The 144,179-nt window shown below is 40.6% G+C and overlaps 2 pseudogenes; both read left to right on the top strand.

Moving 5' to 3' along the window:
* The first annotated feature begins 27,169 nt into the window (after positions 1-27,169).
* Positions 27,170-136,515, top strand: LOC149153981 (putative flavin-containing monooxygenase 1; annotated as a pseudogene).
* Positions 136,516-136,587: 72 nt separating this feature from the next.
* On the top strand, positions 136,588-138,006 carry LOC149153980 (putative flavin-containing monooxygenase 1; annotated as a pseudogene).
* Positions 138,007-144,179: the final 6,173 nt, after the last annotated feature.

The raw sequence follows: 144,179 nt of genomic DNA, 5'->3' as shown, positions 1-144,179 counted from the left end.
AACAATATTACCCCATCGAGAGCTATGAAGATAAATACATAAAGTGGACCACGCTACTAGAGGGAAGGGACAAAGATGTGTCAGAGTTCACAAAATTTTTCCATACCCTTCTCATGAAGCTGGGTATCAACGATTCTGAGCGAAATTTGGTACTCAAGTATCATTCTTGTCTACACAAGTACATCCAGGATCATATGGAGTTCCAATACATCTCCTCACTTAGAGTCACTTATCGATGCATTGTCAAGATTGAGCAGAATTTTAAATAAAAGAAGTGAGACTTTGGATCTGTGAAACCAAAACAAGGGAAAGGCACCCCCAAACAGTAGAACAAAGGACAAAGCAACCCAGGATAACCCACCAAAGCCATAATCAAAGAAGGACATAGGGAAATGGTGTGATTTCAATAGGAGCCCCACACCCAACACAAGTGAGTGTCAATACATGCAGTCACTAGTGGTCGAGCTAAAGGCTTCTGAATCAGATGCATGTTCCGACTCTGAGTCAGAAACCGATAAGGGGAATGACAAAGGGAATCATATTATTGATGCAGAGACTAGTGCCACTATTTTCACCATGGATATCTAGAATGATGAGCCCGAAGATCCAGAGGAGGTGTAGTGGCCCTTCCGCTCACAAATGTGGGTGAAGCGTTCTCCACTGTTATTCATTATCAACAGAGGTGGCCAAAAGAAGTCATGAAGTGATTGGGCCTACCAACCACATGACACCTGCAACTGTACAACATTGGGTGGCTTCACCAATGGTGAGATCTTCATGTCAGCCAACAGTTATGCCTTCACTATAGCATCAAGCCCTTCACAAATGAGGTATTATGTGATGTTGCTCATCTTAAAGTTTATGATGTTTTATTACGCAAACCAGACTTGTGGAAGTGGCATGTTGTGTATGATTCTAGCTCTTGCACACTTATTATTACTTTGGGCAATAATTTGTACAGGATACCAAAGGGAGCACTGCATACCATTGTTTCTTTGATCACTGTGAAGAAATGCACTAAGATCATTTCCCAGACTGGGAATTTTGTTTTCCTTGTGATTCACCCTCAGGGAAAGAACAATATTGGCGCCACAGCCTCCAGACAAGGTTCCTCTACACAGCAATAGCATATGGACAAGGTTGTAGAGGAGTATAGGGACATATTCACCTCACCCATAGGGGTACCTCTACACTGTGAGCTCAAGCACTCTATTGATATAACCCTAGGCATGCCGCTACCTAATGGACCGATTACTCGATGCTCTATTCTAGAGAACAATGAAATCAAGACGAAAATTCATGAGTTGTTGCAGAAAGGGCACATGAGGTCAAGCTCATCACCCAATGGGAGCCTGATCATGTTAGTACTGAAGAAGGATGGGACTTGGAGACTCTGTGTGAACTATGGGGCATTGAACAAGATCATTATCCGGAATAGGTATCCAATCCCACAGATTGATGACCTTCTGGAACAACTAAAGGGTGCCAAACATTTCAACAAGATTGATTTGAATTCTGATTATCTCCAAGTACCTATCAAACCCTCTAATGTGTGGAAGAGTGCCTTCAAATCGAAGAAGGGTTTTTTGAATGCATGGTCATGCCTTTCAGGTTGACGAATGCCCCCCAACCTTCACGAGGCTAATGGATAACATCTTGCGATCCTTCACCAACTCATTCGTCGTGGTGTATTTGGATGCAATTTTTATCTTTAGCCAAAGTTGGGAATAACACCTCCACCAGATTTGACAGGTCCTCCAAACCCTTTGGCAACACAAGTTGTGTGCCAATTTGGAGAAATGCACTTTTTTTATGACCTAGGTTAAATATATGGGGTACATAAATCATGAGAGGGGTGTGCATGTGGACCCAGCCAACATACAAGTCATTCGGGATTGGCCATCCCCAACCACTCTAATAGAGCGTCGCAGTTTTTTCAGTCTTTCCAACTTTTACTACATGATCATGTTGGGGTTCTCTCATATAACGTGGCCTTTGAGTCAATTCAACAAGGGAGGAGAAAAAGCGAAGTTCTTTTGGTATGAATCCCAATAGAAGGCATTTTCTGAGTTGAAGCATCGCCTATGCTTTGCACCAGTGCACACATTACCATATTTGATGTAAGCATTTTAGATCGAGACAAATGCCTCTGATTATGCTATTGGTGCAGTTCTTACTCTGTACGGGAATCCAGTGGCATATTAAAGTGAGACACTTTCAGACACAGTCCAAAAGTATCCTCCTATGAAAAAGAGATGTATTCCATTGTGTAGGTTTGCTAACAATGGAAGCATTACATTATGGGAAAGGAAACAATCATCCACACAGACCACCAACCCCTGCAATTCATATAGATACAAGGGAAGTTGTAGAACGATTGCCATCAGAAATGGTCTACATAATTGCAATATTTCTATTTCAACATTAAGTACAAGAAGGGAAGCACCAACAATGTTGCAAACTACCTTAGTTGACCACCAATCATGGCGCTGACCATTGTGGTTGACTCTTATGGGCATGAAATTGTGGGGTGGCCGCACCTTTATAAGAGCAATCCAGAATTCGACAACACATACCAGATGCTCCTAGAAGGCAAGAGGTTTCCAAATTGTCACCCCGAGGATGCATTGTTATTCCACCTAGGACATTTATGTGTTCCTTCAAGTGAGTATTCCAAGATGATTTGGGAGGAGCATTATAGTTGGGTTGTTGGATCACGGTAGAGAAAACAGTGGCAGTGCTACAACATATTTTTATTGGGTAGACCTTTGACATGATGTTGGGAAGTACATTAGATCCTCAGCTACCTATGCCATTGCCAAAATGACCATCAAGAAACAAAGCCTATATACTCCTATGCCTACTCCTAGTTGACCTTGGAAATCCATCTCCATGGATTACATGTCCAGCATTCCTTCTACTAAGCATGGCAACGACTTCATTTTCATGGTCATCGACAGATTATCTAAGATGGCCATTATGGTAGCCTACAAGAAGAGCATCACATCAGAATCCATGACTAAGCTCTTATTTAAATGAGTGTGGATACATTTTGGGATCTCATAGTCCATTATCTCAGATCAAGACAACATGTTCCTAAGTACATTTTGATCAACTCTTTGGTTGATGTTGGATATCAAGCTCATTAAGTCCATGACTTTTGACACCAAAACTAGTGGCCAAATAGAGGTCGTCAATAAGATGACCATGCACATTCTATGTATGTACAACTCGAAGCATGCACACACATGGGATGAAATCCTCCCCTATGTCCATCACAGCTACAATAAAGCTATCCATAGCTCAACTAGAAACAACCTCTTTCAAGTTGGTTTATAATTCAAACCACTATATCCCATTCATATGGCCATACCATTTGCAGCTACTCAGGTAGATTCGACTCATGTCCAGTCCGAAGCTGATAGGGCTAACAAATTCATTGTGCATTGAACACATCTTCTAGCAGGTCCATGACATATTGGACAGAGCCAATGCTAAGTATAGGCAACATCATGATCAGAATAAGGTGTTTTTACCACTCCGTAATTTGCCAAGGTTATCAAGAGAAACCCAGAGGTAACCACAAAACCACTTTCAAAGCTGGGATCTAGCCCTTCCAGCTTTAGAGAGGGATCTCTCTTTTTATTTTAGATCTACTTTTTTAAGATATTAGCCTAGTTATTGAGTTCTCAGTTTGGTTTTTTCAAATATTTGGTTGAAAACTATAGGGAAAATCCATTGGGCATAGAGTCATGAGTCTTGGGATGATCAAATAAAAAAATGACAAAACAGATGTAATAGGGCAAGGTAGGAAAGCTTTTGGATCTTTAGAGAATTTGTGGATTGAATGGGATGAAAATATTTAGATTCAATTAAATATAGAGCATGCTAGGATGAATTCTATACTTAATATCATAGTGAAAACATACATATTGTTTATAAGCTAGAGCAGAGTGTATTTAAACAAATTCAGACCTTAATATTTTTTAAACAATAGAGATAGAAAAACATATGGAAAACTAGGAAAATAAAAACTTCACGAGAGGAGACATCACCAATTCCCTGACACACGAATCCTAGAAGGATTTTTCTGTACTGGTGAAATTGATCACTTCAGTACATGCACAACTTACATCAAAAGGCTTTCTTTCTTCATCCAAGTTCCAACCTTTTCTAAGTCTTATTTTTGAATATTTATTGAAAAGTATTACATCTTCAATTGGGTTTTAAAATATTTTATATTTACAAAATAATATCTATTAAAGACACAGATATTTTAGATATAGAAGAAGACAAATAGGAAAAATATGCTGAAAATTTTCTGCGTTGTTGAGGTTATGTAGGAATTTGGTGATGACTGTAGTTATTTCTCTACAAATGTTGTTCCTCTAATGCTAAAACATTTGTGCTTCAATTACACTTCACTTGATCAACTCTAGCAATTAGTCCCACCTTCTTCACTTGGGATAGAAAAGTTAACCATATTTCTGAACCTTTCATCCACCTCAGTGTAAGTGTCAAATGTTGGATTATTGACAAAAAGGTGGTAGATTTCATGTTGAATATTCAAATCAAATTGTATTCCTTGTATGAATGCTTCTCCACTAATAACTCATTTTGCCTTTACAAATTTGGAAGCATCAACACCTATGCTACACAATTGTTCTTGGTAGTTTTCTAATGGGATAAATTTTCCATTAGAATTCCTGAGAGTAGGTAAACCTATTTCTTGCAGCAATGTGAATTTTATATTGAACCTCTTGATCTACAACTCAACATATTTACATTTGTTCTCTAGTTGTATCATTTTTTTTTTTTGTGTTAAGACCCTCTTAACCTCCATGATTGTTGTTGTCCTATTTGGAATGTTCATGTATTCTAGTTCCTCCTTGGTCTTGGAATTCAACAACTTGATAATATTTTGTGCCTCTTCTAGTCTATGCTACAAATCTACCTTTGTGTTATGTATTGTTGTTTTGACTCTTTTCACATGTTTTTCCTGCTCAAAAGTAATCTGAATTAAAGGCCACATATCTGTTATGTGGGCATTTATATTCTACCAAATATTGTTCTTAGCCTCTGCTAACATCTGAATGACAAAGAGCTTGTCTTCATATTTATGTATTTTCTAGATGAGCTTGTAATTTTTCTACATTTTTGACAAATATGCATTTTCAGTTTTAATCTTATTCTCCTCCATCCTAGTCAATGTTGCTGACAATTTTTTTTTCTCAGCCAGAACCACTAATAATTCATCCAGAGCTCTAGTAAGCTCTTCTCTAGACTCTGAAGCTCTAGTCTTTTTTGAATTTTCTATTACTGTACCTGTGCTTGATGTAGATTTTCTTATTGCTTCTCACTATTCTTTTTCTTTCAACAATGCTTCCATGCCATGTTCCACATTTTGTATCTATGCATTCTACTTATACACTATAGTAAATAATTTTTCTTGAGGATGTTCTGTAGAGGGTAGCTTCAATTTCTTTCTCAATTCTTGAATGTCTACCTCCTTGCTCTTTATGAGCTCTTCTGCTGCTTTGATATCCTTATGGTCATGTATTAGCTTTATGATCAAATATTATAGAGATGTGATCTTGTTGTCCTTATCAAATGATGAAAACTTCTTAATCTTTAATTGAGAATTCATGTTATTCAAAAATGACTATAATTTGGAAGCAGTCATGGCTGAACTAGTAAGTGTTGAGAAAACCAACTCCCCTGTTTTCTTGTGATCGATTTGATCGATTTCATGTATTTTCTTGTTATCAATTGAGAAAATGGAGGCTTTGTAGTCTTTATCACTCTTTGGATTTGGTACTAAAGGTTCTATGAAAGCCATTTGGAATTGTCCTTTCTCTGAATCGAATGAAAAGAATAATCTGTGCTTGGTTTTAGTTGTCTACTTCCATAATTCATAGTAGATGGAAGCCTTCAAAGCTTCATTCTTCAACTTTATCTCCCTGTATCTTGAAAATATACTCTCCTAAGTTGAAATTTGGGAACTGGATGATACTGGAGATTGGACGGTTGTTTCTGCAGTAGGTGACTGTATTGTTTCTTCTATTTGAGTAGGAGTGATAGGAGTTCCTAACAAAATCACCGTGGTTGTTTGTTGAGTGTCCCTTTCCTCTGGAGTTTCATCTTGGATAGAATTATATGAGGCTTAAATTGAGGATTTACCTGAGGATATGTTTTTGAGTAGTGTTTAGGTCTTTCTTCTTCCTTTTAAAAACAATAAAATCCACCTCTTGATTGTTAGAATCAGTAAGGACATGGCTTCCCTTTCCCTTTTTCCCTCCTTTTCCTTGGGAAGAGGTGTTTGCATGGATGACTGACTAATTAGTTGTTCTTTAGCTTCCTGTAGAGTACCCTTTGTCCATTCCTCATGCTTAGCATATTGTTCAATTTTAGGCCTTGGCATATGTGCATAATAGGTACTCTTTTGTTCCAATCTAAGCTTAGAAATGATGGCTAGGGGATCATAGGACCAAGAGAAACTAAGCTTGAATTTATTCTGACCCAAAATAGCATCCACTTATTTTGTTGTAGATCTATTTTTGATAATATAGGGACCTATATGAGCATTCAGTTTGAATTGTTCTTTCTTCTTGTAGGAGACAAAATGCAGTTCATCCATGTTTAGAATTTTCCTAATGTATTCTAATGCAAATATCCTAACTGGTACAAACACTAGCAACATTTAAGGAGGAAATTATGATCCATAAACACTAAGAGTATAAATACTAGTTTCCGTCTTTGGATTTCTATGACAAGTGTAAAAATTTCTTTATTTATGGTGAAATCCTTGGGATTAGATCACTGCTAAGCAAACATAGTGAAGTATGTAAACAAATTTCAAAATAATCAATATAAGAATACTCCTCTGAGTTATTTCTAACCAGAGAAGTCCAATGACTCATTGACCAATGGTTTACTTTGTTATCTATCTTCTATAAAGGTAACTTGAACATGTCTAATTGATAAAATAGCATGAATTACACTAGTATTGACTGATACTTAAAGACACCTTCAACTTTGAATTACACTGGCACTAACGAATGTTAGCCTCCCTAGGTTTTTATAATAGTCTAAATTGTTATGTAACGGGAACATTAATGTCTGCGGAGTGGAGAGATTAATTTGTAAAATGGATAGATGGGAGGATTTAATGACATAACATTCATTTATATTTCATGGCCAAGATTTGAACATTAAACAGATAATTATGTGGAGGTGAGTGACGTGGTAGGATAGATGGCAAAAGCGGAGTGGTGGGGGTAATGGTTATGTGGTAGGATATGAGTGGTGAAGGCGAATACACATGACGGAATAGAATTGGCGAAGGGATGATCCATTAGCGGGTGATGGAGGTAGTAATTTTTTTTTTTTTTTTTTGGGGGGGGGGTGGGGGGGGGGGGGGTTGTAGGAAGTAAGTGATATCGAGAGGGGACCGTATGAAATGCCCCAGGCATTGGCACGTTAGCCTAGGGAGTTTTGGTGGAAACAACTCCCCCCCCCTTTGTGTTAACTGTCAAGAGTGCGGGGGGTGCTGAGAACACTCCTCCACTATAAATCTGGGTGGGATTAATCATGACCTTTCTTTCCAATGCACGATTTATTTGCAAAATGACAAACAACTTTGTTGTATTATGTTATACCAAATAGATAAAAATTCATAACAACTAAGGTGTAAAGCCTTATAAAAATGAAATTTTTGGAATATAAAGCAGCATTTTACCTAGCTCATTGTAGGGGCCCACTTTTTATTTATTTTTATAATTTTTATTCATTTCTTTTTTTTTTGTATCCCCCATTTTATTTTTTCTTCTCTTTTCTTTCTCTCTTTCTTTTTCTTTTATTTTTCTTCTTTCTTCTACCATATATTTTTTTATTTTTCTTCTTTTCCTTTTGAACTCTTGAAAATAATTTGGAGAGTGAAACAATTATTTACCACATCTCATAGGAGAAAATCAACAGATAATCATCAATTGATCCTATAAATTATAGGACTATAATAGGTGCCACACAAGTTCCAGGTGGGCAACAAAGTTTTGTTAAATTTATAGAAGGAGAGCCTTGTTGGGCCCCACTGCAAGATTTTCCCACTTTGATATGGTCCTTACACCATCAATAAGTTTGTATGGGACAATTATTTCAGCTCAACATTCCACCATTCCTTGGTCTGCAACCAATGTTCAATGTGGACTGCCTTCAACCATACTTTCCACCATTACTGGACACATCATACATTGCAGAACATCTCACACAAACATATTTAAATCCAGACTACATGAAACATGTTGAAACTGATCTAATCATGGAGACACAGATCAAGAACATTTTGAAGTAGAATATCCAACTATATTGGTTTGTCAAAGTTGGCCAACTCCTGCACCAAGGCAAGTGGCTCACCAGGGACCAAGTTCAGCAGAAGATTCCCCGTCTCATGAAGGCACTCAACGCAATGGGGACCATTGCTTCCCAAGGGGGGAGGATTGATCCAAGTGGATATTGGTAGCCACTCGCCTATTCCACTTGGACCCCACTGTTGTTTCTTTTCAGTTTCCTTAATTGTAGCACAACTTACTATTATTTGTAGTTTTTCGGGTCCTAAACTTCCAGAGGCATTTTGAGGGACTAATAAATGCTTTTAAGGAAAGCAGAGAAACCAAAAAAATAACAAATTTCTTTTCCTATTTCTTTTTAGTGTCCTCTTCGAGATCTTCAAAATGAGGTATTATGATAGCAAATTGAAGATCGTATACCAAATTTACGACCACAAGAATTTGATGTACCAATTTACCCAAATGAGGACCACAATTTTGGCGGTTCATATCCTAGGGTTAGGTTTTTGGATGTTTAGGGTTTTCCATTATTTCTTAATAATAAATAGGCCTTTGAGCCTCATTGTAACACAGTTCAGAGGCATGTAAACATCAAATATCTTCTTAGAGATAAGCTACCATAACCCGAGCTAGTTTATTTCAATTTCTGTATCTAAGCATATTTTATTTCTTTGATATTAATGAATTGAAGTTTTATTTCTAGTGCATCTCTATGTTTATATGTATATCTATACTTTGTTGAGTTCCTGCCTAAGTTTGGATCAGTGGTATCAGAGTGGCCTTCTCTTTCTCTTTTTTTTTTTGCATGTCCCCAACAAGGTCAAGTTATAAGGAATTAGGGATTGAATTAGTTGAACCTTTGTAAGACGAGCCTCACAAACCCCGACAACTTTCCATGGCGGAAGAAAATAAAGACAAGGGGGCAGAATATCCTTTCAAAATATTGCTCGAGGAATCCCTTGAGCAACAAAGGAACACGATGATGAATAAATTTGCCCAAATCCTTTGGCGACTACACACAGGTGACACATCTTCATCTACTCTGGAGGCACCACTCCTTTTCAGGTACAAGTTAACTTTGACATTCCCATATTTGAAGGACAGATAGATGTAAATGCCATATATAACTGGTTAAATCTATTGAAAGCATATTTTTCAGTTCATGACTTTTCCAACCAAGAACAGATTACTTTTGCACTCCTCAAAGTCACCCCACATGTCAAGGAATGGTGGGAAACCTACTATGAACAAAAGGACAAGAGGGAATCCTCACTGTTTTCAGTCACACCCACTCAGAATTCTTTCCAAGACACCATCAAGGAACAATATTACCATGTCGGGAGATATGAAGATAAATACATAAGGTGGAACAAACTGCAAGAGGGAAGGGACCAAGATGTGCCCGAGTTCACAAATGTTTTCCATACCCTTGACACGAAGTTGGGTATCAATGATTCTGAGTGGAATTTGGTACTAAAATACCGCGGCTATCTACACAAGTACATCTAGGATGAGATAGAGTTCCTAGACATCTCCTCGCTTGGCATAGCCTATCAATACGCTATCAAGAGATGGCAAAAATTTAAAAACAAGAAGTGAGACTTTGGATCTATGAATTTGAAGCAAGGGAAAGGCACTCCCAAACCGAAGAACAAAGGATAAATCCAAGTTGGGGAATCTTAGGAAAACCCACCAAAACCATAAGAAAAGAACAACAACATGAAGACAAAGAAGGGCACATGGAAATGGTGGGAGTTCTATAAGAGCCCGAATCTCAACACAAGTGAGTGCCGAGCCAATCAGTCACTGGTGTCCGAGATGAAGGCTCCCAAATCAGATGCATGTTCATACTTTGAGTCAGAAACCAGCAAGGGGAATGATAAAGGAAAGTAGAGTATCGATGCAAAGCATAGTGCCACTTCTCCCACCACCAAGATCCATAAGGATGAGCCTGAAGATCAAGAGGAGGGGTAGCGGCTCTTCCACTCACGGATGTGTGTGAAGGGTACTCGGCTACAGTTCATTATCAGCAACGGGAGCCAAAAGAACCTCATTACAGTAGAGGTCATGAATCTATTGGGCCTATCAACCATGCCACACCTATAGTTGTACACCATTGGGTGGCTTCACCAAGGGCAAGATCTCTACGTCATCCAAAAATGTCACCTTCCCTATAGCATCAAGCCCTTCACAAGTGAGGTATTGTGTGATGTTGCTCCTCTTGAAGTTTAGGATGTTTTATTAGGAAAATCATACTTGTGGAAGTGGCATGCTGGGTATGATACTAGACCTTGCACTATTATTATTACTTTGGGGAATAAGTTGTATAGGATACCGTAGGTAGTACCGCCTACCACAGTTTCTTTCATCACTGCAAAGAAATGCAATAAGATAATTTCCCAAAAATGGAAATTTGTTTTCCTTATGATTCCCCCTCACAGAAAGAAGAAGATTGTGGCCATGACCTCCATAAAGGGCTCCTTTGTCAGATAGTAGGAGATAAACAAGGTTGTAGAGGAGTGAAAGGACATCTTCACCTCACCCATAGGGGTACCTCTACACTGTCATGTCAAGCACTCCATCAATCTAACCATGGGTGCACTGGTACCTAATGGACTGACCTATTGATGTTTTATTATGGATAACGATGAAATCAAGAGGAAGATTCATGAGTTATTGCGGAAAGGGAACATCAGGCCAAGTTCATCACCCTATGGGAGCCTCATCATGTTGTTACAGAAGAAGGATGTGATCTGGAGACTTTGTATTAACTATCAAGAACTAAACAATGTCACTATCCCAAATAAGTATCCAATCCCACAGATTGATGACCTTCTGGAGCAGCTCAAGGGGGCCAAATATTTGAGGAAGATTGACTTGAAGTCTGGTTATCACCAGGTAACGATTGAACCCTTAGATGTGAGGAGTATTGCCTTCAAATCCAAGGAGGGCCTTTTCGAATCTTTGGCCATGCCTTTCGGGTTGACAAATACCTCTACAAGCTTCATGAGGCTGATGGACGACATCTTGCGACCCTTCACTAACTCATTCATGGTGGTGTATTTGGATGACATTATGATATTCATTCAGAGTTGGGAAGAACACCTCTACCTCTTTGACAGGTCCTCCAAACCCTCGACAACACAAGTTGTGTGCTGATTTGGAGAAATGTACTTTTGTTATGACCCAGGTTCAATATTTGGGGTACATCATTGATTAGCAGGGTGTACATGTGGACCCATCCAAGATATAAGTAATTCAGGAATGACCAACCCCAACCACTCTAACATAGCTTCAGAGCCTTCTGGGTCCTACCAACTTCTACCGCAAGTTCATGTTTGGGTTCTCTTGTTCACTTATGGGGCCTGACCCAGGTTTGAAGTTATTTAGCCAAATAGATCCCTACACTACTAGCCCTTTTGGCATCAGCCTATGGAGCACAGACTGAAGTCCCACCTGAAGCAGTATGGGGGGATGCTGGAACCAAGTTTTTGCACCCTTGAGATGTCTGTGATGTCGATTTAGTCCAACTAGACCTGCCTTTGCACAGGTCTCTTCGTGCACTATTCCAACCTTTAGTACCCTCATGAAGTGGCACAATCGTCTTTCGCGCAACCCTAACCAGGGGTTGAAATGCTTTTGTGCTGCTATGGCAACGATCTACACTATTTCCTAACCTAGACTAAATATATTACTTATCTTCTTTAACTGATCTTAGTTAACTTCACGTAAATAGATATTCTATATTGTATTCACTTAATCAACACCATTATACATAGTAGTGCATCATATAAGTATTAGAAGTGAATTTCAAACCCAATATAACATATGCATAAAACAGGAAATAAATACGCAGAATTGATAGGAAACTTCTCTTTATTAATACTTCTAACTGTTACAGACTCAACTTGCCCTGTGCACTCAGCGATAGACTACTAGGCCTCTGTGCACTCAGCTGCAGAGCCTTCTCCTACTCTACAACCCACAACTAGACTTTTCCCCACAAATATGACTCAATCCTTCATCATTGCTTCTTCTTCTTAGATTCTCCCCTTTTACTACTTAGAGCCTCGCTCTATTTATATAATCCCATGGTCCGCAGAACATGGGTAGATCTCTACAACTGAGATTACAATAACAAAATTAAGGGCATACAACCCTATGACTCTTTAACAAACTACGCGCTCTGCACCCACGAAATTCAGAGTCTTTACATCGGAATTACAAAATTGACCAAAATCTAGGCTCTAAGCCGCAAAACTTCCCTTAGGGGATCCCGCGCCCAATAGGCCCCCAACACAAACATCGTGAATCACCCTCGAGTCACTCTATCTGTGCAGAGATCTTTATGTGAAGGCCTCCCAAATCTGATTAGATCGCTGCAAGTTTGGCAACGCACTGAGTAGCTACCTATTGTACTTCCTCTACATGTTGTTTAGTGACCGTTGTGGCTGAACTGCTGCCCTGAATGCAGCTGCGTCAGCTTTGCTTCAATGGAGGTTGTAATGGTATATGCCTCATCAATTCATGGCTGTAGGCACACCTTCAAAACTTCTTCCTTATGCTGAGCAACAGCACCTGCTCCTTGAGCACCTTTGCCTGTTGCATCCTTGCGAGCCTCTGTGTAAGGGAAACCATCTACGCAGTCCCTTTTACTTCATCGTATCTTTGCTACAGCTCGCACGCCTCTGTCTCCAGGTGCTCTATGTTCAGGTCCTCCTGCAGGGTAGTGAGGACCTTGAATGACTGCTCGAACAGCTTAGTACAGTCTATCACTGCATTATTAACCACCGTTATTGTTGTTGTGATCATGGTGGTGCGTTGTTCCTTAACCTCTGGAGGAGTTGAAGGTTGCACCTTCAATTGCAGTTCTACTATCTGAAGGTTTAGCTCTAGCTGAACCCTAGCCATTTCAGCTCTGGCGTCATGCACCCCTACTGCTAAGTTTCGAACATGCGCCTCCACCGGTTCCTCTACTTGGATGGCCAACTCCAAGACCATCTGGCAGGTTTCCTCCACCACCTGCACTATCTGTCTATTCTAAGCCACTGCCTCATTGCACTGCAAGCTCAACTACTCAATTTTGATGCGCTGCTCACTCATTACTTTTATTACACGGCTCTCCCTGACCCAAAGCTCTGCAGTGACTCCATCTTGCAAAATATAGAGCGTCTCCCAAGGGAGCGCAACCATTTTTAACCCAATCCCTTTCAACCCGCTTACCATAAGCCTTTCGGCCTCTTTTTCTGTAACGAGTGCTCCATCTAGCAGCACTATTGTGATCGTCATCCGGGCACACAACATTTCCTCTGCCACCGATGTGCCAACTGCAAGGCTAGTTGACATTATGCCAGCCTGTGGAGTGCACACTTGCAACCCTTGTATTTACATCCGGAGAGCCCCCAATACCATCTGGTGTTGCTCCTCAAACTACTGGAGGGCCTCCATGGTGACATCCCTCATCGTCTCGCCAATGTCATGTAGATCCCCTTTAGTAAGGGTGATAGGGTCGAACGAAGTCTTTGAGGCCTTCATCTTCTTTCGCAGCCCTACCTGCTCTCTTGGGCACAGACGTTTCAGCTGGGTGGACGCTGTCTGTAGTTCCATGCCACCTTGTTCTGTGTCTGTCTCTGGCTTGGGCCAAGGCAACTTTTGTCCTTCGCGCTCTTCTTCTGCTATCTTTTGTTGCTCCTTTCTCAACTTCATAGCGTCGTGTGCCACCTGGGCATTAGCTGCCTCTTCTTCCTTCCTGTGCTTTTCCGCCAGCTACGCCATCCACAGTTTCACCTCTTCCTTATTCCGCTACGCGGCAGACTTCTCTACTTCCATTGCAAAGCTAGCTAGGGTGTGCCACTCCGGTGGCCAAGACTCGAGGACCACAAAGAAGACATCATCGGTCTCCAAATAGGGTAACTCATGCCATGTCTTCATGGGGTCCTTCCACAGCCTGATGAAGACATGGTGGAATTATGCTTTGAACTCCACGAAGCTCTGTAGACTGTTGTAGCTTGTGGGCGATAATTGTAGCTTGTGATTAATCCCCATTTTGATATTCATCTCCATGAGCACCCCAAATATTTTTCTTTCCCTTATCCTTTGTGCATCCCTGGTTTCCCACAGCGAAGCGTACTTCGCTACCTCTGGAAGGTCCTGCGTGATTGTTGAGAACTCCCATGCCACCAGTACTATCAACGACGAGAGCCATGCATAATGGAATGCTTTACCCTACTCTTGTGTCTTGTGACAATTCTTAAGGAACTCTCCGCATAGATAGTTTGCCTAGTTGAACTGGACCCTTTCTATACATTGCGCTGCTAATGCAACCACCAGTGCAGGCACCTCATCCATGTGGCACTTCTGCATCACCTTCCCTGCCAATATCTGTGTCACGACCTTGACATCAGGGTTGTTGATGTTGGAAATGGCGTACCCTTGCTTCTTCTTCTCTAGTTTAAATTTCTTTTTCATGGCCTTTGCGATGGCCAAATCGTCACTCTTTCCTTTTAAAATGTTCATTGGGTCCTCCCCTACACAAGGGAGTTGGGTAATCTTGTGAATCAAATGGTCTATGATGGGGATGGGCTCCTCCATACACAAGCAACCATCATGCACCAAGCAGAATAGTTGCCTAATGAAAAAAATGGTCACTAGGGCGCGATGGTAATGTGGCACCCAGAGCAAGTTTAGCAACCTTGCTTTCTCAACTCCTCTCAGCCATTTGTGCAGCTCCAACTCTATCATTCCAGCCAACGTGTCTATCTTCTAGTACATTAGCTGCGCATTCACTAAATGTGGGCACCCAATCTTCAAATTTTAGTACAGGAACCCAATCTTCAAATTTTAGTACAGGAACCCATCCCATGTGCGATCCTTCAAAAATAATGTCATCAGGGAGCATCAGAGTTTGTAAAGAGCTCTTGCTCTCATCCTTGGGCACCTTCGCTTTACCCTTCCATGGAGGAACATACACAGGTACCCTGGTGGGAGGGTTCGCACCCTGGGTTTCGACCTCCATCTCTACATCCTCCTCCTCAACCATGATTTCTTCGAACTCTTCTTCCTCAGTGGCCTCCAAATAGATAGCCTTCCCCTTTTCTTCCATGGTGAGCTTAGTCCTCAGTGGATTTCTAGGTGATACGCGCACTGATACCATGGCCTTCTTGTCTTTCTTGGGTCTCGACGTGCGCAGTTATTTAGGGATTTCAGCGACTATCCTGGCGCTCTCTGGGACTTCCACTTTCATAATCGTCTGCATGGCTTCCTCAGCGATCATCTCTCTGGTATCCTTAGATTCCTTGGTGCTGCCATAGTGCGATTCCACAATTCTCTCAGTGTCTCTAGCAATTTCTCAAGCAACGAATTTGCTTTCAGAAGATCGAACAAGTCTCGATTCATGAATATCTGAGCACGCAACAACTCAGTTCTCAAATTGCCAAGTGTTGTTTGCTAGACAACCCTTTGTAATTTACAGCGCCTTTTGAATTTTAATTCGACTGTTCCCCCCACATTCGGTCCATTAATGCTAGATTGGCAGTAGATTTTCAAGAATCTAACCCATAAATTTCTCCTTAAATGCCTACCGCCCACTCCATTTGGTCTCAAACCAAGCATCACATCGTGAATAGTGACTCTAACGGTCACTTTCGAGCAGACCCACGCAGCAGCGTAGCTACCATTGCATTGTCACAGACCCTGTGAGATTTCGCTACTGCGTGCAGTCCTGACATCGCGCAGCTCTCAAGTAGAGTAGTTTATAGTCCCGCACCACCTTTTAGCTACCTGGAGCACTAAGACTATGCTTCCGTTAGCTAGTTAGGTGGTCAGGCCTCCTATGTATGGCTTCAAATGACTGCCATTCACTTTTCCTGGGAAGGGCTCTCCATTTAACTTGACCAACTATACCGTACCTCCATCTGTAATCTCCTTAATAATATACGGCCCTAACCAATGCATTCTAAATTTCCTTAGAAATTTATCAAAATTACTATCATACAACAACACCAAATCGTTTACCTTGAATGTGTGCAACTTAATATGTTGATCGTGCCAAGCCTTTTCACGCTGCTTTTGGACTTGCTGGTGGAATCTAGCCAAAAATCGTTCTTCTTTGATCTCTTCCAGCTGCGCGAGCCTCTCCTGCAAAGCTCCACGGTCCATCATACCTATGAGCGCTGCTATGCGCAGACTAGGCATGATGTATTCGATAGGCATTATAGCTTCCACTCCATAGACAAGCTTAAAATGTGCTTGTCCCATTAGTTTTTTACATGTTGTCCGCTAAGCCCATAATACTACAGGTATATGTAGGTCCCAATCACTTCGCTGCGTGTTGCATACCTTGTTCAACGCATTTCATACCATGTTGAACTCTTTTGCGTGATTATTCTTCCTGCATAATGTCTTCCCAACATTAAGAGCCATCTTTTAGCTTGCCCCCCAACACATGCTTATTGATCAGGTCTTTTAGCACAGAGTACATGTGCATTTGCGCAGGTTTGTGCTCTTTTCCATAGGCCTACGTCCACTTGGCTAGATGCATGCGCAGATCATCCTACCCATTTTATTTGTCTGTCAATCGCACCTTAGGCTTCCCAAATCATGTGTGCATCATTCTTCTACAATCGCACCAATCATCAAAGCTTCCCTTGTGCATACCCAACCATCTCACGAGTGTAGCGCACAGTACCCAGTCTAAGGCCTCGAAGCGTTGCTCTTTTGGCACCTCCCTTTCAAATGCATCCAAGAAGGTATCTACCTCATTTAGACCATCATAAATAGGCAGATCTCTTACTTCTGTTGACATGCAGCGCAACGACCTTGTCATCATATTTTAGTTCAGCGTATTTACTTCGTGTAACCAATTCTGCCATTATTTTACTTCTTCATCGGAATCTGAAGTGCAGGAGCTCTCGCACTCCCATGTAATCTGCCCATCTGCGGTGGGATTCACCCAGTCTTGGTCTCACATAGTTATCTTGTAGATGCAGTCCAGATCATCATCACTTTCATAGTCATGAACTGGCTCTGTATAGAGCGATCCTTCAGCAGGGTCTAGGGGTATAATTACGTGTAGTGACTTCTTTTCAAAGAACATTTTTCACTTCTTCAGATTAATTACCCCATTCATGTCAGTGGCCTAGTCAATTCCGAGGAGTGCAGGCTAGGGATTGTTGTCATCAACAGTCTCTATCACTTCAAAATTAGCTAGCGCACTCGCTCCCTCAATATCCATAGTTATTCCCTGCAATCGCCCCATGGGTATTATTTTCATCTGGTTCACCATTCTTAGCTGAATTGGAGACCATTGCAGCACAGGTCTTCTCATTCGCTCCCATGTCTATTTCAGCAAAACATTCGCATCAAATCCCAAATCCAAAATGACTTGATCCATCTCATATTCTCCAATCTACACGGTTAGTCTCATTTCTCGTCTCGTCCTTGTCTTATGCTTTCCAATCTTTCGGACTATGCACAGTTCTCCTGGTGCTATCCCAACACATATATTAATGAGTTCCTGTAACCATTTCACAACCTTACTGTCATGCAGTAACTTCATATAGGTTTCCAGGAATGTTGTGAGCATAGATGGGTCCATTTCTGACTCTGATTTATCTTTGCTTCCTGAAGTGGAGGCATCAGTGAAGTTCTTCTTAGCTTCCATGAAGGTTTCCCGAGTGTGCTCCAAATCAAACTTCGCTTCTTTCGCCAAAGCTTTGTGAACCCAAGTACTATCTTCTGTTTGTTTGCCTTTGTCATCTCCCATCGTAATTCCACTTCGGAGAACAATGTTCACATTCAGATCTTCCTCGCATGGATCAGACCTCATCATCTGTAGGTTCTGAGTTGGGGGAGGCGGTAGCGCTCCTTTGTCGCGTATCCTAGCTATCAGCGTAGGAAAATCTTCTGTCTCATGATCAAATAGTGTGCAATACAAACATGACGGGTGTGTTGGATTCGTGCAATCATGGGCATAATGTCATGGCCCTCCGCAATTGTAGAAAATCAATTGTCTGCGACCTCTTCCAGGTCATCCTCTGCCTCAGCCTTGTCCATGCCCTTGAAATCCTGTTCGTGCCATTCCTACATTCTGGTCAAGGGGCTACATCTTGACCTGAACTATGTAGGTGTAATTTCTATCGATCATCAACTCATAGCTTCCGCAAGTGTGCTCGTCATGTCCCACAGACCTAAAAAAGTTGCAGAACAACTGTTGCGAATTTTGTGTATACTTCTGTAATAAGTGACAATTGTCTGTGGCATGTTTTCAAATTATTTGACAAATCGTGCACCACAAAGCAGGTGCCACACTAGGTCATGCTTGAGATTTTGGCCTTAAAGGCATTGGTCCTCCTCCTGCAAGATAGTTTGTAAAAACTGGGTAGTGGTCTTTGTCATGACCCTGACCCTTGAATTTCACACACCACACTTCTTCGCACACTTCTGATTGAACCGTCTTATCCTGTTTCAGACTCTGCATCTCAAGGCATAGATTCTTCAGCTGCGTGTGGATCTGCTAAACTCCTAGGTTAGGATCCTACATCGGGGTCTCATGTAGCCTCATAGCAATCTCTATGGCCTCTACCTAAGTTGTTATCTTCTGCTATGATAATGTAGTCCTTAAATGTGGTAATAACGGAGCTACAAACCACTCGCGATGTTGTCCATCCATCAAATTCATATTGGCTTCGTGAATCATACATTTCATCCTCTGATCCATCTCCCAAGGAGTCTCGCTTGGTAGCATTGTAATCTCTTTAAATCCAATGATCGACTGTGCTTCAGATTTAGGCATGCTAATTTCTCTATTTAGCGTTGCTTGGATATCTACGACTCTCGCATTTGGGTTTTCGTTGGAGTACTTAATATACCAAGTTAGCACGCGATCCTGCAAGGTGCTAACCAGCATCGCCTTCTTTATATGGTCATCCATAACACCTTGCACTTCCCATACAGCCCTTACAATGAACCAAAATTGGTTTCGATCTTCATTTCCCAAACCTTTGAACATAGGCAACTTCACTGTGCTTGCCATATTGAATCGCGGTGGTGGTGGAGTCGGTATGGGTGATGATGGAGGTGATGGCGGTGAAGCTAGTAGTGGTGTGGGTGGAGGTGGTATTCACGGAATTATTTGCCTTATTAGATGAATGGCACTTCGTGGAGAGACCTTCGCAAGCTCTTCCTCATCTCCTCGTGGAGGTGAAATCAAGGGGCTATTTTTTGGACCCTTATTTCCTTTGTTCCTGTAAACCTTTCCACTTTGCATAGCCCCAAACATCAAGATAAGTACATAAACCTCTTTTCACACAATAGCATTTTAATCCAAGTATTCAAAGACTTTACGTACTTACCTCGCGGTACTTTGAGAAAGTGTCACTCTGCCTCGCTGTAGATGACTGAGGTATCAATCACGAACTTAGTAACAAATCCTCCTATAATACAATCGAGCCAATGATCAACAACACATGCGATCTTATCCTCCGATGCTTCCAACCTTCACACTAACTCTGGGGGCCACAAAATAGCACCGTCAAGTTTCCACCTTCCTTGGCTATCTGCTAGCTTCGCAATCCACTCGTATAACTCAGTAGGGAAGGATGAGAAGAATATTTCATGGACCTTCATATACAGGTAGCTATTTAACCACTCTTCTTTTGATAGTCGTGGGTTCATGTTCTCCTGTGCTGCGAACTCATCAATTCTTTTGTCCAAACAACCTTCAATTTCTTTCTTAGTTGGATTCCAATGATACGACATCAGACATCTCTATGCAGATTTCGGTCTCATCAATGGAACCATTTGTTGGCTTATGAGGACCTAACCCAGGTTCAGATTTATTTAGCCAAACAAATCCCTACACTACTGGCCCTTTCGGCATCAACCCGTGAAGCGTGGACTGAAGTCTCACCCAAAGCAGTATGGGGGAATGCTGGAACCAAGTTTCCACACCCTTGAGATGTCTGTGATGTCAATTTAGTCCAACTAGACCTACCTTCACACAGGTTGCTTCACGCACTGTTCCAACCTTCAGTACCCTCGCAAAGTGGCACAATCATCTTTCACATTGCTATGGTAGCGATCTATGCTATTTCATAACCTAGACTGAATATCTTACTTATCTTCTTTAACTGATCTTACCTAACTTCACGTAAATAGATATTCTATCTTGTATTCACTTAATCAACACAATTATACATAGTCACGCATCATATAAGTATTAGAAGTGAATTTCAAAACCAATATAACAGATGCATAAAACAGGAAATAAATACGCAGAATTGATAGGAAACTTCTCTTTATTATTACTTCCAACTATTACAGACTCGACTTGCGTTGCACAGTCAGCTGCAGGGGTCCACGCACTCAGCTGTGGACTACTAGGCCTCTGCACACTTAGCTACAGAGCCTTCTCCTACTCTATGACCCAAAACTAGACTTTTCCCCACATATATGACTCAATCCTTCGTCATTGCTTCTGCTTCTTAGATTCTCCCCTTTTACTACTTAGAGCCTCGCTCTATTTATACAATCCCATGGTCCGCGGACCATACGTAGATCTCTACAACTGACATTACAATAACAAAATTAAGGGCTTACAACCCTATGACTCTTTAACAAACTACGCTCTCTGCACCCACGAAAAGTTGAGTCTTTACATCGGAATTACAAAATTTTCCAAAATCTTGGCTCTAAGCCCCAAAAATTCCCTTGGGGAACCTCGCGCTGAACAATATCACTGTCCTGAATAAGTATCCAATCCCATGGATTGATGACCTTCTGGACCAGCTCAAGGGGGCCAAATATTTGAGCAACACTAACTTGAAGTCTGGTTATCACCAGGTAATGATTGAACCCTTTGATGTGAGGAGTATTGCCTTCAAATCCATGGAGGGCCTTTTCAAATCTTTGGCCATGCCTTTTGGGTTGACAAATTCCTCTACAAGCTTCATGAGGCTGATGGGCAACATCTTGTGACCCTTCACTAACTCATTTGTGGTGGTGTATTTGGATGACCTTATGATCTTCATCCAGAGTTTGGAAGAACACCTCTACCTCTTTGACAGGTCCTCCAAACCTTGCGTCAACACAAGTTGTGTGCCGATTTGTAGAAATTCACATTTGGTATGACCCAGGTTCAATATTTGGGGTAAATAATTGATTAGAAGAGTGTGCATGTGGACACATCCAAGATACAAGTAATTCGGGAATGGCCAACTCCAACCATTCTAACAGAGCTTCACAGCCTTTTGGGTCCTACCAACTTCTACCACAAGTTCATGTTTTGGTTCTCTGATATAACTTGGCCTTTGAGTCAAGTTGCCAAGGGAGGAGTGAAAGCAAAGCTCTTTTGGTCTAAATACCAACAGAAGGTGTTTGTTGAGTTGATGCATTGCCTCTTCTTTGCAATAGTGCTCACATTACTAGACCTGCAACAACCATTTGAGATTGAGACAAATGCCTCTAACTATGCTATTGGTGTAGTTCTTACTCAGCAGGGGCATCTAGTGGCATATCACAGTGACAAACTTTCAGACACAGTCTGAAAGTATCCCACTTTTGAAAAAGAGATGTATTCCATTGTACAGTCCTTCCAACAATGGAAGAATTACATTCTGGGGAAGGAAACAATCATCCACATAGACCACTGACCCCTGTAGTTCATACAGACACAAGGGAAGTTGCAAAAAGATCACCATTAGAAATTCTCCACGTAATTGCAATAGCTCCATTTGAACATTAGATACAAGAAGGGAAACACCAATAATGTTTCCGACTGGCTTAGTCAATAATCGGTCATGGCACTGACCAATGTGCTCGACTCTTGTGGGCACGAGACTGTAAGGTGGCCGCATCTTTTCAAGAGCGATCCAGAATTTAGTAATACATACCAGATGCTCCTGGAAGGAGAGAAAGTTACAAATTTTCAGCTACAAGATGCACCATTATACCACCTGGAAAATATTTTTGTTCCTTTAAGCGAGTGTGCTAAGATGATTTGGGAGGTGCACTACAGTCGGGTCGCTAGATATTTCGGGGTAGAGAAAATAGTGGCAGTGTTGCAAAAGTATTTTTATTGGTCAAACCTTTGACATAATGTTGGGAATTACATCAGATCTTGCACTTCCTGTGCCATTGCCAAACCGACCATCAAGAAGCAAGGCCTATATACTCCTTTTCCTACTCCTAGTCAGCCTTTGGAATCCATCTCCATGGATTACATGTCAAGCCTTCCTTCTACTAAGCATGGAAACAATTGTGTTTTCATGGTTTTCGACATATTCTCTAAGATGGTCATTCTGGAGGCCTGTGAGAAGAGTATCACATTAGAAGACACTACTAAGCTCTTCTTTGTGTGGGTACATTTTGGGATCCCATAGTCCATTATCTCATATTAGGATAGGAGGTTCCTAAGTACATTTTGGTCAAGTCTATGGTTGATGTTAGATACCAAGCTCACTAAGCCCATGACTTTCCACCCCCAAACTGATTTCCAAACAAAGGTTGTCAACAGGATGATAATACACATTCTATGTATGTACTACTCGAAACATTCATGCACATGGGATGAAAGCCTCCCCTATGTCTAGCACAACCACAATAGATCTCTCCATAGCTCAACTAGACACAACCCCTCTCCGCTGGGGTTGGGATTCCAGCCACTATGTCCCATTAATGTGGTTATACCATTTGCAGCTACTCAGGCAGATTCAGCTCATGTCGAGTTTGAATATGACATTGCTAATAGCTTCATTGAGCACATTCAACACATCTTCCATTAGGTCCATGACATATTGGACAGAGCCAATGCTAAGCACAAGCAGTGTCATGATCAACATCAAGTGCCACACAAGTTCCAGGCGGGAGACAAAGTTTGGTTACATTTGTAGAAGTAGCGCCTTGCTACGCCCCACTGCAATATTTCCTTGCTCAAATATAGTCCTTACACCATCATTAAGGTTGTATGAGATAATTATTTCGACCTCAACATTTCACCATTCCTTGGGCTGCACCTAGTGTTCAGTGTGAACGGCCTTCAACCGTACTTTCCACCATTACTCGACACATCAGACATTGTAAAATAGCTCATACCAACAAATTTAAACCCAGACTGCATGGAATAGGCCACAATGGATCGAATCATAGACACAAATATCAAGAACACTTGCAAGTAGAAGATCCAACAGTATCGGGTTGTTAAATCTGGCCAACTCCTGCACTAAAGCAAGTGGCTCACCAGGGACCAAGTTCAACAAAAGTTTCCCCATCTCATGGGGGCTCTCAATGCAATGGAGACCATTGCTTCCTAAATTGGGAGGATTGATCCAGGTGGATATTGGTGGCCACCATCCTATTCCACTTGCACCCCCACTGTTGTTTCTTTTCAATTTCCTTAATTTTAGCACAACTTACTATTTTTGGCAGTTTTTCGATTCCTAAACTTCTGGAGCCATTTTGAGAGACTAAAATATGCCTTTAGGGAAAACAGAGAGACTATAAAAGCCCCATTCTACATTCTTCATTTTTTTTTCAGCGTCCTCTTTGAAATATTTGAAACGAGGTATTATGATAGCCAAACGGAGATCGTATGCCAAAGTTATGACCTCGATAAGTTGATATACCAATTTACCCAAACGGAGCCCACAGTTTTGGTGCTTCATCTCCGTGGTTTAGGTTTTTGGATTTTTAGGGTTTTCCATTGTTTCTTAATAATAATTAGGCCTTTGAGCCTCATTTTAACACATTTTAGAGGCATGTATTCGCCAAATCTCTTCTCAAAGATAAGATACCATCGCCCGAGCTAGCTTATTTCCGTTTATGTATCTAAGCATATTTCAGTTCTTTGATATTAATGAAATGAAGTTTTATTTCTGTTTCATCTCTGTATTTATGTGTATATCTGGATTATTTTGCGTTCCTACATAATTTTGGATCAATGGTATCAGAGAAATAAGATCATTCTCTTTTTTTCTTTGCATGTCCCCAACAAGGTCAGGGTATAAGAAGTTAGGGTTCGAATTGGTTGAACCTTTGCAAGATTAGCCTCACAAACCATGACGTCCTCCCAGGGCAGAAGAAAATAAATATGAGCGGGCAGGAGATCCTTTTAAAATATTTCTTAAGGAAGCCCTCGAGTGACAAAGGAAGGCGATGATGGATGACGTTTATCAGTTCCTTCTGTGGCTACCCACAGGTGACACATCTTCATCCAACAGCCACTCTGGAGGCACCACCCATTTTAAGGTACAAGTTAACTTTGACAGTCCCATATTTGGAGGAGAGATAGATGCAGATGCTATAGATAGATGGTTAAATCTATTGGAAGGATATTTTTCAGTTAATCACTTTTCCAATTGGGAAAATATTACTTTTTCACTCCTCAAAGCTGCCCCACATGTCAAGGACTGGTGGGAAACCTACTGTGAGAAAAAGGATGAGAGGGAATCCTAACTATTTTTAGCTGCACCCACTTGGAATTATTTCTGAGATGCTATTAAGGAACAATATTACCCTGTATGGAGCTATGAAGATAAATACATAAAGTGGACCACGCTGCGGAAGGGAATGGATAAAGATGTGTTGGGGTTCACAAATATTTTCCATACCCTTCGCACCAAATTGGGTATCAAGGATTATGAGCATCATTTTGGAACTCAGGTACCATGGTAGTCTTCACAAGTACATCTAGGATGACATGATTTCTTGGAAATCTCCTCACTTAGCGCCACTTATCAATACATTGTCAAGATCGAGCAGAAATTTAAATAAAAGAAGCGAGACTTTAGATCTACAAATATGAAGCATGGGAAAGGCGCCTCCAAACCGCAAAACAAAGGACAAATCCAAGGAAGGGCAAATGGGGACAACCTGCCAAAGCCACAAGAAAATAACAAGACCACAAACACAAAGAAGGACACAAGGAAATGATGTGAGATCCATAAGAGCCCTACTCATAACACAAGTGTCAAGCCAATCAGTCACAAAGGCTGAGATGAAGGCTTCAAAATCAGATGCATGTTTCGACTCTGAGTCATAAACAAAAAAGGGGAATAAAAAAGAGAAGCTCATTATCGATGCGGAGCTTAGTGCCACTATTGCTACCACCAAGATCCAAAAGGATGAGCCCGAAGATCTAGAGTAGAGGTAGCATCTCCTCCACTCATAGATGTGGGTGAAGGGTTCTTTGCTATAGTTCATTACCGAGAGCGGGAGCCAAAAGAACCTCATTTTAGTAGATTTCATGAAGTTGTTGGCCTACCGACCACACCACACCTACAGTCATACACCATTGGGTGATTTCACCAACGACGAGTTCTTTGTGTCAGCCAATGGTGTCATCTTCCCTACAATAGCAAGCCCTTCACAAATGAGGTATTGTGTGATGTTTCTCCTCTTAAAGGTTCTGATGTTTGATTATGCCAACCATACTTGTGGAAGCAACATGTTGTGTATAAGTCTAGGCCTCGCACTATCATTATTACTTTGGGCAATAAGTTGTACAAGATATTGGAGGTAGCACTACCTACCGTCGTTTCTTTGATCACTACGAAGCAATGGAGTAAGATCATTTCCTAGACCAGGATATTTTTCTTCCTTATGATTCGCCCGTATGGAAAGAAGAATATTGTGGCCACAGCCTCCATACATGGCTCCTTCACTCGGTAGAACCAGGTGGACAAGGTTGTAGAGGAGTGCATGGACATCTTCACCTCACCCACAGGGGTACCTCTACACTCTCAGGTCAAGCAATCCACTGATAGGATCCCAGGAGTTCCGCTACACAATGGACCAATATATCAATTCTCTGTTATGGAGAACAATGAAATCAAGATGCAGATTTAGGAGCTATTGGAGAAAGGGAACATTAGGTCAATTTCATCACCCTATGGGAGCCCGATCGTGTTGGTAGAGAAGAAGTATAGGACCTAGAGATTTTGTATTGACTATAGGATGCTGAACAAGATCATTGTCTGGAATAGGTATCTTATCCCACAGATTGAGGACCTTCTGGATCAGCTCAAGGGGTCCAAATATTTTAGCAATATTGACTTGAATTCTAGCTATCACCAAGTACCAATCAAACATTCTTATGTGTGGAAGACTACCTTCAAATCCAAGGAGGGCCCTTTCGAATGGTTGGTCATGCCTTTCATGTTGATGAATGCCCTTGCAACCTTCATGAGGCTGACGGAAGACATATTGTGAACCATCACCATCTCATTCGTAGTGGTGTATTTGGATGACATTATGATCTTCATCCAGAGTTGGAAGAACAACTCCCCCATATTCGATAAGTCCTCCAAAACCTCTGGTAACACAAGTTGTGTGCCCATTTGGAAAAATGTTATTTTGGTATGACCCCGGTTCAGTATTTGTTGTACATAATTGATGGCCAGGGTGTGCATGTGGACCTATCCAAGATACTAGTCATTCAGGATTGGTCAGCCCCAACTACTCTAACAGAGCTTCACAACTTTCTAGGTCTTTCCAACCTCTACCGCAGGTTCATGTTGGGGTTATCATATAACTTGGCCTTTGAGTCAAGTCACAAAGGTAGGAGTTAAAGAAAACTTATTTTAGTTTGAATCGCAATAGTAGGAATTTTCCGAGTTGAAGCATCAACTCTGCTCTCAACTAGTGCTCACATTACCAGACATGTGGCAACCATTTGAGATCGAGACAGATGCCTTTGACTATGCTATTGGTGAAGTTCTTACTCAGTAGAGGAATCTAATGGCATATCACTATGAGAAACGTTCAAACACAGTTTGAAAGTATTCCACCTATGAAAAAGAGATGTATTCAATTATGAAGGCCTACCGACAATGGAAGCATTACATTATGGGAAAGGAAACAGTAATTCACACAGACCACTGACCCATGTAGTTCATACAAATGCAAGGTAAGTTGTAGAATGATCACCATCGGGAATGGTCCACATACCTACAAGAGTTCCATTTGAAATTTAAGTATAAGAATGGTAGCACCAACAATGTCGTAGACTTCCTTAGTCGACCACCAGTCATGGCGCTAATGACTGTGCTTGACTCTTATGGGAACGAGACTGTGAGGTGGCCACATCTTTACAAGAGTTATCTAGAATTTGGAAACACATGCCAGACGCTCCAGGAAGGCAAGAAATTTTTAAATTTTCACCTCAAGGATGCATTGTTGTGCCACCTGGGACTTCTCTATGTTCCCTAAGAAAGCGTGCCAAGATGATTTGGGAGGCTCACTACAGTCGGATCACTGGACATTTTGGGGTAGAGAAAATAGTGGTAGTGTTGCGGAAGTATTTTTATTAGCTGAACCTTTGATAGAATGTTGGGAAGTACATCAGATCCTATACTTCCAGCGTCATTGTCAAACCGACCATCAATAAGCAAGGCATATATACTCCTCTTCCTACTCCTAGTTGACCTTGGGAATCCATTTCCATGGATTAAATGTTGGGCCTTCCTTCTACTAAGCATGTAAATGATTGTGCTTTCATGGTTGTCGACAGATTCTCTAAGATGGCCATTCTGGCAGCTTTCACGAAGAGTATCATAGCAGAAATGACTGCTAAGCTCTTCCTTGAACGAGTGTGGGTACATTTTGGGATCCCACGGTCCATTATTTTAGATCAGGACATGAGGTTCCTAACTAAATTTTGGTCAATTCTCTAGTTGATTTTGGATACCAAGCTCACTAAGTCCACGACTTTCCTCCCCCAAACTGATGGTCAAATAGAGGTCGTCAACAGGATGATCATATACATTTTTATTATGTAAAACTTGAAACATCTCCCTTATGTCAAGCACAACTACAATAGAGCTCTCCATAGCGATGAGCACCAGTATTGCAACAAGAATGCTGCAACTCGTGGGGCTACCAACTTTACTTTATCAACCTGGGGTTCATACAAACTTGGAGGTGACAGTGTTGTATGCACAAGAAGATGTGACGGGTCTACTCTTTATCACTGCTAAGCTGGTGATAGACCACCATGGTTTCCCAAACCAGTCTTTTATTGATTCAGAAGAAGCTTGATTATCAATGAGGAAAAGGGAAATTTACACTAATTGAAATCTTGTCTATTGTAGTAAGGAAAACTAAGATCAAATGCTTAAAAACACCATTCATATAACTAATTCTATGAGGCTTTGCTTCAAAATAATGCTAAGTTAAAATTTTTGTAATCCTATTGTCCTAGGCATGCAATCTGAAATAACCAAACATTCCATTGTTGTGCATGTAAATGAACAAAATAACTCCTTTTTTTTGTGAAAATGTGAATGCTAAATCCTCTTGGTGATGTGGCAAGTGGATTAGGGATGATGGTGAATGGTCAGATGGCTTAGGAGGCAATTAAGGGTCTTCTCCTATCTTCCTAGGTGCATTTTCCACAATTCAGCCACAAAACAGGCCACTACAATTCGTCCTATAGGATGTCCTATTTCCTCCTACAGGATGTCCTAATGCTCCTACAAGATCCAACAGAGAGAAATAGGAGTGATTTGGAAGGTGGTATAAGGCTTAGGGAAGGTGAATGGTGGGAGAAATAAAGCAAGGGAGTCACTAGGACTCCTTCATAACTCAAAACAGATTTTGTGAGATGGTTGGATTTGCTCAACAAACTGGGAGAAGTGTTCTCATGGAATGATGAATTTAGTGAGGGACTTAGTGGAAAAAGGGATAATCATGGATGGATGAGGTTAGGATGGGGTTGTTGGTCATGATATCTCTTTGCACTACTGAAGATCCTGCACTGCATCAATCATTGGAATTTATCCATAAATCATGTCAAGCATGAAAGATTTTCAATCAACTACAGAAAAAAACTATCATTGGAATTACCTAGTTTCCTAGTTCATGCATGGAGACACTTGTAGAATAATTTGAAAAACTATGAGATATAATACAAGGCTGATGATATTAGAAATTAAAATTAAATCCTATTCTTAAAAACTGATAAAATGCTGGCCTAAGTAGCAGAAAACCTAAATTCCATGAGAAATCAGAATTCTGTCTTTTTGGGGCTGCATAGGAGTTCTTTCCTCAAACCATGGTCCCTGAAGGGAGGAGTGAGGCCAAAGCTACCTACTATCAGCTTTTTTATATTCCTTTATCTTCGTAAGCTACTGCTAAAGAAATGCACAAATGGGAGAAAACTAATCAAATCCACTACTTGCAATGAAGTAATGCTAAAAAGAATTCAACCATTAATCTACGAAATTAACTAAGCATACAAATACAAGAAGAGGAGACTTTGCTGCTAGGGTGGGGCCCTAACCAGAGAGCTTCAGCCCTCTGAGTAAACTCAGTGATGGATAAAGGAAATGCCCATTCTCATTATCATATTAGAAAATTAGATAACAATGTCTTCCACCAATCTTGAACTCGAAAATGCCTAGTGCTCTTACATAAAAAATCTGAATCCTAATGAGGCTTTAGGCCTCTTTATTTATAAAACTGAAGTCTCCATTGAAGTCCTTAAATCTAGGGAGGCTCAACTCCCAAAGTCAAGATGAACTACCTCTTTAACTTTCATTGGCTCGACTTCCTTTTGATTTTCATGACTCAACTACTTGTAACTCCGAGTTAGTGTGATTTGATGGAGGAATATTCGAATGAGTGAGGATTAAATGAGGAGGATCTATCTACTAAAATCTCTCCTCCTTGTCTCATTCGAGTTTCTGCCCTTAATTAACCAAAGTTGCCATGCTTTTCTCTCAAAAACCTGCAATCAATGCACATTAGTCCACTAGACATAACATCTCACTTTTACTCATCTCATTAAGAAAAATTTAATCAAAATATGTAAGGAATTATGAGAATAGTTTATTCAAATAATCTTGGAGGTGTATCATGGTCCTTAAAGTTACCCAATGATGAGGCTCATCATCACCACCCTACTAAAAGTGTTTCTCATCCTCTGAGCAACTCAATATATATGCATGTCCTTCATTGCTCTAGTGGCTTCCCGGACATCCCATGCTTCTGTTGTAGTTTCCTCTTCCTGTGAATAGAATCCTACCTTCCTCTCTATTTCTTCCCACTACTTTCTTTCTTCTTATTCCTTCCTTCCTTCCTTCCAACATTCCTAAGAGTAGTGGTGGACTGAGTCTCAGGCCAATCCAATTGACTTTGAGTCTTTGTAGAGCTTTCATGTACATGGGTGTTCTGTTTAGTGCCTCTCTCATTCTCTCAGGAGAATGGTACTCTCTGATTTTCAGGCTGTAGGGCAAAGTGTTCCGTCTCATTTGGAAATCTTACATGCTGTCATCCCCTAACAACATGAACATGTCTTCAAAGTGTGTGCATGCTTGATCTTGGGCAGAAAGGTACCTAAGTGCAAGATTAGGGTCATTTGCAATCAGTTTGTGGGTGTTGATGACAACCATTGTAATTGATTGCTCATCTCTTATCATGAGGGGTTTTGTCTCTTCTCTTGCCATTACTTTCTTCATCTCTATAGCTCTTGCCTCCTCATGATTCATTCATGATGCCAAATCCATCAATTGCACGTCCCCTACTTTTGACTTTGGGTCCCACACATTCATATATGTCAAGGCCAAGTTGTGCAGGTAAAACTCAGACATTTTAGCTCTATCATCCAAGGTGCTTTTATCACAAAGATCAATGAATTGTCTATAGTCCTAGAAGGGCATAGTGACTCTTTGTGCTAAAGTCTTAATTTGGAACTGTAACCATTGTTCCTTAAGATACAATGCCTAAGACTTTGCTGGCATCCTACACTGGATTTCCTCTAAGGATAAACTGGCCATAGCTGCCAATTGACTTTCTCTCTCTTGTAACTTTCCCCTTAGCCATGCATTCTTTTCTTCCAACTGAGCTTTCATCATCACCTCTCTATCCCTTATGTTGCTCAGTTCTTTGCCCATATCCTACACTTTCTCCTTCATGTGGCCTACATCCTTCACTCCTTTAGATTTGTAAATTTGCATCCACCTATGTGTTCTTGCCCTTTCCTTTTCAAGATCAAAGAATAAGGGGATGGAAAATATTTGTGGAATTGCACTATCCCCTTCAATGAACCTATAGTAAGATTCAAGGTTGGGTTGAGAACTAGGTTCCTTCAGTTCTGGATCTTCCTTCTTTGTTTCTTGTTGAGTGATACCTTCCTGATCCATTTGCTGAGTTTCCTGTAGGATGGCCTATGCTTCCTGTAGCTCCTTTTTTGTCTCCTATAGGAGACATTTTCCCCTTGATGAGGCAGACCTTGTGACAGGCCTCCTAACATAAGTGATGGGAGATTTGGGATAGGCTTGTCCTGATGGTCCTTCTCCCTATTTTTTCTAAAGGGAAGCTACCTTCTCTTGCTAATTTGGTGAGTCTTCAATGACAATAGGAATTTTGGCGGGTGTTTGAGGTCTTCCTTACCTAATTCTTGTGATTTTTCTTGTCCTAAAGTACAATGGGGTTTGTCTCTGCCTCTTCCCTTTTTTCTTGATAGGTGTACTTAGGGAAGTGAGAGCAGTTTATGCCTCTTTCTCAATGGGTTCTGGAGATACTCTTGGTGATTCTTACCCTTCTTTGCCTTGAACTGTAGACCTCTATTCTTTCTTGCCTTTTGTTTCCTCTTTTCCATTCTCCTTCTCATTTTTGTCTTTCTCTTCCTCTTCTTCCTCCAGTTTCTCACTCTGTTCATCAGTTTCCTCTTTTGCATCTTCTTCTGTCTCTTCTTCACTTTATTCCTCCTATTCTTCCCCTTCTTCCCCCTTTGTTTCCTCTTCATCCCTCTCACTAGCAGTGGGGCTTTTGTCATATTCAAGAGCTTTTATTTCTCCCTCTTCCTGCATGTCTCTGAAATTTTTCCATGTAATAGGTAATCTTAGGTGTTGGAGGGCATCTTCAAGGATAAGTTTGATTAACCCATGATGGGCTAGCTATTGATGTTTCCCTTCCTGCACTTTGATGCTCATATATATCACTGATTGAAGGAGAAAGTAGGGTATGCTTAGTCTTTTTTGAGGAGGTGTGTCTGCTCCAAATCTCAACTCTTGGAGAAGCCTGAAATGGTATCCATATACCACACTGTATCTCCCTTTATATGATATATATTTGATGAGGCGGTAGCTAATTCCATTCCAAGGGTATGGAATTCTTTCTCTTCTGACCCCATTTTTGTCTTCCATTGCCTCTTCTCCTTCCAAAAAGAATTTCTTCTTTGCAAGTTGGCTATTACCCTTATCTTCCTTTCTCCAAGGAAACCCTAAAGGAAGTGTGGTGATTCTACCTATGAATTTAGGGGTGATTTTTACTGAGAGGTTGATGTTAGCCTAAGCTACAAACACCATAATGATGCAGCTTAAGCTACATATACCCATAGTATACAAACTAAAATTGCTTGTCACACCATGTGTGTCCCAGGAATTCCAAAGATTCCATACTTAGTAAAACCTTCAATTAATCAAGGTTAATCTTAATTAAACTTTATGCCGAAATACAACATCTGGTGAAAACCCACTTTATCAAAGTATAACTCTTTAAGCGAAAATATATTCAATTCTCTCTTAACCCTTATAACTCAACCTTTCGGTTAATTTTACTACCCACGCATGTCAACCATACCATGGTCTTCAGACTTTGGTTAAAACCCAAATTTAACACATAAAACATTAATTCCTCCTATTTCTATTATAATTTTCATATAATATAAATAACTCATAAAACACACTAAAACCTTTACCTTTCTGCCTTTCCTTGAATCTTTGCACATATATCCATGCTCTCTTTAGCGTGTTTATTCCCTGTCGTCGATCTCATTCCCTGATCCAATGGTTATCACATCACCCAATCATCAACTAACCCAGACGATCTCTATCATTGATCTATTCCACCCGATCCAACGGCTGTCGCATCACCCGATCGCCAACAAGCTTAGTTGATCTTCACCGTTGATCAATCTCACTTGATCCAATAGTTATCACACAATCTCGCGTGGAATTAAGCACGTCCGATATTAGAATGAAGGCACGCAAGAAAAGTGGTTTTCGCTCTCCACCTTGAGCTACGTGTCGGCCTGTAAGCTTAATCGTGTGAATTTTAGAAAGACCGCTTACCACTTTTTGAGTGCGTGAGAAAATGCTTATCCTTTGCGAGACCACTTCATCCTTTTCTAGCACGTGGGTTTAATCTTCGTCGTTCATATTTTTAACTTTATTTCATGCGACTTAATCTTAGTCATCTATTGTGCACAACCTCATCTTTTGATATGATTGATCCAATGGTCCCTATGCACTGCTACATTCTTCTATTTCCTCCTGTGTAATCGCCTATTCGGCCTTCTAGTTGTATTTTTTCTCACCTCATGATATTCATTTGTTCTAATCTCAATCTCCTCTCATGCCTTTATGTTTCCTTCACCTTCATTATAACATTAAAGGCTTCCTCCAATACTGTCTGTGCACAACCACGTAACACATTTCTTTGTTACTCCTTCTCTGGTTTTGCACATCTACAACCTAAGTTATGCAGAATTTCTCTAGTCACACACACAGTCTAAACTCAATTACATAGTACACGTCATACAAACTCAGAATTGAGTTATCTATATTAATAAAAAAAAATTTACATAGGAATTTATTCCTCGGCCTGATATTCTATATCAGTGGCCTTTCTTGCCTCTTCCCGTAGGCTTATAGTCAAACCTATCTAATCTCACTCTAGCTAACTGATTGACTATCTACCTATCTATGCCTTTTAGGCTTACATTTATACAAAAGGTTCTGTTTAACCAATTTTGGTTTAGATCCTTAATCAGCTGAACTAAATCTTGAATATCCTCTAAGTCCACTTTTAACTCTAGTAATCCCTAAGAATCCTCTCCAGTTCCACGAATCATGACACCACTTTCTAGTCTAGGACTTATAATTGATTTCCAACTCTCTCGTCATCACTCATCATCACTTATGTTCTCCTACATTTGAAAGCATTTACAAATATCCTCACAATTCTAATTAATTCCTATTCTAATCACTCAAAACATTAATAATTACATACATAGGAATCCAACTTCCTTGAAAACACAAGACCACCTATGTTAACTAGAATGTAATGAAATTGCTGAGCTATATGCTCTTGCATCAAACTCCCAAGGTTAAAATAATCATGATCTCCTGATCATGTGATTTTGACCTTTGTCTTCCTTGATCCCATACTTTGTTCTACAATTTGTCTTTGGTTTGTTGATCTTGGTTGTTTCTATTCTCCAAATTTCCACACCTTATGTTGCTTTGCTCCACTAGCTATGCTTTCACAGTCTGTTGTTGTCTTTCTCTTTTGTTGCTCCTTGGCCTTCTTACTATTGTTTTCTTCTAAGGCACCTTCATCATCAATCTTACTATTATTTCAATCTCTATGTCCAGTTTATCTTTTGACTAATAATTACTTTGCTAGTTGTTGTTGTACTTTGTCCCTTCATCTTCAAACTGTTGTTCACTGTCTTCTCTTTGAAGTTGTTGGATCCTTACTGCCGCCCTTTCATCCTTACCCTCTTGTTGTTGTCCAAACAACCTCTATTCAATATTTATAAATTTACTTTCAAAAAGTAAATTGCCCTCCAATTTCCTTTGTACTTGATTCCTATCAAATATATTACTATGTTGTTCATCAATTCCAACATATTTTCCTTCCTTTTCTTTCTTTACTTGGCTGCTCATATGTGCCAAATTTTCTCCAGCATCTGCAACAAAACCTGCACTCACAAAATAATTATTAAAATGAAAAACATAAGGCCTCAGTGCCTCTTCTTCTTTTGGCAACATTTCAGTATGCTTCTTTGATTTTTCCTCCTCTATCAACACATCAATATGTTGATTCAACCTCTCTAAAGAATCCTCCAAAGGACTCTTCAAATTGTCAGCAAGTCTCTCTTCCACACCATCTACTTCAATGATGTCTTTCTACTCTTTTCCACTGTAATAAACTTCTTCCTCTAAAATTACACTGTCATACTTTGAGTTTTCCAGAAAATACTCCAGTAATTCAAGTTCTCTGTGACACTTCATAAGTATTTCATCATCACTTATAATTCATACATTTGTACACAAATTATCAATTTCAAAATTACAAGGTTCAACAGTCTCAACTGTTGCTTCACATATCCGCTCTTCAAACTGATTCTCATCTCCTTCTTTCACAAGAAATTGTTCCTGGATTGTAACGGCTTCAATTATCAATGTATTAGTAAATTCTTTCTGCTACAATAATTCACTACTTTTCTCATTCAAGAGACATTCTCCATCATTCTTTACTTCAGAGTATTCATCTTCCGAAAGATACTCTTCCATACTTTTGACAGCTTCAAAAGACTGCTCATCCTCTGCAAAACCTTCCTTTGTTAGTGACCAATCATCAGATGTCCTTTCTCCCTTTGCTAAATCTTTAGCATAGACTTCTTCTTTCTTAACATCTTTCAGTAGATGTCCTTCTTCTTCAATACATTATGCCTTGCTGTCCCTTTGTAACTCTTCTTCTAGAGCTATCCTTGTCCCATCATCTGCATTAATATTCTCTTGCATTTGTTCTTCATCAATAACATTGATCAAATTCATTAGATTACCTCTCTAAGACAATATTCCTTCATTCTTCATTAGAATAAGAACTCGATCTTCCATCTCTATGACATCTTTAAATGACTGTCTTCTCTCATTGTGTAACTCATCCATAGACTCTTTCTCCAATTGAGTTGCAAAATCAACTTCATGGAATGAAAAACAATAATCCCAACTTCCTTCAGGTTCAAAAAAGACTCCTTGATCATAACAATGTTCATTAGCTATCTCTATAGAAACAAATTCCTTATTTAGTACCATACCTGCATTCACAGACAAACTATCTGTTTTAAAAACATAAGACCTTGTGGTCTCACTTTATGCTTCAATCATCATATCTCCTTGTTGTTCTGAATACTTCATATGATTCATAAGATCTTCCACAGATCTCCAGTCTTCATATTTACCCACAATTTAACCCTGTTCTGCTACACAAATGTAAACTTCCATTTCCAACTTAGCTTCTCTAAGTTCTTCCACCATCCACGTCACTTGCCTCTATTGTAGCCTTCTCTGTAACTCAGACCACTTCACTGCCTTTTTCCTCAAGACCCAACCTTGTCTTTGGTTTTCTTCTAGTATCATCTTTAATACACTGAGTTGTTCTTTTAACTCTGCAATCTCCTTGTCACAGTCCTCTTGACTCATTCTCTTGCCATTTTCCTTGGCATCCTCCTTATTCACTTTTCTTCTACTATGGTCTTCCTCAAAACCTCTGTTACCTCTGTTATGACTATCAATAGTCATCTTCTTCTCCATCTTCATGAGTTCCTCATTCACTTACTATGAGATGCATTAAAGCCTATGCAACAGCAAGTCCTCACTGCTGCCACTTACCTCACCAAGCTTTCCTCTGTACTTGGTCCTTTGGCAAGCACTTGGTTCTCTATTCTCTCAAACCTCTTTGAGCACTTCTCTCTGCTCCTTCTAGGATTCAACTCATCTGCACCTTTTAAGAACACAACTGTCCTCTTATATTTCCATCACAAATGAAATACTAGATTTTGACGACCTCTTCTTTTACTCAGAAATTATTACCAGCTTTCTTCATCCCTTACCAATTCTACCCACATCCTCTATGGAATTTCCTTTATGATCTTCCTATGAGCTGCAACAAAACCTCTACAGTAACAAGTCTCCTTCCTACAAATGCCTCACTAAGCTTCTCTCCTCTAAGCTCAGTGTTTTGGCATCTCTCTGGTTCTTTCCTTTGGAACCAATTGAGCACTCCTTGCTCTAGGTTGTTGAAATCTTCTCACCTTCAAGACCTCTGCATGATCTGGTTCTACCATTCATCTGCACTTTGAATGGATTGTTCTTTGTTTCCTTTGCATCTGCAAATTCTGCTACACTTTATCTCTGCGTGCCTACTGTTTGTCAGATTTGAAATCTAATCTCCTCTTGCCTGCATACATACCTTCAAAACATAATTCTACTCTATGTTTTCTTCAAAGAATTCTTACACACAGAATTTCCTTGTTTTGCTCTGATACCAAACACCATAATGGTGCAGCTTAAGCCGCATATACCCACAGTATGCAAATTAAAATTGCATGTCACACCTTGTGTGTCCCAAGAATTCTAAAGATTCCATACTTAGTAAAACCTTCAATTAATCAAGGTTAAGGCTCCTTAATTAAACTTTATGCGGAAATACAACATCTGATGAAAACCCACTTTATCAAAGTCTAAGTCTTTAAGTGGAAATATATTTGGTTCTCTCTTAACCCTTATAACTCAACCTTTCAGTTAATTTTATTACCTGCGCATGTCAACCATACCATGGTCTTCAGACTTTGGTTAAAACCCAAATTTAACCCATAAAACATTAATTCCACCTATTTCTATTATAATTCTCGTATAATAGAAATAACTCATAAAACACACTTAAACCTTTACCTTTCCGCCTTTCTTCGAATCTTTGCACATATATTGATGCTCTCTTTAGCGCGTTTAATCCCTACCGTCAATCTCATTCCCTAATCCAATGGTTATCATGTCACCTGCTCATCAATTAACCTGAAGGCTCTCTATCATTGATCTATTCCACCCAATCCAATGGTTGTCGCGCCACCCGATCGCCAACAATCTTGGCTGATCTTCATCGTTGATCAATCCCACTTGATCCAACAGTTATTGCACAATATTGTGCAAAATTAATCATGTCCGATATTAGAATGAAGGCACGTGAGAAAAGTGGTGTCCTCTCTCCACCATGAGCTACATGTTGGCCTATAATCTTAATCGCATGAATTTTAGAAAGACTGCTTACCACCTTTTGAGCGCGCGAGAAACTGCTTATGCTTTGTGAGACCGCTTCATCCTTTTCTAGAACATGTGTTTAATCTCCGTTGTTCATCTTTTTAACTTTATTTCATGCGACTTAATCTTATTCGTCTATCGCACAAAGCCTCGTCTGTTGATCTGATTGATCCAACGGTCCTTGTGCACTTCTACGTTCTTCTATTTCCTCCTATGTAATCACCTATTCGACCTTCTGTCTATGTATTTGTTCTCACCTCATGATCTTCACTTGTTCTAATATTGATCTCCTCTCGTGCCTTTATGTTTCCTTCACTGTCATTATAACATTTAAGGCTTCCTCCAATACTGTCTTTGTGCAACCATGTAACGCATTTCTCTATTACTCCTTCTCTGATTCTACACACGTGCAACCTAAGCTACGCAAAATTTCTCTAGTCACACACACAGTGTAATCTGAATTACACAGTACACATCATACAAAATCAGAATCGACTTATATGTATTAATAAACAAACATTTACACAAGAATTTCTTCCTCGGCCTGATCTTCTATATCAATGGCCTTTCTTGCCTCTGCCCGTAGGCTTATAGTCAAACCTATCTAATCTTACTCTAACTAACTGACTGAATCTCTACCTATCTATGCATTTTAGGTTTACATTTATACAAAAGGTTTTGTTTAACCAATTCTAGTTCAGATCCTTAATCTGCTGAACTAAATCCTGAATATCCTCTAAGTCCACTTTTAACTCTAGTAATCCCTAAGCATCCTCTCTAGTTCCACGAATCATGACACCACTTCGTAGTCTAAGACTTATAATTGATTTCCATGTCTCTCATCATCACTCATCATCACCCATGTTCTCCTACATTCAAGAGAATTTACAAATATCCTCACAATTCTAATTAATTCCTATTCTAGTCACTCAAAACATTAATATTTACATACATAGGAATCCAACTTCCTTGAAAACACAAGACCCCCTAAGTTAACTAGAATGTGATGAAACTTCTAAGTTGTATGCTCCTGCATCAAAGGCCTTTCACCACAGTGGTGGCATGGGTCCTAGTTATTGGTATGGGTGAGAGAGAAAAGTCTCTGGCCACCTCATCATCGTATCCCCTCATTTTTTCAAAGAAACCCATCTGATTGTGCCTTTTGGAGATTTCTACTAGAAGAGGGTGTTGATGAATTCTCACTGTGTTTGTGGGTTCCCTATTGTTAAATCCCCCTGTCATATTTCCCCTGATAATTTTGGAGGCTTGTATAGGTATAATTCCAAATTCTAATGGGTGAGAGATTCTAAATGACAATTATGTATATAATTCCCCTAGACTGCAATTTTCTTAACCAAATGGATTTTTTTCTATATTTTTTTTAACTTGGGAAATGTGGGAAGGTATAGCTCCTACCTCCTGGTTACTGCATGGTGAAGCCAACCTTCAATATTTTCTCTCTAAATTACCATTTATAATCCTTTAGATGACTGCTCTGTATCCTTTAGGTTCTCCTGTAGGATCCTGTAGGCTTTCCTATAGGATCCTGTAGGTGTTCCTACACTGAAAACTGCTCACTGTCTTTCATGTAGACACTGCTTCAAGAGCCAAGAGAAACCTTGCTTTGATGGATCCTCGAGATTGCGAATGCCTCCTTTGCATGGGAATCAATGTTTTATTTCCTCATATGGGTGATTGTGTGGGATGGTATGCTGGCTACCAAAGTTCGAGGACCCACTTTGGACCTTTGGTCCCACTACCACTTCATCATTCCTCCTTACCTCGTAATCATCTCCCACTTTGGTCATCCGTAACTTAAAAATTTTTGTCCCTATCTCCCTTTTCTTTCGATTTGACTGTTGCAACATGTGTAGTGATCTAACTATATTCTCCTCGTCGACTGGCCGAAGGTGGCCAAGTTAACTCGTCACATTTTCTTATAAAACCAACTCTTACACAATCCTACATTTTTTATCATATTATGCTAACGAGAGAGCTTAAGCGAGATGACATACCTGTGGGTAAGATGCCTTAATGATGTTGCTTGATGGAGAATGATGTCCTATTGTGTATTTGTTGCATATGTTTGTTTGCTTGCTTGTTTGTTTGTTTGTTTTTCTTTTGGCCTCCTTTGATGCTTGTTTCCTTCGATGTGTAGGTGCTGGAGGGTGATGATGATGATCCTATTGCTATTGCTAAGCTCTAGAGGAGCTTTCTTGACAATAGGATGTCTATGCTAAAGATGACTAAAACTTGTCAAATTTTGTTTCGTGGGATAGGCTGCTACAGGATTTCCTACAAGAAACCTACAGGATGTCTTGTAGCTACCTCTCCCCTAAACTTTTATTATTTTCTTCACTTTTGGAGCATGAGGATTGTTTTCATGGGTAGAGAAGGGGTCTAGTTATTGGTAGGTGAGAGGTATAGCCTTCATGTATTGTCCCCTTGTCCTTTGTTCTCACCTTCTTCTATTTGTTTTTTTTTAATTGTATTCTTTTTGGAATTGACTTATTGGATGAATGCAGGGGTAATCATGGTGGTGAGAGGCATGGTGAAGTAACCATTTTATTTTTGACATAGGATGGTCATGCCCTTGCTCTAGGATCACTTTCCTTGGGATTCAAAAGCCACTATAGTTCCTACAAGATCATCCTGTAGGTTTTCAAGGAATCCTGTAGGTTTACAGGGAATCCTGTAGAAAACACAGAGCTTGTGTAAACTGAGCTAGATGATTTCATAAATGGAGGGACTAATGGGATTATGAAGAATATGGGATGGAGGAATGAAAACATGAATTATATAGGTCCTTCTGATCCTCTTTTATTGCTCTGATCCTCCTCCTACTGACCTGAAAACAACATTTTCAAAGATTTTCTTTTCTTTCTTTATCTATATATATATATATATATATATATATATATATATATATATATATATATATATATATATATATATATATATATAGATATAGATATAGATATATATATAGATATATATTAAAAAAATTTGTTTGCATCCAAGAGGTTTTCATCCTAGCTTCTTGCTCTGGGTGCCTCAAAAGAGGTTTTCACCAAGAGATATTTTTATTTTTTCCTTTTCTCTTTTTATTATTTTGACACCATTGGGCCGCCTCAAGAGGTTTTCAACCCAACAGTGGGACTCAGGTGACTCATGAAGGTTTTCACCTGAGTCTATTTATTTTTTCTCTTTTTTCTTGTTTTTTTCTCTTTTTAGGGACTTGATGGGGTAGAAGTTGAGACTTTCTCCACCACCATCAATGTCTTGTTGATTCCATTGATGAACTCTTGCTTTGACAAGGGCTTCTTGTAGACCTTCAATCTATGCCCATTGACAAGTAAAGGAATGGCCTTTGCATCAATGATTCTTACCTATACTAAACCATTATCATGACATTTTTCTATGACATAAGGCCCTAACAATCTAGTCCTTAACCTACCTTTAAAATCCTTGTATCTGGAATCATACAATAGATCCCAATCACCTTCTTGAAACTGTTTGTCCTTTATGTTCTTGTCATGCCAGATCTTCCTTTGAACTTGAGTCACCTTTTTGTGCAGGAGGGCCTACATTTTAAACTCATCTAACACATTCAGCTTGAGAAATCTCTCTTGTTTCATCCTAGTGAGACCTAGATCTAGTTGTGCTACCATTCTTAAGGTGTTGTATTCAAATTCAATGGACAGCAAGGCCTTCTTCCCATAGACCAACTCATAAGGAGTGAATCCAGTGGTGTTCTTCCAGGTGGTATTGTAGGCCCAAGTGGCCTCAACTAATCTGTCTTCCTAGTCCTTTCTGCTGCTACTAATAACTTTGGTCAGAATTCCCTCCAGTGCTCTGTTGTTCACCTCCACTTGCCCATTAGCTTGTGGGTGGTAAGGAGTGTATGTTCTATGCTTAATATTGTGCTGACTTAACACATTTTCAATCATGTGAGATGTAAACTGGATGCCTTGATCAGTGACCAGTTCTCTAGGGTACCCAGACTTATAAAATACATTTTCCATTAAGAACTCAGCCACTTTCTCCTCTGTTGCTGCTTTGATGGCCTTGGCTCAAGCCCACTTTGTTAAATAGTCAGTGCACACAATGATGTACTGCTTTTTCCTGGATGGAGGATCAATGGGTCTAATGAAATCCATGCCCCACTTCTCAAATGGCTTAAAGGTCACTTAAGGTTGTAGAGGCATTTCATCCCTTGGGGTAGGTTTTCCCATCCTTTGGCACCGATCACACTGACTAGTATACCTCCTCATGTCCTGGTGAAGAGTGGGCCAATAATAACTAGCTTTATAGCACCTTGAATGTTGTCCTCTTGGCTGCAAAATGACCTCCACGAGGCCCATCATGAAAGGTAAAAAGGATGTCAAAGAATTCCTCCTCCCTGACACATCTTCTCAGAATTTGATCAAGGCCTAGTTTGAAGAGGTTTCCCCCAATCCAAGTGAATGGAGTGCTCTTCCTCACAATCTTTCTTTTCTCTTTGGAGGACAAGTTCGGTGGAAACTCTGCAGACACCAAGTAATTTGCTATGTCAACAAACCATGGAGAGAGAACTGAAATGGCGAATAAGTGTTCATCCCACAACTAGTCATCAACCATTCCTTCCTCCCCTATAGGCAAATCCGGGATAAAAAAAATCTGCAACAATGTTCTCCTTGCTAGGCTTATCAATAATAGTTAGATCAAACTATTGTAATAAAAGTAACCATCCAATAATCTGGGCATTCACATCAGGTTTATTCATCAATTTTTTAATTGCAGCATGGTCAGTATGTATAAATGTTTGGTAACCTATAATGTAATGCCTAAATTTGTTCAATGAATGCACAATATCTGGGAGCTCCTTCTTAGTCACTGTATAGTTCAGTTCAACCTTTGACAGATTCTTACTGATGAAGTAAATGGCATAAGGTAACTTGTCATCCATCTGGCCTAGAGCTTATCCTATGGCTTTGTGAGAGGCATCAGCATGTATACGGAAAGGAAGGGCCCAATTTCAGCCTTGGAGAATAGGTGCAGTGATCAACTTGTCCTTTAGGGTGTCCAAGGCTTCTTGACATCTTTTTGACCATAAAAATTCAGATTCTTTGGCCAATAACCCAAATAAAGGAGAAGCTAACTTGCTGAAATCTTTGATAAATCTCCTATAGTATCCAATTAAACCTATAAAACTTATAACATCCCTCTTTTTTTGCGAAGGTGGGACTCTTTGAATGATGGCTATCTTATTTGGGTCCACCTACGGTCCTTTCTAGGATATTGAATGACCTAGAATAGTCCCTACAGTCATTAAGAACTCACATTTTTTGGGACTAGGGTACATGTTCATTTCAATGCATTTGTACAACACCTTACCCAAGTTGGACATAGCCTCTAGGAAATCACACCCATAAGGTGTAAAATCATCCATATAAATTTCTACTGCGTCATGGACTAGCTCAGTAAAAATACTCAGGACTACTCTCTGGAAAGTGGCATGGGCATTGCATCGGCTGAAAGGAAGGACCCTATAAGAGAAAGTACCCCAAGGATAGGTGAAGGTGGTTTTATCATGTTCTTCTAGGCTAATCTAGAATTGATTGTACCTGTTGAACCCATCTAGGAAAGAGAAGAACATTTTCCATGCCAGGCCATCTAGCACTTGGTCAATGAAAGGTAGAGGGAAATGGTCTTTCTTTGTTGCTTTTGTTGGCTTGTAGGGGCCTAACCCAGGTTTAGAGGTGATTTAGACAAAAAAATCCCGGTACTACTGGCCCTTTCAGAAACACTCTGTAGAGCGCAGACTGAGGTCTCACCCGAAGTAGTATGGGAGGGTGCTAGAACTAGGTTTCCGCACCCTAGAGATGTTTGATGATTTTCGGTGGTCTGCGGTTTGACCTTGCGCGCACGTCACTACGCGCACCTATCAGTACCTCGCAGCATGTGATGCTGCCTTCATGTAGCCCTACACGGGGCTCAATCCACGTTATTACCCAATTCCTTGCTATTAACCCAATATTAGTTGATCACTTAGCTTATATGTATGTGTTTAGTTATACTTAACAGTGTTCATCATTCATACGAGTGCACATGATAAATAAAATAGTACAATTGCAAAAGATATCAACCATATAATAACTCAAAATAGATACACAAGATTTGGAATCAAACTTCTCTTTATTATCTCTTTCCTTGGTTACAGACCCAACTCTACCTTGCACACTCAGTTGCAGGGGTCTGTGCACTCAGTTGCGGACTCTACTAGACCTCTGCGTACTCAGTTGCAAAGCCTCTTCCTACTACTACGACCTAAGATACTACACTCTTTCTCTATGCTCGCTATCTTCTTGATGCCATCCGTTTGTAAACTTTCTTCATTCTGACTTTACAACTTAGAGCCTCACTCTATTTATACAATCCCATGGTCTACGGACCATGGGTAGGCCGACACTACATTCAAAACTTAGGGCGGACAACCTTATGACTCTAACATACAATTTTTTCTCCACGCCTGCAATTCGCGGAGTCTTTACAATAATATTACTCAAAAATTGGGCTTTGAGCCCTAAAACATGTTGTGGGGGATTCCATGCCCAACGGGCCCCCAACACAAACATCATGACTTGCCCTCGAGTCACTCTATCGATGCGGCGATCTTGGTGCAGAGTTCCTCTAACTGTTCCCGTATGGAACTGATGTCTGTCGTGCACTTTTATGCTTGATGTACCTACTACATTCGTTCCTCCATGTCTAAATTGTGTCCTTACATCTGTACTGGCATCTGTTACATATGTTTATTGTCCCACGCCCTTGTTTGGCTCCTCGGGTCATGAAGATTGTGCTTCAGCCAGTTAGTCAGGTAGCCGGCCCACTCATGTAGGGCTTCAAGTGGCTGCCATTTACTTTGCCTAGGAAGGTTTCTCCATTTAGTTTGACTAGCTGGACTGCACCACCATCTGTGACCTCCTTAACCATGTATGGTCCCAACCAATGCATTCTAAATTTTCCTGGAAATTTTTCAAACTTACTGTCATATAGCAGCACTAAGTCGTTTAGCTTGAAGGTGCGCAACTTGATTTGGCAGTCATTCCAGGCTTTTTCACGTTTGTTTTGTACCTGCTGATGAAACCCTGCCAAAAACCGTTCTTCCTTGAGTTCTTCTAATTGGGCTAGCCTGTCTTCCAAAGCTTCATAGTCTGTCATGCCTGTAAGCGCTGCTATTTGTAGACTAGGTATAATATATTCCATCGGCATGACAACTTCCATGCCATAATCTAACCAGAAAGGTGTCTGTCCCATCAGTTTCTTGCACGTTGTTCTGTAAGCCCATAGCACGGCAGGTATGCACAAGTCCCAATCCTTTCGTTGTGCATTGCATACTTTGGTCAGCACAGTGTCCAGTATTTTTTTGAATGCTTCTACTGTCCCATTAGCTTGGGGATGGTACAGTGTACTTTTCTGATGATACACCTGGAACTCTTCTATGAGCATGCTGATGGTTTCATGCAGGAAATGTGTTCTACAATCGCTCATTAAGATTTTCGGACAACCAAATTGGGTCAACACGTTTTCGAAAAAAAACTTTGCAGTCATGGTGGCTGTGCAGTCTTTTACTAGCTGCGCTTCCACCCATCGTGTTAGGTTCTCTATTGCAGTGATGATGTAGTGTGCATGGGTATTTTCCTGAGGTTTGATCGGTCCCACAAAGCCTATTGCCCATTTCTCGAATCACTCTAGTGTCATTTGTGGATGTAACAGCATCTCGTCCCTCCGCGATGGTTTTCTCATCCTTTGACATATATCGTAGGCCTTAAAGTGCACTTTTAAATCCTGATGTAGGGTTGGCCACCACAACCCTGCGAGAAGAATCTTCTGTGTGGTCGCATGCCCAGTGTAGTGTCCTCCTACAGTGCCCCCATGTGCTTCTATGAGGATCTAGCTTTGTTCGAATTCAGGTACGTATCTTCGCAATATCTCATCATTGCCCATTTTGTATAGGTGCCCCACGATGACAAAAAAATATGCCGTGTATACCACCAATTCCTTCTTCTATTGGATGGAATATTCCTTCAGCACCATCCCTGTCATCAGAAAATGGATCATATCTCCGAAGTGTTCATCCGCGATGCGCACTGCAGAGAGTTGTGCATCAGGTAGTCCCTCCTCCAAATTAGTGGGTTCCTCGCCCGTCTCAATTCATGATAAGTGATCTGGTCCTGCGTTCAGGCATCCCGACTTGACTATGACCTCAAAATCATATTCTTGGAAAAGTAAGAGCCATCTGCATATGCACCCCTGTTGTGGGGGAAAGTATCCAACTCGGAATGACCCTAACCCACTCTAAGGGTGACAGTTCCTTAGCAACAGCTGAAAGCAAAGCTATCTAAAGTTTCTTCTTTATGACATGCAAGAGATAGAAGGAAGAGATCCACTTACCGATGTCTTGCGCAAATGGTCGATCCAATCTCCTTTGTTTGCCGCTTGCTCCTAGATCCAAGTCTTTTCACGGGCCTACTACACGAGATCCTGCAAATAAGACAAGAAAAGGAAACTACAAGAGGCATGCATTCATAATCAATTCAAGGATTAGCATAAATCAAAGACGCAAGTAAGACAATACACCATTGAAACACATGCGAATAGAAGAACCTCAAATGCTTTAATAATATATGGAAGTAAGGTTCAGGCGGTGATACAACCATGAGAGGTCCAATCCAGCATCACCTTCCCGACAGAGAGAAATCTCTTCTTCACCTCCCTCAAGCAATCACCCAATGCTCACAACTGTAAACCAATAGCAATCCTTTGCACTAAATTCCGCCCTCCAGATCCCATGGGATGAGATCCTTATATAGATTTTTGGAGTGAAGATAAGTTAGCTTGATGTGTGACTTGTTGTCCTCTTCAACTCCAGTTGTTCTTCAGTTCTTCACTCGGAGTTTCTACCTTCCACTGGGAGTTTTAGAAGCTCTTAACTCATCATTAGGCGAATCTTATGATCAAGTGTCTTTTTGGAAGCTTCCTGGGCACTGGCACATTGAGAAAAAGATTCCTCCACATGTCAAAGTACGCCCAGCGCAGGTAGCCTTTGTTGCACTTGCTATGCAGCGCAGGTACACCATAGAGCTTTTGACATTCAGCGCAGATGCTTAGTGGAGCAGCTGCTTTGATCCAAAACTGACCTGTTTTTGAGTGTTTTTCAGTGGAGAACTGATTTACAGTGCTGTGGTTTGCTGACCTTGTTCCTCTAAGGGTAATAACAACATGTTTAGGGACTTTGGATCCCTTAGATTATTGACATTTCATGCTCTATGCTGTAAGGCACAAAAATGTCTATAACAGTTGCCCCCTAAAGTATGAGGTCGTTTATCGGGTGAAATTCTTTATTAGGAGGATCCGAAGTTCATTCAATCGTCGGGAGGTGACCTGTAACAAAATACAATACAATACATTATCTTTTCATACTTTCTTTTCATGATCTAGCTGATGCGGGCATTTCCCATGCTCAGCTTTATAAATACATTTGCTGTACATAAACAGACGATCGTCTGATAATAGACTGATAATTCTCTGCTTTCAATTATCATCCTTTCAGTAGGATGATCATCTGCTGCACATGTCTATGTTTTTATCTCCTGAATATATATCGCAGCCCGAATGGATGAAACTAGATCCGGGGTCTTCAAACTTGTCCAATCTTCACTCTAGTACAAGTCGATCCATGTGAGAATTTCTTGAAGTCGAACATAGAAAGACGTCGCTTGATTACCAGTCAATAATGTAAACTGTTAACAAGCGCGAGAGGAATCACCGATAATGATGATGACCCTCAAGGTACTGCAGCACAATTCACGTGGTGTGAATATAGGATCTGACGTCGAACACCACGCAAAGTCTCCTGGTCGAAGGTCATTAATGTATACCTATCGCCGGGAGTGAGAAACTTGCCATTGAGGCATGCAAGCTTCAAAGTACTGAGGGGGTGTTCCTAGATCAACTTCTTGGATAATGAGCTGATGTCGACAAGAAGTGATCTGTCAAAGGAGGGCCTTAATGAATCCCACATCAGTGACACGGAACGGAGCTAGTGATGATGGTGAAAACGATCTGTGAAATATGATTCAGGGTGGTGGTCATGGAAGGATGAAAGATGATGTACGGTAGTGGATGGGACCTGGTTGACACTTTCTGAATGACATCTCTTGAACATATAACGACACTGTTGTGATGGATTGGTAGCATTACCCCATGTATGGATGGTATGGCGAGACCATGGTGAAGGGACCGGTGAATGATAATAACCCAACCCGATATTTACGGAGGCAAAAGTGTCATGTTCAAGAGCGACTTGCTACCATTAAGCTTTGAGGTTCTTCCCAATTTTTCCCCAGTCATTTCTGACCAGTACCTCTTTATTTTTGTCAAGCTTGAGGAGGATAACATATGCTTGTTCTATAACCTGCCCTTCGGGCAAGCCCATCGCTATGTTTTAACGAGCTTAACGATAGGGAAACTCGTTCTCGTCTAAAGACAAGTTTGTCGCTATCTAATATTTTTAACGAGCCCAACGACAAAGACAACTCTGTCCTTTTCATCTTTCGAGAGTCTGAAAAGGGTACATAAAGTGGACTCCAGGGGTCCTTTTTCGTCATCTAATCCCTTAAGTCCGAAAAAGTATAAAACAATACAGAAGGGATGAATGTTCGATATCTTTATCGAGCCGAACTAGACAAGCGCTCAATCTTTTTGTGCAATAATCCCTCAGGTCCAAAAAGATTAAAATCTAGAGGAGGGATAGCTCTTCCGGTCCTTTTAACGAGCTGGAAGGCCAAAACTCGGCAAACTTTTCATATTTTACGAGTCAGTGAAAAGAGCTCAAAGAAGACTCGTATTTTGAGGAACGAGTGATAAACAGGGATAGCAGCAGATTCCAGGTACAGGTTGGAATTTTCCAATCACGGCAGTGTCACAAGGATGGCTAGGGGAAGTCACTCTTCACAGCTGTTCCTCAAAATAGGTAAACAATCAAGTGGATGTGAATGATCGACCAAATGAAAAGTGGAGGTGACAGTGCACAAACACGACCAAGGCTTTTATGGCTGATGAATTTACGGTCTCAAATGGTTATTTACCGGTTCATTTTTTCTTGATGAGCTTGAACTCTGGGGAAAGCTTGCTCACATGTGCATTTATTTTTTAATGAGCATGAACTCTTGCTAAAACTGCTCGGTTTTGCGTTTATTTTTTTAACGAGCATGAACGTTGCCAAAACTGCTCGTTTATTTTGCATGCCCCCAGCATCATAATAACGCATGTCAAAGGAGGGTGCCCCCCAAGCTTCATTGCATTCAACTTGGTGGTTGGAATGAAGGTTTACCTTTGAATTTTGAAAAGGGGATTTGTTTCATTTTTTAATGAGGTTGACATAGTAAAAGAACCATCCTCAAGCCTCCTTGTTTCATTTTTTAACGAGGTTGACACGAGATAAGAACCGTCCTCGGAGCCCACTGTATTTACCGTATTTCCATTAGGGCGATGATCCATGCTGACAAAATATTTAGGAATCTTCCGAATCCGTTGGATATAGAAGATTTCATATTCTAGGTTTCCACTGTGGCTACTTCCGCCAGATTACCCGCCGGCGGTAGGGCAAAAGTACCCATTAAGGCAGGGTCTTTTAGGAGACCTACTCCAATATTCTGGAGCGATTGATTACTTTCATGGATCATTTTGCTGCTTCCCGTAACTTGAGAACTGTTGGGGAGAAATGTTTGTTGGTCGACGATTGTAATTTTTCCTTGAAAAGGAAATACAATCCTCCTGAAGTAGGTCGACACAACTGCAGCCATGGCATATATCCAAGGCCTTCCCAGTAGGATGGTGTAATCGAGGTTTCCGTCGATTACTTCCACATCAACTTCTATTGTTTTGCCCCCCAGTTCAACTTGCAAGTTACTTAAAATCCCGTACGGAGTGTATGATCATCCATCAAATGCTTTTAATGTCGTTGACGATTTTGACAAGGGTGGTGAGCCTAAATTTTTCCAACAACTCATCGACATAAGACATGTAGATGCCCCCTCATCAATAATTGTTCGATGAACAGTTTTGTTGAGGGCTTTCACTTGAATAAGGAAAGCTAGTTGAGCTGGTAACTGAGGGTCATATCCTTTATGATCAAAGGCCACAAGATTGGAATCCATTGGGCCAACCCCACTTATCGCTGGTAGTAAAGCTTGCTCTTGGGAGGGGCAATTTTGCGGTACCTCAAGCGTCGACAAAGCGGACGGCGATTGGGCCAGGTCCTCTACTATATTATAATTATGTGCTATTTTTGCACGAGGATTAAATTTCGATTTGTGTACTACTCCCTTTGGCGACTTTATCATTGGTTCAGGAATGATGGGTGGCACGACTTTGGTCAAAGTTGTTGTTGAACTACTAGGTTGTTTATTTGCCTTTTTGTTCAACTGCTTTGGATTCCTGTAATCTTTATTCCTTGTCAAAGCATTATTCTGCTGTTTTGAGGTAGACAACATAAGCACTTGGGATCGGGAAGCATTTTGATTAGCAACCAGGTTTTGTCTTGGATTAGGAAACGGATCAGTCAATACTGCTGGGGTTTTTGAACTCTTGAAGAGTTTCTTAACTTCAGCTATATGTGGACAATATTTCGTCCAATGATCCTCATCGCATATATGACACCCTGTCGGGGGTTTCCCTTTCCTTTTCTTTTTCTTCTTGCCCCCTGGTTGCTTCAGTTGTTTGCTCTTGTCGGTCGACATGGCATTTACTTCTGAGGCAAGAAGTTCCTCATTTGCATTTTGACTAGAGATTTTGTGTTTGCCAGTCACACCATTACTGGCGTGAGAGTTAGTATTCGATTTAGGAGGGGGAGGAATTGAAAATTCAGGTCTAGGGGCGTCAGGTATTTTGTCGTAGAGCGTGCCCGACTGAGTATATACTAAGTCTAAGTATTGAGCACGAGCAATGACTTGCTCCTCTGTTACGACTCCTCCCTTGGCCACATCTTCCGTTATAGCCGGAAGTAACGACTTTATAAACCATTCAGCTAACAGCTGATCGGGAACGTAAGTTTTCACCATCCTACGACGACGTCGCCACTCATGTATATGATCAGATATGTGAGTGGCCGTTGTCTGTTTGAAGTTGGTAAGGAGTTCTGTTCCCGTTTCATACCTTATCGGTAATTGAAAATGGGTTAAGAAAGTCGTGGCTAAGGAGCTGAAATTGTCGAAAGAGGCTCTTGGCAATTCAATGTACCATTTAGCCGTTGGACCTGTCAATGCCCTCTGGAAGAGGCGAAGTCTTATCGAATCATCGTTTAGAGTGTTCGATGAACACCACAGATGAAAAGTCATGACGTGATTCGACGGGTCTTCACCTGGATTTCCATTGAATTTAGGAATGTCCGATGGAAGTTTATGTGGAATTGCTGGCCACCAAGGGGCATAAGCAATTGGATCATTCATCAGCCGGTTTAGATCTGGTAATTCTAGAGTTGCTACAAAGGGCAACTGTTGGTTCAGTTTAGGCGAAGCATATCCAGGATAAGATGGTATCGCCTGAGCAATGGGTCTTTGCAGACCAGCATAATGCTGACAACTTTGACAAATTTGATGGGCATAACCATTATAGCATGGTTGCCCATTACTTACAAAGACTTGTTGCTCAGGTCCTTGATATGATTGCTGGAATGGCGGTTGTTGAGATTGAACCAGCTCTGGTTGTTGGACCATTTGCTGTTGACCAATACTGGATGATTGACCAAGATGAGGAGTCACAGTACTTGTTTGAGCCTGAGTCGCTCCAGATAAGGAGGCACTACCCTGAGATTGTGATTGAGCCGCTGAGACAAGAGGTTGTTGTATTACAACAGGTAGCGCTTGTACTTGCGACGCATTCGCCATAGCAGGTGTGGTGGTAATATTCGACGCAGGGTGTACTGGTTGCATTGAATATACAACTCCTGGTTGTTGGGGCAGTATTGGTACCCAACCGCTGGATGTAATTCCAGTTTGACCTGAACCTTGTTGTAAACTCCCATATGGTTGTTCTCCGGGAGGGAACAATGAAAGAGCATACTGCCCTCCATATGGTGGAAATCCAGTACTTAAAGGGTAAATTGGCCTTTGAAGACACATTGGATCAGTTTGTTGAGTTTCAACATAAGAAGTACCAGATGATAATCCGGATGAAGAAATAGGAACTAACCATATTGTTGCCCCCGATTGGACTCCGGCTTGTTGTTGACAATTTGCCGGGACAGATGGTATACCAGCGAACATCCTTGGAGTAGCAGCAGGAGGTTCTGCTGCTGCTGTGTCAGACGACACAGTCCTAGATGTCGACGGTTGTTCAGACATATCTAGTCTATCCAAAAGATTTCTTAGCGATTCTACAAGAACTTACGATGCCGAAAGACTAACTTCGAAGATCAACGCAGGAATAGGAGGTGATTATGTTCCGTTTAAAATGAATTTTATATGACGACGCTTTAGACACAACTTGCTTTTTCACTTTTTAAGAGTCGAGAAAAAGCTAAAGATGACTCTAGTCTCCTTCGATGTATTAACGAGCCCGAAGTGACAAATGCTCGGATGGACTTTTTCAGTTATAGAGTTTGAAAAAGGCCAAAAGAAACTACTCTGGAGTTCTAGGCAGAGGGTGTGCCAAACCTTTCGCGAAACCACAGAATACGTTTTACGGTACGAGTGGTCGATCTTCGTGAATGCTGTGTTCACTGCATCGCGATCAGTAGGGCGGCCGACACGGCTTCCTATGGATAAAGGCTTTGTTCCTATAGGGGTCTCCCAATATACGCGACGGTACGGGAGCACAAGTCCGTATTAGTGCTATCGTCCCTCAGGAGGAATCACCCACCTTCGTAGAGATCGACAGTCACTATGTTTAACGACGTCGGAACACGTCTCTACCTAGACCTCTACTGTGTTTCGTTATGTTTCAAAGCGTTGTTATGTAAATTCAGTTTGTTTTAGGTTGATCTTGCTTAGCAGTTTGCCTTTATGGATCACCACGTGATGTATGATACAACTCCTAAATGCAGTCTAAGAATGATAAGCAAGCTTTTTCAATTCTTTCAACTTATGAAAATCTTAACTACTGAGGGAAAAGAAAGACATCATCTTTTCAAACAGATCATAGAGCACACACTGATGCACTTTCCTAAATCGACATGCAAACTGTCAAAATGCACATGCACAATGCAAGTATTTCTTTTCTTCTTTCTTAATGTTGATGTATTACAAAAAGAAAGCTGTTGTATGATTTCGAATTCAATTTCAAGCGAAAGCAAACAAGCTTTTGTCCAATAATCAAAAGAACACCTTAAGATTCACTCGTTTCAACACAAGAAATACTGAAATCTGAACCATATAACGAAAGCAAATGCTCAAGCAGCTATGAACAGCAATAAACTAGCTCTTAGAATCACAACGACACTTTATCACAGGTCTAGATCCAAGAGGGCACAGCAAGACTAGTTCACTTTCGCTACGGGAAACTGTGAATGAAAGTAAGAAATACAATAAGAAAAATCATGGTTTCTTCACACAACTGAGGCAGAATGATGGCAAAGAAAGATAGTTTCAGATGGGTATACAGGTTGACAACAGGCTGCAAAAACAATACTGAAAACTGGGCAACAGAAAGCAGGGAACCCCAGTTGCACAATGAAAAACTGGTTCAGCGCAGGTAAGACACTGTCAGTTTGACATTCAGCGCAGGTAGCCCCTTCGGGACCTGCGTTGCAGCGCAGGTAGCCTTCACTGCAGCTGCACTGAAGAGAAAACTCTCGTCTCTCTTTGGTTCCGGGTCACAGATTGCTCAAAAATCAACTGTTTTTGGCCAAATCAGAGGCTATCAATCAAGTATACTCTAGAGGATGATTAAAGGAAGATGAACACTATCACAAAGAGCTAATAAGAGTCCTTGTGGATCAGCTCTTCAAATCATAAACATGCCCAGAACTGATCTAGAGTAGTTGCCCTCTACTTTGCCTTCGAATGATTCGAATGCAGTTCGATTCGGTACTCCCTTTGTTTAGGAAATGAATAGCAAGAAACACAAGCTACCAACAAGACACGATCCCCAGCGGAGTCGCCAGTCTGTTGTGGGGGAAAGTATCCAACTCGGAATGACCCTAACCCACTCTAAGGGTGACAGTTCCTTAGCAACAGCTGAAAGCAAAGCTATCTAAAGTTTCTTCTTTATGACATGCAAGAGATAGAAGGAAGAGATCCACTTACCGATGTCTTGCGCAAATGGTCGATCCAATCTCCTTTTTTTGCCGCTTGCTCCCAGATCCAAGTCTTTTCACGGGCCCAGCTACACGAGATCCTGCAAATAAGACAAGAAAAGGAAACTACAAGAGGCATGCATTCATAATCGATTCAAGGATTAGCATAAATCAACGACGCAAGTAAGACAATACACCATTGAAACACATGCGAATAGAAGAACCTCAAATGCTTTATTAATATATGGAAGTAAGGTTCAGGCGGTGATACAACCATGAGAGGTCCAATCCAGCATCACCTTCCCGATGGAGAGAAATCTCTTCTTCACCTCCCTCAAGCAATCACCCAATGCTCACAACTGTAAACCAACAGCAATCCTTTGCACTAAATTCCGCCCTCCAGATCCCATGGGATGAGATCCTTATATAGAGTTTTGGAGTGAAGATAAGTCAGCTTGATGTGTGACTTGTTGTCCTCTTCAACTCCAGTTGTTCTTCAGTTCTTCACTCGGAGTTTCTACCTTCCACTGGGAGTTTTAGAAGCTCTTAACTCATCATTAGGCGAATCTTATGATCAAGTGTCTTTTTGGAAGCTTCCTGGGCACTGGCACATTGAGAAAAAGATTCCTCCACATGTCAAAGTACGCCCAGTGCAGGTAGCCTTTGTTGCACTTGCTATGCAGCGTAGGTACACCATAGAGCTTTTGACATTTAGCGCAGATGCTTAGTGGAGCAGCTGCTTTGATCCAAAACTGACCTGTTTTTGAGTGTTTTTCAGTGGAGAACTGATTTGCAGTGCTGTGGTTTGCTGACCTTGTTCCTCTAAGCGTAATAACAACATGTTTAGGGACTTTGGATCCCTTAGATTATTGACATTTCATGCTCTATGCTGTAAGGCACAAAAATGTCTATAACAACCCCCCCAACACAAGCTTATTGACCAGGTATTTCAATGTGGAATGGTTTGTATACATCTTGAAATGTCCTCCGAGTAAATAGTGTTAGTATTTTTGGAGTGTGTACACCATCGCTAACCCCTCGCACTCAGTGGTGGAATAGTCCTTTTTTGCTTTGGACAATCTCCAACTTGCAAATGTGATCGGGTGATCCAAGCCCTCCGCGCCCTCCTATGTGAGTACTGCTCCCAGCACAATACACGATGCATCAACATGTACATGAAACTCAACATCCCATTTTGGGAAGACCAGGATGGGAGAGGAGGCCAGTTTCCCCTTCAGGACATCCAAACTCTTCATGCAATCATCATTCGAGCAATATGTAACATCCTTTTTTAATATCTTTTCCATCAGCATTGTTATTTGGGCATAAATTTTGATGAACTTCCTATAGTATCCGGTGTGTCCCAAGGTAGCACGCAGTTGTTTAACACTTCGCGATGCTTCCAAATTTAAAATAATGGCAATCTTCGTAGGGTCCACCATCAGTCCTTGTTTTTAGACCACATGTCCCAGCAGGTTTCCAAAGGGAACAAGGAATGTGCACTTCTTAAGGTTCAGCGCAATATGGTGTCGGCGGCAAGTATCCAGCATCAAGCGTAGGCTTGCTACATGGTGCTTAACTAATCCAAAGACAGTACAACCATCCAGATAGACCTCCAAGAACTTGTGGATGTATTCTTTGAACTCAGCCACAATGATGCGTGAAAAGATGGCTGACACGTTCTTCACTCCAAACGGTATAACGGTGTATTGGAAGTAGCCCCATTCTATTGCGACGGTCGTTTTGATCCTGTCTTCCAATGTGATCTTGATCTGATGGTACCCTAAGAACCCATCCGTGAATGAGTATGCTTCGTGACCGCCAAGATTCTCCAGTACTTCATCTGTGAATGGTGTCGAGAATGGATCGTGTACACAGGCGTCATTCAGCTTCCTAAGGTCCACGCATATTCTTACTCCGCCCTTCTACTTTTTCTCCTGTACTACCATAGGACTCACCCAGTCGGATTCTTCCACTGGCTCGATAATTCCGACTGCAAGCATTTTGTATAATTCTTCGCAGACCTTTTCCTTATATTTCAGATTCAAGCAGTAAGGCTGCTACTTAAATAGTTTCGCATAAAGTTTCAGGGTGATCTTCATCATCCCTAAATCGCCAATGATCCCTTTTAAGTCTGTAATTTTGGTTGGGAACAAGTCCTTGTATTTGCGAAGTAACTCAGCGACCTTATCCACCATGGAATCATCCCAATAGTCCCCAAGTGTTGCGTACTTTGGCTCCGCCTCCATTCCAATGTTTGCTTGCTTCGTTTTTAGCAGCGCGGTGATGTCGGGATCCTTAATCTATGGTCCTCGAACCTTGTGACAGCCTTCAATTTCTCGAATGTTAATATTTCATGGGTCCTCATCATCCTCCTCAACATTTACATTGTAACACTCTATCATGCAGCTCAGCTGTGTCAACCATTCTGGCTGAAGTAATTCCATTTGTTCCTGGGGTATTTTGAAGGTAGCTACTTTTACTGCCTCTAGCGCATCATCAACAGTATCCCACCAATGATCTTCAAATGTGAAAGTTAACAGAAATCCCTCACGCAATATATCCCATTCGTTCATACCATGGCGGAGCTCCATCTCAGTATACCAATTCATGGGTATGACATCTAGGGAGTGATAGAACAAATGTACCCATTCTAGCTATGGCTCTTCCCCATATACCTTGGTCCATTTCGCGAGGTGTGTACGTGGATCATCCCGTCCGTCATACTTGTCTACTAGCCACATCTGCGGTGTCCCAAATCATAGGCACATCATCCTTCTACATCTATGCCAGTCCTCAAAACTTATCTGATGTGTACCCCACCACCTTAGGGATGTCGCGCATAGTGCCCATTTCAGAGCATCGAACCGCTACTGCTCTGGAACTGTGCTTTCAAATTTGTTCAGGAATTCATCCACCGCTGTCAACCATCATACATAGGTAGATCCCTTACCTATGTTGTCATGCAACGTAGTGATCTAACCATCATGTTGCAATTTAGCGTGGTTACCTTGTGTTAGAGCCTAGATTTTCCTCAGGCTGAAAAGACAAGGTTCTAGGTCCACATCAAACCATGCTCAGCCTCGTAGCTAGCCCTACGAGGATAGGAGAGGGTTCCCTCCGGGTCAATCTCAGCAAAAGACAAGCGATGGGGCTCGAGATAACTGAAATAAAAGCTAATTTTAGGCTAGGTATGAAGTACAAGAGTTTTTTGTCAGTTTTTGGGGGTTTTGTGTTGGAAACAGGGAAAGGCAAATTGGGCTCGGGGATGAGGCACAGTTTCTGCAGAGTTCTAACTGGGGCAAGGAAGGCAATCATTTTGATGCTTTAAATTTAGTGAAATGGATAGATTAGACTAGTGAGGAGCTAAGGAGAGCAAGAGAGTTTCGGGAATTCTCCTTAAACATATGAAAACATGGAAATTTAAACAAATTCAAAGGCAGAGCATAGCAGTTAATGGATCCTACCTTAATCACTCATTTGTTCAAATTCAGAAGAAGAGATAGGAAAATGATGCACATAACACTAATGAAATTACAGTTACTTAGAGAAGAGCACCATCAAAACATAAAGCCACATGGATCCCAAACAGTGCTGCAAAACCCTGGTCTTTCCTTAGCCAAAAATGCAGAGATAGAATGTACAATGATATGCCAAAGCAATCTCAAGTGTCCAACCCTGAAAATGACTTAGGAATTACATGATATAGACTAGCCCAACCCATTCCCTTGCCTCTATGGGTCGAACTCATCATTCTAGGAGTTGTTTGAACCAATTCTAAACAAGGAACTGAAAACTGGGTAGTCAAACAACTTACCCCTATATGCTAGGAAACTGATTCATTCACTCACATTTCACCTTTTGGTGAATGAATCTTCTAGAACAAGTAAAAATGTGCCAATATTATATCATGGCTATCAAATTACATCATGAAAATTCAAGAAATAACTTCAAGAAGAAAAACTGGTCAAAACTAGGCGAATTGCTGAGCTGAACAGTGAAAAACAAGCCAAAATTCTCTATGCACCGCGCCAAAATCTGTATGCATCGTGCCACTTTGGAGATGATTTTGAGGCAATTACTGAAGTCAAAATTGAGCCCAGGTGTGCTTTTTGGAAAGCCCTACCTGTCTACTTTCCAACCCAAGTGGAATTTCTGAATTTGGATGTCATTTGCCCCTCCAAAATTTCAATATCCCAAGATTGCTTCCTGTGTGTCAAAATAGGGGCAGTGAGGTCATTTTTTGAGTGTTTTTGACCTCCTGGGGACTCAAAACTTGCCCAAAATTCTTGGCCATGCACCAGAAGTCATGATTTTTCATGCCAAATCCAAAAATATAAACTTTTTGCAGTTTGGAGCTCCCTAGAAAAAGCGCGCGCCAGGTGGCGTAGCGCACAGGGAGAAAAACCCTGTTTTTTGTACCAAAATTTGCCAAAATGCCAAAAATGCCCCAAATTTCTTGAAATTTGGGCTGGAGCTTCTTCATTAAGTGTTATGCTAGGCTAAAGAGGCTTCGGCCAATATCTGAAGACGATCAAGCTCCCTTTGCCTCTTTTTCTTCCTTATTTCCTTCTTCAATTTTGCCTTTAAATTCCTGATTCGTGCCTTGCAGACCTTGTTCCGTGCCATGTAGTGGAAAGCCATGTGTCGCAGCAATGCATGGTCCTTGTTGGCCTTGTCTGACAGCCTCTCTAAGTGCATGTTATCTCTCTCGAGATTAGACTCCCGATCCTCATTAATCCCTTGCTCTAGTGACGTGAGCTCAATTCTTCTCCATTGTGCAGCCTGGTGATTCTTGCGGATGTTCTGTAGCTCCATGATTGCTTGCTGATCTTCAAGTTGTTTGTTCCTCTACTCCAAATATTTCATGGTCAACTTAGCTCTCTCCAAGTCAAGGGATAAGGCTTGGATATCTTTTTGCTTCTCCTGGATGATCCCCCTAAGTTTGGCACTTTGTGGGCCTGTATCTGTATCATCATCATAAATGAGAATGAAGTCGGTCTCTCTTTCACCTGAAGGCCCCTCATCCTGTATTGGCCTCTTGCCTTTGTCCTATACCTATGATTCTGATGGAGGAAACGAGGCCCCTTCCACCCTGGGTGGAGATAACACTCGCTTCGCCACTGCAAAAAAATGTCCGGTACCTCTCTGATATGTGATGAATACCAGCACACTAGCGGTCTCATGGCGCTCATACTGATGAGAAGTTCCACCTTCATGCTTAACCTCTGATAATCCCTATGAAGCTCTGAAGAAGTCACGAGAGATGAAATCATCCCAAGTGATGCCCTATAATTCAAGCTGATGAACCACCAAAATCTTAATAAGAGAAAAATGATAGACACAGTTAAGTTGCTGCTGAGGGGTTTTATGCTGCACAAGGGTGGTAATCCTCTCTATGTTCCGGAAAATGAAATATGGAATGCTCATCATCCGTACCCTCGTGAAATGCATGAGCAACCTGATGTGATAAGCATAGAGACGAGAGAATTGTCCCTCACAGCTGAAATATTTCATTATCAATCTCATTAGTGGAGCATATTCATCTTTCAGATATCAGAAAGGGAACACTCTCTTGAGCTGCCTCAAGAAACCGGTTTTAATGTATGGCTGATAATGCTGCCAATCAACCTTCTGTTTCTTGTTCCATGGTTCACCAATGTTCGGCATGCCGGTTGCTAATGAGACAAATTCTGGTGTAAGTGTGAAGGTGACACCAGCTAAGATAGCTTGATCTCCATGTAAGTGCAGCAAAAAAAGACGAGCCATCTCATGATGGAATTGAACACTAGCCACCTTTTGACAAAACTCATAGCATGACTGATGCTGAAAACAAAACATGGCAAGAGGGCAGGCCTGCAATTCTGTAAGGGTGGTCGGTTCTTCTCTAACTTGTCTGCCACTTTTATGAGGCCTCCGGGGTGCCTGTTCTTCCAAGGGTGAGTCACTTTGGGTTTCCACCTCATATTCTGATGAATGCTCAGATGCTGGTGAGTTCTAGTATTGCAGCAATAATGCTACAACTCCTGGGACTCCCTTCTTTACTTTTATCAACCTGGTAGTTTGTAACAAACTTGGAAGCGATGGTGCTGTATGCACAAGTACTAGCTCTTGCCGCAGCTGTCACTTGGTCAGCTGGTACAAATCCGCTAGGGGCTCAAGCCAACTTCTATGAGCTCTGAGAAAAATATTTTTAACCGATGGATGAAATCTAATTTAAAGAAGGCTGATCTACTTGCAGAAAGATAGTGAAAAGCTAAAGGAAAACACAAACCCTGGCAAACCCTAATTCTACCAGCCAACCCTACTGATGCAAGAAAGAGGATGCAAGCTACTGAAAGAAATGCCATTGACTTCTAGGAAGGTAAATACATGTATCAAAGCTACTTCTACAGTAACATCTGAAAAAAAAAAAAAAAAAAAAAAACATCTTTTTTTGTATTTCTGAATAAGTTGCCAGAGTTATTATGCATATGATTTGACTGTTTTTGGGCTGTGCAGAGGTGGATATGGAAGGAGAAATGCTTGGGAAAGGTCAAGAAGGTTCAGAGAGGGCATAAGGGGTCTCTAATACCCTTCCATAGAGTTTCACCGAGTTTGGCTGTCAAGAAACCTCATTCGTGAGCCTCTACAGGAAGTCTACAGGATGTCTGCGATGTTCTATAGGATGTCTGGAATTTTCTACAGGATGTTCAGTAATGAGGTTTTTGGTGGATGAATGGAGAGGGAAAGGTGAAGGAGTGAGTGCGGAGGTAGGGTGAGGGTTGGAGATGGTATAGAACTCGATGGATGGAGTTGTGGACAGGTGTGGATGGTTGTATTTGGTTCAAGGAAGACTAAAGCAATGTTGCACACAAAACTAGGGTTATGGGAGCAAATGGTGAACTGGAGGCAAGGATTTGAAGTAGAGGGTGGAGTGGATGGTGCTGATGGCGAATGAACAGATGAAGGAGTGGTACAGGTGCTCTGCAAGGCATTTTTTCCAACTGATCCAACGAAGACTTGTAAATTCAAAAACCTAACTACGATGACCTAATCTGCTAGCTGCCAGTAAAGAGAATGAACAGAAGTGTGACCTGCAATGAAACCATGTATTTTAACTCATGCATCTGAGCAAACGAAAGTCTGAACTTGCAACCAACTTATACACATGAAAATCAAACACTAGTGATTGCATGGCAAAGCAAAATCAGTGTTTTTGTGGGCAGCAAAGTTATCCTGATCCCAGCTCCAGATCCTACTGAAGGAGAGGTGAAACTAGAGATGTTTGATGGCCCTTTTCTTGAAGCTTTTTCTGTTTCCAACCTATCAACTAAATCTGAGCATTCAAAAGTCTATCTAACCATTAACAGTGACCTAGTTAATCAGCAAACTTTAACCTACTTAACAGAAATGTTTTTGCAAATGCATAAAGAACAACTAACAATACATAAAGGAGGCCTTAGCACTCAGGTTGGGCCCAACCCCAAGAGCTGCAGACTCCTATAAAGAACTCAAATCTGATGCCAAGTAAAGCTACTTATCATTATTCAAAAATAACCATCATATGAAAGTTGTACAACAATAAAACAGGCTGAGAAAAATGACAACACTATAGTGCAAAACTAACAATAGTTCCCAAAGTCAACTACGAAGGCTGAGGCCTTCCTATTTGTACAATATGAGGGGGCTAGCAACCCTCCTAGATTCAAGGGACTCGACTGTCCCAACTGCTAGTGAATAGTCACTCCTCCAAAATCTGCTTGGCTACCTTTAAAACTCATTTTGGTGGCCTGTGGAGCTCGGTGTTGAGGGTGGAGATTTCGAGGAAGGCCATTTAATGCAAGAGACAACCTCCCTACGAATCCTCACCTCAAGCTTGGCTGTCAGCTGACCCATGATTGCTTGGTTTTGCTCCAAAATTTGTCCAAAAATCCTGAAATAACCACGTATTAGCCTCCTAGGTAGAGTGACCACCCTTATTCGTTCAAATAACATAAACATACTAGGAAAACATGCATAATCTATGAAAAATGGAGGATTGAACAAGGATAATTAAGCAAAATGAGCCCAGTAGGTTACCCAATTTGGGGGCTCATCATCACCCGCCTGCTGAATCGGTTGCTCATCCTCTGAAAAACTAGTCCAGCTCATCATCCTTTATGGCTTTGATCGCCTCCCTCACGTCCCAAGCCTCTGCTGTGATATCCTCTTCCCGGTCTTGGAATCCTGCTTTCCTCTCCACTTCCTCCCATTGTCTACTTTCCTCCTCTTCCTTCACTCCTTCTAGCAATCCCAAAAGTAAAGGAGGACTAAATTTCAAGCCAATCCAATTGGCCTGCAAGTCCTGCATCAACTTTTTGTAAAGAGGTACCCTTGCCAAGGCCTCCCTCATCCTAGTGGGAGAGTGGTATTCCCTTATCTTCAGGCTCTGAGGCAGTGTGTTCCACCGCCTTGTGCAGGCATGCATACAGTTTTCTCCCAACAGTCTCTCCATGTCTTCAAAATGGGCAATGGCTTGAGCCTGTTGCTCAATGTATTCCAGTAGATCCTGAGGACTGTTGGCCAAGTGCTGGTGGGCGCTTATCACTACTATTGGATCATCTGGCTCTGCTCTGATCATGAGAGGCTCACTGAGCTCTCTGCCTATGATACTGCGGACCTCTGCTGCTCTCTTCTCCTCATGGCTCATCCAAGAGGCCATGGCCATAAGCTGGACATCTCCTATCACCATGTTGGGATCCCATGCGTTCATGTCTGGAAGGGCGAAGTTGTGCAAGTAGAACTCTGCCAATTTGGCCCTATCCTTAGATGAACTACCGCCACATAAAGCTGCAAACTGATGATAATTTTGGAAAGGGGTGATGCCCCTTTGAGCCAAGGTATTGATTTGAAACTGTAACCATTGGTCCTTGAGGTAAAGGGCATAGGATTTGGCAAGCTGTCTGCATTGCAGAGCTTCCATTACCCAGCTGGCTATGTAGGCCAGTTGGGCCTCCTTTTCTTACAGCTGCTGTTTTAGAGAATGTATCTGTAATTCTTGTTCCTGTAGCTATTGGTTCAGTGCCTCAATTTCAGTCTGTGTTCCTTCCTTTCTTTGTCGTTCATAAGGGGTATCTCTGGCTATTATGGGCCCCTCCTGTTGCTCTTGTTCCCCCAAGATGTGAGGCCTATCTTCCTTCCTCTGTCCCTGTGGCTGTAGCTGTTGTTTGAGCTGCTCATTTTCTTCCTGTAGCCTGACCCACTGGATGCTTTCCACATGTCGTACCATAGCCAATTCTCTTCTGGCCTCTTTGAGCTACTCCTCCAGAGGACCTATATCTACTACTCTCTTGGACTTAGCGATTTTCATCCAAGTGTGGGTCCTCACCCTCTCTTCCTCTAGTGCAAGGAAAAGTGACACTGTGAATTTCTGAGGAATGATCTTTCCAGGCTCCAAGAAGTTATAATAGGAGCCCAAGCTGGGCTGGGGGCTAGGTTCCATAATGTGCTCTACCTCTTCTTCCTTCTGTGGTGATTTGGCTGCCTCACCTTCCATTTCTTCAGTCTCCTTCAGTCTAGCCAATGTTTCCTGTAGAATAGTTTCAGCATCCTATAGAGAGGTTTTTGTGTCCAACATTTCATCCTCTCCCTCTAGGTGGATGTCTTCAGGCTTCCCCGCTCATAAGTGATGGCTGCCTTGGAGGGGGACGTCTCCTTTACTGTGGTAGGGGTGTCTACAATGGTGATTGGTTCTTTGGATGGAGGTTGGGGTCTACCAGTTTTAATTCTTACACTTCTTCTTGCCTTAAAGTATAGGGGAGGCTCCCTCTTTCGCTTTCCCTTCTGCTTGGGGGATGTGTTTATGGTGGCCAGCACAGCTGCTGCCTCTCTACCTAAAATCTCGGCCGATTTCTCCTTCTGCTATCCTTTCCCTGGACTTCCTATACAAAGTCCTGTAGTGGCCGTTTTCTGGCTTCCTGTAGAAGCAGTTTTCTGACTTCCTGTAGAAATAGGCTGCTGGCTTCCTGTAGAACCAGTTTTCCCTGATTTTGCCTGCTTGGCTGAGGGTGCCTTCTCTTTGACTTGTGCTGTGGTTGCCTTGGGTGTTGTTTTCACCCTTTCAGTCTTCTCTGCCCGAGTTTGCAACCATTTCTCCCTTGGCGTTGGTGTTTTTACTTTACTCCCAGCTTTGGCCTCAACAGCTTGTCCTTTTTCTTGCTTTTCCTTTTGTTTTTCTTGTGGCGTTTCCTGTGATGGCCTGTCCTGGGTTTTCTTACCCTTAGCTTCCTTACCCTTAGTTTTCTTCTCTGTCTCAATATGATCCTTCTCCTCACTGCTGGATGAAGTGAGTTCTTCAGCCAAAGTCTGGATATCATCATTCTTGGTCATATTGCGGAAAATCTCCTAGGAGATAGGGATGGTATAAGTATGGAGGGCATCTTCTACGAGGAGCTTGATAAGCCCATGATGAGACAGCTGGTCTAGTGTCCCCTCCTTCAGTTTTGTGCCACGCTCAATCAATGACTGCAGGAGGAAGTATGGGATGCTCAATTTTTGTTCTGAGGGAAAATCCATCTTATGCCTAAGCTCAGTTAACAAGCGGAAGTGATAACCATACACAATACTAAATCGCCCCTCACAGGTAATATATTTCATAATTTGAAGGTTGACCTCACTCCAAAATGGCTATAAGCTAGCTCTCCGAACCCCATTTTTATCTTCTGAAAATTGTTCTTCTGGGAGGAAGAATTCCTTTTTGGCTTTTTGGCCCAATTTCCTTTCCTTTTTATCCCAGGGCATCTCTAATGGAAAATCAGTGACCCGGCTAATGAGTTGTGGGGTGAGTTTCAAGGTCAATCCCCTGAAATTTTCAGTTGCCAATGTTTTTGATTTGGGCTGCAGGGACCTTAGGAACTCCTCTGTTATTTCATCATCGTAACCTTAGATTTTATCATAGAAGGTCATCCACTTTGCACGAGTAAACAGGTCTACCACCTCAGGAGTTTCTCTCAACTTCTTGGAATCCAAGGGTTCCTTTCTGATAAACCCTCCTAGCATGGTGAAAATACCCTGTTTTCGGCTTGAGCTCTGGTTAGAATGGAAATTTGGATATGGTTTTCCTCCTTGGTTCTCAGGACAGGGTTTCTCCGTTCTTTGTATCTCCCCTTTCACCAATTCTCTGGTTAAAATACTGCTGCCGCCCAAGACTTCGACTTGTCAAAAGGAATGAAGCTCTCATAGATAGAGTGCAGAGCAAATTTTCATACCAATCTTATAACAGTCACACAAAAAAAAAATTGATACTTGCACAGGTGAGCCTTACCGTGGTTTGTCATAATAATGGGGAGATTTTGTTAACAGGAACCATGGAGGTGAGTACAACACAGCACCATTCAAAAGAAATTTTGTGTATTATATAAGAAAACCACCATTCTTGACCACAGGCAGACTGGTTTCAATTTTCCCCACTTCAAACAAGCTAATTCACCACCTTTTGAAAATTAAGAATGGGGATGGCATGTTCGAGCCTACCTCTCCTCGAGATTTCCAATTCTAACGCATAGACACGGGTTTCTCTGCTCTGGTAGCTTTCACTTTGCTTCCTGTAGAGCTCCTTCCTGTAGAGAGCTTCTACTACTTCTGGAGGACGTCACAACGCTGCTGAGCAAGTTTGGGACGTGGGAATAGTTTGAACTGGGCCGAGAAATTCGGGCTAACGAACTGCAGAGGAGGAGGACGCTCACGGTGCTGAAAAAATGGTTGTGGCGTGAATGACAGTGGTTGATGTGCGTGTTATGGCTGAATGATTTTTAAATACGGCGCAATTCATGGGGTGGGGTTGAGGTGTCCGGGCCGAGCCATTAGACAATGTCATGGCCATCATTCCTCGACGTGTTTCTGACCGCCAATATCTATCTCTGCCATTACCCGCCGTCATCCCTGTCAGTCCGCCGATTTCACTGCAAATCTGCTGATTTCCCCAACTAGACACTTCCCACGTGTCGGCTCCACGTCTTTCTGGCGGAATCGAGTGTAACCATGCTCGTTCGGATCCCATGAGACAGTTCTACTGGCTGTGGGTGGCCATTTGACTGACCATTGCATTTGTTCAATCCGCACATTCACAGACATGCAAGTTTCATAGTATAGTTCATGTTAATTTGACGAAATAAGGTTAAGCACTTACCTGGGGTGACCATGGACATGTTTCGCAGGTTTTTGGACGTGAAGCAATGGTTTTGCTCATTGCTGCTTCATGCACAGGCGTGGTAATTCCCTCGTTCATTTGTTGATGCCAGATGCAAGGCTTTCAGGAACCGGTCCTATGGTGGTGAATGTTGCATGCACGGCCCGTCTGCTCTCAGCTGTTGAGGAGGTGTTCAGATTTACTCAGAGTTGGTTGCATGCCTCCTGTGTTGATTTCAACTGCTCCTGACCCCATAGTTTGTATTCCAGGTGGATCAGCTGCTACAGGATCCCTGTAGGACATCCTGTAGCTGCTTCTCCTCCTGGGTTGTATGCTGAAACGGGCATGGCTACAGTCACGGATGAAGGGTTCTCTTAGAGCTTTTGATAGGTATAGTATACGGGCCTTCATGTTATTTGATTTGTCCCTTGGAAGAAAATGGAGATCTGAAGAAAACAGGACTTTTTTACATGACTGTGCAGGGGTACAGGACCAAATGGTGGTAATGGTAGTGGAAAGAGAGGAAACAGGTAATGGATGGGACAAAGGGGTGGCCACAGGCTTCACCAACAAACTTCAAGTCTTAAATCCTCCTCCAGAATTGATTTTGGCTCGTCCAAAGGTTCTACAAGATGTTTCCTATAGAAATGCAGAACTTCCTGTAGAAAGCGCTGAAACTTCCTGTAGGAGGTTGAATCTTGACCCGAATGTGTCCAAATCCTAGAAAAGGTGTGTGGCCATGGAGGGAGTGTCGGTGAGGATGCCTTGTAGCTTGGGATGGACCCCTGTCCTTGGTTTGCGCGACCCTCTTTATCTGCATTATATCCCTGCAACCTACAATAATTTCAAAGATCAGACCTGTTTTTTCTTTTTTTCTCTTCTTTTCCTTGTTTTTTTTTTTTTTTTTTCTTTTTGTTTTGAGAGACAGCAAGGGTGCCTCTATGAGGTTTTCACCCCCACTATCTGCCCTGGGCGCCTCAAAGAGGTTTTCACCCAAGGATCTTTTTTTATTCCATTTCTTTATTTATTTGTTTTTTGAGATAGAGACAGCAGGGGCGCCTCCATGAGGTTTTCACGCTCACTGCCTACCCTAGCTGCCTCAGAGAGGTTTTCGTCCACGGATCTTTTTATTCCCTTTCTTTTTTTTTTTTGATGATCAAGGTGTGGCCAGAACAGAGGCAGAACCCTACTCTATTACCAGCACTGATTTTTCCACAGTTTCAATGAAGTCCTGCCTCGAGAGGGGTTTCTTGTAGATTTTCAGTTGATTTCCATTGACAAGCATGGGGATGGCCTCTTCATCAATGGTCCTGATAAGGACTGAACCATTGTCATTACATTTCTCCACTGTATATGGTCCTAACCATCTTGTCCTCAGCTTCCCTTTGAAATCCTTGTAACTTGAGTCATACAGCAGCGCCCAATCTCCCGGCTGGAAGTGCTTTTCATTAAGGTATCGGTCATGCCATATCTTCCTCTGGAGTTGAACTACTTCTGAGTGAAGGAGGGCCTACATTCTTTGTTCATCTAATCCATTCAGCTGCAATAATCTCTCATGTTGAGCACGGCTGAGATCTAGGTCCAGCTAAGCTACCACCCTCAATGTATTGTATTCGAACTCTATGGATAGCAAAGCTTTCTTCCCATAGACCAGCTCATAAGGTGTGAAACTGGTTGTGGTCTTCCAAGTGGTGTTGTAGGCCCAGGTGGCCTCAACCAGGCGATCTGCCCAATCCTTTCTGCTGCTGCTCACAACCTTGGTCAAAATCCCTTCTAATGCTCGATTAGTGACTTCCACCTACCCATTTTCTTGAGGATGATAGGGGGTGGAAGTCTTGTGCTTGATCTTGTGATGAGAGAGAAAATCTTCAATCAGGTTGGAGGTGAACTGGCTTCCTTGATCTGTGACTAACTCTCTTGGGTAGCCAAACTTGTAGAAGATATTTTTCCTCAGAAACTCAGCCACCTTTTCTTCTGTTGTTGCTTCGATTGCCTTTGTTTCTTCCCACTTGGTCAGATAGTCGGTGCACACAATGATGTAAGACCGTTGCTTTGAAGGAGGGTTGATAGGACCCACAAAATCCATGCCCCACTTCTCAAATGGCTCGAAGGTCACTTGAGGTTGGAGCGGCATTTCATCTCTTGGAGTCGGTTTCCCCATCCTCTGACATCGGTCACACTGGCTAATGTATCTGCTGACATCCTGATGAAGAGTAGGCCAATAGTAGCCTGCTTGTAGAATTTTGAAGGTAGTCCTTTTGGCTGCAAAGTGGCCTCCACAAGGTCCATCGTGACAGGTTAGGAGGATGTCAAAGACTTCCTCCTCCCTAACAAAATGCCTCAAGATCTGATCTGGGCCAAGTTTAAACAGGTTGCCCCCGATCCAAGTGAACAGGGCACTCTTCCTTACAATTCTGCTCTTCTCCTTTGAGGACAGATGTGGAGGGAACTGTGCTGAGACCAAGTAATTTGCTATATCAGAAAACCATGGAGAGATTACTGAGATAGAAAATAGATGTTCATCCGGCATCTGGTCATCCACTGTTCCTTCTTCACCTGCAGGCAATCCAATCTAGACAAGAAGTCAGCAACAACATTTTCCTTACCTGGCTTGTCGACAATCGTCAAATCAAATTGTTGTAACCAAAGTAACCATCTAATAATACGAGCATTGACATCAGGCTTATTCATTAAATATCTAATCGCAGCATGATCATTATGCACAAATGTTTGATAACCGGTGATGTAGTGTCTGAACTTGTTTAGGGAATGGACTACGGCCAGGAACTCTTTCTCGGTTACAGTATAGTTCATTTCTGCCTTGGACAGGTTTTTGCTAACGAAGTATATGGCATATGGGAGTTTCTCCTCAATTTGTCCTAAGGCTGCCCCTATGGCTTTGTTCGAGGCATCAGTGTCAATTTGGAAAGGTAGGGCCCAGTTTGGACCTCTCAAGATCGGGGCGAACACCAGTTTTTCTTTCAACTCATCCAGTGCCCCTTGACAATGGTTAGTCCATTTAAACTCAACATCTTTCCCTAAGAGTCCAAACAATAGCAAGGCTAGCTTGCTGAAGTCTTTAATGAATCTTTGATAATATCCTGCTAAGCCTAGGAAACTCTGAACATCTCTTACCTTTTGAGGAGGTGGGACCTTTTGGATGATAGCAATTTTATTAGGGTCCACCTGTAATCCTTGGCGAGAAATGGTATGTCCTAGCACGGTCCCTTCAGTCATCAGGAATTCACATTTTTCGGGACTGAGGGACAGGTTCATCTCAATGCACTTGGTTAGAAATTTTCCTAGATTGGTCAATTCTTCTTGGAAGTTGGACTCGTAAGGAGTGAAGTCATCCATGTATATTTCTACCGAATCATGGACCAACTCAGAAAAGATGCTCAATACTGCTCTCTGGAAAGTGGCAGGAGCATTGCATAGCCCAAAGGGAAGGACTCGATAGGCAAAGGTACCCCAAGGACAGGTGAAGGTGGTTTTATCTTGGTCTTCCAGGTTGATTTGGATCTGGTTATACCCGTTGAACCCATCTAGGAAAGAGAAGAACTTCTTCCCTGCCAATCCATCCAACAACTGATCTATGAAAGGAAAAGGGAAATGGTCTTTCTTAGTGGCTTTGTTAAGTTCTCGGTAATCTACATAGATTCTCCACTTCCCGTTTTTCTTGGGCACAAGCACTAGGGGTGAAACCCACTCACTATCAGAGATAGGATAGATGAATCCTGCATCCAACAATTTTTGCAATTCTTCTTTGACAATGTCCTTAAGGGCTGGATTCATTCTCCTCTGAGGTTGCCTGACTGGTTTACAATCTTCTTTAATGTAGATGTGATGGGTACAGACCGAAGGATGGACTCCTTTCATCTCCTTATAGCTCGAGGCGAAAGCATCAAAATGTTTGTTCAGGAAGCTACACAGCTCCTTCTCCTGGGAAGGAGATAGGGAGGAGCTGATCTTCAAAGTTCTCTCAGGGCCAAACTCCACATTCTTAATTCTGGGAGAGGTTGGATCAGTCACACAGAGGTCCACTAAGGTGCTGGCTTGGGTATCCTCCACCAATTCCTCCAACGACAATGCACTGGGAGGTGGATTCTGAATCAAGGTCTCAATCAAATCATCCTCGGTTTGAGGACCTCGCCTAGTGGTTTTTATGGTGCACAAGGGTGTAGAGTATACCTCATCCTCATCTCCTTCTTCCAGCCAGAGCGGTAAGTCATGTTCTAGCAGAGGCTACCCAGGAGGGTATAGGACTAGCTGCTTGGACATAAGACCATTTTTGATGGTTGTGTTTCCAGCTCAACAACTGATGTAAGCATCCACAGTGGATAACCAAGGTCTTCGCAAAATGAGGGGGTGTCCAATAAGCTTTGCCTTTGGTTGAAGGACTAAGAAGTCCATAGGATACTCCCAAGAGTCAACCGAGACCAAGACATCCTCCACAATCCCTTCGGGAGTCACGGTGGAGTGACATACCAACTGCAGGACTGTCGAAGTCTTCCTTAAGGAACCCTGAAGGTTGAGTTTAAGCATGGTGTCCCTGGTCATCACATTAATGGCAGCCCCTAGATCAATCAAGGTATGGGGGATAATGGTGCCATTGATGTGGAAATCAACTACAGGACTCCCAGGGTCCAAATACTTTGGACAGATTACTTGCCCCAACATTAGATCAGACAGTTGTCCTATGACATTGATTGTCGAGGCATCTCTCTTTCTCCTACCTGGGTGCCTGAAACACTTCTCCTTATTCAATTTTTTGTATATCGGTACATCTTTGATGGCCTGGAGAAGGGGTATTTTCACACAAAACTGTTTTAGTTCCCCCAGAAGTTCAGTCTCCTCTGGGTTTGGTTGTGTGGTTACTGTTAGTCGCTCAGGAAAGGGTGGAATGGCTTTGGGTTCACTTTCTTGTTTCTCTTCCTCGTCCTCTGGGGGAGGAGGTTGGCGATCTGGAAGGGTCTTTCTGGATCGCAGGTTGATCTCCTGGATCTCCACAACATAGGTAGGACATGCTGTTTCCCCAGTGTATACCTGTTGGGCCTGTCGGTTGTTGGGGTTCGGGTTCGGTTGGGCAGGCATCTAGGGTTGTCTTGGAGGAGTAGGAGGTAATGGTTGTGGTTGAGCTGGTGGTGGAGGTAGAATGGTGGGAGGAGAGTTGTATTGGGGCCTCGACCTCGGTTGAGGTGCATTCCACTGAGGCTGTGGCTAGACATGTGAGTGAAACGAATGAGCAGTGGGTTGAGAATGGTATTGAGGTGGATAAGACCACGGAGGAGGTGCAGACTAGGAAGGATGAGCGGGGGGACCCCAAGAAGGCATGTGAGCAAATTGGTTGGGGCTATAATAAGCTTGGGATGTCCCTTGCATCCCCTGCTGGTAAGGTCTAGGTTCATGCGGTCTCCTTTGGTTGAGGAAGTAGAGAGGTTCAGTGGGTGCCTCAGTCCCTTGGTACATGGCTTTGAATCCTGGTAAGGTTGGGCATTGGTTTGTGGGGTGGTCCTCCTCACAAACGAAACATACCTCAACTGAGTGCAATGGACACTCGTTCTTAGGGTGCTTCCTCGTACATCTGGGACAGAAGATGGCCAAAGCCCTCTCAGCTTCCTCTTTCTTTTGTTGGATTCAGACAGTATCAAGTTGCATGGCAATGGTCTGTCTCATCTCACTTTTGAGGTCTTCCATCTGATTAGAAAACTCATGCTTGGAGAAGGTAGTACTAGCTGAAAGTGGATTCCCCCTACTTCTTTTCCGAGCTGCCCTAGAGTGGTTTCTAAACACAGTCTTTATGTCCTCATAAGGTAGTTGGTAAATATCTCCTCCAGCCAGCATGTGAAGGGTATCTAGAAGGTCTTCAGGGACTTCTCGGAGCAGAACCAGCTTTAGAGATTCAGGGTCAAGTGTGAACCTAGCCCGTTTATAGCTAAGTTGGAACCTTTCCTCATAGTCCTCTAGAGACTCATCATTTCCCATGGTCATCCGAAAGATTTCCCCCTTGGTTTCCTTTGACCTATAGTAATCCTGGTATTTGTTGTTAAAGGCTTGCTGCATCTGAGCCCAAGTAGTGATATTGTTTCCAGGTAACCCCATGAACCAGCGTAATGCTGCATCCTTGAGGGTAGAGGGAAAGAGTTTCAACTTTTTCTCGTCTTCGGTATAGTCATAAGTTCAACAAAGGACAACAAACTCAAACAGGAAGGTATCAGGGCCTTCCGTGGTCAATCCATGGAAATGAGGTAAGGCTGAGGGACTTATGTTCTTCATTTTCATGTCCCCGTTAGTCTCTCGGATGGGGAAGGTACCTTCTATTCTCTCGTCATCGTCTCTACCATTTCTGTTGTCAGCCATAGTCTCAAAAGGAATGTTTTCTTGCTCTTCTTCTATTATAGGATCTTCGTATATCATCAGAGGTTCACCTATAGGTTCCTCTGGATCACTGCCACCAAAGAAGAGAGAAGGGTGACTTAGTGAAGTGGTGGGGGTGTTGGGTAGGAATTTTTCGGTATTGTCTCTGTTCCTACGAGGCATGAAAGGACTTTTGGTTGCTTTTGCTTTTTTCTGCTTGTACCTGAAAAACTGAAACAGATGGAATTGCAACTAACTAAAATCTATCTTGTAGAAATGAAAATGCGGAATTGAAATGAAAGCAGGGAAAGACTAATCTATTTTGCTGAAATCAAATTGCGAGAAGGAAATACTAGACTACACTTGCGAAATTGAAATTCTATTTTACGCTTGCAGAATTGAAATTCTATCTTACGCTTGCAGAATTGAAAGGTTAATCTACGAAAGCAGGAAATGTCTAGTTTACTTTTGCATAAATGAAATTGCAGAATGGAAATGAAATAAACTACTTAGCAGAAGGCGAGAGTAGGAAAATAGAAGAAAAACAGCAATCACAAATACTCTGACGCTTCCCCAGCAACGGCGCCAAAAAGAGGTGGTGAGCTCCAGTATTGCAGCAATAATGCTACAACTCCTGGGACTCCCTTCTTTACTTTTATCAACCCGGTAGTTCGTAACAAACTTGGAAGCGATGGTGTTGTATGCACAAGTACTAGCTCTTGCCGCAGCTGTCACTTGGTCAGCTGGCACAAGTCCGCTAGGGGCTCAAGCCAACTTTTATGAGCTCTGAGAAGAAGCTTTTTAACCGATAGATGAAAGCTAATTTAAAGAAGGTTGATCTACTTGCAGAAAGACAGTGAAAAGCTAAAGGAAAACACAAACCCTAGCAAACCCTAATTCTACCAGCTAACCCTACTGATCCAAGAAAGAGGATGCAAGCTACTGAAAGAAATTTCGTTGACTTCTAGGAAGGTAAATACATGTATCTAAGCTACTTCTACAGTAACATCTGGAAAAAACATCTTTTTTTGTATTTTTGAATAAGTTGCCAGAGTTATTATGCATATGATTTGACTGTTTTTGGGCTCTGCAGAGGTGGATATGCAAGGAGAAATGCTTGGGAAAGGTCAAGAAAGTTCAGAGAGGGCCTAAGGGGTCCCTAACACCCTTCCATAGAGTTTCACCGAGTTTGGCTGTCAAGAAACCTCATTTGTGAGCCTCTACAAGAAGTCTGCAGGGGTTCTATAGGATGTCTGCGATGTTCTACAGGATGTCTGGAATTTTCTACAGGATGTTCAGTAATGAGGTTTTTGGTGGATGAATGGAGAGGGAAAGGTGAAGGAGTGAGTGCGGAGGTAGGGTGAGGGTTGGAGATGGTCTAGAACTCAGTGGATGGAGTTGTGGATAGGTGTGGATGGCTGTATTTGATTCAAAGAAGACTAAAGCAATGTTGCACACAAAACTAGGGTTATGGGAGCAAATGGTGAACTGGAGGCAAGGATTTGAAGTAGAGGGTGGACTGGATGGTGTTGATGGTGAATGAACAGATGAAGGAGTGGTACAGGTGCTCTGTAAGGCATGGTTTCCAACTGATCGAACGAAGACTTGTAAATTCAAAAACCTAACTACGATGACCTAATCTGCTAGCTGTGAGTAAGGAGAATGAATAGAAGTGTGACCTGCAATGAAACCATGTATTCTAACTCATGCATCTGAGCAAATGAAAGTCTGAACTTGCAACCAACTTACACACATGAAAATCAAACACTAGTGATTGCATGGCAAAGCAAAATCAGTGTTTTTGTGGGCAGCAAAGTTATCATGATCCCAGCTCCAGATCCTACTGAAGGAGAGGTGAAACCAGAGATGTTTGATGTCCCTTTTCTTGAAGCTTTTTCTGTTTCCAACCTATCAACTAAATCTAAGCATTCAAAAGTCTATCTAACCATTAACAGTGACCTAGTTAATTAGCAAACCTTAACCTACTTAACAGAAATGTTTTTGCAAATGCACAAAGAAGAACTAACAATACATAAAGGAGGCGTTAGCACTCGGGTTGGGCCCAACCCCAAGAGCTGCAAGCTCCTATAAGGAACTCAGATCTGATACCAAGTAAAGCTGCTTATCATTATTCAAAAATAACCATCCTATGAAAGTTGTACAACAATAAAACAGGCTGAGCAAAATGACAGCACTATAGTGCAAAACTAACAATAGTTCCCAAAGTAAACTACGAAGGCTGAGGCCTTCCTATTTGTACAATACGAGGGGGCTAGCAGCCCTCCTAGATTCAAGGGACTCGGCTGTCCCAACTGTTAGTGAATAGTCACTCCTCCAAAATCTGCTTGGCTGCCTTTAAAACTCATTTTGGTGGCCTGTGGAGCTCGGTGTTGAGGGTGGAGATTTCAAGGAAGGCCATTTAATGCAAGAGACAACCTCCATACGAATCCTCACCTCAAGCTTGGCTGTCAGCTGACCCATGATTGCTTGGTTTTGCTCCAAAATTTGTCCAAAAATCCTGAAAAACCACATATTAGCCTCCTAGGTAGAGTGACCACCCTTATTCGTTCAAATAACATAAACATACTAGGAAAACATGCATAATCTATGAAAAATGGAGGATTGAACAAGGATAATTAGGCAAAATGAGCCCAATAGGTTATCCAATTTGGTGGCTCATCAGATGCCATGACTGTTGTTTTTCAAACTGCCTTGAAGATGAAAATGCTGGTGTATGAAAACTGTTTAGACTGCTCTTTTAGTAATGTGTGCCAACTCTGCCACCAAAGGGGAAAACCAATGAAACAGGGAGTATTAGGAAAGGAAGATAATATCGAGGGATTAGGAATTATTGGGAGAGATTTGTTTGGGAAATATGGGAGGGGGTTTAGTAATTTAGGTGTGGGAATAGGGTTTTACAGTTTTTCACATTTGAATGTTTTGGGAAAGGGAATTTTAGGATAGGGGTTTAGTAACCTTTGGGATAGGGAAGAATGAAATCTAGGAGAAATGGAATAAGGGAGAAAGGAATGATGGAGAAATGACTTTGGTAGCAAAACAGTAAATTGTGGAAACCACAGCAATTTCCTTTGAGGCACGTTTGAAGTAGGGTTTGGATTTTTGCTTCAATCATTAACATCCATAAACCACCATCCCTTATCACAAAAATGGATGAAACATTGAGATGTCAACCCTACCTTGCGAATCCATGCAAATAAATAGCAATTTGGAGAGATTTAAAGCAAATTCGGGCTTTCAGGTGTATGTGTCGTGCCGCTCGCCCAACGCGCCGTGCCATACCAGTGCACCACACCCGTTTAGATTTACACTGGAAATTTTCTCCCAGTGCGCCGCGCCTCCCCAGTGTACCGCACCACCTACTCTGTGTGCTGCGCCGGCCAAATTTCCTCCAACTTCACCCAAATCACACACTAACTCTACCAGTTTGCTTTGAATGGCTTATCTTTGGCCTTGGCATACAAATGACATTGATCTTCATGAAAATATCTTTATAAAGGCATGGATTTAATTTTTGACTCTCCAAGACCCATCTTTATAATGTTTTGGCGTTGGCACTTTTTCTATTTTAATACAACTCTGTTTTTGAATTTCCTTTTGATTTTTTGACTGAAACAATGAAATTCTTGACAAATTTTTGCAAGCATAGCTGACATGGAATTTGGAAAAGGAGACCAGGGCAGCGCCTAAAGATTTCAAAAACTAAAAACTTTTGAAAATTATTACAAAGGACAAAATGTTGACTTTTCTTCAAAACAGAGTTTTGAAGAACTGTCATAATCCATCGATATAATGATGAAATTCGCGAAATAGAAAACATGTGTAGAACCTCCCTCTGGCCTGCTGGCATTTGAACACTTTAACGACTTAATTTTTGAAACCCTAGACCTATGATTGACATGACTCGCTACCCTTTAAAAGATCAAACATTGAATGTCATGGACTTTAATAAACATTGATGAAAAAACCTAAGCCAACAGGTGTAAGACATGAGGGGAACGAATGACAAAGCCCTTCCGTCAGATTTATGGCATGCTCCTAGCGGAATGCAAGTGATAGAGAAAGATGGGACACCTAAAAATGAAATGCAAAAAGAGTTTTGATCTCTGGCAAAGGACTGACAAGACTGACTCTAACATTGGCTCCAATGGGGATGGTAGCTCCTTGGAGGTGCCAAGAACGACAGACCTATGGGAGAGCTAGACAGTGCCTTCATCCATTGGGCTATGGAGTCATTATTTCGACAAACATCACAAGACTCTAACTCAATTTATGTGACTGAAACTTGACGCAAAATGACTCGATTATGAAACTGAAATGATTGAAAAACTGACTCGACAAACTAAACTCAAAACTGAAATCTTTCTTTAGAATTATAGCCTTCACTTCGGGCCCCAGACTGAAGAAAAGATCACAGAACACACTTGCAATGAAACTGAAATAAAATGGTATTTACAATGACAATGATAACAACAGAAATAACTCAGAAAAGGTACTGCTTGAGCAGCCGACCATTGACCGGCCCTCCAGGACAATCTTCCCCGTTCATCTCCTTCAGAAGAAAGGCATTTTGACCCCGATATGCTGCAATCTTAAAAGGACCTTTCCAGAGATTTTCAAACTTACCGTGCTTACCCTTTTCCTCATTCCTTGCATCCCACCTTAACACGACATCATCCAACTGAAATGTGTCTGCCTTTGCTTTTTTGTCATAAATCTTTTTAATTCTCTCCTACAACTCGAATGTGTTTTGAACAACATCTTCCCGTGTCTGCTGCAAGTGGATCATTTGATTTAGTCTTCTATGCATTGGGTCATCTTCGCTACCAGCCTCCTGAAGAAGTTTGACTACTGGAGCTGCAAGAGAGGTAGGGAACACGGTATCAACTCCATAAACTAGCTCAAAGGGGGCATACCAATGGATTTCTTCTGACTCACTCGATCTACCCAAAGTGCATGAACCAACTTCTTATGCCAACTTTTCTTGTTTATTTCCAGCATCTTCTTAGTGATATTAACCAAAGATTTGTTGGAAGACTCCGCCAATCCATTGCCTTGTGGATGATAGGCGGTTGAGTGCCCCAAAGTAATGTGATATTTATTATAAAACTCAACCATCCTTTTTGACTTGAAAGCTGTTGCATTATCAGTGATTAACTTACTCGGGCAACCAAAATGAGACAAAATATTATTCTCAAGGAATGAAATTATTACCGCATCCGTAGCTTACCTAGTGGGAATTGCTTTGATCCACTTCGTGAAATAATCTGTCGCCGTGAGGATCCATCGATGTTGACTTGAAGAAGCAGGATGAATTTCACCAATGAAATCCAATCCCCACTGCTGAAAAGGAGCACTCACCTCAATGGGTTTAAGCGGAAAAGGCTGTAATTTCTGCTTTCCTTCAAAAATCTGACAGTTATGACAACTGTTGACAGTCTCGAACACATCAGCAAACAATGTCGGCCAATAGTATCCGACTCTCAAAATTTTATCTGTCATTGTTTTCCAAAAAAGGTGACCACCACAATCTCCTTTATGGAAATCCTCCATGACCTGCTTCGCTTCTTCTTCCACCAAACAATTTAACAAAACGCCACCGGGATCTTTCCAATAAAGTGCAGAATTCAAAATACAAAACTTAGCAGCCTTTAAATTAAGAGTTCTAGCTTTGTTTCTAGCCATACCAGGCGGCGCGGAAAAATTCTGAAGTACATATATGATATCTGAATACCATGGAGAAAGAACAAAGATTTCAGCTACCTGAATGGACAAACTTTCCTCATTCTCATCGGACATAACAACAATCAGATTTATGTCTAAGACGTGCAGATTTGATTCAGCCATTAACTTTGCCAATCCCTATCCTTTAACAAGCTTCATGGGCCTTATCTCCACATCATACTCCAGCAAAGCTGCAATCCACTTGCCATGTCTTCCTTCAGGATCTGTCTGGACTAGAACATCTTTGACAGCAGTGTTAGGAACATAAGCTAAAATATGGGAATGCAGAAATCTTTCAGTGCTTTTATAAGTGCTAGAGCTTGCTTCTCAATAATGTTGTATTTCAAAGCAGCATCTCTTATAGTCCGGTTGAAGAAAGCAATAGGTCTTTCATGCTCATCTTTTTTCTACATTAATACAGCTGCCGTAGTATGCTCCGAAGCAAATGAAAACAATATAAAATCCTGAGTATAATCCAGGTTGATTAGAACCAGGGTTGAAGAAAGAGCCAATTTCACTAAATTGAAAGATTTTACAGCCTCTTCTATCCATGTCACTTGGTTTCCCTTCTTAAGCATGTTTTTAATCTCCCTTAGATGTTCAGCAAGATTAGGAACAAAGCGGTGCAAAAAATTCATCTTACCATTAAACGATTGAATCTCCTTCTTATTCCGGGGCAGGTCAATTTGTTGAATCGCTTCCACACGTGGTGGATCAATATGGATGCCATCCTTTGAGATAATGTGCCCAAGTAATTTTCCTTCATCCATGGCAAACAAGCTCTTCTTAGGATTCAGCGACACACCATATTTTTCGCACTTTTGAAAGATAATTTTTAAATGATACAAGTGTTCTTCATCTGATTTGGAAAACACGGTCAAATCATCAAGGTACACAACCAAGAAGACATCCTTCTCATTTGCAAAAGCCAAGTCCATTGCCCGCTAAAAAGTGGCACCCGCATTCTTCAAAACGAAAGGCACTTTAGCGTAATGAAAAGTCCCCCACGGAGTGGTGAACACGGTTTTGTCTCGGTCGTCTTCATGGACTAAAATTTGGTTATATCTAGAATAACCATCGAGTAGTGACATGCAAGATGCTCCAACTACTCGTTGAAGTATGTGATCCATTTTTGGCAGCGGATAATTATCTTTCAATGAAACTTTGTTGAGATTCCGAAAATCAATGCACAAACAAATCTCACCTGTCTTCTTTCGTACATGCACCAAATTAGATATCCAATCAGAAAAACAGATGGTAATAATGATTCCTGATTTGTACAACTGATTGATCTCCTTCTCAATTGATGGAAGCAATTTTGGATTAAGCCTTCTTAACTTCTGTCTGAAAGGTTTCTGATTAGGCTTAATAGGAATTGTGTGCTGAATTATATTGGTATCATATGTTTTCAAATCAGAATAGTCCCAAGAAAACACATCGACAAAGGATGACAACAAATTGATATATTTGGCTTTTACCTTTGGTGGCAATGTTTTGGACAGCTTTACCATCTTCGAATGTTCGGTTGTTCCAATATTTGCCTCTTCAACTCCCTTCTCTGTTGGCTGCAATGTTGGTTTGTGGGCTACATCATCATGATCAAAGAGTTCTTCCAAAGGTATCAAGCCTTTAGGAATCACATTATCCTTGAGCTGCAAGACTTCCATTTGATTGATCTGCACATCATCTTTACCATCATCATGTTCCACATCAATTGAGGTATCTTTGAACTTACCTTTGTTTTGCAGAAAATCATCAATCTCCTCATCATCTTGGAAAACTTGCCAATATCTCTGATTGTCCGGGACATTCGGACGATGTTTCACATGGATTTCAAATTTATTACTTGAATTCATAGGAATCTTCAAATTACTTGCTTCCTTAGCAAGTGCATCAGCAATACTATTTTGAATACGAGGCACACACGTCAAGGTGTAATATCAAAACAGCTTCAAAATGTCTAGAACAACATTCCGGTATGCCTGCATTCGAGGATGCTTTGCTTGATATTCGCCTTTAACTTGCTTAATCACCAATTCGGAGTCACCATATACAACAATCCTCTTAGCATTCAACTTTCTTAGGATCTTTAGGCCAGCAATCAAAGCCTCATACTCAGCTTCATTGTTTGAGCAATCAAAAGCAAGTTTGTAAGAACAAACCCGCACATTACTCGACACTTTATTTGGAGCAGAAAAAGGACTGCGTACCCAAATTCCAATTCCAGCACCATCATTTCCCACTGCTCCATCAAAATCCATAGTCCACAGGCCATCTTCCTCTTCTTCTAAGTGCTGAAACTCTATTTGCCCTGTTCTTGACTTTCTTTCTTAAAAACTTCTCTGAAATTCTCTGCTATTTCTAGAATATCATCTGCTGCAACTAACTGACTATTAATCTCATTGAAACTATCTGAATACAAAACAAAATAATTTAAACCTATATGTACATAATTAATCGGATGATTAATTGGTTTCTCCTTGCTTGTAATCATGTATTTCATTTTCTGCTCCCGATAAAGTTTTCTCATTTGACCAAACACAGGAATCGTTGCATAGGAGAAATCAAGCTGCATAGTTCCTTTAATCTTTGCTCCCTAAGATCTGAAAAGAAGCATTCCAAATCTAGGAGGTATATCTGCCACCACCACATCCATCAAAATGTTCTTTGCCGGAATCTGATCCAAACTGACCACCAAGTCTTTAATAAGCCCAATACATCTCACCCTGCTGGAATCAGATGAATAAAGATCATGGTATTTCCTGGTAATGTCCAAACCTAAATTTTCCATGATAGCCTTCGGAATAAGTTTGTGGGAGGCACCAGAATCAAACATATCATTATGCAACACAAACTCATGCACTCTCAAACTGATATAAAAAGGAGGCACATCACTATCCGGAGACTCACCATTCAATGCTCGTCCAAAAATCAGTTCAGGTTGATCATCTTCTACACTTACCATATCAGACATTGGATCAAAATTCAAAATTTTGGAAACCTGACCTCTATAACTGCTGTTCCTCATCAGCTCTGTCAAGTGAATGGATACCTTCAATTTAGAAATTTCATTTTCTAAACTAAACCCAAAAGTCTTCTCTACCTCTTTGGCTGGAACCTATTTCTTCTCAGCTTTATCTTTTGATACAATTGGCTGATTGACTCTTTCATTTGCTGATGGAGATTTGCTAGGAGTTGGATCAGCAACTTCTTTTCCTTTATTTGGTGCAACAGGTGCCTCATTCTTAGATGCTAGACCTTCCTTTCTCTTTGGATTGGATTGATGGGGACATTTCTGTTTCTTAATGAATATTGATGCTGTTGGGTGGACAAGGCATGCATATACCCTCTCTGATAGACATCCGACTCCTCTTCAAGAGTTGTGTCATTTGCCAAGATAAAATATGCATCCTGCTGTACAGTTGAACTTTCTGCATACTCATCATCTTCAGTGATAAAGGTGGGCAGATCATCAGGAGTAAAAAAGTGATTTTCTTCCCCTATTACATGGTCTTCATCATCAGATTTGGGACCAACAAAATTTTGTTGTAGAGGTGTCTTTACTTGCTACTGTTGTGATGTCGGTTCTTGTGCGCGCTGCTCACGCTGTTTGATCCTGAATTGAGGTTGCTGCTGTCCATGGAAACTAGGATTTTGGATCTGCAGTTGAGGGTTATCAAGTGTTAACCTGTCAATCATCTTTTCTACCTTGCGGAGCACCTGATCTGAGGTAGAATCTTCTTACTTTATTCAAACTCTCTTCTCGGTTTTCAATCTAGCTCTCTTATCATTCAAATTTGCCTCAACACTAACAGCGATTTTCTGCATTTCTTCTAAGGTAGCTGGATCTCTCTCTCTCTTAATTGATAAGCCATGTCCAGATCAAAACCATCCAGGAACTTTAGCAAAGCCGACTTTCTAGTTGGCCTTAAATCATCAGGAATTGCATTATAAACTGCATTGAAGCTAGTACAATAGTCTTGCATGGATTCACCAGCATTCTGCTTGATCTTGGTATATTCAGAAGTGATATGAAGAGGATCTTTCTTGACTTCCCAGTGATCCAAAAACTCTCTTTGAAGCTCTTCTAATGTGGGAATACTTCTGGCTGTCAAAGCTCTGAACCATTTTCTCACCTCACCTGCGAAAGTCTGCACAAATAATCTCATGGTCACGTTTTCTGCATCAATCTCATGAAGCTCAAAGAAATCTGCCATCTTATCCACATGTTGCTGAGCCGTGGTACTTTGAGGAGTGCCATCAAACAAAGGCATTTTACTCTGACAATCTGCGGGCATGTCACCCAAAACTTGAGGCAGCATGAGAGGTGCAAACCGAGCAACCATTGCTCTTGGTGGATTTGCAATTGGCCTTCGAGATGTTGGGGGAGAAGGTGCAGTTGATGTGTGAGGTGAATGAGGAGGTGTATGCAGAGGTGAAGCAATTTTGGATGTAGAAGGAGTAGATGGAGGTGAATTCACAACAGACTTTTGATCAGCAATAGTAGGCTACGAGGGAAGGGTGGGAATGAAAGGCGGCTCCCTGGGAACCCTTGAGCTAGATGGAGTTGCGGAAGCTCCAAGAGTTGCAGATGCAGCTTCTAGGAAATCAATGATATTTGCAGCCTCAATGTCAGTTTGGAGCTGTCTTAGAATGAAATTTTCAATGGACTTATTAGATTTTTCAATTTCTAGAGCAGCAAGAAAGTCCAGATTCGGGACGATAGACTCAAGATCATTTTCAGATTTGGTTTTCAACAATGAAAATTCAAACTTTTCATCAAAATCAAGCTCTTCAAGATACTTGAAAATTGCAGGGCAAGAACGGGATTTGAGCACGAGAGTCACAGAGCTCTCTTGACGAACAATTCTTGAAATCAGATTGGGATTTTCATAAAAAGGGGGAGGATTTGGATCTGGATTAGCTCTGGTATATCTCTTTGAAGCCAGCGTGTTAATTTCAAGAAATCAAAGGAACACAAACAACTTGTTTAGCCTTTCAAATTCTAAACTTATCATCCAAAATCTTAGAATTCTCAAAGGTACTGGGGAAATTTACAGGTCGAGTGTCACGATTACAAGCTAGACCGAAGATTGACTGAAGCAGCGTTTATCTACTTGCGCTAATGCAAAGAAAAAGCATTTCGAAGGCTTCCTGGCATAACTTTAGGCTCCATCTGTAGCTTATAAAACCAATGAAATCAAAAAGCAAACAATTTTCGTCCCCAGTGGAGTCACCACTATGTTAGAGCCTAGATTTGCCTCAGGCTGAAAATAGAAGGTTCTAGGTCCACATCAAACCATGCTCAGCCTTGTAGCTAGCCCTACAAGGACAGGAGAGGGCTCTCTCCAGGTCAATCTCGGCAAAAGACAAGTGATGGGGCTCGAGATGACTGAGATAAAAGATAATTTTAGGCTAGGTATGAAGTACAAGGGTTTGTTGTTAGTTTTTGGGGGTTTTGTGTTGGAAACAGGGAAAGGCAAATTGGGCTCGGGGATGGGGCATAGTTTCTGCAGAATTATGATTGGGGCAAGGAAGGAAATCATTTTGATGCTTCAAATTGAGTGAAATGGATAGATCAGACTAGTGAGGAGCTAAGGAGAGCAAGAGAGTTTCGGGAATTCTCCTTAAACAGATGAAAACATGGAAATTTAAACAAATTCAAAGGCAGAGCATAGCAGTTAATGGATTCTACCTTAATCACTCATTTGTTCAAATTTAGAAGAAGAGATAGGAAAATGATACACATAACACTAATGAACTTACAATTACTTAGAGAAGAACACCATCAAAACATAAATCCACATGGATCCCAAATAGTGCTGCAAAACCCTGGTCTTTCCTTAGCCAAAAATGCAGAGATAGAATGTACAATGATATGCCAAAGCAATCCCAAGTGTCCAACCCTAAAAATGACTTAGGAATTACATGATATAGACTAGCCCAACCCATTCCCTTGCCTCTATGGGTCGAGCTCATCATTCTAGGAGTTGTTTGAACCAATTCTAAACAAGGAACTGAAAACTAGGTAGTCAAACAACTTACTCCTATATGCTAGGAAATTGATTCATTCACTCACATTTCACCTTTTGGTGAATGAATCTTCTAGAACAAGTAAAAATGTGCCAATATTACATCATGGTGTTAGGACTCCAGTAACAAAAACTATGAGCTTCAAATTCACTATGGTGGAAACCAATAATCTACATTTAATTCCATGAAGTGCAGTTGCAACATAAAGTTGAAGATCGCAGATCATGAACGAAGCTGAAACAGCTGACTAAGAATAGCCAACTAACAGCTTCAAACAGCTAAAATAGCATGCTGAAACAGTTAACTCAGCTGCTGAAACAGCCGACACAGCACGCAAATTCTGTTTTGCGTAATTTGCGAAAGAACTTAACTGAAGAACACAAATCAAGATATCCGCTCTTGTGTAAATTTGTAAATGATGTCTCTATCATCATTAGCGCAGCATTGTGTGAACAGCTAGTCATGTACCAGTTTTCTTGACAGATGAATAAAGACCTGTTTTGAGCATTCTCGTTTAATTCTTTCTCTCGGGGAATCTTGTGAGAAGGAAAGGGCTTCCTCACAAGATCTTGTTGTTTATTTCTTTGCATTATAGCTGAAACACTAGTTACATGGTTTGTGATTCTCTGTTTCTTAGCGCTACATGTATTGATTGCACGAGTGGATGATGAGAGCATGTGCTGAAGATCTCCTTGCTCCCATTGATTGCCTTCTTTTACTTGCAATGTGATTGGAAACGAGAGGCCAAGTGCTGAAGATTCCTGTTCCTGATTTCTTTTCCATACATTTATTTTCCCTTTGCTGTAACAGAGAAATCGTGTCTGCTATAAGTTAATTTACTTCAGCTTTAATTAAGTAGACTGTGAATTAGTAGATTGCTGAATTTGCTTTCTCTTACTACAACATTGAAAAATTGAGCATATCCAGTGCGTTATTACCAAGACTTCTCGCAATTCTCGAATTGTGAAAACAATTAGAGTGGCCAACACATGGTAGTCAAATTACATCATGAAAAGTCAAGAAATAACTTCAAGAAGCAAAACTGGTCAAAACTGGGCGAATTACTGAGCTAAACAATGAAAAACAAGCCAAAATTCTCTATGCGCTGCGCCAAAATCTGTATGCGTCACGCCACTTTGGGGCTGATCTTGAGGCACTTCCTGAAGTCCAAATTGAGCCCAAGTGTGCTTTTTGGAAATCCCTGCCTGTCTACTTTCCAACCCAAGTGGAATTTCTGAATTTGGATTTCATTTTCCCCTCCAAAAATTCAATCTCCCAAGACTGCTTCATGTGTGTCAAAATAGGGGTAGTGAGGTCATTGTTCGAGTGTTTTTGATCTCCTGGGGACTCAAAACTTGCCCAAACTTCTTGGCCATGCACCAAAAATCATGATTTTTCATGCCAAATCCAAAAATATAAACTTTTTGCAATTTGGAGCTCCCTAACAAAAGCGCACGCCAGGTGGCGCGGCGCACAGGGAGAAAAACCCTGTTTTTTGTGCCAAAATTTGCCAAAATGCCAAAAATGCCCCAAATTTCTTGAAATTTGGGCTGGAGTTTCTTAATTAAGTGTTACGCTGGGTTAAAGAGGCTTCTACCAATATCTGAAGACGATCAAGCTCCCTTTGCCTCTTTTGCTTCCTTATTGCCTTCTTCAATTTTGCCTTTAAATTCCTGATTCGTACCTTGCAGACCTTGTTCCGTGCCATGTAGTGGAAAGCCATGTGTCTCAACAATGCATGGTCCTTGTCAACCTTGTCCAATAGCCTCTCTAAGTGCATGTTAACTCTCTCGAGATTAGACTCCCGATCCTCACTAATCTCTTGCTCCAATGACGTGAGCTCAATTCTTCTCCATTGTGCAGCCTGGCGATTATCGCGGATGTTCTGTAGCTCCATGATTGCTTGCTGATCTTCAAGATATTTGTTCCTCTGCTCCAAATATTTTATGGTCCACTTAGCTCTCCAAGTCAAGGGATAAGGCTTGGATCTCTGTTTGCTGCTCCTTGATGATCTCCCTAAGTTTGGCACTTTGTGGGCCCGTATCTTTATCATCATCATGAATGAGAATGAATTCAGTCTCTCTTTCACCTGAAGGCCCCTCATCCTACATTGGCCTCTTTCCTTTTTCCTGTACCTGTGATGCTGATGGAGGAAACGAGGCCCCTTCCACCTTGGGTGGAGATAACACTCGCTTCGCCGCTGCAAACAAATGTCTGGTACCTCTCTGACATGGAAAATTTTAGGGGCTAATGTTCGCCCAGTGGGCTAATTTTCCATGATTTTTCCACAAAAAGGATTCGCCAATTTCCAATTTTTATAAAAGATGATTTGCCAGAATTTTAGAATATAAAATTATTTTACCCTAAAAGTCACCAACAATATATAGAGACTATATATAAAATCATTATAAATTTGATTAGTTTTACAAATGTATCAATAAAAATTTTATAGTTTACATATTAGGGACTAGTGAGATTCGCCAATATTTTTAAACTTCAAGAAAATTTTCCATTCTTAAAATTTTCCTTGCTCTCTGATATGTGATGAATACTGGCACACTAGTGATCTCATGGCGCTTATACTGATGAGAAGGTCCACCTTCATGCTTAACCTCTGATAATCCCTATGAAGCTCTGAAGAAGTCACGAGAGATGAAATCATCCCAAGTGATGCCCTGTAATTCAAGCTGATGAACCACCAAAATCTTAATAAGAGAAAAATGATAGACACTGTTAAGTTGCTGCTGAGGGGTTTTATTCTGCACAAGGGTGGTCATCCTCTCTATGTTCCAGCAAATGAAATACGGAATGTTCATCATCCGTACCCTGGTGAAATGCATGAGCAACCTGATGTGATAAGCATAGAGACGAGAGAACCGTCCCTCAAAGCTGAAATATTTCATGATCAATTTCATTAGTGGAGCATATTCGTCTTTCAGATATTGGAAAGGGAACACTCCCTTGAGCTGGCTCAGGAAACTGGTTTTAGTGTATGGCTCATAATGCTATCGGTCAACCTTCTGTTTCTTGTTCCATGGTTCACCAATGTTCGGTATGCCGGTTGCTAATGAGACAGATTATGGTGTAAGTGTGAAGGTGACACCAGCTAAGATAGCTTGATCTCCATGTAAGTCTAGCACAAAAAGACAAGCCAACTCATGATGAAATTGAACACTAGCCACCTTTTGACAAAACTCATAGCATGACTGATGCTGAAAACAAAACATGGCAAGAGGGCAGGCCTGCAATTCTGTAAGGGTGGTCGGTTCTTCTCTAACATGTCTACCACTTTTATGAGGCCTTCGGGGTGCCTGTTCTTCCAAGGGTGAGTCACTTTGGGTTTCCACTTCATAGTCCGATGAATGCTCAGATACCATCACTGTTGTTTTTCAAACTACCTTGAAGATGAAAATGATGGTGTATGAAAATTGTTTAGACTGCTCTTTTAGTAATGTGTGCCAACTCTGCCACCAAAGGGGAAAACCAATGAAACAGGGACTGTTAGGAAAGGGAGATAATATCAAGGGAATATGAATTATTGGGAGAGATTTTTTTGGGAAATATGGGAGGGGGTTTTAGTAATTTAGGTGTGGGAATAGGGTTTTAGGGTTTTTCACATTTGAAAGTTTTGGGAAAGGGAATTTTAGGATAGGGGTTTAGTAACCTTTGGGGATAGGGAAGAATGAAATCTAGGAGAAATGGAATAAGGGAGAAAGGAATGATGGAGAAATGAATTTGGTAGCAAAATAGTAAATTGTGGAAACGACAACAATTTCCTTTGAGGCACGTTTGAAGTAGGGTTTGGATTTTTGCTTCAATCATTAACATCCATAAACCACCATCCCTTATCACAAAAATGGATGAAACATTGAGATGTCGACCCTACCTAGCGAATCCACGCAAATAAATGGCAATTTGGAGAGATTTAAAGCAAATTCGGGCTTTCAGGTGTATGCGCTGCACCACTCACCCAACGCGCCACGCCGTGCCACGCCCGTTCAGATTTACACTGGAAATTTTCTCCCAGTGCGCCGCGCCACCTACTCTGTGCACCGTGCCAGCCAAATTTCCTCCAACTTCACCCAAATTGCACACTAACTCTACCAGTTTGCTTTGAATGGCTTCTCTTTGGCCTTGGCATACAAATGAAATTGATCTTCATGAAAATGTCTTTATAAAGGCATGGATTTAATTTTTGACTCTCCAAGACCCATCTTTATAATGTTTTGGCATTGGCACTTTTTCTATTTTAATACAGCTATGTTTTTGAATTTCACTTTGATTTTTTGACTGAAACAATGAAATTCTTCGCAAATTTTTGCAGGGATAGCTGACATGGAATTTGGCAAAGGAGACCAGGGCTGCGCCTGAAGATTTGAAAAACTGAAAACTTTTGAAAATTATTACAAAGGACAAAATGTTTACTTTTCTTCAAAACAAAGTTTTGAAGAACAATCATAATCCATCGATATAATGATGAAATTCACGAAATAGAAAACATGTGTAGAACCTCCCTCTGGCCTATTGGCATTTGAACACTTTAACGACTCAATTTTTGAAACCCTAGACCTATGATTGACATGACTCGTTACCCTTTAAAAGATCAAGCATTGACTGTCATGGACTTTAATAAACATTGATGAAAAAACCTAAGCCGGTAGGTATAAGACATGAGGGGAACAAATGACAAAGCCCTTCTGTCAGATTTATGGCATGCTCCTAGCGGAATGCAAGTGATCGAGCAAGATCGGACACCTAAAAATGAAATGCAAAAAGAGTTTTGATCTCTGGCGGAGGACTCACAAGACCGACTCTAACACCTTGTATAACTGGTTCATCCATCGTTCTGTTTCCTCATCCAAATTTGATGGGCAGGAGCTTTCGTGCTCCCACTAATCTGTCCATCCGCTGTAGGATTCACCCAATCCTGTTGAGCAGTTATTTTGTAGATACAGTCTAGCTCATCATCACTCTTTTCGTCTTGCACTGGCTCTGTGTAGCGCGCTCCTTCCACAGTGTCTAAAGGCACCACTACGCATAGTGACTTTTTCTCAAAAATCATTTTGCGCTTCTTCAGATTTATGACTCTGTTCATATCAGTGGCCTAGTCTATGCCCAGTAGCACAGGATAGGGATTGCTATCATTGACAATCTCTATTACTTTGAAATCCTCCAGCGTTCTCCCACCTTCAATATCCACTGTTACTCCTTGCAATCTTCCCATGTGTAAGATGTCTTGTTGGTTCACCATTCGCAATTGAATAGGAGACTATTGTAGCATGGGTCCACCCATGCGTTCCCATGTTTGTTACGGTAGTACATTCGCGTCCGATCTAAGATCCAGAATTACCTGATCCATTTCATACTCTCCAATTTGCATAGTCAGTCTCATTTCCCTTCTTGTGTGCAATGCATGCTTTCCAAGTTTTCAGACCATGCATGGTTCTCCTGACCCTGTGGACCTAGTGATAAGTTCCTGTAGTCCTTTTACAACCTTGTTGTCACGTAGTAGTTTCATGCATGTCTCTAGAAAGGTAGTGAGCATTGAAGGATCTATCCCTAGTTCTAGTTGATCCTTACTACTTGAAGTGGAGGCCTTCGTGAAGCTCTTCTTAACTTCCATGAATGTCTCCTTTGCACACTCCAAATCAAATTCAAGTTCCTTTGTAGGAGCCTTGCGAACCCACACACTTTATTTTGGATTCCTACCTTTATCATCGCTAGTGGTGATACTGCTTCTGAGCACTATGTTTACATTCGGGTCTTCTTCACACGGCTCAGACCTCATCTTTTGCAAAGTCTGAGTCAAGGGAGGCTGGAGTGCCCTTTTTTCGCATAGCCTCGCTATCAATGTAGGGCAGTCCTCTACCTCATGATCAAACTGAGTACAATATAAACATGATGTTTTCGTCAGATTCGTACAATCATGGGCATAATGTCCTGGCCCTCCACAATTGTAAAAAATTAGGTGTCTGCAACCCCGTCCTGGTCCCATTCCACCTCGACCTCATCCATGCCCTTGAAATCCAGTGTGTGCCATTCCTGCATTTGGGTCGAGGACTCATGTTTCAGTCTGTAGCATGTAGGTAGGAGTCTGATCCATCATTAGTTTGTATCTTTTGTAGGTGCATTCATCATGGCCTACTGACCTGCAGAAATTACAAAACAATTGTTGGGACATCTACATATACTTCTGCAATAGATGACAATTATTTGTAGTGTGTTTTCCTCCTATCTGACAGATCGCGCACCACATGGCAGGTGCCGCACTCGGTCCTGCTTATGCTTCAAGTCTTAGCGGCATCAACCCTCCTCCCGTCAAGTAATTCACAAAAACTGGACAGTGGTCCTTGTCATGCCCTTGGCCTTTGCATTTTATGCACCATGCCTCCTCGCGCGCCTTTGGCCAAGGTGTCCTATCCTTTTTAAGATTCTACATTTCCAGACAAAAATTTTGCAGTTGTGCATGGATTTGTTGGACTCCCAGACCAGGATCTTGTATAGGGGTCTCATGTAATCTCATTGCCATCTCCAAAGATTTGGCTTGGGTGGAAAGCTTTTGATGTGATAGCGTCATCCTTAAAGCGGTGTTAATGACAGTACAAACTATGCACGGTGCTGCCCATCTGTCAAATTCATGTTGGCTTCGTGAATCTATTGAAAATAATACTGAGAGGGGGGGGTGAATCAGTGTTATCAAATTATTTTCACTATACCTTCCAGATTTATAATTTAATTTATTCTTCATATGTTGACCATTAATCTGTATGTCAGTACCATATAATAATGAACAGGAACAAGAAAAACAGATAGTCACACCAAAGAACACCAGATATAAGGTGGAAACCCAATGTGGGTGAAAACCACCTGCTGCAATATGTCTCTATCTTCTTTCAATTAGAAACTTCTTTTACAATGATTCTGTACTAGTGCAGTCCTTTACCAGTATGCAGGCTGCAACCTGCAGAGAGCTACAACCCTCTCTCATTTTCCAGACTCTCCTGGGAGGGAGCTACAACCCCCTTAGATCTTGTACTAGCTGAGCTACTAGTACGTAGGTGTTCACCTATTGAAGGCTTCAACCTTCTCTTTTCTTCCAGGGACCATGTTTCATAAATTTTCAGACTGGATCCATGAACATCAAACAAACATCAAGTACATGTGTATCAACCAATCTCCTTTCCACAATCAACTACTGAATCAACCACTATCCTCTCAGAATGCAGTAACCAGAAAACAATACCAGTAACCAGACACCTATTCTGAACCCAGAACACTGCAGTAATAGAAAAAAGCAGCTAAAATAAGTTTCAAGAAAAGTCTGCAACTTCACCAATAGAAACCTATGGATATCCGCACTTAGTCTGTGTCGAGCCTGCAGACCTCCGCACCTGCACCTGTCGCTGAACTGCGCACCTCCGCACCTGCACCTGTTGCTGAACTACGCACCTCCGCACTTGCACTCGTGTCTGAACTGTGCTCCTCCGCACCTGCACCAGTGTCTGAACTGCGCACCTCCGCACCTGCATTGTGGCTCGCCTGCGGTCCTCTGAATAGAGCCAAATTATCAATCCTCCAATATGCCCCAGACTGTCAGATCCACAGATCTGATCATGTGTCAAAGTAGATCTTCCTTCTAGCGCTCAGATCTCTCCTTGATTTTGCTATCACTCTCCAACTAATCACCAAAATTTCAGATCTTGATTTTCTTTAGATATTTCACATACAAGTGTGCCTAGCCAAATTATCTCATTTCCTTTTTATAGACTAGCCCTTACTCAAACCATGGTCCAAAACCATAGAATTCCAATAAAAAGGACCCAAAACCTGGGTTCAATACTTTAGAAGCAAAACCACGGACCAAAACCATAGGATCAAAAACGTCGGACTAAATACCATGGATCACCCATAAGTTTTCCCACGTGCGTGCACTTTTTTTTTCTGCATGAAAATCTGTGAACTTTAGGTCCACACCTTTTGTTCGGAACACTTGCGAACATGTCCACACCTTTTGAACGACGCACCTGCAGACCCCACCTAAGGCCGCATCTTTGTGAACAGGAACCTGCGGGCCTTTCATTTTCTACATTCTTTGTAGTCTGATCATCAACTTTTTGCTACTGCCCTGCTGCACTATGATCTGTCATCTGTGTGACTTGCCATCAAGGACAATACTTGTATCATAATGCCAACAATCTCCCCCTTTGGACTTGATGGCAACAACACCAAATCACTCTCCCCCTTTGACATCAATGGCAAAGGGTGGACCAAGATATTCTATTTCCTTGATAACCATCCCACTGACCATACTCCCCCTGAGAACCTGCTGAAATCTCTTCTTCTGCTGAAGTGAGCTGAACATGCTCCCCCTGACTATAAGCAAGGTCTGCAAAAAGATGTTCTACAAGAAAGAACATGACTTCATACATGATAAGAGACCTTCCTATCACCTAAGACTCGTACATACAACTCCCAATCAATTGGGAATACATAATAAGCGCATTACATTATCCATCCCAGGCATAGTGGGGCAACCAAGATAGGTCGTTACATGACCTGGACAAAATAAATATAAGACACAGATACAAAACATTAGCAGCATTATTCAGATCAGCATCCATGTTCTTCTTATGTACTCGCTCCTCCAAGATCTTCTACCATAATGCCAACAATGCATATTTAGAAGAATATATGCTCCCCCTGAACCTATGCCACGTGGTCTCTGACCAATCCATGTACGCGTATACCCCATATGAAATTCATCTACAACAGACAAGATTCAACAGCAAGATGATGCATCAACTACTCCCAGCTTTTGTCTGAGGTATTGAAATTTTTCCCTGGGCAGTGGTTTGGTGAGTATATTAGCAACTTGTTCCTTAGAGGGAACATACTCCAACTTGACCTTTTGTTCAAGCACTTGTTCCCGAAGAAAATGATATTTGATAGGTATATGCTTGGTCTTTCAATGCATGACTGGGTTCTTTGAAATGCTGATTGCACTTGTATTGTCACATAGGATGGAGATAGGTGGAGTACAAGTGATTTGAAAATCCTGCAAAGTTTGAATCATCCAAATAAGTTGTGTGCAACAAGTTGCAGCAGCCACATACTCTGCTTCATCTGTAGATAATGCTATTGAACTCTGTTTCTTGCTAAACCAAGATACTAATCTAGAACCCATAAAGAATGCACCACCACTAGTGCTTTTTCTGTCATCCACGCTTCCGGCCCAATCTGCATTTGTATAAGCATGAAGTGTGAGATCTGTATCTCTAGGATACCATAAGCATATTTTTGAGTTCCTTGAAGATACTTGAAGATTCTCTTAACTGCCTGCAGATGAGTTTCCTTTGGATTTGCCTGAAATCTTCCAACTATTCCCACTGCATGCATGATGTCTGGTCGGGTACCTATCAAATAAAGCAGACTTCCAATCATGGATCTATAGGTTGGTTGATGCACTACTGCTGATTCATCATTTGCACTAAGGCTGCATCTTGTAACCATAGGGGTACATACTGGTTTCGAATCTTCCATGCCATATTTCTTCAAGATCTGCCTGAGGTACATGGTTTGAGATAAAAAGATACCACCTTCATTTTGTTGGATTTGTAGACCAAGAAAATATGTCAGTTCTCCAAGCAATGACATTTCGAATTCTTTCTGCATTACCAAGGCAAAGTTTTGACTCATAGCTTCTTCATTGCTGCCAAAGATAATATCATCTACATACATAACAAGTATTAGCAATTTGTCATTTTCAACTTTTATATAAAGATTGCTATCTGCTGATCCTTTTGAAAAACCTTGTTGATGAAGGTATTTGTCCAAACAATAGTACCAAGCCCTTGGAGCCTATTTAAGACCATAGAGAGCCTTTTTTAGTCTGCATACAAGATTTGGATCATTCCCAAGGATGAAACCATCTGGTTGCTCAATGTACACTTCTTCTTCTAAGTCTCCATTCAGAAAGGCTGATTTCACATCCATTTGAAATACTTTGAATTTTTGGAAGCTAGAGAGAGCAAGGAACATTCTGATGGCCTCAAGTCTAGCAACGGGAGAAAACGTTTCTTCAAAGTCAATTCCTTCTTGTTGAGCATACCCTTTACAAACCAGTCTGGCTTTATTTCTAATAACTTCCCCATTTTCATTCAACTTGTTTTTGAATATCCATTTTGTCCCTATGACATTCTTATCTTTTGGTCTATGAACCAACTCCCAAGTGTTATTTTTCTTGATATGCTCAAGTTCTTCATCCATTGCCTTGACCCAACATTCATCTTTGCATGCCTCTCTTACATTTTGTGGCTCAGTGGAGGAGAGTAATTCCAAGTAGCTTGAAGCTTCTGCAATTGTTCTTCTTGTTTGTATACCAGCCTCTTTCTGCCCCAAAATTTGAGATTTTGGATGATTCTTCTGAACGTACCTGGATGGAGTCTTTTATTCTATCCTTATCTGTTCTTCTGGCACCTCATGGGTTTCTTCTTCATCATGAATCTAATTTGATGTTGATGGATAGTCCTCATCATCTTTGAAATCTTCAGATCTTACCTGCCTAGGAGTGCTTTCTTCTTCATCAACCACTACATCAATACTTTCAACAATTTTTCCAAGCCTTTTATTGTAACACTTGTATCCTTTGCTGTGGGGAGAGTAACCAAGGAGAATGCCTTCATCTGCTCTAGGTTCAAACTTGCCAAGATTTTCATCAGTATTTTTGATGTAGCATTTACTTCCAAAAATTTTGAAGTATTTTACCGAAGGAGTCTTACCATACCATAGTTCGTGAGGAGTCTGAGTGCTGTTCACCCGGACATTTGTCTTATTGAGAATAACAACTGCAGCAAATGCATCTTCACCCCAGAAAGTTGCGGGAGTTTCAGACTCATCCATCATAGCACGAGCCATTTGTTGAACTGTTCTATTCATCCTTTCCACTACTCCATTTTGCTGAGGAGTCCTTGCAGTAGAGAATTCTCTTCTTATTCCATGTTCTTCACAAAAATCGAAAAATTCATTTGAGGTAAAATCCCCACCTCTATCAGATCTGAGGCATTTAATTTTGTGACCTGATTTGTTTTCAACCAAGGCTTTAAAAGATTTGAACTTTTCGAAGGCTTCATCTTTGTGCTTCATAAGTCCTATCCAACACATCCTCGAAAAGTCGTCAATGAATAATATAAAGTATTCTTCTCCTCGAGGTGACCTTTTCCTAGATGGACCACATACATCAGTATGGACTAGTTCAAGTGTCTTGCTAGCTGATCCTTCCTTCTCAGGGAAGTTAGTTTTGGTTTGCTTACCAAACTGACATGATTTGCATATTGTATTGTCTGGAATTTTGATGTCTGGAAGACCACGAACTGCCTAGTATTTGCATGCTTTCTTTATCTGTGAGAAGCTTAGATGCCCCAACCTTCTATGTCATAGCCAGTGTTCATCATTCTTGCTTAGATAGCATTGATGTTGTCCTTCTTTGAATATGTATAAATTATTTGGAAGTTCTTATGCCTTTGATCACTATTTTTCCTGTATCAAGATCACGAACACTACATCCATTTGATCGAAATATTACCTCAGTTCCTTGATCACACATCTAATTGACACTCAATAGATTATGCTTTAAGCCATCAACATACATGACATTTCCAGCTTTGACCTTTTCCTTTAACTAAACAGAACCTTTACCTTTTATGAGAGCAGGGGTGTCATTTCCAAAAGAGACCTTCTTCTCCTTCTCTAAGGCACTATATGAATGAAGTTTTTCTTTATCACCCGTCATATGTTTCGAACATCCACTGTCGATGTACCATTGATTTTCTTGCCCTTCCACATATAAAGCTATACTACATCTCTCTGGTTGTGGTTCCTTCATTCTCCATGTTTTGGCACTTGAGGCTTGCTCCTTCTGAGTTTTCTGCTGAAACCAGCTCCTTCATTCAGAATATTCATGACCGAAATTGTTACAAATAGAACATTCTATTTCATTTTCAAGAGCAGAAAAGTTATTGTAGGTTCTTTTCACGATCCCAGTCATACTCCTCTATTTTTGAGCTTCTCTAGTCATGATTGTCTTATAGGCAACACATTGAGCTGATTTTTGGCCAAAGTTATGACAAGAGAAACATTGGCCATTGAAGAAACTCCTGTGATTATCAAATCTACTAGCCAAATGATTGTAGTTTCTATTGACATCCATTCTTGAGGCAAATTGAGAATGTTTTACCTGAGGCTAGTTGTAGCTTATGTTTGTCCTTAAAGTAGATTGCCCCCGATTTACCTAGTAGTCTTTGTTCATTCTTGAGGTAAATTGTCCCTGATTTACCTGGTGATTTCCATTGGGTCTTTGTTCACTTCTCATTGCTGCATCAAGATAACTTTTGGAGGTAGATGGTTTCTGCACTTGAGTTGTTTCTTCATTATATCCAAGACCTGTCTTGATTAGTGGAGAACGCTGCACTTTGATAATTTCATCTAACGTTTCAAATCCTTTAACAAATCTAAGATTAAGAGCTTTAGTTTTCTCAATCTCTTTTCTAAGTCCCACTATTTCACATTCTAAATTTTCATGATGTTTTTCCCTTTCAGCCAGTTGACAATGCAGAGTATCAATAATCATATTTTTCTCTTCTAAACAAATTTTGAGTTTAGAAATCTCTTCATAAAGACCTTCTTCATCTATAGCATCCATGAAATCATCATCTTCAAAAGCCATTAAAAGTCTATAATTATTACCTTGTTCATCTTCATCACTATTTGAAAGTCCTTCACTGTCTTCATGAGTGTAATAGCTTTTCTTACTTACATTCTGTTTCTTGTTCCATCTAATAGGTTCCTTACCTTTGTCAAGCTTATCTTTATGAGGACACTTGGCAACATAGTGACCAACTCTTCCACAAGCAAAGCATTTGAAAGGCAACTTACCTCTGAATCTTCCAGCACCCCGTTGAAGGTCCTTAACAAAATTTGATTCTTCCTCTTCTTCTGACATATGTCCTGACTCATAGTAATCTCCTTTGCCTGAAGCCTTGAATGCAGCTTCTCTCCTGTCTGATGGTCCTCCTTTCCTCATTTCATAAGCAGTTAGAATTCCGTGTAGCTGTGACATGGTAAGGTTTTGTAGATTCTATTTTTCTTCTATTGCAGAAACTTTTGATTCAAACTTAGAGGACAAAGATCTTAGGACCTTTTCAACCACAACAACCTCTTTTATTTCTTCACCAAAGTCTTTCATACAATTAACAATCACATCTATATATAGGAAATAGTTAGCCACACTTTCATCATTATACATTTGAGATTTTCATACTGAATTCTGAGGGTTTGAAGTTTTTCTCGTTTTACCTGTTCATCTCCTTCATAGCTCAGAACGATCTTATCCCATATTTCTTTTGCGGATTTGTACTGCATAACCTTGACGAATTTTGATTGAGATAGACATCCTAATAGAGTATTGACATCCTTTTCATTTGTTTCATATTGCTTCTTACCAGCCGGATCTGTAGGAGTTGTTGAAGGAAAAGTGTACCCTGTATCTATGATATCCCAGACTTCTGTACCAAGAGATTGAAGATAGGCTGTGACTCTTACCTTCCAATAGACGAAGTTGGTCCCATCAAAAATTGGTGGCCTAATCGATGCTTCTCTCTCGTAGTTGCCCATGATGATAGATCTTCCTTCAAGCGATCAAGCTTCTTCTGAAGGACCTGCTCTGATACCAATTGTTGAAAATAATACTGAGAGAGGGGGGGGTGAATCAGTATTATCAAATTCCTTTCACTATACCTTCCAGATTTATAATTTAATTTATTCTTCAGATGTTGACCATTAACTTGTATGTCAGTACCATATAATAATGAACAGGAACAAGAAAAACAGATAGTCACACCAAAGAACACCAGATATAAGGTGGAAACCCAATGTGGGTGAAAACCACTTGCTGCAATATGTCTCTATCTTCTTTCAATTAGAAACTTATTTTTACAATGATTCTGTACTGGTGCAGTCCTTTACCAGTACGCAGGATGCAACCTGCAGAGAGCTAAAACCCTCTCTCATTTTCTAGACTCTCCTGGAAGGGAGCTACAACCGCCTTAGCTCTTGTACTAGCTGAGCTACTAGTACGTAGGTGTTCACCTACTGAAGGCTTCAACCTTATCTTTTCTTCCAGGGACCACGTTTCATAAATTTTCAGACTGGATCCATGAACATCAAACAAAAATCAAGTACATGTGTATCAACCAATCTCCTTTCCACAATCAACTACTAAATCAACCACTATCCTCTCAAAATGCAGTAACCAGAAAACAATACTAGTAACCAAACACCTATTCTGAACCTAGAACACTGTAGTAATAGACAAAAGCAGCTAAAATAAGTTTCAAGAAAAGTCTGCAACTTCACCAATAGAAACCTACAGATATCCACACTTAGTCTGTGTCGAGCCTGCGGACCTCCGCACCTGCACTTGTCACTGAACTGTGCACCTCTGCACCTGCACCTGTTGTTGAACTGCGCACCTCTGCACCTGCACCCACGTTTGAACTGCGCTCCTCCACACCTGCACCCATGTCTAAACTGCGCACCTCCGCACCTGCATTGTAGTTCACCTACGGTCCTCCGAATAGAGCCAAATTATCAGTCCTCCAATATGCCCCAGACTGTCAGATCCACAGATCTGATCATGCGTCAAAGTAGATCTTCCTTCTAGTGCTCAAGTCTCTCCTTGATTTTTTTATCACTCTCCAACCGATCACCAAAATTTCAGATCTTGATTTTCTTTAGATATTTCACATATAAGTGTGCCCAGCCAAATGATCTCCTTTCCTTTTTATAGACTAGCCCTTACTCAAACCATGGTCCAAAACCATAGAATTCCAATACAAAGGACCCAAAACCTAGGTTCAATACTTTAGAAGCAAAACCACGGACCAAAACCATAGGATCAAAAACGTCGGACTAAATACCATGGATCACCTGAAATTTTTCCCACGTGCGTGCGCTTTTTTTTCTGCATGAAAGTCTGTGAACTTTAGGTCCACACCTTTTGTTTGGAACACTTGTGAACGTGTCCGCACCTTTTGAACGGCGCACCTATGGACCCCGCCTAAGGCCGCATCTTTGTGGACAGGAACCTATGGGCCTTTCATTTTCTACATTCTTTGTAGTCTGATCATCAACCTTTTGCTACTGCCCTGCTGCACTATGATCTATCATCTGTGTGAGTTGCCATCAAAGACAATACTTGTATCATAATGCCAATAGAATCATACTCTTCAGTCCCTAGTCCAGATCCCAGGGGGTCTCACCCGGGAGCATCACGATCTCCTTAAACCTGATAATTGATTGTGTATCTGACTTTGGCCTGCTAAATTCCCTATTCAGCACGGCCTAGATTTCTGCGATTCCTGCATTTGGATGGTCATTAGAATGCTTAATATACCATTTTAATGCACGATCCTGCAATTCACTTACCAGCATAGCCTTATTTATATTGTCATCCATGACTCCTTGTGCTTCCCATACCACCCTTACCACAAACTAGAATTGGTCTGGATCTTCATTCCCTACTCCTTTGAATACCGGTAGTTTGATCGCACTCACCACACTGAGTTGTGGTGGTGGTGGAGGTGTGGTGGGTGGAAATAGAGGTGAAGATGGTGAGACTGGTGGCGATGTAGGTGGAGGTGGTAAGCAGGGAATTTGTTGCCTTATCAGACTGACCGCACTTCTCGGAGAAACTTTCGCAAGCTCTTCCTCGCTTTCCCACTGAGGTGAAATCAAGGGGTTATTCTCTATCTCTGTGCTACCTTCATTTCTATAGATCCTCCCACTTCGCGTAGCCCCAAACATCAATTTATTCGCATAACCTGCTTTTCACACAATAACATCTTAATCCAAGTGTTCAGAGATTTAATGTACTTACCTCGCGGTCCTTTGAGGAAGCATCGTTCTGCCTCGCTGTAGCTGACTGTTGTGTCTACCACAAACTTGGTGATAAACCCCCCTATAATTTGATCGAACCAATGGTCCACAACGCGCGCGATCTTATCTTCTGATGCTTCTAGTCTGCGCACTAATTCTGGAGTCCACACGATTGGTTTGTCAAGCCTACACCTTCCCTGACTGTCTGTTAGCTTCGTAATCCACTCATACAACTCAGAATGATAGGATGAAAAGAAAATTTTGTGGATTTCCATATAAAAGTAGAACTCCAACCACTGTTCCTTAGACACTCACGGATTCCTGTTTTCCTGTGCCGCAAACTTGTGAATCTTCTTATCCAACCACCCTTCAATTTCTTTCTTTGTTGGATTCCAGTGACACGACATCAGACATCCCTTATGTAGATCCTAGTCCCGCCAACAAAACATTGTTGGATTGTAGGCGCCTGACCCAGATTCAGAGGTGATTTAGCCAAACAAATCTCGATACTACTGGCCCTTTCGGCAACAGTCCGTGGAGCACAGACGGAGGTCTCAACCGAAGTAGTATGGGAGGGTGCTAGAACCAGGTTTCCACACCCTAGAGATGTCTGATGATTTTTGGTGGTCCATGATTTGACCCTGCGCGCATGTTGCTACACGCACCTATCAGTACCTCGCAGCCTGCGATGCTGCCTTCACGCAGCCCTACTCAGGGCTCGATCCACATTATTACCCAATCCCTTACTATTAACCTGATATTAGTTGATCACTTAGCTTATCTGTATGTGTTTAGTTATACTTAACAGTGTTCATCATTCATACAAGTGCGCGTGATAAATAAAACAGTACAATTGCAAAAGATATCAACCATATAATAACTCAAAACAGATACACAAGATTTGGAATCAAACTTCTCTTTATTATCTCTTTCCCTAGTTACAGACCTGACTCTACCCTATGCACTCAGCTGCAGGGGTCTGTGCACTTAGTTGCGGACTCTACTAGGCCTCTGCGCACTCAGCTGCAGAGCCTCTTCCTACTACTACGACCCAAGATACTAGACTCTTACTCTATGCTCGCTATCTTCTTGACTCCATCCGTTTGTCAACTTTCTTCATTCTGACTTTACAACTTAGAGCCTCGCTCTATTTATACAATCCCATGGTCTATGGACCATGGGTAGGCCGACACTACATTCAAAACTTAGGGCAGACAACCCTATGACTCTAACATAAAATTTGTGCTCTGCGCCCACAATTCGTGGAGTCTTTACAACAATAATACTCAAAACTTCGGCTTTGAGCCCCAAAACATGTTGTGGGGGGATTCCATGCCCAACAACTTTGTTTAATTCTCTGTAATCGACACAAATCCTCCATTTCCCATTTTTCTTTGGAACCCACACCAAAGGAGAAACCCACTCACTATCCAAGTTAGGGTAAATGAATCTTGCATCCAATAGCTTTTGTAGTTCTTCTTTGACTATATCCTTGAGCGCTGGATTCATTCTCCTTTGGGATTTTTGGACTAATTTTCACCCTTCTTTGATAGAAATGTGGTGAGTACACACCAAGGGGTGCACTCCCTTCATTTCCTTGTAACTCCAAGCAATGGCATTCAGATGTTCCTTTAGCTTGTTGCACAACTTTTCCTCTTAGCGTACAGAAAGAGAGGGGTTGATTTTCAAAGTTCTTTCAGGGCCAATTTCTATTATTTTGACACAGGTATGGTTTGAATTAGCTAAGCATATATCAATATGATGGTTTCTCTTGGTTTACTTTACTACTTCCTCTAAATACAAGGTGCTGGGAGTTGGACTTTGGAGTATCTGTGCAATCAAATCATCTTCATCCAGCTGTCCTCATCCCATGGCAACTTCTAAGGTATAGAGTTAGGCTGAGTAGATTTCATCTTCTTCCTCCTCTTCTAGACATAAAGGTAAGTCATGTTCTAGAGATTTCTAAGCAGGAGGGTACAAGACCAACTGCTTGGACAGATGCCCATTTTTTACAGTCACATTTCTAGCCCTGTACCTAATGTAGGCATCGGTAGTGGCTAACCAAGGCCTCCCAAGTATGAGAGGATAACTAGTAAGCTTGGCCTTAGGCTAGAGAATTGGGAGGTCTACAGGGTACTCCCAAGAGTCAATGGAGACCATCACATCCTCAACAATCCCCTTAGGGGTTACTCTGGAACAATCTGCAAGTTGCAAGACTATTGCAGTATTTCTTAATGAACCCTGGAGATTTAGCTTGACCATCCTATCCTTAGTCATTACATTAATGGAAGCCCCAAGATCAATCAAAGTGTGTGGGACAATGGTGCCATTGATGTGCACATCTACTACAGGGCTTCCAGGGTCCAAATACTTTGGGAAAATTACCTACCCCGGCTTTAATTTGGACAGTTGTCCAATGACATTAATGGTAGGGGTGTCTCTTTTTTGAATCCCTAGATGTTTGAAACACTTCTCTTTAATCAATTTGTTGTAAATAGGTACATCCTTGATGGCTTAAACAAGTGGAATTTTGACACACAGATTTTTCAATTCACCCATAAGTTCATTCTCTTCTGGGGTAGGCTGGACTAGATGAGTTAATATTTCAGGAAAGGGTGGGGGATTCACTCTAGGCATGCTCTCCTCTATTTCCTCCTCACTCTCCCTAAGTGGAGGGGGAGGTTGGTTGTCTGAGAGTACTCTCCCAAATTTTAGGTTGATTTCCTGAATCTCCACAGCATAAGCAGGATAGGATGTCTCTCCACTATATACTTGTTGTGTATGTCTGTTGTTCGGGTTTGGATTTGGCTAGGCAGGCATCTCAAGTTGTTTATGTGGGGCAGAATGTAAAATTTATGGTTGAGTAGGAGGTGAAGGCCATAAAGCTGGAGCATTTTTGTATGGGTGCCTCCACCCCTAGCGTGGTGAATTCCACTGAGGTTGTGGCAGAGTATATGGATGAAATGATTGGTTGGTCAGCTGGGAATGGTACTGAGGTGAAAAATACCAAGGACAAGTTGTAGACCAGGAGAGAAGGGCATGGGGTCCTCAAGAGGGAATGAATGTGTTCTAGTTAGGGTTTAATATGCATGGGATGACCCTTACATGCCTATTGGTATGGGCGAGGCCCATGAGGTCTCCTTTTATTTATGTAGCAGAGCTATTCAGTCACCCCTTCAGTTCCCTGATACACAACTTTTAGTCTAGGTAGAGAAGGGCACTTGTTTGTGGAGTTGTTTTCTTCACAGACCAAGCATATTTCAATTAGATTTAATGGACATTCATTCCTAGCATGCCTTGTTATGCATCTAGGGTAGAAGATGGTTAATTCTCTTTCTGATTCCTCCGGCTTCCTCTTGATGTGCATAATGTCCATCTATAGGGTAAGGGTTTGAAACATTTCACTCTTGAAATCTTCTAGTGTATTTCCAATTTCACCTTTTATGGATGTGTTGGAAGAGGATGGGCTAGCCATTGGTTGACTACCCCCACTCATCTTCATAGATTCCCTAGAATGATTCCTACAGATAGTCTTGATATCTTCATAGGGTAACTGGTAGATTTCCCCTCCTGCTAGCAATTTTAGGGTATCCACAAGATCTTCCCTTACCACTTGGAGTAGGACTATATTTAGTGACTCGGGATCAATTGTGCACCTAGCCCTTTTGTAGATAAGCTGGAATCTTTCTTCATAATCCTGTAGGGATTCATCATGCCCCAAGGTCATCCTAAAATTTTCCTCCTTAGTGTCTTTGGACCTGCAGTAGTCTCGGTACTTGTTGTTGAAGGCTTGCTGCATCTGAGCCGAGGTTGTGATGTTATCCCCAGGTAAACCCATGAACCAGTGCAGAGCTACATCCTTGAGAGTGGATGGGAATAGTTTCAACTTCTTCTCATCAGTGGCATAATCATAAGTTCTACATATGACAATGAACTCAATCAAGAAGGTGTCTGGATCTTCTGAGGTCAAGAAATGGAAATGAGGAAGAGAAGAGGGGATTCTATTCTTTATCTTGGTATCCCAATTAGTTTCTCTGATGGAAAATGCACCCTCAATTATTTCTCTATCTCCTCTATCATTTTTATTTTCAGCCACTAGGTAAGTTGGAATGGGTTCTCCTTCTTCTTCTCCCTTGTAGGCTCTTCAAAAATCTCTGGTTGTTCATCTAAGGGGTCCTCCAATTGACAACTACCGAAGAAGAGGGAAGGTTGGCTGTTTGAAGTGATAGGGGCATTTGGTATAAATTTCTCTAAGTTATCCCTACTCCTACGAGGCATGAAAGGAGTTTTTTTGTTTTGTTTTGTGTTTTTTTTTTCAAGCTTTGAGATTAATTGCATAATTGAAAGCACAAACTGAATGGAAACTAACTGCTTGAATGGAATCTCACTTGTAGAATGGAAAAGAAAGAAAACTAACTTACATTTACTTTTGCAAAAATGAGGCTAATTGTAGAATGTCAAAGATCACATCTTACTCAGACACCTCCCCGACAATGGTGCCAAAAGGTGATGAGCACCAGTATTGCAGCAAGAATGTTGCAACTCTTGGGGCTACCAACTTTACTTTATCAACCCAGGGGTCATACAAACTTGGAGTTGAAAGTGTTGTATACATAAGCAGATGTGATGGGTCCGCTCTTTGTCACTGCTAAGCTGGCGATATACCATAATGGTTTCTCAAACTAGCCTTCTACTGATTCAAAAGAAACTTTATTACCAATGAGGAAAAGGGAAATTTACACTAACTGAAATCTTGTCTACTATAGTAAGGAAAACTGAGTTCAAATTCTTAAACACACCATTCATCTAACTATGCTAAGAGGTTTTGCTTCAAAATAATGCTAAGTTAACATGTGTGTAATCCTATTTTCCCAGGCATGCAATCTGAAATAACTAAACATTATACTTTTGTGCATGTAAATGAACACAATAACTCTTTTTTCCTTTTTTTCTTTTTTGTGTGAAAATGTGAATGCTAAATCCTCTTGGTGATGTGGCAGGTGGATTAGGGATGATGTTGAATAGTTAGATAGCTTGGGAGGCAAGCAGGGGTCTTCTCCTATCTTCCTAGGTGCTTTTTCCACAATTCTGCCTCAAAACGGGCCACTACAGGTTGTCCTACAGGATGTCCTAATGCCTCCTACAAGATGCCCTAATTCTCCTACAGGATCCCCTGTATTCTTGCAGGATCCAGCCGAGAGAAATATGAGTGATTTGGAAGTTGTTGTAGGGCTTAGGGAAGGTGAATGGTGGGAGAAATAAGGCAAGGGAGTGCCTAGGACTCCTTCAGAACTTAAAACAGTGTTTGTGAGATGGTTGGATTTGCTCAACAAACTTGGAGAAGTGTTCTTATGGAATGATGAATTTGGTGAGGGACTTAGTGGAAAAAGGGATAATCATGGATGGATGAGGTTAGGATGGGGTTGCTGGTCATGAGATCTCTTTGCACTATTGAAACTCTTGCACTACATTAATCATTGGAATTTATCCATAAATCATGTCAAGCAAGAAATATTTTCAATCAACTAAAGAAAACATAATTTCATTACCTAGTTGCCTAGTTCATGCATGGAGACACTTGCAGAATAATGTGAAACACTATGAGATCTAATACAAGACTGAAGATATCAGAAATGAAAATTAAATCATATTCTTGAAAAATGATAAAATTCTGGCCTAAGTAGCAGAAAACCCTAAATTCCATGAGAAATTAGAATTTTGTCTTTTTGGAGCTCTATAGGAGTTCTTTCGTCAAACCATGGTCCCTGAAGGGAGGAGTGAGGCCACATATACCTACTATCATCTTTTTGATATTCCTTTATCTTCCTAAGCTATTGCTAAAGCAATGCACAAATGGAAGAAAACTAATCAAATCCACAACTACTTGCAATGAAGTAATGCTAAAAACAATTCAACCATTAATCTATGAAATCAGCTAAGCATACAAATACAAGAAGTGGAGCCTTTGCTTCTAGGGTTGGGTCCTAACCCAAGAGATTTAGCCCTCTAAATCAACTCAATGCTAGATCAAGGAAATGCTCATTCTCATTATCATATTAGAAAATTACTTAACATTGTCTTCCACCAATCTTGAACTCGAAAATGTTTAGTGCTCTTACATAAAAAATCTAAATCCTAATGAGGCTCTCGGCCTCTTTATTTATACAACAGTTGTAGCGACTACAACCACTCTCCAAAATTTTTCTTGAGCCCGTTTTGGAACCTCCCTACAAACCATACAGAACACTTGTCTTGTTTCATCAAGTACATAAGCTTCAGTATTTTTCATGCACAAAGGCAGCCTGTCGAGCACAACGTGAGGCATTCCCCTCACATATTTCTCACTCAGACTTAGCCCAGCTACAGGATGAGTAGCTTCTCCACGAAAATTGCACATTTATGGAGGGAAACCAGCCTTCCCTCCATAATTTGTGCAATCTTATCTAGCAAACTGCTGGGCTCCCACATTGCGAAATTCTCCCAGCCGACACTCCCAGTAGAAATTGCACAAATTTCCCTAGCAGGGCTACTCAGCCCAAAATTTGTGCAAATCTAGGCAGCAGTGAGCTGCTTTGCCCATAAATTGTGCCAACCTCCTGGGTATTCAACCCATCTCCCATCCATAAATGCGCATTTTTCTCAAGCAGTTGAGCAGCTGCATGCATGAGCAATCCGGTTGACCAGTTCCCCCCAGGACTAAGGAAAATTGACTTGCATGCATTCATGACTTTTTCTTCCTGGAATAGCAAAAAGAAACATGCAAAATGCATCCCATGATTCATGGAGCTATTTTCAACAGTCGAGGGTTACATGCAAAGCTGTTTTAGAAGTTTCCCTCCAAGTGTTGCTTTTTCCTAGATTTATAGCATGTCGTCATGAGCCCAACCTTATTTATTCGATACGTCAGAGCTCATCATTTCACATTGATCTTGGAGCTTTGACTTCCCACAGCACATCTAGGACTCTTCAACACATCTGACTCAGCTATTCATGGGTAAGTGGCCTCAACTTGTCCTTTTCAGCATTTCTGTCGCTTTTTGTGTATTCGACTGTGTCAGTGTTGTTTACTTGATTTCTTTGAATGCTTGTTGTCATTTACATGTATACTAGCTGGTACTAGCTCTGTTTCATTTTTCGTTGCAATCTCACTGTTGTCACATGCATGAAACTATTTTGCACGAACGTTCGCCCAACTGGCGAATTGCTTCACCCACATGCATGTTGATCTATTTGCTAAATTGTTCGTTCAAGTTTTGCATGCTTTGTCAATCACTTCTGCTATCACTAAGTGTCACCATGCATTCATTGTCTTATTTTCCTTCAGTTTCCCATTGGCAAGTTAGGCTAACCTTGGCCTGGACTCTACCTCAATGAGACTGCTTTATGCAATCTGGGGAAGGAAGGCTCTACCTTCCTCTCCATAAATGCACATTTTTTCCTAGCACTAGCCTCTAGGATTGTTTTGCGCATTTTTGTGGGACAGTGACTGTTGGCCCAGGAAATTGTGCAATTCAGTCCCTGGGCCTATAGTCCTTCCCAGATGGAATTGCACATTGCGCAATCCTAGAAACTAATAGCCAGTCTGGATAGTGCATTGTGCAGATCCAACAGCCAATCCTACCTCCCAAATAGTCTAGATTTCCTTTGCGTAGTTCTGACTGCCAATCACTTAGCCTCTCAGAAGAAATTGCACAATCTTGCTCATCAATTTCCCAAGCATGTTCTGTGTCATTCCCCGGAATTGGCTTTGTTTTCGCTGACATATTTCTTTCCATGCATGTTGCTTTTCTCCAGATATTTCAGGTGTTCAACTATCTCAATGGCTTCAAAGAGAACAGGATATTAGGACACTCATGGAAATGCAACTGGAGCAACAACTAAGAAAATGTCCTCTAGTCTGTCGATCTATGAAGATACAAAGTTGTATCTAGACAAGGACATCAAACTGAAGTGGCAAGAAGTCAATGAAATATTTGTAGGAACTTTTGGGAAACACCTCAAAGACTGTTAGGTGTACGTGAACATTCACAAGTCTGACTTGTACCAGATTGCGTGCAGATATCATGTGTTCCCATGCACGGACATGATACACTAGATCGTCTCTCACATTGATCCCAAGACGATGACCTTGAGCAATTTTAATGGGACGAAGCTTGTGCGCTTCTGGGAATAGGATTATGATGAGATGTATTAGATGTCAAAGCATGTGACTATCATGGAGACACCATTCAACTTACCCAACAGTAGTGCTAACTCCAAAGACATTTTGAAGGATTGGGTAAAGGATCCATCTCATTTCAAAATCACACCCAACTAGGTCTACAAGACAAAGATATTGAGGAAGGCATACCAATACTTGATCATATTTACTTGTCGGCTGTATGGCCAAGCAAGCATAGAAACCTTCCCATAGAGTTGGGTGGTTGCACTGGACTAAGTGGCTAGAGAAGGAAAGGCATTTAACTGGTCCAACATATTGGCTCATCAGCTAAAGAGCAAGTCACAAAGGCTCAAACGTCACCCAAAGGTATGCATGTAGATATTTACATGTCCACCTACATCCTAGATGCAGTCTGTGCCTGACACGAGTTCCCAAGCTTGGAGTGGGCATGGTCACTGATGGAGACTGTTGTGAACACATATTTCAAGTTGTTGTACAAATGCAGCTTCAAAGGAGTAATAACACGACTATCCAATCATTTTTCGTCCCTTTGTACAAGATGATATTTGAACAAGATCCACCTTGCATGTCAAAGGAAGCAATGGAGGCATTGATAGGTATTACAGATTGGTATGCCTCACCATCTGGAACTTTCATCCGAATGTTTAGTGTGGAGAAGTCTCCACATGTTCTGCTAAATTTTGCCTTGGACGTACTTGTCATGCAGGAAGTAGCCTATCACATCTTGGTAGGATTGATAGCTAGATTGCGGCAAAAGAAGGAGGCACCTTAGCCCACTCTTCCATTGTGGATTGAGTTATATGATATATGGAGTATCAAGCAAGCAGATGTCGAAGCCAAATTGATGAAGAAATACTCATTTGACCTTCGAAGCTACAATATGTATGACCCACATTTCATTTTGAAGGATCACTACATGAGAGTTCAGTTCAACTGGATCTATGGGGCATTTCATTGGGCCGAGGAGGACCCATGGAGATATTGCTACAGTTTCTCCATACCCAATGAACTTGTCGGATTTTCTATGGAGTGGTTAGCAAAGAAACATCACAGAGAGCACCAGCAGTAGCAGTAGTGGCAGTAGAGCCAAGCATACCAGTGTGCGACAAAGGGAAGAGGAATATTTTCAATCTCATGGAGGACGAGAAAAGTTGCAAGTTTTGAGTAGATCCACTTGTAGAGAAAGGAGCTATGGCTATAGAGGCAAAGGGTAGTAGAACGATAAGTGAATCGCATGAAGGCAAAAGAATAAGAAGATAATAGAAGAAGCAGAGAAGGAGTTGCATGAGCTAAGAGAGAAACTCTGAAAGGGACAAGAGCTATGCAAACAGGAGAGGGAAGCGTAGAAGCAGTAGATACAACAGGGGGCACATCATGTGCAAATAGATGAAGCAACGCCTGTACACGTAGTTGATTCATCTGTATAGTTGGCATCAAGCGAACAAGGTGAACCATTGCAAGGGAAAGACTTTGCTCATGAGATAGAACATGCACTTCAACAGTTGGATGTAGAAATGGAGCAGTAGGAGTTGGAACAGGACACCGACCTCATGTCTCACCACTAAGAGGTTGACTCACCCACTTCAATGCATCTAGAAGAAGAGAAATTCTCGGATGACCAAGGAGGCACTGAGATCCTTGGTGATCAGCCGGAAGAAGAGATGCACAACATCTCATTTGATGAATCCCAACATAGAGTTGTGCAGTCTCACAGAGTGTCAACTCCGAAGGATCAAACATCTCCTATGCAAGTTGAATAATGAGTGATCGTGACTAATGTGCGCAAGCATCCAGCTATTTTGCCCAACGCAACTAAAGTGTATGCCGAAGCTACTAGCTCAAGTGTTCATTTTATTATAGCTGAGAATGAGTGAATGGTGAAGGAACTACAAGTGGCCAAACAAGAAGGAACTACAGGTGGCCAAGCAAGGAGGAGACTTGGTGACAATGTCCACCCGAGCTAAATTGAAAAAGGAAATAATAGATGAAGTATTGTCCCTTGAAACAGTTATGTGAGCATTGTACTCCAAGTTTGGTACCGTGCACAAGGCGGTCATCCATCTCAACGGATGGCAACAACAATGTGCTAGGAGAGCACACATCTTGACGAACATACATGTTGTTTTTGATGACATGCAAACATGGATGATGAAGTACAAGGGAGCCCCACTTCACTTGCCAAAGATGATGAGGCCAAATGCAGTCAAGCTGAAAGCATGTATCCAGAGTTAGATCCAGAACTATGAGGACCTCCCGCAACTCATCACTAGCATACAAGCTTCCAATGCATGAGTATTCAAGAGCATGGATGTTGTGGTGTGCACAGATGCCATCCCATCACTTGGGACCCTCACCCAAGCGAAGACCCAAAAGTAGGTCTGACTAGAGCTTGACTCATAATTCGACAAGTTGATGCGCATCACCACTAGCCCAGACTTGCCTATCAGTGTAGACATCATGCACAAGTATGTTGTTGGTCCTGCCACATTGAAGACAATGATGCACATGCTTTAAGACGAGTTGGACAGAGGAACCCAAGGAGTGTACCTAGATGTTGTGGAGGTGAAGGTCAGGTTTCAGGTGGATATCACTGCAAAACACATGGACACTATTAGAGACTATAGAGCTTGGCATTAATATGTTACTGTTGATCAGCATGAGGATGTTGAGCAATTGGAATTCTATAGTTGTCTAAGTCAGAGTGATGTCTAGTTTGGCTTGCTCAAGCCATTGTGTTCACATGGGTACATGTGCATTGTAATGTTGAGTCATGTCAAGTGTAAGTCAAGTGTCAATAGTGAATGTAACAATCATAGAGTAGGTGAAGAGTCATGAGGGTAGTTGAACATTCACAAAGGGGAATGTCAAGGGCCACCCCACCCTTTGCTATAAATAGTCCCTCATAACTCATTGTAAGGGATTTTGGTCAGCCAAGCTTTTGATAAGTCTATCTTGGAGAAAGCTTGGACAGTATTGTAACACGCCTTGGCTTCTCCATTGCACGGAGCTAGTTCATCTCTTTGGAGGAGAAGGCGGATGTGGCTGTAATGCTTCACTGTTGGGGCTAGCAGGTTTACATGGATGTATTGTATGATTTGGACTTACACTTCTTTATATAATAAGAGCCAACACATTTTCATGCATATGTTGTTATTGTAGTTGGACTGCTCTGGTTTCTTAGCAATATATGTTGTTTAACTTACATATTTGTGTATGAACTGCTTTGTATGAAATTATATGAATCTTGTTGCAAATGTGCTATTGATTTAACCATCACTTTGGATTGTCGACTGATCTGGTTTCCATCTTGTGATGCATCTCTGCTCGTGTGTTCCCTTCTCAGCTGAATACTGCTAGAAGTTGCTAAGGGGCACACTCATCTCACCCCCCATGTGTTAGAACCTCTCATTCGCCTTCCTTGACTCACTACAATGGTGACACCCTTGCTACTAATAGAGTTATCTTACTTGCCTTTGTGCGAAATCATGGTCAAGGCATTACCTTATGACCCATTGATGGGACTCCTACACCAAATGGTCTGAGGTCTAATTGAGACTTCTTACATGGGACATCCCCTTAACATGTTGGTGTGTCCAACAACATCAACATTTCTGGCACTAGAAGGAGGGCCAGATGACAAGTTGTGTCCTCTCATCCAGTTTTGAAACTTTGCATACCTTTCATGGATTCTTGCACTCTTCTCCCCGCGCGATGTTTTTCGAATCATGAAGATGTCTCCATCACGAGGGAGTTTTTCGATCTCTTGTCCACTTTCAGATATGATGGTGAAGGAGAAGTGGCCTGGACTGAGTACTTACATGCCTTTCTTTCCATGCTTCATGAGGAAGATCGGTGTTTTGATGAAGAGGCTAGTTTGCTGCTTGCACACACACTTCGCAGATCTCCACGTATATGGCTACTCAGCCTACCGGATGATAGTGTGCACTCACTTGAGCACTTTTGTGATCTTATTGAAGACACTTTCTATCATTTTGATCCAAACCATCTTGACCAAAAATTGCTACAACAACGGAAGGCTCCACATGAATCGGTTATTGATTTTTGGTAGCACTTCCGTGACTTGCAGTTTCAAGCTCCGAGGAGCCAGATGAAATTTTCCTATCTTTGGGACTGGTTCAAGTATTTCCTTAAGAAATCTACCCATCCCAAGAAGAAGCTTGAGATCAAGCCTTGCTCAACATTCTTCATTGATGGAGTTGCACAATCTCATGTGGATGCGGTCACTATCTTGACTCACTATCCACCTCCCTCTCATTCAACAACTCCACCACTGCCAAGGGCTGTTGAGGATCATGCTCACACAACTGCTCAATTTTTACATTCTCCCAACATCACCTCAATCAATTTTCATGCAAATTTGGTTTTGATTCATTTGACTTCTCATATGCATTCTATTCTATGACCTCCATCTTCACACTCGGGTGTTCCTGCAGATGATATTGTCTTGTGTTCATCCATTTCAGAGTCTTCACTCGTTGTGAACGAGGAAAAACCCATTGATGGAGTTGGTGTTGCATAATCAACGTGTGCTGTCATTCATGAAGAGTATGAGTGGGAGCTTGAGCATCAACACTCGATGAAGGATGACTCCCTTCCGTTCGAGCCCCTTCCATTCTTTCCTAACATATTTGGTGAACCTGCCATCCATGATTTTGCATGTGTGTCTTCATCCACGGATGCACCCATTGTTGATCACTCATAGGACTCACCCAATGTTGGTCCATCATTCAACAATGGAGAGGATAAGCTATTCATTGAAAATCCACTTGATCTTTCATCTATCTTTTCTATAAACACAGAGAATGAGCTTTCTCTTTTCATCTACCCCTCTGTTTGATTCATCTGATCATGAGGATGTCAATGAAATTTTTGATTTTTCTGATCGTGGCGGTCGTGATCCATTTATTTCTATATTTGATCACAATCATGACTCTATCACAGTTGATCTTTCAAAGCCATCGGTTTATGATGATCTATCAGATGATGAAGTTGAAACACCCAAGACTATCGAGGCACTTCAGCCCGAGTTGATGGTTATGTTAGGTCCTCTCGTTCTTGAGGTTAGTCTCACTTCCGATCATGAAACTGTTCAATCACCCAAGGCTCCTCATCACTCATCTGTATGCATTGAAGATCCATCTCACACACAGATCACATCCCCTCCACTCGAATTGAATGATCCCATCTCTCATGCATTGGAGGAATCTTACATTGCAAGCACACATGTACAATGCAAGTTATCTTTGTTTCTATTGTTTTCTTGCATGTCTCAGTCGAGAGTGTGCTTATGCTTCAAAGTTGCACACAATGTCACACAACACCATGATAAGTCCAGAGACTGCTCGTCATGCACTTGCACTCACTTATGTCCCGTGGGCACTGTCAGACACAAAGTGTGGATGTCTTCATTGTTATATCTTACTTGCTTTCTGGTTCGCACAATTGGGTTTCTCAGGGACCAAGTCTTCACCAACATGGGTCTACCAATGTGTTGGTGGCTACATTGGAAATATCACTTCACGTGATCAGGTCCATGCACCGTTAGTGTAGGAGTAGTAGTAGTGTTCGCTTTTAGTCAGTTTACTTGCATGCTTGTTTTCTTATTCTCTTTGTTTCCTTATTTGTTTGCTTGCTTGTTTGCTTATTTTCTTTGCTTTTAATTTTGGTTTTGCTTTTGTTTTGCTTTCATGTTTGTTAGTTCATTTGTTTTGTTTGTAGGTTAGTTTTGCATGAAACCATGTATGACTCTTGAAACGAGCTGGGTGAAGTACAAGAGGGCTTGTACAACTATCACTACTTGGTTATGTCATCTCGCCTCTATATGAATAGCTTATTACTTTTAGTCCATGATATGTCGAAGGAAAATATGTATTGTTCGAAGTGAACCTTGGTGAAAACACAATGCTTGCGTGCTAATTAGTGTCACCTTCTCTAGTCGGTTGTTTTTGGGGTTAACCCTTGTCAACTCAGTCAAGTAGAGTAAGGTGAGGGGAAAAAACTTAATAGGCATGTCAAAGATACATAAACTACTTCTCTGCTGGAAAAACCTCTTCTCCTCTCAATAATTCACGATCCCTCTTTCGCCTTTGAAATGAATAAGTTCTATGCATAGTTTAAAAAATGAAAACTGAAAAAAAAAAATGAAATGTCAAAAAAATTCAAAATGAAAAAAATGAATAAGGCGAAAGAAGAGAAAGGCTTCCTACGCAGGAGGTGATGCAAGTAACTCTGCTGGGGTACTGACAAGGCTCGCTCGTAGGAGAGCCATGCTTGTGTTCCTATGTGACTCCACCCGGGTACTATCTAGGCCTGTTGGTAGTGGAGCAACACCAGAGATGAAACTAAGACTCTGACGACTATACTGCTTGTGCACTTATATACCTCTCAACCCTAATCGAAACAACTTGTTGCCTTGGCTTGGAATGTGCATCAATCGACCAAGAGCTTGGTAGATGCTACATCTTACAATCAAGCCAATGTGAAACCAAGATGAGTTGAGAATTGAACAATACATCCAGAGGTGTTAGACTTGTTTTTCACGAACAAAGTCCATTCAAAGATCTGGAGTGCTACCAGTGTGTCACCAAGTGTTGTAGCCGCTGGAACCACCCTCCAAAATTTTTCCTTAGACCGTTTTGGAGCCTCCATACCAACCTTACATAGCACTTTTTCTTGCTTCATCAAGTACACAAGCTTCAATATTTTTCATGCACAAAGGCAACCTGTCGAGGACAACTTGATGCATTCCCCTCACAAGTTGTTCCCCCGGACTTGGCCCAGCTACAAGCTGAGTAGCCTCTCCAAGAAAATTATGAATTTTTGGAGGGAAACCAACCTTCCCTCCAGAAATTGCACAATCTTGTGTAGCAGCTTGCTGGGCTCCCAGATTGCGCAATTCTGCCAGCCAACACTCCAAGCTGAAATTGCGCAAATTTCCCCAATAGGGCTACTTAGCCTAGAATTTGCGCAAATCTAGGGAGCAGTCAATAGCTATACCTAGAAATTTCACAAACCTCCTAGGCAGTCAACCTAGCTCCCAGCCAAAAATACATATTTTTCTCAAGCAGTTGAGCAGCTGCATGCATGAGCAGTCTAGTTGACCAATTCCACCCGGGACCAAGGAAACTTGACTTGCATGCATGCATGACCTGTTCTTCCCAGAATAGAAAAAGGCAACATACAAAAGGCATCCCATGATTCAGTGAGCTAATTTTAATAGTTGGGGGTTACATGCAAAGTTGTTTTAGAAGTTTCCCTTCAAGTGTCTCTTTTTCCTAGATTTGTGGCATGCGCGTCATGAGCCCCAAATTATTTATTCGACACATCATAGCTCATTCTTTCACATCGATCTTCGATCTCTGACATACCACAACACATCCATGACTCTTTGACACATCCGGCTCAGCTATTCATGGGTAAGTGGCCTCAACTTGTCTTTTTCAACATTTCTGTTGCTTTTTTTGTATTCACTTGTGTGAGTGTTTTCTTCTCTATTTCGTTGAATACTTTCTGTCACTTACATGTATACTAGCTTGTCCTAGCTTTGTTTCATTTTTCATTGCAATCTCGCTACATGCGTGATACTATTTTGCATGAACATTCACCCAACCGGAGAATCGCTTCACCCACATGCATGTTGATCTGTTTCCTGAATCTTTCATTCATGCTTTGCATGCTCTGTCAATCACTTAGTGATGCCATGCATTCACTATCTTATTTCCTTTCAGTTGCCCGTCGGTGAGTCAAGCCAACCTTGGCCCAGACTCTGCCTCACTGAGACTTCTTTGTGCAATCTAGGGAAGGAAGGCTTTGGCTTCCTCTCCATAAATGTGCATTTTTTCCTAGCACTAGCCTCTAAGACTGTTTTACACATTTCTTGAGGATAGTGACTGCTGGCCCAGGAAATTGCGCAATTCAGTCCCTGGGCCTGTAATCCTTCCCAGTTGGAATTACGCATTGCGCAATCCCAGTAGCCAGTCTAGATTGTGCATTACGCGGATCCAGTAGCTAGTCCTGCCTCCCAGATAGTCTAGATTTCCTTTTGTGCAGTTGTGGTAGCTAGTCACCCACCCTCCCAAAAGAAATTGCACAATCTTGCTCATCAGTTTCCGAGGTATGTGTTGTGTCATTCCCTGGAATTTTCTTTGTTTTCACTGACAGATTTATTGCCATGCATGTTGCTTGTCTCCAGATCTTTCAGGTGTTCAGCTGTCTCAATGGCTTGCAAGAGAATAGGATCTCAAGACACAAGTGGAAATGCAGCTGGTGCAGCAGCTGAGAAAATATCCTATAGTTTGTCGATCTATGAAGACACAAAGTTGTATCTAGACAAGGACATCAAATTGAAGTGGCAAGAAGTCAATGAAATGTTTACAGGCACTTTAGGGAACACTTCAAAGACCATCAGGGGTACATGAAAATTCACAAGTCTGACTTGTACCGATTGCATGTAGATATCCTGTGTTCCCATGCACAGACATGATACACTGGATCGTCTCTCACACTGATCCCGAGATGATGACCTTGAGCAGTGTCAGTGGGATGTAGCTTGCGACCTTCTGGGAACAGGATTATCATGATATGTATCAGATTTCAAAGCCTGTGACTGTCATGGAGAATCCATTTAGCTTACCCAACAATAGTGATAACTCCAGAGACATTCTGAAGGATTGGGTAAAGGAGCCAGCTCGTTTCATAATGGCACCCAACTAGGTCTACAAGACAAAGATACTGAGAAAGTCATACCAATACTTGATCATATTTTCTTGTCGACTATATGGCCAAGCAAGCACAAAAACCTTCCCATAGAGTTGGGTGGTTGCACTAGAATAAGTGGCTAGAGAAGGAAATCCATGTAATGGGTCTGACATACTGGCTTATCAGCTGAAGGAGCAAGTCACGAAGGCTCGATAGTCACCCGAAGGTATGCATGCAGAGATATACATGTTTGTCTACATCCTAGATGTGGTTTGTGCCTGACATGAGTTCCCAAGCTTGGAGGGGGCATGGTCACTGGTGGAGACTGCTGTGAACACATATTTCAAGTTGTTTTCCGAATGCATCTTCAAACAAAATCCACCCTGCATGTCAAAGGAAGCAATGGAGGCATTGATAGGTAATGCAGATTGGTATGCCTCGCCATAAGGCACTTTCATCCAAATGTTTAGTGCAAAGAAGCCTCCACATGTTCTGCCAAAGTTTGCCTTGAACATACCTGTCATGCAGGAAGTAGCCTATCACATCTTGATAGGATTGAAAACTAGACTACAACAGAAGAAGAAGGCACCTTTGCCCACTCTTCAATTGTGGATTGGGTTATATGAGATCCGGAGTATCAACCAAGCGATGTTGAAGCAGAACTAATGAAGAAATACCCATTCGACCTCCGAAGTTACAATTTGTATGACCCACATTTCATTGTGAAGGATCACTGCACAAGAGTTCAATTCAACTAGATCTACGGGGTGTTTCATTGGGCTGAGGAGGACCCTTGGAGATATTGCTACAGTTTCTCTAGACCTAATGAACTGGTCAGATTCATTGTGGAGTGGTTAGCGAAGAAGCGTGAAGCAGCATCATGGAGAGCACTAGAAGTAGCAGTAGTGGTAGTAGAGCCAAGCATACCAGTGTGCGACAAAGGGAAGAGGAAGATTGTTGATTGCATGGAGGAGGAGCAAAGCTACAAGTTTCGAGCATATCCACTTGTAGAGAAAGCAACTATGGATATAGAGGCAAAGAGGCAGCAATGCAACAAGAAAATCACACGAAGGCAGAAGGATAAAAGGAGAATGGAAGAAGCAGAGAAGGAGTTACATAAGTTGAGAGAGCAACTCTGAAAGGAACAAGAGTTGTGCAAACAGGAGAGGGCAGTGCAACAATAACAGATATAGCAGGGGGCACATCATGTGCAAACAAACGAAGCAACACTCATACAAGTAGTCGATTCATATGAACAGCTGGAATCAAGCAAATAGAGTGAACCAATGCAAGGGCAAGACTTTACTCAAGAGATAGAACATGCACTTCAACTATTGGATGTAGACATGGAGCAACAGGAGTTGTAACAGGACACCGACCTCATGCTTCACCACAAAGAGGTTGACTCACCCACTTCAATGGATCTAGAAGAAGAGTAAGTCTCAGATGACTAAGGAGGCACTGAGATCCTTGGTGATCATCTGGAAGAAGAGATGCACAACATCTCGTTTAATGAATCCCAACATAGAGTTGTGAAGTCACACAGAGTTTCAACTCTGGAGTATCAAACATATCTTGTGCATGTTGAAGAACGAGTGATCATGAGTGATGTGTGCAAGCATCCAGCTACTTTGGCCGATGCAACCGGACTGTATGTCGAAGCCACTAGCTCAAGTGTTCATTTTCTTATACCTGAGAATGAGCGAGTGGCGAAGGAACTATAGGTGGAAAAGCAAGGAGAAGACTTGGTGACAATGTCGCCCGAGCTAAATTGAAGAAGGCAATACTAGATGAAGTATTGTCCCTTGACACAGTTATGCGAGCATTGTACTCCAAGTTTGGTATCGTGCACAAGGTGGTCTTCCATCTCAATGGATGGCAACAACGATGTGGAAGGAGAGCATGCATCTTGACGAACATACATGCTACTGTTGATGACATGAAAACATGGACGATGAAGTACAAGGGAGCCCCACTTCACTTTCCAAAGATGATGAGGCCAAATGTGTTCGAGCTAAAAGCATGTCTTCGGAGTTAGATCCGAAACTATGAGGACCTCCCACAACTAATCACTAGCATACAGGCTTCCCATGCAATAGTATTCAAGAGCATGGATGTTGTGGTGCACACACATGTGATCCCATCACTTGGGACTCTCATCTAGGTGAAGACCAAGAAGCAGGTTCGACTAGAGCTTGACTCGTACTTCGATGAGTTGATGCACATCACCACCAGCCTAGACTTTCCTATCAGTGCAGACATAATGCACAAGTTTCTGGTCTGGCCACATTGAAGATAATGATGCACATGCTTTCAGACGAGTTAGACAGAGGAGCCCGAGCAGTGTACCCAGATGCTATGGAGGCGAAGGTCGGGTTTCAGACGGATGTCACTGTGGAAGACATGGACACTATCAGAGACTACAGAGCTTGGCATTAATATGTTATTGTTGATCGACATGAGGATGTTGATCAGTTGGACTTCTATAGTTGTCTAAGTCAGAGTGATGTCTAGTTTGGCTTGCTCAAGCCATTGTGTTCACATGGGTACATGTGCATTGTAATGTTGAGTCATGTCAAGTGTAATTCAAATGTCAATAGTGAATGTAACAGTAATAGAGTAGGTGAAGAGTCATGAGGGTAGTTGAACAGTCACAAAGGGGAATGTCAAGGGCCACCCAAGGGCCACCCCATCCTTTGCTATAAATAGTCCCTCATAACTCATTGTAAGGGCTTTTGGTCAACCAAGCTTCTCATAAGACTATCTTGGAGAAAGCTTGGACAATATTGTAACATGCCTTGCCTTCTCCACTACACAGAGCTAGTTCATCTCTTTGGAGGATCAAGCATATGTGGCTGTAACACTTCACTATTGGGGCTAGCAGGTTTACATGGATGTATTGTATGATTGGGACTTACACTTCTTTATATAATAAGAGTCAACACATTTTCATGCATATGTTTTTATTGTAGTTGGACTACTCCGATTGCTCAGCAATATATGTTGTTTAACTTACATATTTGTGTATGAACTGCTTCGTATGCAATTATATGAATCTTGTTGTAGATGTGTTGTTGGTTTAACCATCACTTTGGATTTTTCACTGATCTTTTTTCCAGCTTGTTATGCATCTTTGCTCGTGTGTTCCCTTCTCAGCTGAGTACCGCTATAGGTTACTAAGGGGAGCACTCATCTCACCCTCCATATGTTAGAACCTCTCATTCACCATCCTTAACTTAGTGTAGCGGTCACACCCTTGCTACTGATAGAGTTATCTTACTTTCCTTTGTGCGACATCGCGATCAAGGCATTACCTTATGACCCACCACTAGGACTCCTACACCGAATGGTCTAAGGTCTAATTGGGACTTCTTACCTAGGAGATCCCCTTGACATGTTGGTGGGTCCGGCACCATCAACAAAAAATGAAGTCTCCAACAACTTCCTTAAGTATAGGGAGGCTCGACTTCCAAACTCAAGATGAAATGGCTCCTTAACTCTAATTGGCTTGGCTGCCTTTTGATCTTCATGACTTGGCTACTTGCAACTCCGATCTAATGTGATTTGATGGAGAAATATTCGAATGAGTGTGGATTAAATGACAAGGATCTATCTCCTACAATCTCTCCTCCTTGACTCATTCGAGTTTCTGCCCTCAATTAGCCAAAATTGCCATGATTTTCTCTCAAAAACCTGTAATCAATGCACATTAGTCCACTAGACATAGCATCTCATTTTTAATCATCTCATTAAGAAAAATGTAATCAAAATATATAAGGAATTATGAGAAGAGTTGATTTAAATAAGCTTGGAGGTGTATCGAGGTCCATAAAGTTACCCAATGATGAGGCTCATCACATAGATCAATTGGCCACAGCCCCATTCAGATGGGCTTCGGATTCTAGCTACTATGTCCTATTGATGTGGTCATACCATTTGCAGCTACTCAGGTAGATTCAACTGATGTCCAATCCGAAGTTGATAGGGCTAATAACTTCATTGGGTGAATTCAACATATCCACCAGTAGATCCATGACATATTGGACAAAGCCAATGCTAAGTACAAGTAGTATCATGATCAGTATTGGGTTCCAAACAAGGTCCAACTGGGTGACAAAGTTTGGTTAAATTTGTAGAAGGAGCGTCTCGTTGGGCCCCACTACAAACTTTGCTCACTCCGATATAGTCCTTACACCATCACTAAGGTTGTAGGGTACAATTATTTCGAGCTCAACATTCCACCATAGCTTGGCCTGCACCTAGTGTTTAATGTGGACTGCCTTTGACCATACTTTCCACCATTACTGGACACATCAAACATTGCAGAATAGCTCACACCAACAGAGTTAAACCCAAACGGCATGAAATATACCACAATTGATCAGATCATGGATACACAAATCAATAAAACTTTCCAATAGAAGATCCAACTGTATCAGGTTGTTAAAGCTGGACAACTCCTACACCAAGGCAACTGGCATTCCAAGGACCAAGTTTAGGAGAAGTTTCCCCATCTCATGGAGGCACTCAACGCAATGGGGACCATTGCTTCCTAAGTGGGGGGGACTGATCCAGGTGGATATTTTTGGCCACCTGCCTATTCAACTTGGACTCCCACCATTTTTTCTTTTCAATCTCCTTAATTGTAGCACAACTTACTATTTTTGTTAGTTTTTCATGTCTTAAACTTCTAGAGTCATTTTGAGGGACTAAAAGACATTTCTAGTGAAAAGAGAGAGACTGGAAAAGTCACAAACTGATTATCAATTTATGTTCCACCTCTTCTTCAATATATTGAAAACAAGGTATTATGATAACCAAATTGAGATTGTATTCCAAATTTATGACCCTGCAAAGTTGATGTACCAATTTACCCAAATGGGGCCCATAGTTTTGGCACTTCATCTCCTAAGGTTAGGTTTTTGGATGTTTAGGTTTTTCCATTGTTTCTCAATGATAAATAAGACTTTGATCCTCATTTTAACACAGTTCATAAGCATGTAGACACCACATCTCTTCTCAAAGTTAAGCTACCCTCGCCCGAGCTAGTTTATTTCCATTTTTGTATGTAAGCATATTTCAGTTCTTTGATATTAATGAAATGATGTTTTATTTCTATTGCATCTCTGTGTTTATGTGTATATCTATATTTTGTTTCATTCCTACATAAGTCTGGATCAGTGGTATCAGAGTGGTAAGATATTTCTATTTTTTCTTTTCATGTCCGCAACGAGGTCAGAGTATAAGGAGTTAAGGATTGAACTGGTTGAACCTTTGCAAGACTAGCCTTCCAAACTCTGACTGCCTCCCATGGTAGAAGAAAATAAAGATGAGGGGGAAGGATATTCTTTCAAAATATTTCTCGAGGAATCCCTCGAGTGACAAATTAACGTGATGATGGATAACTTTACCTAGAGCCTTCAATGGCTACCCAAAAGTGATGCATCTTCATACAGAAGCCACTTTGGAGGCATCACTCCTTTTAAGGTACAAGTTAACTTTGAAATTCCCATATTTGAAGGACAGATAGATGCATATGTTATAGGTAGATGGTTAAATCTATTGGAAGGATATTTTTTAGTTGATGACTTTTCCAATTTGGAAAATATTACTTTTCCACTCTTCAAATCTGCTCCACGTGTCAAGGATCAGTGGGAAACCTACTATGAACAAAAGGACAAGAGTCAATCCTCACAGTTTTCACCTGCACCCGCTCGGAATTATTTTTTAGATGCCATCAAGGAACAATATTACCCTATCTAGAGCTGAAGATAAATACATAAAGTGGACTATGCTGCGACAAGGAAGGGACAAAAATGTGTCGGAGTTCACAAATGTTTTCCATGCCCTTCGCACAAAGTTGGGTACCAAGTACCACGACTGTCTACACAAGTACATCAAGGATGATATGGAATTCCTAGACATCTCCTAGCTTAGTGATTCCTATCGATATGTTGTCAAGATCGAGCAAAAATTTAAACAGAAGAAGTGAGACTTTGGATCTGCGAATCTGGATCAAGGGAAAGGCACCCCCAAACTAAAAAACAAAGGACAAATCCAAGGCAGGGAGACCCAGGACAACCCACCAAAGCCACAAGTAAAGAACAACACCATGAAGACAAAGAAGAAAATAGGGAAATGGTGTTAGTTCCTTAAGAGCCCCAATAACAACACATGTGAGTGTCAAGCTAAGTAGTCATTGGTGGTCGAGTTGACGGCTACTGAATCAGATGCATGTTTGGAATTAGAGTCAGAAATCAACAAGGTGAATGGAAAAGGGAAGCATATTATCTATGTGAATTCTAATGCCACCGTTGCCACCACCAAGATCCAAAAGGATGAGCTTGAAGATCCAGAGGAGGGGTAGCAGCTCTTCCACTCATTGATGTGGGTGAAGGGTTCTTTGCTATAGTTCATTATCAACAGCGGGAGCTAAAATAACCTCATTTCAACATGGGTCATGAAGAAGTTAGGCCTACCGACCACACCACACCTACAATGATACACCATTGGGTGGATTTTCTAAGGACGAGATCTCTGCGTTAACAACCAATGTCACCTTCCCTACAACATCAAGCCCTTCACAGATGAGGTATTGTGTGATGTTGATCCTCTTGAAGTTTTTGATGTTTTATTAGGCCAACCATACTTGTGGAAGCGACATATTCTGTATGAGTCTAGGCCTCGCACTGTTATTATTACTTTAGGAAATAAGTTGTATAAGATACTGAAAGTAGCACTGCCTACCATCGTTTCTTTGATCACTACAAATCAATGGAGTAAGATCATTTCCTAGACCAGGAAATTTGTCTTCTTTATGATTCACCCTTAGGGCAAGAAGAATAGTGTGGCCACGGCCTCTAGCCAGGGCTCCTCTAAACGACAGGAGTAGATGGACAAGGTTGTAGAGGAGTACAGGTCTTCACCTCACCCAAAGGGGTACCTGTACAATGTCAGGTCAAGCACTCCATCAATCTAACCTTGGTTGCGCCGCTACCTAAGGTATCGATTTATCGTACCCCTATTTTGGAGAATGATGAAATTGAGAGGCAGATTCAGGACCTATTATAGAAAGGGCATATCAGGCCATGTTCATCACCCTCTGGGAGAGAAATCATGTTGGTATAGAAGAAGGACAAGACTTGGATATTCAATATTGACTATAGGGCGCTGAACAAGATCACTATCTGGAATAGGTATCTTATCCCAAATATTGATGACCTCATGGACCAGCTCGAAGGGGCCAAATATTTCAGCAAGAATGAATTGAAGTCTGGTTATTACCAGGTACCGATTGAACCCTTCGATGTGTGGAAGACCGCCTTCAAATCCAGCGAAGGCCCTTTCGAATGACTGGATTTGGGTTGACGAATAGCCCGACAACCTTCACGTGGTTGATGGAGAACATATGGTAACCCTTCACCAACTCATTCATGGTGGTTTATTTTGATGACATTATGATCTACAACCAGAGTTGGGAAGAACACCTCCACCATATTCAATATATCCTCCAAACCATGCAACAATACATGTTGTGTCCCAATTTAGAGAAATGCAGTTTTGGTATGACTTAAGTTTAATAGCTAGGGTACATCATTAATGAGAGGGGTCTGCATGTGGACCCAACCAAGATACAAGTCATTCAGGATTCACTAGCCCCAACCACTCTAATAGAGCTTTACAGCTTTCTGGGTCTTGCCAACTTCTACTACAAGTTCATGTTGGGGTTCTCTCATATAACTTGGCCCTTAAGTGAAGTCACCAAGGGAGGAGCAAAAGGAAAGTTCTTTTGGTCAGAATCCCAACAGAGGGCATCTGCCAATTTGAAGCATCGCCTCTTTTTTGCATCAATGCTCACATTACCCGAACTACAAAAACCATTTTAGATTGAGACAAATGCCTTTGACTATGTTATTGGTGCAGTTCTTACCCATTAGGGGAATCTAGTGGCATATCACAGTGAGACACTTTCAGACACAGTCCAAAAGTATACCACATATGACAAAAAGATGTATTCCATTGTGCTAGCCTGCTGACAATGGAATCATTACATTCTGGGAAAGGAAACAGTCATCCACACAAACCACTGACCCCTGTAGTTCATACAGAACAAGCGAAGTTGCAAAATGATTGCCATCAGAAATGGTCCAGATATCTGCAACAATTCCATTTGAACATTAACTATATGAAGGGAAGCACCAATAATGTTGTAGCCTTCCTCAGCTAACCACTGTGCTCGACAATTATGGGCACGAGACTGCATGGTGGCCCCATATTTACAAGAGCAATCCATAATTCAACAACACATACCAAACGCTCCTAAAAGGCAAGCAAGTTCCAATTTTTCACCTCCAAGATGCACATTTATGCCACTTAGGAAATCTTTGTGCTCCTTTAAGCTAGTGTGCCAAGATGATTTGGGAGGCACACTACAATGCGGTTGCTAGACATTTCGCGGTAGAGAAAATGGTGGTAGTGTCATAGAAGTATTTTTATTGGCTAAACCTTCAACAAGATGTTGGGCAGTATATCAGATCCTACACTACATACATCTTTACCGAACTGGCCATTAAGAAGTAAGGCCTATATACTCCTCTTCTTACTCCTAGTTGACCTTGGGAATCCATCGCCATGGATTACATGTTGGGCCTTCCTTATACTAAGCATGGAAATGACTTCATTTTTTTGGTCGTCAACATATTCTCTAAGACGACCATTCTGGTAGCCTATAAGAAGAGTATCACAATAGAAGCCACTACTAATATCTTCTTTGAATGAGTGTGGATACATTTTGGGATCCCACAGTCCATTATCTCAGATCGGGATAGCAGGTTCTTAAGCACATTTTGGTCAAGTCTCTAGTTGATGTTGGATACCAAGATCACTAAGTCCATACATTTCCACCCCCATGACCAAATAGAGGTTGTCAACAGGATGAGTTTACACATTCTACATATGTACAAGTTGAAGAATCCATGAACATGGCATGAAAGCCTCCCCTATGTCCAACATAGCTACAATAGAGCTCTCCATATCTCTATTGGCCATAGCCCCTTTCAGGTGGGGTTGGGATTCCAGCCACTATGTCTCATTGATGTGGCCATACCATTTGGAACTACTCAGGAACATTCGACTCGTATCCAGTATGAAGATGACATGGCTAACAACTTCATTGAGCGCATCTAGCAGATCCGCCAGTAGGTCCATGACATATAGGACAGAGCTAATTCTAAGAATAAGCAATGCCATGATCAACATCTTGTGCCACACAAGTTCCAAGTGGGAAACAAAGTTTGGTTACTTTTCCAGAAGGAGTGCCACGTTGGGCTCCACTGCAAGCTTCGCCCACTCTAATATGGTCCTTACACCATCACTAAGGTTGTAGGGGACAATGCCTTAGATCTCAACATTTTACCATTCCTTTACCTACACCAAATTTGTCAATGTGGATCGCCTTCAACCATACTTTCCACCATTACTGGACATGTTAGCACTCAGAATAAACCTCAAGGCTGAGAAGAGGCAATTCCGAGGTAACCACAGACCAAGCTTTTGATCTGGCATCTAGCCCTGCCAGGCCAAAGAGGGCTCTCTCTTTGCCAACTGAGGGTGTCTGATATAAATGAATCTTAGGCTAGCTACGAAGAACGAGGATTTGGTTGAAAATTGTGGGTCAAAAACAGCAAAATAAGGGACCATTGGGCTATGGAATCGAGGCTAGTTTCTGTCGGCAAACTTGGGGCAAAGTAAGCACAATGTTTAGCCAGATTAAAGATATAATGAGATAAGAAAAGAGGAAAATGACCGCTACCCTGCAGGCATCAATCAGGGGATGGATCTACAGTGGCAAATTTAGAAGAAAGAGAAGCACCGGGTTACTCAATAGAGCATCTAACAGAGGATGGACTCTGAAAAGATAACCACTACATTAAACAACATAATCATTGTGAAAGGAGAATCGTGCGTGGATGGATTCCTAAAACTTCACTTAGAGAATGTTGTAACGAAATTAGCAGAAGAAAAAAAAAGCATGGAAATGAATTTACAAGAAAAACATGCTACACATTAAACACCGTGATGAATCCCAAATTTAAAGACCAGTAAAAGCTTCATTAAAATAATATTCAAGGAAAAATTTACATAGTCCAATGGCAGTCTCACTCTGCTGCAAAAATACCACCATTACACTCTAAAATTCATCAAATATATACAATTAGCTCATCCCTGTACTAAGGGAGTTGAGCTCAACCATCTCTCTCAAGATAGAATTAGTTACATTAAATTTGGACCGAATTTCTGAAAATAGGGCTCAAAGATGAACTCGTATCTCTTGAACCATAACACTTGTTACAAAACAGAAAGATTTTTTTGTAGATAAGGTCATGTTTGAGAAACACCTTTCTCAAACTTTGGAAATTCATTTCCAGTTTCTCGGAATCTGTGCCACAAAATAATATCTAAATAGGAAATCACTAAATAGTTAAATCTCTAAAAATAGTTTGTAAAGATCTAGTCAAATATTCCAATTCACGACACCTGTGAATAAACTGAAAGAGGTTTTTGTTATATGGCTCATGGTTGACAAAAATATCCTTGGGTTTGTCAAAATTACTTTCCATATGTTGTAAAATGGCGCCGCACTACAATGACTAAAACAGTAAAACAAATGCAAAATTTGTTTTGTTTTAATGTAGGCTTCAGATATCACCTCATATCTCCCACATAGTAACACTTGTGCATAAAATGAAGGAGGTTTTTGTTATTTGCTATGTGATTGACAAAAACCTCTTTCAGTTTTATAAAATTCATGTCCATTACTTCATAAACTAATTTTGTAGTAAACTTGTCCATGTGTGCAGCAAATGACCTCAAAACATGCATAACCAAGAATCAATCATTCATTTCGATCATATCTTCTGATCTAGGAACCAGTTTCGAGCATGCAATATACAATTGGAAATATTTTTCCTAGATTCTTCTGATGAACATGCTGAGGATATGATTTGCACTGAAACTCATGTGCAAAACATCTCTGAAAACTAGACATAGTAAGAGCCCATTTTGATCCCTAGTGACAGGCTGTGAAGACTGGAACTAACATTGGCCTTTTTGGGGATGGAAGCTCCTTGGAGGTGTCAAAAACACCATAGACCAAGTGCCTAGATGATTGGGCCAACACGGTCAAAAAATTACAACCAAACTGAACACTGAAAATCACACACTGCAAATTGTAAACTAGATGTTGAAGGATGTCTGTCCAGCAAGCTTATTACACACTTATCCTACACTAATCAACTGCAAAATCATTGAATCAAGTGATACTAAAGTGCCAAATCAACCAATCAAGCAGTTTTTATAATGATGTAGTTATTTGATGGTGTTTGAACCAGAACATAATTGGAAATTCTACCAGTAATATATACACATAGTACCTCTGGCTCTGTAAAAGGAAATATGGTTTTTCATTCAACTTAAGAAAATATTCCATATATGCTACTATAGGATCATAAAAACCAGATTCTATCGGCTACCCCAACTCATTAACTTATGCTCTCAGCTGGAGATTGTCACATCCTTGCTGTAAATCAAAACATCCTTCAATCCAACCATCCAAGGGCGACCTTACCTTTTCTTCTTTGGGAAGAGGGAAAGTTTCCAAGAACTATTTAGGACCTTGGAAAGAATATGATACAATTTGAACATCCAATAGTTCAATTTCATTTTCTAATCTTTTAGCAACTAAACCAAGAAAACAATCTTTACCTTCAGGTGTGAGTCGACTGGATTTCAAACAACGAAATACTGATGTTGAGAAACTCTGATCAATCTGAAATTTCGCTAACTCATTCCTTAAAGTTATTAATATTTCCCCAGATAAAGGATTTTCCACATACACTGTCATTGGTGATTACCATCAATGCTCTGAAATCTGGATTCTTTGGCATTGAAGTCGCTCTGAACTTTGAAGCTCAGGATCTTAAACAATGGAGTCACCAGGTGAATGATTTCAGCCTTCATATGTGTTTGATTGTTGTCCACCATAAGCAATCAGATTTGCAACTTGAACGATCTTTCACGGAGAAGATCTGTCACCTCGTCTCCGACAACAGTGCCAATATGTTAGCACTCAGAATAAACCTCAAGGCTGAGAAGAGGAAATTCCGAGGTAACCACAGACCAAGCTTTTGATCTGGCATCTAGCCCTGCCAAACCAGAGAGGGCTCTCTCTTTGCCAACTGAGGGTGGATGGAATAAATGAATCTTAGGTTAGCTATGAAGAATAAGGATTTGGTTGAAAATTGTGGGTCGAAAACAACAAGAGAAGGGACCATTGGGCTATGGAATCGAGGCTAGTTTCTGCTGGCAAACTTGGGGCAAAGTAAGCGCAATGTTTAGCCAGATTAAAGATATAATGAGAGAAGAAAAGAGGAAAAAGACTGCTACCTTGTAGCCATCAATCAGGGGATGGCTCTACAGTGGCAACTTCAGAAGAAAGAGAAGCACAGGGTTACTCAACAGAGCATCTAACAGAGGATGGATTCTGAAAAGATAATCACTACATTAAACAACATAATCATTGTGAAAGGAGCATCGTGCGTGGATGGATTCCTAACACTTCCCTTAGAGAATGTTGTAACGATATTAACAGAAGAAAAACAAAGCATGGAAATGAATTTACAAGAAAAACATGCTACACATTAAACACCGTGATGAATCCCAAATTTAAAGAGCAGAAAAAGCTTCATTAAAATAATATTCAAGGAAAACTTTACACAGTCCAATGGCAGCCTCACTCTATTGCGAAAATCCCACCATTACACTCTGAGATTCATCAAATATACAATTAGCTCATCCATGTACTAAGGGAGTTGAACTCAACCATCTCTCTCAAGATAGAATCAGTTACATTAAATTTGGACTGAATTTCTGAAAATGGGGCTCAAAGATGAACTCGTATCTCTTGAACCATAACACCTGTTACAAAACATAAAGAGGTTTTTGTAGATAAGGTCATTTTTGAGAAAAACGTCTCTCAAATTTTGGAAATTCGTTTCCAGTTGCTCGGAATCTGCGCCACAAAATGATATCTAAACAGGAAATCACTAAATATTTAAATTTGTAAAAATACGCTGCAAAGATCTAGTCAAATATTCCAATTCACGACACCTATGAATAAACTGAAAGATTTTTTGCTATATGGCTCGTGGTTGACAAAAATCTTATTGGGTTTCTCAAAATTACTTTCCATCTGTTGTAAAATGGCGCCACACTACAATAGCTAAAACAATAAAACAAATGCAAAATTTGTTTTGTTTTAATGTAGGCTTCAAATATGACCACATATCTCCCACATAGTAACACCTGTGCATAAACTGAAGGAGGTTTTTGTTATTTGGTATGTGATTGACAAAAACCTATTTCACTTTTATAAAATTCATGTCTACTACTTCAGAAACTGATTTTACAGTAAACTTGTTCCTGTGTGCAGCAAATGACCTCAAAACATGCATATTAACCAAGAATCAATCATTCATTTGGATCATATATTCTGATCTAGGAACCGGTTTCGGGCGTGCAATATACCTTTGGAAATATTTTTCCAAGCTGATTTTGATGAACATGCGTAGGATATGATTTGCACTGAAAATCATGTGCAAAACATCTTTGAAAACCAGACATAGTAAGAGCCCATTTTGATCCCTGGTGACAGGCTGTGAAGACTGGAACTAACAGGACACATCAGACATTGTGGAACATATTACACCAATAGAGTTAAACCCAGACTCCATGGAACACACCACAACTGATCGAATCATGGAAACGCAAATCAAGAATACTCTCCAGCAAAAGATCCAACTGTATCAGGTTGTCAAAGCTAAGCAACTCCTACACCAAGGTAAGTGGCTCACAAGAGACCAAGTTCATCAGAAGTTTCCCCATCTCATGGAGGCACTTAACGCAATGGTGACCATTACTTCCTAAGGGGGGAGGACTAATCCATTTGGATATTTGTGGCCACACGACTATTCCACTTAGACCCCCACCATTGTTTCTTTTCATTTTCCTTAATTGTAGCACAACTTACTATTTTTGGCACTTTTTCGGGTCATAAGCTTCAAGAACCGATTTGAGGGACTAAAAGACGTTTTTATGGAAAATAGAGAGACTAAGAAAGTCCCAATTTGATTAATAGAATTTCTTTAGACCTCCTCTTTGAGATCTTCGAAACGAGGTATTATGATAGCCAAACAAAGATCATATGCCAAAGTTACAACCCCAGTTGATGTACCAATTTACCCAAACATGGCCCATAATTTTGGTGCTTCATCTCCTAGGGTTAGGTTTTTGAATTTTTAAGGTTTTGCATTGTTTCTAAATAATAAATAGGCCTTTGAGCCTCATTCTAACATAGTTCATGTTGGCATTATGATACAGGTGTTGTCCTTGATGGAAACTCACACAGATGATAGTTCACAGTGCAACAGGTTAACAACAAAGGATTACAGATCAGACTCTAGAGATTGAAGAAAGAGAGGTATACACTAGTTCACTTTGTCAAAGTAGTGTATACACATGGGAACACAAATAAAAAAGAGAATATACGTATACATGCACTTTCACAGAAGGAAAAGCGCATATGGGATGAAAAATCAAGGTTTTGTCAATGGTATTGGTCCAAGGTATTTGGTCCATGGTATTGACCCCAGGTATTTAGTCCAAGGTATTGGTCTTAAGTGGTTTTGGTCCAAGGTATTGACAAAGGGCCTAAAGCTATATAAAGAGGAGAAAATCATAAGGCCAGGTGTGCAAGCAATAAGATTCTAAGGAATACTTCTATCTGAAGTATATTTTATGTTGCAGGGATATGTTTGGGACTAGATCTAAAATATTTATATGCACCTTGAGTTCAATATTTGATCAAGATCATGAAACCTATAATGACTTATTCTTGAATGATCTGATATTGGTTGAGACTAGATCTAATGTTTTGCGCCTGTTTTATTGGTTATTTATCATGATATGGGTTTGTCTGAAGTCTGGAATTGCAACAAAGTTCTAAGTCAATATTTGTAGATCTGTACATAGATTCGTCTCAGCCAAAGAGCGTATAAATGTAGGTTCTATTCTTTTAAGTAGCATATACGAAAGAAAAGCTTCTTTTTCATATCTGACTAATCTATCTAATCAAATTCTATTGTTTTACTGTTGTCTGTCAATGAAGTCTTCTTAGATCTGAATGTAAAACTGAATGCATAAGGAGGCTGACATTTGATTGATTGATTGTATAAGTGAGAAGAAGTGATCTTTGTCCCTGCTTGTGTAAAGCTCTGTAAGTTGACAGTAGATATTCAATATATTGCTGGTTGGTATAGACTTGATTCAAAAGTTTATGTTTGCAGTAGTTTTGAAGGTATACGCAGGTTTGATTAACGGAAGTAGCGTATACACGTAGTTTGGGTTCAGCCAAGTAGCATATACACTCTAATGCATGATTTTTGAGGTTACAGATGGTTCTGAATGATGATGTAGGGTTTTGGGTTCAGCACAATGTTTTGGTGTCAGTGATCTGATTGTTTAGATTAACTAAATGTTGGATGAATGTATTTTAAGTTTAAAAAGTTTTTGATGGGTCCAGTATGAAAATTGGATGAAATGTGGCCTTCACATTTTGGTGTTGTGATCCAGGAGTATACAGTCTGAAAATTCATGAAACTTGGTCCCTGGAAGAAGAAATAAGGTCGTAGCCTTCTGTAGGTCGACGCCTACGTACTAGTAAACATATTGGCTAGTACAAGAGTAAGGGGGTTGCAGCTCCCTTCCAGTAGAAGCTAGAAAATGAGAGAAGGTTGTAGCCTTCTGTAGGTGGGTGCCTACGTACTAGTATGAGTCTGCACTAGTACAAGATTGTAAATAGATTTTCTTATTATTAAGAAGATGGAGACGACAGTAGCAGGTGGTTTTCACTAATATTGGGTTTCCACCTTAAATCTTGGTGTTCATGTGTGATGCTTTATTCTGCTTTTACTGCACTGTCTAATAAGTTACAGATGTACTGGTTTAAGATCAACACATGATAAATTGTCTAAATCACAAGTTCTATGGATATACGTTGGTTTCTTTAGTCACAGTTGCATGTACATGCTAGTTCACTTCAGTGAAGTAGCGTATATAAATATGTTTGGGAAATAAAATTATTGATCTCATAATACTAATTCACCCCCCTCTCAGTATTATTTCCAACAATTCATAGGCATGTAGCCACCACATCTCTTCTCAGAGATAAGCTACCATCACCCTAGCTAGTTTATCTCCATTTATGTATGTAAGCTTTTTTCAATTCTTTTATATTAATGAAATGATGTTTTATTTCTGCTGCATCCCTGTGTTTATGTGTATATCTGTATTTTGTTTTGTTCGTGCATAAGTATGGATCACTCCAATAGAACATGAAGTACTCCAGGAAGGTAAGAAAGTGAACATATTAGATACGTGATGCTATTGCTAGCAATTGACAAATTCAGTCACTTTCTATGATCCATGGAGTGCTACTTGGTCCTCAAAATGCAAATGTAAATGTCATTAATGTCACAAGTAAAATCCCCCTTTAGTACAAAGATAAAATAGATGGATGTGTTCGTTTGAAGGCGAAGGAAAGGAGTTTCACTCAGTGGCCAAAGAAGTATTTGGAAAAGGCATCGATCTAGATGGTCTTCTTGTTCTTGCCATAAACGTGTTGTTGAGAATATTCTCTAGTGCTAGATTACTCTGATGAAATAACACTGGATCAATGACCATTTTTATTAATTAGTGAATAATTAGTTGCAAATATAATTATATATTGTTTTACTTGACGTTTTATATATTTTAGTACTTGATATATATTGACTTGATGTACTTTCCCTTTCTAGCATATAAAACCATAGATATTTTATTTGTTCTTTTAGTAAAAAATTCCATTGAAAATGAACATGATTAAGCTATCTACTGTTGTACTTTTCATTGACACGAATTGCTATTCTTGATATTTTATCATTTATTTAAAAAATATGTTCAAAATCGATGCTAAGGCATTATCAGTACTTTTTATTGACACGAATTGCTATTCTTGATATTTTATCGTTTATTTAAAAAATATGTTCAAAATCGATGCTAAGGCATTACCTTTTCCATCCTCATATGTCATTTTGATGATGGACATCTTCATAGTTTGCTTTCGAATTTTGAATAGATTATCTAGTACCTGGTTTAAACTACAAGAATTTTTCTCTGTAATGAAAAAAAAATATGTAGAAGATTTTATTTCCCAAACCATGACAGATTATGCTCCTCCAAGATAGATTAGTTGTAAAGTACTCAAGTAAATAAGTTTTGTTTGGTTGTACAATTTAATGAGATACCAAAGACTATGAAAACTGTGGTGGCTATGACTTCACCTAGATACAAAAACATATCTATATATAAAACAATGTTACTGTGAGATGTTTGCTAAGGGAAGGTTGGGTAATTGTAATTAGATATACAATAGGCTGACTGGTATCATGGATTTGTATCTGTGTGAAGTGCTAAAATTAGTCAGACATTAGTCATGTCTACCTGTAACAGGAATTTGTTTAGTGAAGGTGAGATTGTGAATTTGAATGGATTGAGGAAGAGAAAGTTTGTGTCATAGTAGCAGGGATGAGTGATCTCCTTGCAAATAAAAATTTATTAAGTTTAAATCTGAATATCATAGTCTCTAAATAAAAATAAAGAATAAGAGGCATGTGGAGATAAATGTTTGCTTCAATAAACCTATAGACCCCTCACCCTTCCTTTGAATTCACTGATTTTCAATGGTTGTAACTATCCAGTTCCCCTCTCAGTCTGAGGTATTGGACTACTCCATAGTTATGCCAAACTTTTTTTATTGCTTGAATACATTTAGTTTAATTCCAAAGCGGTGGAGATTAGACATAGAGAAAGGTATTGTGAAAAAATTTCAGGCCATGTCAGATTATGGGGTAAGAATGGAAGCTCATATGCAGATAGTGTAGTTTGGGAACTGGGTGTGCAGAAAAGAAATGCATAATCCATACACCTACATATTGAAAATAATTTAGAACATGGTTGCTCCATGCTATACATGAGATTATTTTTATATTTTAATAACACTATCCATTTTGATTTCTATTGAATATATTATGTTTGATGGGAATATCAATCCTTGTGAGATGGGAAATGCAGGATTTTTGTTCCTTGGGCCTTTGAGCTTAATTTTATAAATAAATTTTCATATCCTATTATGGAGGCCTTTTAGAAGGAATGGAAGTTGACTATGTTGGAGGAAAGTTTGATTTGTATTTACAGGTTGTCCAAATCTCTATCTAAACCTTGGTTTGATATGTTTAAGGTTGTAAATATCAATTTCAATATGTAATATATTATCCAATTTGAGTAACCCTAGGATATGCAACCTTTGAGGAGGATATGGACTCTTATTTAGATGTGTATGAGCTAGTATATTATTCCAATACATTTAATGCATTCTTTAGTTTCAAGGTTAAATTACACAGACACAACACATATAAAGAGATAATGGGTCACCACCTCCCCATTCAGGATGTATAATCCACTATGCTTTTCTACACGTAGAATGTACCCTGATACTCTGCATGTTACTACTCACAACAAAAATTTCCTCCCTGACTGAGATTATACTGAATGTGTTTGTTTTTTTTGGTTTATGTAGTGGCATCATTTTGATTTATTAGTCATGTGCTTTGGTAGATATGGGGATGTGCCCAGGATCTCATCATCTCCTCCTAATAAAGGTTCAGAAGTATTGCAAGGAAACGTTTTGCATACTATGGACTATTCAGTTTTGGATGAAAAGAGTGCTTATGAGCTTATCAAAGGAAAAAAGGGTTGTAGTTGTTGGATTCCAGAAGTCAGCAATGGTTTTTTTTTTATTGCGCTGAGGAAAATCAAGTTAATTTGTTAGACAATACAAATGCTGCTATAGGAGTTGTGTTTGTCATTGATACAATAATATGGCTATTAATGGCTTCTTTGTAATTCTTGGGCGAATGAGGTGGCTATCCTTGTATAATTATATAAAAAAAATTGCACTGAATAATTCCTTCGTAGAAGGTTTGAGGAGCCCCCTTGTCATTTGTTTATGGTACACATTTTACACAATTGATACCTGGAAGGATTGGTCAGATTTTTTCGCAGAGCATAATATTGTGCTTATTTGCACCTATGGTTGGCTTTTTTTTTAATTCATTGGGTTCTTTAAAGCATAAATCATGGATAAGAGTCAATGTAATTTGTTGAATCTTTTTGGTAGACAACAATATTTTTTTCTAAGCACTGATAATGTGGCTGAAATTTACATTAACCCTTACTCATCATCCAAAATTCTGTGAACACATTGAAATATTTGTCTAGAAATTATGCATAAGTGGCCTTGAAACTTGCAATAACTAAATTAGATAGGTAGAACATTACAGTCTAGCACATACATATTTTACCTGTATTTCCATGTGAAAATAGCCCCCTGCTGAACAATTTTATCATTTAAATCCATGTTCAGTGTTGCAGCTCATTGTTTTTTCTACTTTTTTCTACAGAGATGGGCAATGTCCAAGTTTGTGGTGCTTTACCTTCTTTGGAAATTTCCCTTGTGAAAGTATGGCCTCGATCTAGATCACAACTTTCTTCAAGAAATTTCTTCTTCCCAAATCGGATCACTTCTAGATAATTTATTTCCAAAAGCAAAGGAAGGTTTCATACTCTTTGAAAATCTTCCAATTTCACTTTTTCTGGCAAGGGGGTCATACTAGATGATGGAACAAAGGTTGGATCTAATCCTATGGTATTCAGTACTGGTTATGACGGGGAGAAAAAATTGAAGAGCATACTTCCAACGTGTTTTGTAGAAGTCCTCCAAAAATTGGTTGATCCACTTCTGTTGTACAGGTATGTTGTTCACTACAACCATGGATTCATTATTTTACTTTTTCCCATTTTTGTTTCAAGCAGTTCAATTAAATGTGAAAAAATGCATAGGCCATGCTGACGAAGTTCAGACCCTCAAATCCTATGTGAATTTTCCATTGAGAACAAACAGGGGGCTCATCCATCCACACATTCCTCATATGACAATTCTTGGCTATCCAGAAAGTTTATCAAATCTGCATTCTTCTGAAATACATACTCAGTGGCTGACCCATTTTCTGTCTAGCAAATTTGTCCTTCCAAGTATCAAGGAAATGGAGGCAGATACAGAAAAATTCTTCAAGCATATCAAGAAAATTACACCCTTATATTGTAGATTGTTTATTTCCACTTTTCAGATATGAGACATTAATCTTTGTAGGGACATGGGATGGAATCCAATGAGAAAGAAGAATTGGTTTTGTGAGCTTTTCTCTCCATACAGTAATCTTGACTCCCGAGAGATGTAGATGGTTGACTATCAATGAAAATAGAAAGGAATTTTCAGAAGAGTTTTGTATTTTGAACACTAGAATGAACTTAACTTGCTGTTGATTGTCTTGAGTTATGGAAAATCTATTAACTGGAAGTAAAACTTCATGCCCTTCTTCCTATTTAACCTCTACTAATTGAATGATTCTATGACAAGTAGCAGTGTAAGAACTTCCAAATGTATTGATTTTGGCAACTTGGTATTCAAACAAAATCCTTCACATCAGTCACTGTGTGTACTGATTTTAACAACTTTCTCTTCAAACAGGGTCCTTCACATGGGTCACTCTATGCATCAAGCCTGAGGGGAAATAAATGAATTTATGAATATGATAATACCTGAGCCATATATGCTATTGAGCTTGAATCTCTAGAATTCCTAATAAGACCCATGATGACATGTGAAGCTCGATAATGCTCATGAATCCATCCTTCAAAAATACTTCAAGGGAGAATTGGTCCTTTCCATCCTTCCTGCAAACTTCCAAATAATGCAAACCATAATCATCCTCCTGTAACATCATTTCTAGTGATAGATACAACCTCATAAAAATGCTTATGTCCAATCAATAACATACTTTTTTGCCCCATTCTAGATAGTTTCCTTGCTTCTAGAAACTGTTCAGAAATTTCTTTAATCCAATATAAGAATCGTAAAAATCAAGGCCCTCAAGAAGGAATAACATGTGAAGGAGAAAGTACTCAGGGAGGTGTAGTTTTCAATTCACTTGCCTCACAACCATTGTGACCATAAGAAAAGACAACAAACATTCAAACTTTCTTCTTTTCCCTATCTAAAAGATCTGGCTATGGTATGTTGAGGTCTAGTGCATAGAAAGTCCTTGTCTTGGGAGTTTATTCTACCCATGAGTTGTGCAACCTTGCAATTCAACATTAAAATATTCTAGTCTTTTTCTAGAACCCTTATGCAACCTCTCGATGAAACTTGTTTTTTGTGTTGTTCTTTCGAGGGGCATTTGGGTAAGCTTGATAATGCAAGGGATTTTTCACCCTTGTTGTACACCATAAGACATTTAGACTGTAATGGTAGGGACTGAGAATGACACGTTCCATATTCTTTAATAAAAAAAACAAACATATCCACCCTATAATCACTCTAACACACTTATTCCGTGAACAATGGTGTGCCATGAAATGAATTTATAGTGTGAACTATGAGTTAGAAGACTAATCAGTCCCTTTATCTAACAAAGGCAAGGAAGGAGATACCATGTTCATGCTATATTTTGGAAATATATATTAAATTATATATGAATTGTAGAGCCTAACCGTAAATGTGAAGGTATGCAAACTTCAAATACTGGACAATCTAAGTTTTGAACTTGTTAGCAGTGAGAACATAGTTTTCATAAAAATATACAGAAAGTCATTGGAGCTATGGAATATGGCAAAAAATAGGAGTATGACCCTTCATGCACATGATGGCCTCATAGATGCATTGACAATTTCTAGTGCAACTGGTATGGTTGCTTCTAAGATTCATGATAAATGTGTAAAGTTATGGAAGTGAATGGCCTAATATAAATAAAAAAAACTTGTATTCCCAGGTTGTTGGTTCTTAATGCAACCGTTTTGATCAGAAATATGGTGAGCCTTACATATTTGTTTCTTATTTTGTTTTTAGATTAATTATTACTTTAATTATCTGTAAATTAATAATATTCCATAATTTATATGTAAATTTCCTCTATGCCAATATCTATATATATATATAGATATATATATATTTTCTTTCTTTCTAGAAATTATGTCTTAAAGTGGATTGTGTCTTGGAGATAAGCCATTAAAAAAACTTTCTTGGTTTAATATCAACAAATAAAAACTTAGTTTATGTTCTTTTGGGACACACACTAACAAAGAGTTTTTATATTAAGGTATTATGTGGTTCAACTACCAGCCACAATAGCAACTCGTAAGCTTGAGGCACTTGACTAGATTTAAACTTTGTGACCTATGACCTCCCTGCTAGTGATATGAGTAGGGAAGCTAGTTCAAATCCTTGAGCTAAACCTTTGGGTTGCCTCTCCTACTTATTTAGCTTGACATGTCTCATATTCTTCTACTAATGAAGAAGAGAATGAAACCTTAGTGACAAAGAATTGAATGAAGCATGTAGTTGAATAATATAATTTGTGAGTCTAGTAGACTATCTCCTGAGCATATTTATTAGATATTGGCCTCCTTTTTTAATACTTGTCAAGTAATAGGGAATAATGGTAATTTGGACATAGAGTAACAAATCCCAAAACTTCCTAGAAAATATTTATAATTATTCTCCAAGACAATCTTTGAGAAGTCATGGAATAAAAAAAGTCATTCAACTCAAGTTTCCAATATATTTTCTTCTTGGATTTTCATTTATTGTAGTTATGAACTTCCACAGGTTCTTCACAACTTCTTTATTTTTGTTTAGACATTATTTTACTTGTACTATTTGATTTCATTTCTTTTTAGTATATATATGGATATGCTCGTCTTGGAAAAATATTGGGGGTTATCTTCTTTTAGGTAATCAAGATTGGTAATCCCTTAACAACTTATTTTAAGAGTGGAGATACACTTACAATTGATAGCAACATGTCAAACTCATTTTGTGGAAATGATCAAGTATACAATATGATGGCTCCAAGTCCTAGTGCCAACAATACCAACCTAGGAAAGGTAATTGTGTGGAAGTCTAAGAAGCTCAAGAATATTTAGTTGGGTTGTATATGTTTGTTATGGTGTATATGCACACTGGTACATAAGATATTTTTCCATCCACCATCTAGGCAATGATAATAGTCTTTATGTTGTTTTGAGTTAGATGAAGGGAATTGATTCCAAAATGTCAAAGTTGCAAGATTTCATCTTTTCCATTTGAAATGGGGCTTACTTTTTCAATGTTGTGATCTTGAAAGGATGCCTCCAAGATTCAAACTGTGAGAATAACGTAGAAACCTAGTTCCTCTTCCAGTCCTACAATTGGTTCTATAATAGTGAATAGTGTTGAACCTTCCCCAAGATCTACACCCTCAACACCATATATTTAGACACCTGGTGATGTGTCATCTATGGTAGGTGCATTGCAACACAATGCTAGTTCATCAAAGCCTCTACTTATGTATGGATCATATGGGACACTTGCTTCCCAATCGAACCAATTGATAAGGATATTAAAATTTATTTACAGTTCTAAAATAATTTTACTAAGCTTAAGTTGAAAATTTTTTAGTAGGTTTCCTAGAAAAGTATTCTAAAAAATGTTGTGTGCAGTCTCATGAGCACTCTATTTTGTCACTATGATGATAAAGAACTTTAACTGCAGGTTGATATGGATCACTTTGGGGAGGATAGAATCTTAATTATTGGATGACAATCTAGAGTCAGTTCTGCATGATGATATAGATCTAGGAGATCCAGCTGGGAGATGCATGAATGTCACTAAAGGTATGAGAAAAAGGTCCAAGATAGAGTTGTACAAGTAGGGAGATTACTAAATCACTATAAATGTTGCATCAAGAAAAAAATATAAAGGCTATTTATAAATATCCTATCAATATTTGAGGTACTGCTGATATTTATTGGCATCCTTTGGCTTAAATGAAAGGTTATAAATACAAATCATGTCAACACAAACACATTTTTTTAACTTATAAGGGTTTTCCTTTATTGAGTTTGGTTTCCTTCGAGCTAGTACGAGTTGGCAGTAAGATAACTATGTCTTTAGTTTCCTGGTATGCTGCCATTTCTTTTATTGGTTTCATACTCTTCTGATTAAGACGTTAGCAGTAAGATAACTATGTCTTTTTTTATTGAAATGATATTAGGTCATTCTCGATATTGTCGGTTGAAAATGTTGGCGATATGTTGGAGATATCACTGGAATGGGATCATATCTATTTGGGTCCTATGTTGAATTGTCCTATGCAGCTTTGGTTGTTGCATCCATATCTTCATTTGGAAACTCTCATTATCTTAATTCCACGCATTAGTCATTGTTCATTAGTTCAATGGGTATCATTGTTTGCTTAATCACAACTCTGTGACATATTTGAGATCAAGGCCATGAAGGAAATTGTGCAAAAGAACCGGTATGTAATCTTAGTCATTGGTTATTATAACTCGTTATTGGTATAGCTAAAAGGTTATATTTCTTGTTCTCTTTATTTAATAATTGTTTCTATTATGAATTCAAGGAACTTTTCTTCTATGTTTCTATTGGTTTGTGGGGTGGACTTGCTATTGGTTTTGTCATTGAGTACTACACAAGTAATGCTTACAGTTAAGAATTGAGCTCAATGCATAATTCCATCCTTTCTTTGACATTTTTCATATAAATTGTTGATGGCCTATATCGTATTTGCATTGTATCCATGTCCAAGATGACGTTGATTCATGCAAGACTAGAGCAGTGACTAATGTTATATTTGTGTTGGCTTTGGGATAAAAATATGTTATTATTCCCATATTTTCTATTGCAGTAAAAATTTCTGTCATTTCTTGTATGCAGGTAAGGTAGGGTACTGCAATAGCGTCTATGGGCATTCTTAGCAAAATTGAAACTGAATTGGCCATTGATACATATGGACCCATCAGTGGAAATTTTGGTGGAATCGCTGAGATGGCTAGCATGAGTTACAAAATCCATGAAAGGACAAATGCCCCTGATGAAGCTAGAAACACTACTATTGCGATTGGAAAGGTGCGATCAATGTATTTCTTCTTACTTGATTGCTTGTGCAAATATATAATTTTTATATTATTTTCCCAATATTATTATGTATGAAGGATCTAAGATTGAAAATCAATGTCAAAAATTTCAAGGCTTTGTTATTGGTTCAGTTACATTTGTATCACTTTCATTGTATGGAGTTTTTTTAGTCATGCTACAATTAGAATTGTATTGGAAAAGTATTGGAAATGTTCAAGGAAAAGTATTGCAATCTCTATTTTGGAAAAAAATTAAGAAATCCTTTTTCAAAAATATGTAGTGCAACATAAATATTAAAAAGAATGAAAATCACATTCTTCAGAAGGAAATTTGGAAATCACATTTTTCTCAAAGGTATGTAGTAGGTACAAATATAGACTCTTTTAGATATACAAAAAAATCCAACTTACAAAGAAATTCCCAATCCTGTTGTTTTTCTTTTAACTTCATTCCACACCCTGGCAAGGGATTTATAGCTATCGTCTATAATTTGGCTTCAAAAGGCTCACTTTGCACCAAATTTTCCTGCTCCTTATTTGAGTCAAAGTTCTTTGATTCATAAGTTGACTTTAGCTTCTAGAGGCTAAATTTTCACCAAACTTCCTGCTCCTAGTCTGAGTCAAAACTTTTTTATTCATAGACTCTCTTTACTCCTCTTGATGAAGTGTCCTTATAACAAGGCACTCCAAACAGGGATATGCATATTTTTTATTGTCACCCAATCTGAAAGACGTGAACTTATTATTGAGATGGAAAAATTTGCAAGTAATTGTGAAGTATTTAACCAAGCATTTACCGTTTATCATTTATGCTCCATATAACAAGGACAATACTCGTTGTTGTTACCGCCTCAGCTGTTAATTCATTTACATGTACAGTTGAAGTTGGCACTCGGGATTTTGACAAATACCTCACAAATTCAAGGCTTTTAAGGTCTTAGTAGATAACACCAGAGTCTTTAAATACACTAACAATTAAATTGTAAGGTCGGAAACAATTAAACATGTTACTTTCATTGCGTTTCCACATAAAAACATTTGCATATCCAAACAACATTGGCCATGAATACCATCCTTCATAAAATCCTCAGATAAATTGTATCTCTTATGTTCGATATACTAATGCATTCGGAATATCCAAAAGGAGAACACTTTAGAATGTTTTATCAGAGACTGGTTCGAATGTCAACATAACTGACGATTGTTTTATTAATTTTATGTAGGAAGCAAGCACCCTTTCCATAACATTTCCTTTAGAAGATTGCATTGAGAACAATGCTCTCTTTAGAACAATGTAAATGCATGGTCTTATCTTCTAGCAATGTAGATTTGAAGTAAGGCTAAATTTAGGACCAATTATTTGGAGTCCAAATTTGATGATGTCATATCATCATGCTACCAAACCTCCCTCATGAAAATCGGATAGCTCTGTGTATCT

This window comes from Pinus tabuliformis, chromosome 9, assembly GCF_031772625.1.
Source record: "Pinus tabuliformis cultivar Carrire ecotype Pingquan chromosome 9, CPIR1, whole genome shotgun sequence".
Lineage (NCBI taxonomy): Eukaryota > Viridiplantae > Streptophyta > Pinopsida > Pinales > Pinaceae > Pinus > Pinus tabuliformis.
Note: the sequence above shows the minus strand (reverse complement) of the source record. Positions and strands in the feature narration are given on the sequence as shown.